This window comes from Schistocerca gregaria, chromosome 2, assembly GCF_023897955.1.
Source record: "Schistocerca gregaria isolate iqSchGreg1 chromosome 2, iqSchGreg1.2, whole genome shotgun sequence".
Classification (NCBI taxonomy): domain Eukaryota; kingdom Metazoa; phylum Arthropoda; class Insecta; order Orthoptera; family Acrididae; genus Schistocerca; species Schistocerca gregaria.
In genome coordinates this window covers 223,712,734-223,856,912 of record NC_064921.1, presented here as the reverse complement: position 1 = coordinate 223,856,912, position 144,179 = coordinate 223,712,734, and the positions used below count along the sequence as shown (strand labels likewise).

Here is a 144,179-nt window from a genome sequence, read left to right as displayed (position 1 = left end):
GTCGCGATACGATAAACTGCAATCGCGATAGGCTACAATCCGACCTTTATCAAAGTCGGAAACTTGATGGTACGCATTTCTCCTCCTTACACGAGGCATCACAACAACGTTTCACCAGGCAACGCCTGTGAACTGCTGTCTGCGTATGAGAAATCGGTTGGAAACTTCCCTCATGTCAGCACGTTGTAGGTGTCGCCACCGGTGCCAACCTTGGGGTATTACGTCAGCCCCTTGGCTACTCTGCAATGCCGTGTTACTGCCAAGGATTATACGACTATTTTGACTGATAAGGTCAATCCCATGGTACAATGTTTGTTCTCCAATGCTGACGCTGTATCCCAAGAAGGCAGAGCCCTGTCCACACGGCTCACATCGTCCAGGACTGGTTTTGTGATGAATTACCTCATTTCCTTTGGCCACCAATATCGCCAGATCTCAATATTACTGAGCGTTCGTGGTCTACTTTGGAAAGAACGGTGCGCTTTCGCTGTCTACCTCTATCATCATTACCTGAAGGTGCCGCTATTTTGCAGTTTAAAATATGCAGATCTTTTTTTACCCATTCTTAGACGACTAGAAGTTTTTTTTTAAATATCAACGGTTTTCCTACAACGTATTAGGCATGATAATGTGTTCTGTTTTCATATTTTTGTCGACGACCTGTATGTGCAAATGCAACATGCACGAGTGTAACTCTTGCATTGCCAGTACGCATGACTGTGATGACATTCAATGAACCACATTGTCAATGAGTTCCTTAACAGACATTTCCTTGGTGGTGTCAGTAGTCGCATGAATCATCCTGTGAGGCGCTGTTCTGGATTGAGACTTGCATCATTCGTGTGCAGTCTACACCGTTGAGTGTTTATGTAGTGTAAGTAATTGCACATTGTGACGGTACAAACCCCCGTTACTAGATGGATATTTCTAGTAAGCAAGGATTGCTTTGTGGAGAGCGAGCGCGCTACGTGCTGCGCGATTCGCGGAAGCGCGTGGCGCGCCCGCGCTAGATTTGCAACGGTCGCCGGGCGGCCACGTGGCCTGCAGCTTGGGGCATTCTTTGGTTTTTCGCTTGTTACGCGAAAACTATGTAACTTACGGTGAAGAGCGATGTGGCAGTGGATTGTGGACAGCAATACACACCTTCTGAAAGATCGATCTTTATTTCAAGTCACGAGACGCAAAAGTTATAGTAACCTCAAAATCGGTTAATATCACGAGGCGATTGGCGATTAGTGTTTAACGTCCCGTCGACAACGAGGTCATTAGAGACGGAGCGCAAGCTCGGGTTAGGGAAGGACTGGGAAGGAAATCGGCCGTGCCCTTTCAAAGGAACCATCCCGGCATTTGCCTGAAACGATTTTAGGGAAATCACGGAAAACCTAAATCAGGATGGCCGGAGACGGGATTGAACCGTCGTCCTCCCGAATGCGAGTCCAGTGTGCTAACCACTGCGCCACCTCGCTCGGTGGTTAATATCACGAATACTGAAAGATTAATAAAAATAGTAATTAACAACTTACAAGGATGAGCGAGCACTCATTAAAAACGTCTTGTCATAGCGGTTCGAGTGCCATAGTCATATGTTAAGATTCATAAATTATTAAGCCCGTAAAGAGCAATAAACAAAGTTTGAGGGGAAATTGTTTATAAAATTCAATAGAAAATTCGTGACGTAAAGAATGGCACTATATAATATTTTGGGTGGCATCACACGTATGTTAAGCTAGTTAAGTTATACTATACACTTAACTTGCAATAGTTTTCATTGTTTGCAAATTATTATTAACATTTATCGCCCATAATTAATTAATTACTATAGATATGAAGATTTTGAGCAGCACTACTTGTAGATCGCTATAGATTACGTCTCAAAACGGTGCTATACGCATTTCTATAATAAAACATTTTGCAGCACAGATGTCAACAAACAAATTTGCGCTAAGTGGCGAAATTTTGCAAAAAATAAACTTGATTTACGGGCGATAGAATAATCCTAGAAATTAATGTAACATAGTAAATGAGATGTACTTTTTAGCGTGGTTCCGATGGTGTACTTACTTCTGTCGAGGGATGTATGTATCAGAATTTGTAACCTTAACTGGTGAGATTGGCAGATGCTAAACGGGGGGGAGGAGTTGGACATCCGAGTCTATATCAGCGAGTTGGCCAGGGGTCTGTCGTTGGTCAGTCGTATTGGAGGGTGGGTGACGAGCAAGCCCCACTTGAGGGTGGCCCATGTGGTCGTTTGAAAATTCTTTTTCAAGCCGTTTTATTTCGACAAAATGTATTGTTTAATAGCGCAAGTGTTAAAGCATATATTTGGTGAACTGGAAGTGCTACGATTATTTGTGTAAGTACGATTTACGAGGTATACATCGTCGTAAGTGAACATGTGGCGAATTGTGGTTTCGCGCCAAAACTCTTAGAACAAAGAGGACAGTGGGACTTGTGATTCTGTTCGAACTGTTTGAATAATTTTCGTTTTCAGCAGCCTACATTACTCCTATTGGAGGCATGGAGTCAGATTATTATTACAGTAGAACAGTAAACCTTCTTACCAGTGCTAATTTCATTGTGTGAAAGAAAAGAACAAAGCCAATAAATAGTGATTGAACTGTGTCGTGAAAAACTGATTTTAGTATAATAACCGCCTAATTCTTGTTCCCTAGCATAAATTGTACTTATGTCTGAGAGAATAATTAAATCAAAAATAATATGTGGAAGTGTACTGATGCACCAAGTATGGAAATCATCCCCTGAGACTTACGTAAGAGCCAAAATTTGCAATAATATTTTTTAACCAATATTTGTATATGCACATTTCGTGTGAAAACGCTGCAACCGCACTTCGTCTTTATTATTTACCGTCCCGTCGCAACATGTGTATTTTTTGGTTAAATGTGTGTAACGATTTTGTAATTGTAATTAACGCAAGCGTTAGTACAAAGCGCCAAGTGGGCCAAGAGCAGAAAATTGCCAGCAGCGTCGTTTATCGCTTGTGCACAAGATTCTAGGCGATAGAAGGATCTACCACAATTGTAGACCAATACCGAAGCGTGTGTGTGAAAGAGATGGAAATCATGTTCCCACATCCTACTGAAAGAAGAAATGGCGAACAACGTATGCTGACCTATACTGTGGTAAAAATGTGGATTTGGCTGTATGCTAATAAACTGATGTCTTCATCTTGTGTCTTCCACTCATACTGTCTCCCACACATCATCATATTAACAAACTGAAGGCATAAATGATGCAAGTGTAAGTCACAGAAACAGTTTTATTGAACTAGAAAGTTTACATTTTATATTATTTTACTACAAAACTATACTTTCCCAACTTCTTTATACATTTACTTCTTTGACTGCTGGATTTGTTTTACAAATGCGCGGAATGCTTCCATTTGATCCGCATACTTACTGTTAGAACTTTCAAGACGAGTAAGCCACTGCTTGATATTAGAGTATTTGTTCGGGTCAAGTCCGGATTCTGGGTTTAACTGAAAGTAAAAAGAAACAAGATTAGTGCCAATGTGCTAATGGTTTGGTACCAGTAAACAAAATAGACACACCAACAAATACCAGCAAAGAAAGGAAGTTGAATTTCACTAAACAAGGCCTACCAGACCCTTTTAAGTGATACAAGCACGAAGTGTGTGGTGCATCTGCAAAATTTGTGACTAAAGCTACACTATTTCTAACATGGAATGAATAAACTCTCGCTGAAACCTGTATAACTTTTTTTGAGACCTTTCAGCTGTCCATTATCTATTTCAATAGAAGCCAGTTTCCTTACAGCCGTACTTTTTATTTATATTCTGATGGTTATCTCATGTACATACAACTGATTTCAAAACAGTATGGCCTCATCGTCAGGTACCTGTTAAGGCGCACTTCATGAATTGCATGCCGTTACTACTGTAACTGATATTCTATCAAGGTTGGCGCCCGTAATGAGTCTGCCATACAGTTCGATAGTTTGTGTCAGTGCATCCCTCAGCTCCCACTCGATTTCGACTCATGGAACCCACTTAACAGGTAATTGAAGATGAGACAATATTACAATATTATGTCACAATCGGCTGTATGTACATGAAACATTCATAAATAATAAAATTTAGAAAATACTGCTTTAAGGAGATAGACTATCGCAGGAATAAATTGTGTAACTTGATTTTGAGACTAAGATTATTACAGATTTTTTCCTGTCTGATACTGTCTTTCACATAAATACGGACGTGACTCTTTTCTACAAGGTGGCGCACGAAATGTGTTACCAATTGTTTCTTTCAAAATTTACGACGCACATTAGATATCCCGCTGGGATCTTTACAGCAGTACCAGCAGAGCTTGGAAAAACAAATGAGCTACGAAATGTGTAATTCACGATACTGCCGCTATGAGACTAGTAAGCAGCAATAGCTGACAATGGAAGACTGATGACACAGCAACGATCGGCAGTTGTGTTACTTTTTCATGAAACGAAAAGCCTTGTTGTGACTCAGAGGCGTTTTCGACAACAGTTTAACACACGATAGGTCCCTTGCAAGAAGACTATCCACAGGTTGTACCATAAATTTGTACAGGAAGAACAGTATTGGAAGCGAAGCGACTCGGCCTAAGCCAGTTTGTTCGCTGGAGAATATTGAAGCGGTACGAGTTGCTGTACAGAGAAGTCCTTGAAAATCGTGTAGAAAAGCAGCAGTGCAACTGGGAATATCCAGACTCTCCGTTCAACGCATTCTTAAAAGTGACCTCCATATGTACCCATACAAGATGACCTGTGCTCAGAAGCTCACTGGAGAACACAAGCAGCAGAAACTACTGTTGGCTCAGTTGGCGGAGGATAGGGAAGATACTCTCAACAACGTTTGGTTTTCAGACGAGGCGCATTTTCATTTAGACCGTGTGGTTAACAAACAAATGTACGCTTTTCGGCTACTGAAAACCCACAAGTTCTTCATGAACGACAACATTATGCTCCAAGGATTACAGCGTGGGCAGCAATTTCCAGTCACGGACTTATTGGACCCTTTTTCTTTGAGCATGCTTCGCAATAGCATCATTCCACAGCTTCTTGCTACTGCCTTTCCCTTCAGCACGCAGTGGTTCATGCAAGATGGAACAAGGCCACATTCTGCAAACACTGTGTTATGAGTTTTTACACGAGCATTTCGACATGCGGATCATTTCACTCAGGTTTCCAGGTCGCTTCAATGACGGACAAAATTGGCCCCCAATAGTCCAGACCTCAATCCATGTGACTTTTTTCTTTGGGGGTACCTAAAGGAAAAATTTCCCCAAAACGTCCACGTGATTTAATGGAGCTCAGAAGACTTATTCTTCAAGCTTGCAGTGAAATTACGGAAGACATTTGCCGTAGGGTAATAACTAACTCCAGTGTTCGTTTGAAGGAAGTTAGGACACGAAATGGTGGACATATTGATATTGAGCATGTGCTGAGTTAGAACAAATCTCCATGGATGATGTCTCTTCATTGTAGTATTGTTCCTTTAAGGTTGTATTGACAATAAAGTTTATATTCAAAATCAGAGTGGTAACACATGTCGTGCGCCACCCTGTATATTTTAAGTTTTGAAGTACTTAGCCCATGAGGTATCATCATGAAATATCGTCAAGCGGAATGATACACGGACATGTGATACGTCTCTGAAGACATACCACACACATCGTTCACGTGCGAATTTGCTGTTTTATCCGCGTTGCAGAAGAACGATAATTTTGTTTCTTACTGGGAGACTGCCACTTTACATACATGGATACTTCAAGATTCAACTTGCACTGTCTTGAGATAAGTTACTGAAGAATGAATTGGTCGTAGACGTGTTGCATGTAAATATGGGTACAACAGAAAATACTTAGAAAATGTACATCAATTAACATAGCTGCTCTCCAGCTGGATCCACTGAAATGCAGTTTCTCCCTTTTTCCGTTGATGTGTCAGCTGAGAACTATAACAGTAAGGCAACATGATAAACACAATAGTGTACGGAAATACTAAATAGCGTTCACAAGATAAATCGAAGCTATCGAGAGAGACTTCGTCGAACGAACGCGTTAACAGTATCATTGTTGTGGATAATGCAGCCACTGACAGGGTTGCTGCCCACCATTTGTTTCCACTTGGTTCGTGTAGCTGTAAATGTCCTACAGAGCATTGCATGAACAATTAATTCCGTCCGGCATTATTTCTTGAATTGAGCAGGTTCATCAAAGAATGTCATCATTCTTATTCGTCTAAGTTTTAAATAGGCACTCCGCAAAAAAGAAATCCCAAGGAAACATAACACTAATATCGTGTAACAACTCCTCATGTCTTGATAATGCTATACATGCGAGGATGAAGAGAGTCCATTCGCTGTTCCACACAGTCTCACATATTCTCTGTTGGGTTAAGATCGGAGCATCTAGCGGGCCAGTCGAGGTCAATTATGGTGCCTAAGCATTAGTCAAAACACGAAGGTATGCACGCAGCCCTCTGAACATTGTTGTCGTCGTGGAAACGGGAGAGAAGACAGCATAGTCTTGAAGATGTAGAAGAAAGGAAATAATCAGCCTGGTTAGTATTTACGTGAGTGAATGGATCCTAGTGTTGAAGCGAAAACCTCGCCCACAACATCACAGAATCACTTCTGGCCTGAACTACGCCCTTCATCCACAGTGTATCCAGTGCCCAATTGGGCCGCCGTTACAAATGACTACTTCCACAATTTGAAGAGAGGAAAAATCCACGAATCATCGAAACACACTACGTGAGTCCAGAGAGCTACTGTCTAGCTTCTTATTCAGCTTTATGTATTACAGAGAGCACTGGCCTTTTGTGAGTAACGTGACTCCAAATGCCCATTCGATGCAGCTTCCTCCACAATGTGGAGATACACCTATTGTGTTGGTGCAAACGTTCGTAGTGTTTTCCACAATTTTAATGAACACAATAGACACACATAACAGAGACTCTAGTCACCTTTAATACGTTCTTCTTCACTATTTGCAACAGTCTGCGTACAGTGGGGTAACTTTTCGATTCCACGACTGTAGAAATGACGTGGATTGAGGCAAAGAACTCGTCCAGCCAAGTTCGGAGTCATTTTCATCCGGAAAGGAAATTCCTTGGAGGTTGTCGATAGAGAGCGGAAAATGGTTCAAATGGCTCTTAGCACTATGCGACTGAACTTCTGAGGTCATCCGTCTCCTAGAACGTAGAACTAATTAAACCTAACTAACCTAAGGACATCTCACACATCTATGCCCGAGGCAGGATTCGAACCTGCGATCGTAGGGGTCGCTCGGCTCCAAACTGCAGCGCCCAGAACCGCACGGCCACTACGGCCGGCGAGAGCGGAAAAGGTGAACATTTCAGGGAGCAACATCAGGTGAATAACGTGATTGCCGAATTACTTCCCATTCCAACTTCCGCATAGTGTTTTTTGTCAGTCTATAGGACTGCGGGTGGGCGTTATCGTGGACTAGCATTACTTCACCCAGCCTTCCTGGTTGTTGTTCTTGGATTGCGTCTGCAACACGTATGAGTTGTTGGCAATAGATGTCAGCATTGATGGTTACACCTCGACGAAGCAATTCGCAGTTTCACCAGATGCTCAACATTATCTAATAATAATTTGCGATTTATATGAATGTCCGAAAGAACAGACACCATGCATTCAGATAACTGATTCGCCCCGATGAGCAATGAATCCACAACCTTCAGTACGGTTGCACATTAACGTCCGAATTCCTACGGGAATCTCCTAGTAGCAAGCATGAAGGATATGGACAGCGACTGGGGATAGGTGGCGCTGGATGGGAATGTGGATTAGAGAGCCTGTGTAGGGAGAGGGTGGCCAGTCGGACGATACGGCGGCCATTTTTCTGCCAAACTGCGGGCGGGAATTTTGAATGGCCAGTAGTGGAGTACACACTCACCGAATCAAAAGCACAAGGCAATTTGGCGAAATCATTCGTTAAACGCCTTTCTTTACAGCTACAATATACTCATAGTAGCCTAATACGTACAGAACAGGAAAATTTGATACAGTGGCTGTAAAAATTATTCGTTACTTGCATAAAAAATAGTGTTAGCATTTGTTTTGTATCGGAAGTGCATAACGCTAAAGATTTAACGTACCTGTATCACGTCAGATGAATGAAAGTCGTAAGCAGTTGTTTACTTGTGACATGCAAAAAGTGTGAGACGTATTAGTATTTCTTGTCGCGTCACCTCTCGTAGATAAAAAACGAAAGAGATTACAAAAATCAGGTAATGTTAAATGTAGGCTACTGTAATAACGACCAAATATAACAAGAAAACTACCGTATCCCTTCTACCCCACAGTAAGTAGACCTATTAAAAACTGTCTTCAAGAGTACCTACAATTATTTACTACGAATAATGTTTCAGCGACCACGACAACTGCGGAAAATGTGCTTACAGTTTGCCTGCGTCAACAGTCAGGCAATAATACTAAAACCAAAATAATGCCTAGTGTTCTGATTCGGAACGAAATGAAGTTTGACGCTATAAAGTCCAATGAGCATGGCACAACATTTACAGGAACATTCCGTTTTCAGCAAGGACTGTCAGATATTAGCTTCAGAAAAGCTTGTGATGCTACCAGTATGCACGCAAACGCTAATGACGTACTAAAAACGATATACAACTAAATCGAACACGCATGCCCAACGCATAACAAGTCTCTCAATAATTCAAATACCTTTTAATCGTTTCCAAAAGTCCTCTGAACTTCAACTCAAAAGCACAGAGAACATAGGAAGAGCGAGAGACATTTGGCAGAAAAATGGCGCCAAAGCTAATCAACCAATCACGGGCAACTTCACCTATGGCCACTCTCTCCGTATACAGGCTATCTAATGTGGATCGACAGGGGAGCGTACCGAGATCGTCCACACGTCTCCGAAGAACGCTGTGTCCGGGTGGTGTAGTGGTTAACACAACTCCTTAGTGAGCAGGAGATCCTGTCTTGGAAGTCCCGATGCAACTGATATCATCAGTTCATTCCCTTCCCTTTGGTTTCGTTTCTTCCCCCCCCCCCCCCCCCCCCCCCCCCGCCACCTTCAGATTATGTTATATCTGCGATTTGTTTGTCGTTATCCTATAGCAACCACCACCGGTGCAGCTTGACTTTCCAGAAACACGACATATTTGAGCACCTACCGTAATATTTACAGACTGTAATTTCAGCACATGGGGTCTCGTGTTGTCTAGCCAGTAGCCAGCTACCTGTACCTACTTCAGTACATTAGTTACTCCTCTGTAACGTTTTGTGTCTTCCATTCGACAGCGTGATTTGTGAGAATATTAATTTACTGATCAGACCCATCACCTTCTTCTTTTTAACATGTGACAGTCCAAGTTAGCTGCTTTCAGTTTTCGACGCTCTGTTTCCTCGATATGGCCATACGGGTCATAGTAATGACTCAGACGTGTACAATTTGTTTTTGAAAGGCACGCGTCACGCACTTGATGTTCGTCGGTCAGCACTTTCGCGTTGGATTTTACAGCTCGAGTAGTGTCATACATGTCTTCTACAACTGTACACGTTATAATTGAGAACTCACAAAGACCAATACGCGTTTCTCGTGTTAAATATCCCCTTACCTCTAGCGACGTTACAGAATTAGCAACACAGTAGTCTGCGAGGGTGACGTTGTCTCCAGCCAGCCACTGTTTGCCGTCCAGCATTCTGTTCAGAGTCTCCAGACCATCCTTCGCTTTTTCGATGTCACTGGCTTCTACTTCTTTGCCATGAAATTTTGGCAACTGTGAACAAAAAAGTTGGTTGAAACCTAAATTAAAATTCTGATCTTCCAACTGACTAATTGGTAAACACAAAATGGGCTATAAATCTAATTATGAACAACATTGGAGGAGAAACATTATTAGGTGTGAAGTAGTTATAGAGCTGAAATTAAATTCCACCTACTTCAAAATTAAATCTGATTCTGCAGTAGGAGAAATATGTGACCGGAAGAGCCTCACTCAAAATTCCATTGTCTTGCATGAAGCTACGCGTTAACACGGTCTCGAAATTTGGCATGCAATACAAAGGGATTCTGGTCGCATGCAAATTATACCATGCAATCAATACCTTCACTGCACGATAGAAATGGCAAAGTTACCAGTGATAGCGCCACTAAAGCAATTACTAAACAAGCTTTTTTATGAAATTCCTTCATCAAAGAAGAACCAATAAATTTTCTAGAATATCAACCAAGAAGATTTGAGAATAAATTCACAGAGGGGCTAAGGGAAATTAATGCAATTTAATGAATGTAAAAGTTAAAATATTAACGTACGGTGATAAATGTGAAGCATTTGTTAAACGCTACCGAAAGAAAAACAGGCGCTAGGAGCAGAGTGGAAGTCCGTTAGATGCTAAATAGCTGTCTCGTAACATACATAAAGGGACATTGCTTTGGGAGAAATAGCTGATCAAGAAGGGAAATGACAAAACAATGAATTGTTTGAGCGGAGAAAAGTCACCGGAAGTTGAAGAGATGCTACTGGAATCGCTGAAGTTGTCGTTTTTATTTGGTGTGCTACTGAAATTGTATGAACCGAGAGGTGTTCCACTGTACTGAAAGAAATTTGATAGACTTGCTTTATCGAAAAAGGGTCTGTCGAAAAAATGAGAGCACCGGATGAAAAGCCAGACGTTTTACACTTAAAGCTGATTGAGTCTTACAGTATAACTGGAAGTAGAACTGAAGACACAAGATGTAAGTCACTTTGGTTTCACAAAATTATATTTGACGTAGAAGCAACTTATAAATTCAGTTTACTGATGGATAAAGTCAAGCTGGATTCTACTGATAACTGTTGTGTTCATACCCAAACCTCTAGATGTCAGACACTGAGAATGGTAACAAACGTAAGTCGACAGAGTATCAACCAAAACTCCGACTTAGTTTGTATTATGTGCTATCGTCCAGCAGAACGGGCGTAAACGTTAATTAAAAGTAACACCAGAACTACGGAGCACAGGAAAAGGACAACTGTGAGTAAGTACCCTGTATAGCTTCCTTATAGAAGTTGTTAGAGCGTTGGATAGTCGTACCAAGGGTGCTGGATTCAAACTCCAATGATATTTTTTTTTACTGTATTATGCATGAAAGTGTTATATGGGACAACAACTAAATGACATGTAAAAGGGCTTTTTGGAGTTTACAGCAATGTTCTTTTGGCATTCTGCTTTCGCTTCGTTTATTTGAAAGCAGTAAACCTGTGGCGTACATTTGTAGTTTGAGAGAATACATAGTCAGAACAGAAAAATAACGAAAGAATTGCATCACACATGTGGAAGAAATAGTAGTAATATTAATAATAATAATGATAGTAATAATAAAACTAATAGTTGTAGTAATAAATAAACAAAACATTAAGATCAATAATTAGTACATGAAACATTCAAAAATCAATGCAAACACAATCAGACACAAACACAAACACACACACACACACACACACACACACACACACACAACACACACACACACACAGAGTGTCATTCATTTAAGTGTGTGGAGCAAATTACATGTAACAGTTTCACGCGTAAACAGTTTAAAAAAAGAAATATTGTCGTCAGTGGGGTTTCAACGCTCTACCAAATCACCTACGCGAGATCTGCGAACAATTACTCACAGATACGCTTTTCCTGTGCTTCGTGGTTCTCGTATTTTTAATACCGTTTTAATACCGTTAATTACCATTTATGTATGTTCTAATGGACGACAGCAGACAGCACTAACTAAATCGGTATATTGGTTGATATTCTATCGACATGCAACTTTTGGAACTGATCTGGGTGTCTGACACGTGGAGGTTTGGGTGTCAGTTACTGTGAAATGGTTGCAATCTGGGATGAACACAGCAAAAAGTGGCGTATTAACTGGCATTTTATTGCAGGCCTAGTTAGATTTCAGCTACAGTACAACCATCATCAGTGTGTTTAGTTGAGAGTCATATAGACACAGGTAATTTTAAGATTGCTTTTTAGGTCTTTATGACTCGCTACTAGACATACTGATGATGGCTGTACTGTAACTGAAATGCAGAATGATCTGCAATAAAAAACAGATTGATATGTGACTCTTTTGCTGTGTTCATGTCTGACTATAATGGATGAGGTAATAAAAACCAGGACTAATTTATCCCAATTTTGAATCTATAGACACTCCTCTAAAAGGTATAGCGGATAAAATGTTCTAATCTTAATAAGGTTCAAATGGCTCTGAGCACTATGGGGCTCAACTGCTGCGGTCATCAGTCCCCTAGAACGTAGAACTACTTAAACCTAACCTAAGGACATCACACACATCCATGCCCGAGGCAGGATTCGAACCTGCGACCGTAGCAGTCGCGCGGTTCCAGACTGCGCGCCTAGAACCGCGAGACCTTAATAAGGATGGAGATAAAATCATAGTAATGACCTAGTAATCCAAAGTAAAGAAGTGGAAGCAATACAATTAGAAAAATCAAGGAATATGACATCGTGTTACGTAGGATGTTCAGCTAAGTTACAACCTACCATAAACTATTTATCGAAGACGTAGTAAGGGAAGGAAGACACTGTTTTATAGGAAGCAGGAGAACATGTAGTAGTGCTAGGGTCTGTAGCTTCCATAGCGTAATTCGCTGGAACTAAGAAAAATTTTTAAACAGGATGGACGGTATTTTCAATATCGACAACGTAGAAAAACCGTCACAGGTTAGTGAAAGCAGAAAACCCTTTTTCAAAAATAGAAGCCAACAAATATCACATATGGGCAAAAAATGAAAATTTAGAAACTTTATGTAGAGGCCTGCAAGTAAAATGCCGACTGTGGAAGAAGGTGGGAAGAGGTAACTGGTAGTATATTAAACGACGTTTTTGATGAATTTCAAACATTAAGTAGATTGATATAGTGTGACGTGAAGAGTTCAGAGCAGGCGATGAAAGAAATCAGTAGTAAAACCACTATTGCGAAAACTTGATTATGAGGAAAAATTTTAGTTTGTGCCAATTAATTATATATTTCTGAGTCATCGGTCTTCTGACTGGTTTGATGCGGCCTTCCACGAATTACTCCCTGATCCAACTTCTTCATCTCTGAATGACACTTGCATCCAACGTCTTCAGTTATTTGCTCGATGTGTTGAAGCTGTATTATTCTACAGTTCTAACCCTCTGCAGTTCCCTGTAGCACTATGGAAGCTTTGTCCTGATGTCCTGAACACACGTCCTATTACCCTGTCCCTCCTTCTTGTTAGTGTTTTCCCTATCTTCCTTTCTTCGCCAGCTTGCGGAGAACCTCCTCATTTCTTATCAGACCACCTAATTTTTAACATTGGTGTGTAGCACCACCCCTCAAACGCTTCGATACTCTTCTTCACAGGTTTTCCCGTAGTCCATCATTCACTATCATACAATGCCGTGTTCCAAACTCACATTGTCAGAAATTTGTTCCTCAAATTAAAGCCTATATTTGATATTAATAGATGTCTTTTGGCCTGGAATGCTTTCTTTGCCTGTGCTACTCTGCTTTTCATGTCCTCCTTGCGTAGTCCGTCGTGGGCTACTTTGCTTCCAAGGTAGCAGAATTACTTAACTTCGTTTACTTCGTGATCACCAATTCTAATGTTAAGCTTCTCGCTATTCTCATTTCTGCTTCTTGTCATTACCTTTGCCTTGTTTCAGTTTACTCTCAATCCATCCGATGAACTTATTAGACTGTTCATTCCAATCAGCAGATCCTGTGATTCTTGTTTTCCTTCATTGAGGATAGCAATACCATTAGTGAACCATACAATTGATATCATTCCAATGTGAGTTCATATAACGCACTGGAACCTTCCTTTTGTTTTCGCATTGTTTCTTCTAAGTATGGATTACACAGTAAAGACGAAAGACTGCATCTCTGCCGTACACTCTGTCTAATTGGAGAATTTCGTTCTTGGTCTTCCAATCTTATCGCCCCCTCTTGCTTCTTGTATATATTATACATTACACGTTGTTCTCTGTAGCTTACTCCTATGGTTGTCATAATCTGGAACATCTTGCACCATTTTACATTCGTGAATGCTTTTTACAGATCGACAGACCCATTGACCTTTATTTTCCTTCAGTCTTGATTCTCTCATCAAGTGCACTGTCACACCTGCCTCCCTTGTGCCTTTTCACCTTTCCTAAGGCCAAAGTGGTCGTCATCTAACAGATCCTCAATTTTCTTTTCCATTCTCATGTATATTATTGTCAATAACTTGGTTGCATGAACTGTTAAGCTGATTATGCGATGATAGTTCTCCCACTTACCTGCTTTTGCTATCTTGGGAATTGTGTGGTTGATATTTTTTCGAATGTCTGATGGTATATCGCCTGTTTAATAGATTATACACACAAACACAAGTATCGGTTGGTTGCCGCTTCCTGCAGCGATCTTAGAAATTCCAATGGAACTTTATCTGTGCCTTCTGTCTTCTTTGATCTCAAGCCTTTAATAGTACTTTTAAACTCTGACTAATACTGGATTCCACATGTCTTCTATATCAACTTCAATTTCTTCTTCCATCATGTAATCAGATAATTCCTCTTCTTAACACAGACCATGAATGTACTCTTTCCACCTTTCCAATCTCGCCTTTGCGTTTAACAGTGGAATACTCATTGCACTCGTAATGTTACCACTGTTTCTTTTGACTTTCCTATGCGCTGAATTAGTCCTTCCGATGATAATTTCTTTTTAGATTTCTTCACACTTTCCCTACAGCCATTTCGCATTGATTTTCCTGTACTTTCTACTTATTTTATTCCTAAGTGATTTTTATTTCTGTGTTACCGTCTTTCTCGTCACATTTTTGAACTTTCTTTCTCCATCGATCAATTGAAATATTTCTTCTGTTACTCAAGGTTTCCTCGCAGTTACTTTAGTCCTTCCGATGATAATTTCTTTTTAGATTTCTTCACACTTTCCCTACAGCCATTTCGCATTGATTTTCCTGTACTTTCTACTTATTTTATTCCTAAATGATTTTTATTTCTGTGTTACCGTCTTTCTCGTCACATTTTTGAACTTTCTTTCTCCATCGATCAATTGAAATATTTCTTCTGTTACTCAAGGTTTCCTCGCAGTTACTTTGCTAGAACTTACGTTTGTTTGTAGAGCGTCTGTGACTGCTGTTTTTAGAGACTTACAATTGTATTCAACGGACCTGTTTACCTTAGGCTTACCTTATCGCAGTATCCACATCTTTAACTAGCTTCAAACGTTTCTCATAAATCCTCGGTAGTTCACTACCCCACTTCCCTCCACAATGGTTATTTTGGACTATTCTCCATTGCTAAATTGTGATATGAGCTTATATCCGTTCCTGGGTACGCCTTACAGTCCAAAATCTGATTTAGAAACGCTGTTAATAGTTAAAAACTTCATCGAATAACAACCGAAGCAGGATATTCCGCGATTTGTGTATGTTCTTAAATACGAGAGCATCATATTAAATAACCTTTTCTCTGGTGGGCCCGCAGCTTGCCTAGGGTACTAATATGATACATTCTTCATACTTTTGACATAATTAGCAGCAAATTGTTTATTTCTTGTTCATTAATTAAGTTCGCTGCAAACCTGTTTCGGCGTATGTGCCATTATCAAGTATTCGTGTTGACATTACATTTATACATCATTTTATCTACGTCTGTTCTACGTGCTATAAGATATTATTTTACGTTGTACTTACTTGTGGGTGGGATGACGTCCATAAGTCATCTTGGAACGTTAAGTTGGTTTATGTACTATCTTGTTAACATTTTACATAGAAGAATAATAGTGAAATTTGTGTTATCTGTTCACAGTTTTTGCAGATAACTTTGTAAAAATGTATAAAGGAGATGAGACTGTCAGTTACATTATACCTAGTACCGGTCACCTATTAGTGGACTCTAATATGGGGTGTGTCCACCCTTCGCTTTTATGACGGCTTGAACTCTGCTTGCGACGCTTTCAACAAGTTGACCGAATGTCTCTGGAGAGATGGCGGCCTACTCTTCTTCAAAAGCCGAAACCAGAGAAGATTGGACGTCGTCGTCAGGAGCGAAGTAGACGCTCTAACCCATTCAAGAGGTGTTCAATTGGGTTAGGGTCGGAACTCTGGGCAGGCCAGTCCATCTCATAAATGTTACTGTCCACAAACCATTGCCACACACATATTGATTTATGACAGCCTGTAGTCTAATCACACAAATGGCCAGCGTCTCCGAACTGTTCGCAGCGTACGCTGTAAAATGTGTTCTTATCCTTCCGCATTTAGCATTTTCTCAAGTGAAGCAAGAGGACCGCACTCTCACCACGAAAAACACCTCAGTGCTGTAACAGCATCTCCTCCGCATTTCATTGTCGACACTAGACACGACAGCAAATAACGTTCTTCAGGCATTCTCCAACCCCAAACGCTTCCAAAGGATTGCTACAGGTGATAGCGTGATTCATTACTCCAAATTATTCGTTTCCAGTCATCCACTGTGCAGTGGTATCGCTCTTTACGCCACTTCAAGCTTGGTTGGTTGGTCTGGGGTAGGGGGCCAAACAGCGAGGTCATCGGCCCCATCAGATTAGGGAAGGAAGTAGGGCGTGCTCTTTCAAAGGAATCATCCCGGCATTGGCCTGAAGCGATGTAGGGAAATCACTGGAAAGCTACATCTGGATGGCCGGACGCTTGTTTGAACCGTCCTCCAGAATGCTTGTGTTAACCACCGTGTCAACTCGCTCTGTCCACTTCGAGATTCAACCTTCGTTTAGTGTTGACTACGGGAACCTGTGGCTTACGAGGAGCTGCTGGACCGTTATATCTCATTCTTTCTAAATATTTATGCACAGTCATTGTGGTAGCTAGACTGGTAATACCACTTACGAACTCACGATTGATTCCTGCCACTGATTTCAAGTGATTTTTGGTAACCACTCCCGACTCCCCACAATGCTCGACGGCTCCTGCCCATCAGTAGATTAGGTCTGATCTTGGTTTAGCTGTACCATTCCTTCGCCTTTCCAACTCACAGTCGTATCACCAAAAGTTGACTTTAGCAGTTTTAGAAGAGTTGAAATGTGTCTGATGGACCTGTTACTCAGTTGATATCCAGTGACGAAGGTCGCCGAACTCTTCTGACCGACCCATTCTGCTGTTATGCTTCACCACGGACAATACTCACCGCCTCCTTCTATACTATCAGCTCCACCTGTCGTGACGTCTAGTTGTCAGTACCACATTACAGAGGGATGTCCGAATACCTTGGATCAGACAGAATATGTGTTGCACGAAACGGTTTTTATTCTGCAGATATGAAACTCAACGTGGATCGTAACTTCTGGAATGAGCTCATGGGTAATACCAAAGGTAGCGAGCGAAACTTGTAGTGAGTAACAGGTACTTTTATATCGTAATCCAGATAAGTGTACTCTCTGTAACACCTGGAATGTTTAAATTGTGAAACATACAAAAGAACGAGATACTGTTAGTGAAATATTAAAATAGGTACTTACGAACACTTTCAAAAATCTGGCGTACAGATCCTGGTCAAAAAACAGCCTTTGGTCAACGAGAGCACGTTTGCTTACGTCCTTAGGGTAGAGAGAGTCATCTTTTGCATACTTGGACACGAGGTACATGGCGATGGCACGACTATTAAAAACAAAAAAGAAAATATTGTTAGTAATCGTTTTACTCAACTTAATATCTTAAAGATTTACTTCTTGTCATTGTTACTACAGAAAATTCAGGAAAAATCTTGTGAAAACAAATTTGTATAATGTGTATTTTGCGTAACCTATGAATAATGGAAACTTTGCCACAACACAACGTCAGCAGTGTAACTTCAAAAAGTATGGAATGGTGCAATCCAAAAAGAAAAAAAAATAATGACACAAAGAGGACTGTGGACAGGCTAGCTAGTCTGAATGAATAAAGCATTCAGTCTTGACACAGAAACGGAACAATTAATGATTTATCAAGGAGAGATGAGGAGATCGCTGTGACTTGGGGGAGATGAGGTGGTATTGACTTCAGTTATTAGTTGCTTTAGAGCAACTACAGTTTGTTTTTCACGACCGGAATCATCACAGGGAAACAATGGGACATTCGAGCCTTTTAAGGAGCAGAAATGAGGCGAGAGCGGGTTTCAGTGTTTACTACACCGCAATAGGCAGCTCTATGAAGCAGCTCATCAAAAATATTCTTTCAAAGCAGCTCACCATCAGATATAACAGACGTCCAGCAGACAATACATCCACTGGATTAGGGCAGAACTCCCTGTTAGAGTTAGTTGAGCAGCGTGTCATTTTTTACAGGACTCATTAATTAAAATAGTACAAAGGACATATCAGTCGATCTGTTTATTGCTAGTAATCTAACGAGACATTGTATCTGTTATAGATTACGGTAGTTCATGCTGATATGTTGCGTCAAGTGCAGGAAGCTACGAGTGATTTGTGCGTACTGTTCACACTAAGGACCAGTGGCTGTGGTATGTACACTACTGGCCATTACAATTTCTACACCAAGGAGAAATGCAGACGATAAATGGGTATCCAATGGAAAATAGATTATACCAGAACTGACATGTGATAACATTTTCACGCAATTTGGGTTCTTAGATCCTGAGAAATCAGTACCCAGCACAGCCACCTCGGGCAGTAATAACGGCCTTGATACGCCTGGGCATTGAGTCAAACAGAGCTTGGATGGCGTGTACAGGTACAGCTGCCCATGCAGCTTCAACACGATACCACAGTTCATCAAGAGTAGTGACTGGCGTATTGTGACGAGCTAGTTGCTCGGCCACCGTTGCCAGACGGTTTCAGTTGGTGAGAGATCTGGAGAATGTGCTGGCCAGGGCAGCAGTCGAATATTTTCTGTATCCAGAAAGGCCTGTACAGGACCTGCAACATGCGGTCGTGCATTATCCTGCTGAAATGTAGGGTTTCGCAGGGATCGAATGTAGGGTAGAGCCACGGCTCGTAACACATATGAAATGTAACGTCCACTGTTCCAAGGACCGTCAATGCGAACAACAGGTGACCGAGACGTCTAACCAATGGCACCTCGTACCATCACGCCAGGTGATACGCCAGTACGGCGATGACGAATACACGCTTCCAATTTGCGTTCACCACGATGTCGCCAGACACGGATGCGACCATCATGATGCTGTAGACAGAACCCGGATTCATCAGAAAAAATGACGTATTGCCATTCGTGCACCCAGGTTCGTCGTTGAGTACACAATTGCAGGCGCTCCTGTCTGTGATGCAGCGTCATGGGTAACCGCAGCTAAGGTCTCCGAGCTGATAGTCCATGCTGCTGCAAACGTCCTCGAACTGTTCGTGCAGATGGTTGTTGTCTTGCAAACGTCCTCATCTGTTGACACAGGGATCGAGACGTGGCTGCACGATCCGTTACAGCGATGCGGATAAGATGCCTGTCATTTCGACTGCTGATACGAGGCAGTTGGGATCCAGGACGGCGTTCCATATTACCCTCCTGAACCCACCGATTCTATATTCTGCTAACAGTCGTTGGATCTCGACCAACGCGAGCAGCAATGTCACGATACGATAAATCGCAATAGCGATTGGCTACAGTCCGACCTTTATCAAAGTCGGAAACGTGATGGTACGCACTTCTCCTCCTTACACGAGGCATCACAACAACGTTTCACCAGGCAACGCCGGTCAACTGCTGTTTGTGTGTGAGAAATCAGTTGGAAACTTTCCTCATGTCAGCACGTTGTAGGTGTCACCACCGGCGCCAACAATGTATGAATGTTCTGAAAAGCTAATCATTTGCGTATCACTGCATCTTCTTCCTGTCGGTTAAATTTCGCGTTTGTACCATGTCATATTCGTGGTGTAGCAATTTTAATGGCCAGTAGTGTATAATATAGAACGAGATTAGATGGAAACGGTCGACTGAAACGGAACAGCAGTTAAGAAAGTCGACTAGTATTCCAGAACAGAGAGCTTCAAATATTGGTTGAACCATTTAGATTTAAGTTTTTCAGGTTCCTTTGAGTTTTACAGGTCCCCCTAATTTTTTTTCTGACAAATTCCACTTCAACGAGGCTATGGCAAATCTGCAGGGTGGTTATAAATAAAGCGTAGATACTCACAGAGGTCTAACGTGAGCTGGAATTATCGCATGGCAGCAAAACTTGGTAGATATTCTAATGCGTTAAAGCGAAACCGACTTACGATGAAAATAAAATTACTTCCGATTTCGGCAACCAGGTGCAAATATGGCGCTGCGGTGGTCCATATGTAATGGATTAGGAACTGCACGTGGGCAGGAAAGGTCAAACAGATGACAAAGGCATTATGTTGATTTTTATTATGACCCGCCACCTACACAATTCGTCCAGTATGAGCTCCGGAGACGAGATGTTGCATCCGTAAAACGATATGATCAACAGTTGCTCGTAGCATTTCCGGTGGAATCTGAGCGATGTGTTCCTGGCCTTCAGGTAAAATAGAGATCGAACGTGTTCCTGTCAAACGCTTTCTTTTAGATATCCCAAGAGCCGGAAGTCAAATGTATTCAGATCAGGTGATACTGTAGACCATTCATCTAAAAAACCTCAGGAGATAACATGTTGGTGGAAGGTTGCATTAAGCTCATCTTTCAACGGGTGAGTGACATGAGGAGTTGCCACATCTTTCACGAAGACAGTGATTTCCACACAGATGCGCTCTTCCAAACCAAGAGGCACATACTGAACAGGGCCTCTGGGCGTAATCTCTTCAAAGAAGAGTGGAACTAGAATAAGGGTGCTTCTGATTCTACAGTAGACAGTCACTTCCGCCGTGTGCAGTGGCTCTTCGTGCACAACAAGCGTTTTAGCAGTACCCCCCCTCCCCCCCCCCTCCAAAAAATAATGAAATGATCGTATGGCATTGTTGGCCGGGAATCTTAATTCGGGGATGTTCGGCCGCCGTATTGCAAGTCCTTTTTAGTTGACGCCACTTCGGCGACTTGCGGGTCAATGATGGTGCAAGTGATGATGAAGGACACACCTAGTCTCCTGCTGGGAATCGAACCCGTACCCCGTGCGTGGTAGGCGGTAACGCTACCGCTATGCTACTGTGTCGGACAACAGTACCCCAACTTCGACACTTCTGTGTATTTCGACAGTTCTGTGTATTCACTGCCCCCTGTAGTGGAAAATGTGTCTTGTCGCTCCATAGAATATTGCCCGAGCACATGTCATCAGCTTCGTTGCGTACCAGAAACGATGAGTAAATTCAGATTGTTTCTGCGGATCATGAGATTCAGCTGCTGCACCGTCTTGATCTGGGCACCATTGTAAAGTAGACCTCAAAACATTTTGTGCTGTTGACCATGGGATGGACGGTGCTCATGACGCTGCACGAGCAATAGCGCTACTCGGGATACGTGCGGCATGGCCAGTTACCAGCGACAGAAACCTCGTCAGTAGCTTCCATTGGGATAAGACGCCATCCTCTTCCAGCTGCCACACCAAACTCACCCGTGTTTTCGAATTTCGTTATCTTCTTAAAACCACATGATGGCATCGGGCCTCTTTTCAGATCTTTCAGTCGGCGATACTCCCTCAATGCAGTGGTGAAATACCTGGGGTAAATACGAAACAGTTTCACTAAAAGCGTACGGGCTCTCTTTTCGATAGCGTTACCCTTCACTCACGTTATGGCTTGTCAAATGACAGTATTGATTTCATACCGTCATAAAAGCAGTGTACAGTGCAGATTTGCACCTGGTGGCCAAAATGGTAACTAATTTTTACAGCGCGAATCGGTTCCACATTAATGCATTAACATATCTACCAAGTTTCGCTGTCACACGATAATTACAAACCACCCTGGACCTACATGAATTTGCAGCATTTTACTTATAACGAAGAGGTACTTCTCTATCCGTACCTATTTGGTATACTAATCTTTCTCTAAAGGCATTCAAGTGATTTGGACGTTCAGTGCTAATCTGTCTCTGCTGGTGCTAGAGAAAATGACGGTTTCCCCTCAAAGTGATCTTCTTCCAAACAGCGTACATCTAACAGTGTTGTATTCCTTCTGAAATGGCCATAACATCTTCCAACACAGCGAAGTACCGAACAGGAAGGATGAGTGTAATCCAAAGAAACGTGAGAGTATTAAAATCTACACGTTAACTGCCAAAGTATTCGCAAATTGCCAGAGTTTGTTAGAGCTCCTAAACAGCACTGAAGCTCACATAATACTAGGCATAGAAATATGGTTAAAACTTGAGGCTGGTAGCAGGAGATCTTTAAGAAGAATTTAAGCGTGTACCGAAAGTCTGAACGAAGGTGCACAATATATTCAGTCAGATTTTGATAAGATTTCAGAGTTATGTAAAGATTGTCAACTTGCTTTAAATGTTCAGTAATGTAAAACTGCACTTCACAAACGATCGAACATGGTATTCTGTGAATATAATGTCAATGAACCACGCTGGAATTAAACACTTGGGACTAACACTTAGTAGGGACATAAAATGGATCGATCACATAAGCCCAGTTGTGGGTAAAGCATGTGGCAGACTTCGGTTTATTGGTAGGATACTACAGGGTGTTTCAAAAATGACCGGTATATTTGAAACGGCAATACAAACTAAACGAGCAGCGATAGAAATACACCGTTTGTTGCAATATGCTTGGGACAACAGTACATTTTCAGGCCGACAAACTTTCGAAATTACAGTAGTTACAATTGTCAACAACAGATGGCGCTGCGGTCTGGGAAACTCTATAGTACGGTATTTTCTACATATCCACCATGCGTAGCAATAATATGGCGTAGTCTCTAAATGAAATTACCCGAAATCTTTGACAACGTGTCTGGCGGAATGGCTTCACATGCAGATGAGATGTACTGCTTCAGCTGTTCAATTGTTTCTGGATACTGGCGGTACACCTGGTCTTTCAAGTGTCCCCACAGAAAGAAGTCACAGGGGTTCATGTCTGGCGAATAGGGAGGCCAATCCACGCCGCCTCCTGTATGTTTCGGATAGCCCAAAGCAATCACACGATCATCGAAATATTCATTCAGGAAATTAAAGACGTCGGCCGTGCGATGTGGCCGCGCACCATCTTGCATAAACCACGAGGTGTTCGCAGTGTCGTCTAAGGCAGTTTGTACCGCCACAAATTCACGAAGAATGTCCAGATAGCGTGATGCAGTAATCGTTTCTGATCTGAAAAATGGGCCAATGATTCCTTTGGAAGAAATGGCGGCCCAGACCAGTACTTTTTGAGGATGCAGGGACGATGGGACTGTAACATGGGGCTTTTCGGTTCCCCATATGCGCCAGTTCTGTTTATTGACGAAGCCGTCCAGGTAAAAATAAGCTTAATCAGTAAACCAAATGCTGCCCACATGCATATCGCCGTCATCAATCCTGTGCACTATATCGTTAGAGAATGTCTCTCGTGCAGCAATGGTAGCGGCGCTGAGGGGTTGCCGCGTTTGAATTTTGTATGGATAGAGGTGTAAACTCTGGCGTATGAGACGATACGTGGACGTTGGCGTCATTTGGACCGCAGTTGCAACACGGCGAACGGAAACCCGAGGCCGCTGTTGGGTCACCTGCTGCACTAGCTGCGCGTTGCCCTTTGTGGTTGCCGTACACGGTCGCCCTACGTTTCCAGCACATTCATCCGTCACGTTCCCAGTCCGTTGAAATTTTTCAAACAGATCCTTTATTGTATCGCTTTTCGGTCCTTTGGTTACATTAAACCTCCGTTGAAAACTTCGTCTTGTTGCAACAACACTGTGTTCTAGGCGGTGGAATTCCAACACCAGAAAAATCCTCTGTTCTATGGAATAAACCATGTTGTCCACAGCACACTTGCACGTTGTGAACAGCACACGCTTACAGCAGAAAGACGACGTACAGAATGGCGCACCCACAGACTGCGTTGTCTTCTATATCTTTCACATCACTTGCAGCGCCATCTGTTGTTGAAAATTGTAACTACTGTAATTTCAAAAGTTTGTCCGCCTGAAAATGTACTGTTGTCCCAAGCATATTGCAACAAACGGTGTATTTCTATTGATGCTCGTTTAGTTTTTATTGCCGTTTCAAATATACCGGTCATTTTTGAAACACCCTGTAGATAAATTCAGTCAGTATAAAAAGGAGACTGCTGGAAAATCACTCGTGCTTCTCAAGCTAGAATAAGCTCAAGTGTATGGGACTCGTACCAAATAGGACTAACAGGGGATGTTGAACGTATGCAGAGAAGGGCAGCACGAATAGTTTCGAGTTTGATTGATCCGTGGGTGAATTTCACAGAGGCGTCGAAAGAACTGAACTGGCAGTATCTTGAAGATAGAAATTATTCCGAGAAAGACTACTAATAAAGTTTATAGAAGCGGCGTTATATCGCTTCAAAAACGATCGTGAGGACAAGATTAGATTAATTACAGAACGGACAGAGGCATTTAAACGTTCTTCTCGCGCTCCTTAGGTGAATTGGATGGGAGAAACCGTTATAACTGTTACAATATACTCTTCCATACACGTCACAGTGATTCGCAGAGTATAGATGTACTCGTAGAGCCATGTCTTGCTTCCACCATGCTGCACAGGCAGTTTACCTGTGCTTTATGTTTCAGAGAGAGAGAGAGAGAGAGAGAGAGAGAGAGAGAGAGAGAGAGAGAGAGAGGGAACTGCGCAAACGTAGGCAACACGCAAAGCTAACGAACACTTGAAATGTTTTGTGCAATAAAAATTAAAACTGAAACCAGTCTTTTCAATGATGATGATGTTTGATTCGTGGGCCCTCAACTCTGCGGTCATCAACGCCCGTACTAAGGCCCAATTTCACGCAATCCAAGTTTTCTAGAATCCAATCCAGCCACAGTCACGCATGATGATGATGATGATGATGACAACACAAACACTCAGCTCCCGGGTGGAGAAAATCCCCAACCCGGCCGCGAATCGAACCCGGGACCCGATGATCCAGAGGCACCAACGCTAGCCACTAGACCACGAGCTGAGGACAGTCTTGTCAATGGACTTCGCATTCTGTAGAAATCATTTCTTCCGCGTTGCCAACTTGAAAGAGCAATGCAGTCGCAGTTTGGAATAAGATAATTACGTTGTGAATATCTCTAGCTTACTTACCGAAAACTGCCTATTTTCACGAATAATAAGGAAGACGATAGACTTTCTGAGGCAATCATCATTAGAATTATATGCGCCAAGACAACCTTCGTTTCATTGTGAACTCATAATCCAAGTGGAGGAAACGAACGGTCTTTCGGGTCATTGCGAACATCATTGGATCGCCGACTAGGAGACAATCTGGTCAGGCGGACTTCCAGGGAGTTTGGCCGCTGCCGCCGATCCAGCTCATTCTGTCTTTGTGAGCTTTAGCTTTGTTCTGTGGTTGTGTTTGCACCTGCGCTACCTATGGAATTGAGGCATGCTTTATAAAAAAGGACACATGATTGTATTCGTCGACAACGACAATAAAGACAGTGGCTCGCAGTTTAGTGCGTACTACGATCCGGCCATTGTGAGGATGCAGCATTGTAGTGGGACGGGAGCCATAGGCCTACGTATTCTCATTTGACGAGAGACAGCTCATCTGAGATCATAGGCTGTAGGCGATAGTAGAGAAAATCCTGTACAGTTCGCCCTGACCGCACGGCCAGGATACGGAAAAAAGTAAAAAAAAAACCTTGACAGTTTACCTGAATATCAAACAGCCTGCCCTGCTCTTCAGGGCAGGAAATCAAATGTGTTTACAGCATTAAAAAATAAATAACATATTAAAGGAACTCTACGGCAGCCAGTTACCATTTTAGATTAGCCGCAGAGGACTCTGCTGAAGTCTCTAGGGAATGAAACTATATGATATTACTGGAGACTCATGAAATCTTTATATGAGTTATAGCCCAATGTCTACATGGAAATATACCACACTATACCGGATATATATTACAGAAGTTCCCTTCTTTAAGTATTATCTGGTAATGATTTCCGTTAGATGTTACTGCTGTACTTAAAGCTTCTATAGAGCAAAAACCGTGCTTGTTTAATCGGAAAAGCACACGGTTCATCATCCCATCGTTGTGGTTGGAAGGTAAATGAGACTGTAGGTTCCAGTCTATACAAAAATAATTGTTGATGAAACTTCCTGAAGGATTAAAACTGTCTGCTAACGGAGACTCGAATCCGGCACATGTGACCATTGCAGACAACGCTCTTACTGAGTGAGTCATCGAAGCACGTCTTATGACTCGTCTTTATAGCAAGATCCCTCCCTGCCCGGAATACAGTTTTAATCTGATAGGAAGTTTCAAAGTAGTGTACACTTTGCTGAGAGCATTCATTGTGGAAATTTTTTACCAAATCAAAACTGACATAAAATCTATCTTATGCTCACCTTTCGGAAATGTACAGGCCGTTGTCATCCAATGCTGGGACTTGATGCTGGGGGAATTTCTGGAACAATTACATCAAAATGTAGCAAGTAGGAATTGTATACTTAATTTTCACACAGTAAAAAAGAGAAACGGCCAGAAATCGTGTGAATTGTAAAGCACCTCACTGAAAAATCCTGTCAACGTTATTGTAAACTGTCTGTTTCTATACTGATAATAAAACCACAAATCCGTTGTGTAAAGACGCTAATCTCCAAACATTTTCACTTTATCGTATATTGGGACAAAGGTTAGGATTTATTTCACCAAAATCGGATCACAAAAAAACACCGTGATTTCAGTTTATCTAAAATCGTCGTGTCTGTCTGTTAGAAAACGGTAATCCCCAAAACTATTAAACGACCTTTCATCCAGATTTCGCAGGTAACTTGAGCGTAGCTTGGGGCGACTTACAGGCTGCATTTGATCACAATCGTATCATGAAAAAAAAGATATCGTAATTTAAATTTTTATCTAAAATCATCTGTTGAGTTTAATAGTTCAGGTGTTTAATCAGTGCGACGTAGTACGCCAAAGAACCAACAGAAGGCACTGTTAGTTTTTTTTAACTCATTGAGAAATGGATTTCCGGACGTTTACATCAGTGACAGAATTAAGTGCTGCAGCCTTATATCTGCAAAAATAAACTGACAGCTAGGATATACGGAACTACTGATTTCGCATTGTGTATTAAAATCTTAACGATATTACTTTACTTCTTTAGATAGGTTAGGAGAAAAGAGCTATTAAGGTTGCTTTGTGATTCAGGTGCCTACATATTACATTTTAATTTCTTTCTGTATGCAAATAAAAAATTTTAGAGAACAGTCGAGTCTTTCAGAATACACCAAAATGGCTAAAAGACTGAAGACGATGCGATCTCAAGAATCCAGTTAAGATAGCGAGACGAGACTTGCTATGGTTCCAAAACATCAGGCTTCAATCGATCTTTGGAAACTCGTTATGAAAGCAAGGCGCACCTTAGCTCTGATAGAGAGCGTCATACATTATCTCTCTCCTCAGAAACCCTCGCTCACGGAGTCTTATAGCTACTCCTCTTCAACATAAAATAAATAAGGGGAAATTTTGATGGGCCGTGGTGGAGGAGAGAGTTTTATACCCCAAATCCCATTTATTCGTGACAATTTGCCGCCTCACTTTAAACATGTACATTTCCCAGTGATCTTATGTTATGGCATGACAATAACAAAAAACAAAGTCAGACGCTGTATGTTGCGGGCGTGGGTCTTAGTGGCAGCTGCTTTTTGCATGACCAGCTATATGTGGCTCTCTCCAGTGCATTCTAGTGAAGCAAGTAAGTTGTTCATTCACGTCCCAAATCAAACTACTTCGAGCGTTGCATACTAAGAAGCTTTCTAAGTTAAAAACAAAGTCCATGTGTAAGAAGTCTCAGGAGCAGCTATAAACAAACATCTGGGCAATATCAGGTTTCTCAGTTAATCAGTAATAAACGGATGGACTTAGAGAGAGCAATTTACGGTAGACCATTTACACATCTTTTAGACAATTGAGTATCTCACTGCCCCTCCCCCCACCTCCCCCAGATACCCGTGCACGTTAGAAAGCCCCTTCTGGGATTTGGGGAGGAGCGCCGACCCCGGATCGAATATGCTTGGCGGATTAACGATGACGGCAGGTGTGCTAGGGAGCCTGGATACGGTTTTTAGGCGATCTCCCAGATCCGACTAAGTGTATACTGAGCTGGTACTGACGTCCTCCATCCGTTACACAATAAGCAAACGGATAAAAAATGTTTTCGTACGTCCACATGGAACGACACTAGACGCATTCGGATGGGGTTCACAAAACTCCGAGCAGGGACGGATTAACATACCGACCCTGTGAACATTTGGGATAAACAAGTTCCTCGTGAGGCCATGATGGCCTAAGGGTGTCTACAACCGCCGTGTCCTCCCTAACATGGGGCGTCATGTGGGTGCGGTATGGAGTGGTACTGTGGTCAGCACACCGCTCTCCCGGCTTTTCTGCAGACCTTCCAGACCGTGCAGCCACGACTAATCGGTCAAGTAGCTCCCCGAAGAAAACAACTGATAAGAGATAAGGACAAGATTCACTGGTCTTGCCGCAACGCCTTGGTCCAATGTTTCGCTTTACTCTCTCATGATTATGAACATAACTTTAGGCCAGTAATGAACGACAAGTGGACGCAGCCGAACAGAACGAATTACGATGACACGGATTTACCCACTGGACATCGAATATTTTTACTATGGTAAAAAAATGGTTCAAACTGCTCTGAGCACTATGGGACTTAACATCCGTGGTCATCAGTCCCCTAGGACTTAGAACTACTTAAACCTAACTAACCTAAGGACAACACACACATCCATGCCCGAGGCAGGATTCGAACCTGCGACCGTAGCGGTCTCGCTGTTCCAAACTGAAGCGCCTAGAACCGCTCGGCCACTCTGGACGGCGATGGTAAAGAAGTGCCCTGTTTTCTAAACTCTTGTGATAGTTACTTAATTGGAGCATGCGCTTACCTCCAGCATCTCAGGCGTCTGCATTTCCTTGCTAAGCTCCTTCAGAACCACTACATTCACCTCCAACTCAACGATGGCCACCACCAGACGAACAAATCGACATGGAGGGCTCATCATGTGAATGTAGAGTGTAGGAGGAGCCATTGTAATGTTCTGCAACATAAAGTGATAACGTCAATTGTTTTGCAAAAAATGATGATTTTTATAGTAATAACAATTATAAAATATTCTTATCATCACTAAAAGCTTCATCCAGCGATCATCGGCGTTGTTGACCACAAGCTTCTCCCATCAACGTGCCTCCATCTCCAGCGTTCCCAATCACCGTTTCATTCAGTTACCTGAAATACTCAGAAAAGTTATATCATATTGCTATTTACCCCAAGTCTTGGGGTACCAACAGGATGTGATTCCTAGGTATTCCCTACGTTTAAAGACTGGACAGTGACTTTTCAAGCACCTTGCTTCACGGGTAGCACAATGGATTCGATTGCTTCTCACGAAGTCTATAATCCAAAGTCCACCTATTGCATGAAAAAACTCTTTGTCCGGGCAGTGTCATTAAGCGGAAGGAGATGTGCCAAAAATCTACCAGCATTAAGGTGTAGAGATATATGTCCGATGGAGTGCTGCTCCAGGGTATGAAAGAATTCTTTGTAACAACGCTTCGAGCTTCTACTGTACACTGACATAAGTAGGACAATTGTTCCTGATCCTTATACATTTGCAGCCCAAGTTATTGCGATAACAGAGGCGGTAAGATTTGGTAGAAGAACTGCAGTAACACAACTGAGCCAGGAGGCGCTGCAGTTAGCACACTGGACTCGCAGTCGGGAGGACTACGGTTCAAACCTGCGTCCGCCCATCCTGATTTAGGAATTCCGTGAATTCCCTAAACCGCTTCAGGCGAATGCCAGGATGGTTCCTTTGAAAGAGCACCGGCGATTTCCTTCCCAATTTTTCTCTAATACTAGCTGGTGCTCCGTCTCTAATGACCTCGTTGTCGACGGGACGTTAAACACTAAACTCCTCTTCAGTAAACAAAGGTTTTTCTTAACAGACCCGAGATGTTTAGTGAAAGTGCTGGAAGCCAGTATATGGTCCAGGAAAGAGAGCAACTTCACTGTTAACATTATAAAGCGGATTATAGAAAGAAGAGACCGCAGTAAGACAGCAGATGTCTGTGTTGAAAGCCACTGTTGTACATCTGATAATAAGAAGGCTCACCAACCAGCAAAGGAGGCAACGTCTAATCGGTTATGTCTCGATATTAAGTTTCTGCATACATAATATTATATCTGCCTAGCGTTGGGAACACAGGCCGAGTGGAATAATCGATCGAACACTTCAAAATTCCGGGAAGGCATTACGCGGAATTGCAACCTGTCCTCCCGACCAACACCTGGTTTAAAGATCACAGTTTGTCGAAACAACCAGTACCACGATTTAGATATAGAATCAACATCAATGCGTCGCCATTTTATGACTATCAGGATGACTCGGTCGAGTATCTAAACCATCTGTTGCTCTCTTGCACCAAGTATGGAACTGAGAGGGAAAAAAATTATGAAGCTGTTGAGATCATCACATTTCCAGTTTCCACAGAAAATTATTTCACTTTTCAGTGAGAACAAGGTACAAATTCTTATGGCGGTCATTCGGTTCATTTCGAAATGCTATTTTACTACGTACTTTTGAGTGTAATTTCATTTATAGCAATAACACTTTGAGAGGTTATGTCCTGTTTTAATATGTGTTTTATAGGATTTATGTTTCAACACATATTAATCCCAGTTGAGGATTCTAACTGGTTCATTAAAGTATGTATTCTAAAGAACTGACCTTAAATACGAAATGTAACTCATCATTTACAAGAAAGATAATTTTAGTGATCAGCTATCAGTAATCCATAAGAATGGTTGTAAGGTCTGATGGACAACCGTCGATAAAGTAAATAAATAATACGAGTAGAGTACAAGTAAATTTGTTCAGTGTCTCAACTAACTTCCATCTTTAACAGGTGCTGTGATTCGCTTCATTACCTGTCTCTTTTTTTTTCAGACTTCTCACCTGTAATTTCTCGGAAAATTCAAGTACACTAGCGTGAATGGTGTAATTTTAGAGCTTCATCTGTCGCCTGTATTGTCAGCCATTCTACAGAGATTAAAAAATGTTGTTTACTAATTCTTTTTCTTCCCTGCAATTATTGCCTGGTCTCTGTATCTTCCTAGCCACACACATCTGGCTCAAAATGTTTCTAGTCTTCTGAACTCTAATCTTAATTCACCTGCACAAGCGTTATGTCGTCTTGATATGACATAACAAAAAGACTCGGAATGAGTCATCCTGTGACACGTTGTAAAATAGTCGCTGCAGAAAGCAGTATGCAGCTGATAAACGGCGGATTAATTCGTATATTGCAGTATGATCCTACGGCTTCATAAGCCTTCAATCAGCCCAGTGAAGTTAAGCGCCCTTTGCTCTTCGCCTCATGGTTTGTTTTTACATTCAGGCATGTGTTAGCTTGCTTCCCCGCGTTTATTACAGTTTTCGGGCTTCTTATAGCGGTTTGTACTACTGAGCACACTTGATAGCTGCGATAAAAAGTTCAGTGCGCATGTCATCGTATGGGTACCTGCAGAAGAGTATGTAGATGACTTGTCAATCTTGCAGAGCACACACAGAATTAACCTCTTGCACGTAAGCATATTCCGTTAAAATTAGTTTCAAGTATTTTATGTAAGCAATTTTATTTATTTAAACAAGTTTCGCTAACTGATCGACTTGGTGCAAGTTCTTTAATTTTATTCCACGACCGGTTTCGGCTTTAATACTGAAGCTATTTGTCTGATGGAAATTGAAAATTGTGCTGTGGTGAAGAAACGTCAAATTATATGGCTCTGCTTCGAAACAGCACGCCACGAGGGGTAGCCACAGGTCGCAGGCGCCTTGCCACGGATCGCGCGGCTTGCTCCGTCACAGGTTCGAGTCCTCCCTCGGACGTGGGTGCTTGTGTTGTCCTTAGCTTAAGTTAGTTTAAGTTTGATTAAGTAGTGTGTAAGCCTAGGGACCGATGCAATTTGGTTGCGTAGTAACTTAACACAAATTCCCAAATTTTCCAATACAGCACAATTTTCAGACTCCACTAGAAGATGACTTCACTACAAAAGCCGAAACCTGCCATGAAATAAAAATAAGGAACTTTTAAACAAATGAAGTGGTTACTCATCAATTCAACACACAGTTGCGCAGCAGCAATGTTCTCCGAGGGTGGAGGTCATTCTCAAAGTGAATTGTGATGCGGTTTCAAATAGAGACAGATGCAACAATAACAATTTTGTGTTTTAGACTTAAAATTTGCATGCAGTCATCTAATTTCTAAATACGTTGTCTGCATTAATAAAATATTAGTAACACCAGAAAGTAATGACACTTTTTGTATTAAACTCAAACTGATACAGTGTTAAAAAGGTTTCTTTTTTAATCAGTGACGTAATCGCCCTCTTTATCAACAACTTTTTTCCATCTAGTGTGCAAATTTTCAATGCCTAATCGATAACAATCAACTGGCTTTTGAGCAAAACATCTGGAGGTGCCATTTTGGGTCACTTAGAGAACCTTATAACCGTCGGAGTACATAGAAATCCGATTATACAGTATCGGGCATGTGTGACGAATGAGGCAAAACATCCAACACAAATTGATTAATGTTTTCTGGGGTTCGACTTCCGTAGTGCGGTCTTGCATTATTAATTTGCAGAATAACGCCTTTTCTTTTGATAGTCGCTCTGCACCTTTCAGTTAAAGATTGGTTTGCTCGGTCCATTTGTACACAGCAAAGGTGTACATTCACAATTTGTCCAAGATTCAGGACTTAAAAATGAACGACCCCGTGAAGACCGCCAAACACTCAAAAGTGCCTTTTCGGCATGTAGTCCTGGCTTTGCTGTACTCCCTGGCGATTCGCCATAGAAAGACACTGCCTTTTTGTGTTTTACAGTTTGATTATCATAGAGAATCCATGGTCAATCTCCACTGATCAAGCGATCAAGAAATGCTTCTATACTGCCTTGCTGAAATATTAAGTTACATGTTGTGGATCGGTTAGCTTTGTTTAATATTACCAACCTGCTGAAAATGTTACTGGATGGTCGATTAAAGTTGGTTACTAGTCTTTGACAGTTCCTCGAGTGTGTGACTCAGATTTGCTTTCATTTCTGTCGTTAGCAAGTCGTTGTCTACAGTTGTCGGTCTTCCTGACCGATACGAGTAGGAAAGATCAAAATTACCAGATTTGAACTTATAAACCACATTTGGTGTTTCTAAACGTCTAATTCACTAGAACAAATATCACAAATGTTTTTAGTAGCAGCTATTGCGGTACTGCCCCTGCAAAATTAAACGATGGAAGATATGTACCTCTTCTGGTATTTGCTGGCTATTTCACCACAAACTGCCAACAATAAACTAAGAGCTAATTATTTAAGAGTAAACGACGAGGCTATGGTTGTTTCGGTTGTGGATGAAGTACCAGTCGGCTGTGCCCGTCTGATTTCAGAATGCGCTAGGGGTTTACGTGAAGTCAAGGGATTGAGGCTGTGTGCGTGTTTTCTGTGTTTAACTTGTGTTTGTACACGTAAACAAGTAACTCTAACCTTAAAATGTCTTTTGCACGACTTTGAAGTAAACAATGAGCTGATAAATGATAACGAATATTGACACGCGCAGAAACGGCTTTACTTTCCGGACACACTATTACTTATAGTTCGTGAGATCAGGTTTCACACACCTCTTCGTAAGAATTATCGATGCTAATGATTCCGTACAAAAATGTTCTTGAAATCTTAGGAAACAAGGACACAAATATTGTGATCGTGGGAAGTCGATTTGCTCTAATCACTCCAGTCACCCTTCCTCACTCACATAGTAGATGCAAGTATGATCATCATAGTGAACATCCATACACTTCCATACACATCCATACACGTCAATGTTTTCCTTACTGCCTAGTACGCGTAGATGTCACCTATTTAACTAAAAGTCCATCCTTTTACGTTTCATGCACAAGAAAACTAATCAATTCCTGAATTCATGATCAACAACTGTTCTGACGTCACACTAACTCCTCTCGTAATGGAATGGTGGTGGGTCACACTCCTAGCCCGAACAAAACGTGTGTGTGCCTCATGCGTCAATGACGATCATAACACAAAGATGACATCAACGGAATTTATGTCTGTAACGATCGAGTGTGTTAGCCCCTGAAAAAGGACGGCCGAAGTATGAAGTAAAGTAACACCTTCTATGTTTGTTCCACTGTTGTTGCTGCTGTTGTTGTGGCCTTCAGTTCGAAGACTGACTCAGCTTCCCACGGTACTCTATCGTGTGCAAGCCTCCTCCTGTCCGATTTACTACTGCACCCCACATTCATTTGAACCTGCCTACTGTACTCGTCTCTTTCTTCTCCGTCTGTAAATTTTACATCCCAAACTTCTCTTAAATACTAATCTGATAGTCCCCTGATGGTGTAGAATCTGTATTATCAACAGATCCCATCTTTTAGCCAAGTTATGCCCCAAAATTCATTTCTCACCGCTCCATTCAGTATCTACTTATTAGTTACGCAATCTACCCATCTAATCTTCAGCGTTCTTCTGTAGCACCACATCTCAAAAGCTTCTATACTCATCTTGTCTAAACTGCTTATCTTACAAGTTACACTTCCGTAGAAGGAAATACGTTAAGCAGCAAATGTATTTGCCTTAGGCTCGGATGTCATCATTGTCTGTGAGAAGACGTAAGAGCGGTTCTGTCTGAAAAAAAAAAAAGGCGACATCAACGTAAGATGGCAAGGGAATTTAACAACCTGTCAACAAAAGGCCGCACAACGTCGGATAGAACTCGGTTGGGAAAAAGAAATTGGCTGTGAGGTTTTCGAAGGCACCTTCAAGGCATTCGCCTTTATTGATTTAGTGATCTATCGGAAAAAACTAAATCTGAATGTCCGGACGAGGAACTGAATTAGGCTTGTCCAGAAGAAGAGTAAAGTGCCTTAATCAGCGCGCCGTCTCCTGATGCGCTTATTAGGTAACGACCTATGGTAATATTACTGAATGCTAACTGTGACTTAGAAATGCCCAGCTGCTGGAGATTGCTTTTAGGGATGGAGCAGCAGATATCAGCACAGTTAGACGCAAGATATGTCCGTAAGCAGCAGAGCAAACAGTGTCGACCGATACGAAGCACAACGGCCGCCACATCACTGAAGTGATTGGGCCGAACATACCACGCCCCTGTGACATCGTGTGTTCCAGATAGCAAGCGACAAAAAGAGCCGCATGTCTCCGTCGATGAAAGCCATGATATTCTTATTACTGCTAGCAGTCTCACGTAAAAGCGAGCGCGTTTTGAACGTCGTAACTGCGCCGACAAAGTTAAAGGACATCGAAAACAGTAGCCACCAACTTGTTATACTAATTCAAGGTGAAAGGAGGAAAAATGTTAATAAATATTGCGGCGCAACACGAGAAACAGGTTCATGGCTTTGAATGTGAATCGAAGATGCAGTCGATGGACGTACATCACAAAATATCGTCGAAGAAGAAAAATTTCGGAACTGAGAAAACCGGCTTAGTGATAGCTAATGTTGTCTGCGATAAGGAAAATATAGTGCTGATGGGTGTTAGGAGAAGGGGTAAACGGTCGTATTTACGAAGCACATAAACAGTCTCAAAAACTGGAAGTATGTTTTCGAAATGTTTACGAACTTGTTATACTAATTCAAGATGAAAGGAGGAAATATCTTAATAAATACTGCGACGGAACACGAGACGCAGGTTCATGGCTTTGAATGTGAATCGAAGATGCAGCCGATGGGCGTACATTACAAAATATCGTCGAAGACGAAAAATTTCGGAACTGAGAAAACCGGCTTAGTGATAGCTAATGTTGTCTGCGATTAGGAAAATATAGTGCTGATGGGTGTTAGGAGAAGTGGTAAACGGTCATATTTACGCAGCACATAAACAGTCTCAAAAACTGGAAGTATGTTTTCGAAATGTTTACGAACTTGTTATACTAATTCAAGATGAAAGGAGGAAATATCTTAATAAATACTGCGACGGAACACGAGACACAGGTTCATGGCTTTGAATGTGAATCGAAGATGCAGCCGATGGGCGTACATTACAAAATATCGTCGAAGACGAAAAATTTCGGAACTGAGAAAACCGGCTTAGTGATAGCTAATGTTGTCTGCGAGTAGGAAAATATAGTGCTGATGGGTGTTAGGAGAAGGGGTAAACGGTCGTATTTAGGCAGCATATAAACAGTCTGAAAAACTGAAAGTATGTTTTCTAAGTGTTCTCACAGTAAAATTCTTCCTTATAAAAATTGAATAGGAGTTCTTATCTCATACATTATTCAACCTGATCCTCTAATCATGAGGCTACCTAGATTTCGGTCCCCAAGAGGAAGAGCGATGTTGTCGTCTCTTCACAGAGATGGATGTTACGGATAATTCTGAAGACTGAGTTCTGTGGTGCACAGGTAGTTACGCACGGCCCACTCTCGCCGAAAAGTATTCTCATCGACGTCAGTCACAGGTGCCCTGATATGTCCCTGTTACGTCAGCCATGTTGTGGGAAAGCGGAGGTGTAGAAACAGTGCTTTTGATGTAGCGCCATATGTAAAAAACACACGATATCAGGTCCGGAGAACTTGGGGGCCATGCGAGCAACTAGAGATTTCCAGAGATTCACAACCGATACATCTTCATGTTATCTCAGCATCCAAGAACATGCGAACATCATTGTGAAAGTGCAGAGGAATACCATTCTGTTGACAAGTGAAATTGTCACTGTCCTCTTGCAGATTGTGACATGAACCACGCGATATGTCTTCTCTGTTGTCTGTTAGCCATGTTGTTGTAGATCAGTGCAACAAAACAAACTTCTTGAATTGCTGTTTCCTTACATATAATAATAACTTATCTCCACACAATTTTTTTACAGCCACTTGAAAGTGTATTGATCATTTTGAAAAACAGTGTAATGTCGAACGGCGGACAAAACCTGATGCAAAAGACGGAGATTATTCTGAAAACTGACCAATTATTAATGGAGGTTGTAACTACGTTTTGCGTAAATTTCATTTTCTTTTTCCTTCCGGATTACAGAATTCGAATAGTAGGCGTTATTTTCCGTGATGTGCTCTCACTTGTACTGAGGCAGAACAAATAGCGGTACTTGGAAGTATGAAAGTTTCCCTTTAGCGTAACAACTGATCATCTACGCCTCTACAGTGCATAGCGTCTTAAGAATGACAGACTCGTCTCATAAATTCTAGCACAAAATAACGGAGGAAGTTACTCTTCCAAAAATCGTAATAAATAAGTCTAAAACCTTAAAAATAACTACGAGAAATAATGAAAGTCAGCTCAGCTAGTTTGCCCTTGACATAAATTCTTGAAACGAAAGGTCTTTTTTGACTTCTCACAGCAGCATAATGCAGTAGGGCCTCAACGTTGAACCTCATACCGCCACACGGCTTTGCATACTCCATGCACATCTTATGCACTATGCTACAAAGAAAGCGTTTGTCTTTTAAGCGCAATGTTGTTCATGAACAAACGAAATTTTGGCAGGTGTTGTACATACCAAATGAAACTGCAAGAAAACTTCTGCCGCACTTCCACTGCTCTCTGCGAGTTCTGTAAGCGACTCAGACACCGACGTTCGTTTTATATCTGAAGAGTTGCGTTGACATCCGGTGAGTCACTGCTGGTGTGATAAAGGGAGAAGCACTTTCGCACGCTTCAATTCGTACTGCGCTACGATGATGGAGAGGAATCACTGTCATGTCAAATACATGATAAGCACACAATTACAGAGAAATATCATACAATTTTAGATCTAGCCACACTGTTTAGTTAGTGTTATTTCTTGATTTCAGTGTGAATGTCTCTTGCAGAGATAATCGCAGGAAGGTAAATACTCCGAACGAGGTGACCAAGACGATGGATCGGTTGATCAAAACCCCAGTCGGCCATATAGATTCAGATTTCCCTTGTTTCCCTAAATCGTTTACGGCGAATGCCGGGATAGTTCGTTTGAAAAGGAGACAGGCGGTTTCTCTCTTCTGTGCCAGTTAGCGCTCCGTCTGTAATGACCTCGTTGCCGACAGAAAGCTAAGCCCTATCTTCTTTCTTCCCTTAAGGATGAATATGTAAAATGGCAGTGAAAACTACAGTGCAGCTCATAAGATTATCACAGTTTCGAACGCTTTTGTGTTTTACAATCGCGCAAACATAAATTTGAAAGAACTGTTATACTAGGGTTAACATATTTTTTTGTGTCCAACCCAGGACGTATTACCATACTTGCAACCCGAGGCATATTTTTTAAATTACTTGGAAATCTTAACTATTTGCTCAAATACTAAATTTTATTTATGCTGTTGTATTTTTTTTACAAGACATGAGTTTTGTCTGAAGTGGTTTGTTTGTTTTAATAACATCATAAAATTCACAAGAAGAAAGTTCTGAATTAATTTTAAAGTTCGGCAGCTGTTTAGCAGCAGATGCTGAAATTACATCCCTTTCTGCAGATTCGATGTTCCCACGATTAAAAAACCTCTCCCAACTGGAGGAAATCATCGTTAATGACATATCCGTCTTTAAAAAAAATGTTAAGTTTGGTGAAGTAGTAGCATTAATAGTACTCTGATATTTAGCTTTTTTCACCTAGCGTTTAATATCACCCTTTCCTTTGTGTGTAACCGAAAACTGTACAGTACATAGTGTGCATTAAACGCGTTCTTCCTCTTCTTTCGTTTCACCCTCCTTGGGGTACGCTGGATCAATCATTTCTTTGTGCGTTGTTCTTTTTTTAGGGCCCAGTATTTCTTCATTTTTTCCGATCTTCTTCTCCTTTCTTCTTCCGAGATGAAGGGTTTGTACTTTTTTATGGATTTGTCTTTGAACCTTATGTTTTCATCTTTAGTAATTAATTTAGCAGTTCGATCAATAAGTGAATTTTCTGAAATCTTTAATTCCACTAGGTCTTTCTCAGTTTCTTTAAACCAGATGGGCTTCGTTTTTCGGTTACGAAAGATGTCAAAGATTTGTTTAGTTAATCTGTTGGAATTCATTCTGAGAAGATGACCATAAAAATTTATTCTCTTTTTTCTCATAGAATCTGAAAGTTTTTCAATTTTCTAGTAGAGAGTTTAATTTTTTATGTATATAATCTTATTGTCTTGAAATTTTGGCCCAATGATTTTTCTTAAAATTTTTCTTTCCTTTACCTCAAGTTTCTCCATTTGGCCTTTGAAATTCATGTTAAGTGTTTCTGCTGCATACAGTGCTTCTGGCTTAATCACTATCTTGTAATGTGTAATTTTGGACCCTCATGAAAGGGATTTTTTGTTGTATGTATTTTTTGTTAGTTGGAAGGCCAATTCAAGTTTATTTTTTCTGGATTCCATTGCTTTGCTTTCCCCAGCATTCCAACTAATCCATTCTCCGAGATATTTGAATTCTTTTACTATTTCAATCTTCTGTTCTTGAACGTTGAGGTATTTACATGAGTGTTTGATGTTTGTCAATATCTTAGTTTTTTCAGAGGAGATGTGAAGACCAATTTTAGCTGCTTGTTTCTTTAGTTCAAGGATTTGCTCCCCTGCTTCTTCCATTGTTTCAGGAAACAGGGCCATATCATCTGCAAAAGCAATGCAATTTACTTTAAGGTTCTTCTTTTTGCAACCCAGTCTTATACCACTCTTAATATTTGTGTACCATTCTCTGACTACTTTCTCAAGCGCACAATTGAACAGCAACGGAGAGAGCCCATCCCCCTGTCGCACTCCCGTTTTTATTGCAAAGGGTTCCGATAGATCGCCCATAAATTTAACTTTCGAAAATGTATTTGTAAGGGTCGCTTTTATAATATTAGTTGTTTTCTTATCCAAACCCATTTCTTCCAGGACTGACAACAGAGATTCTCTATCAATCGAATCATATGCTTTTTTGAAATCAATGAAGGAGATTACGTATGTCTTTGCCCTTGATTTTTGGTATGCCATAATGTTTTTGAGATTTAGTATTTGTTCCGAACATGATCTGCCCTTTCTAAAACCTCCCTGGTATTCCCCGATTTGAAGATCCAATTGCGGCTCTGCCCTGTTCAAAAGGACTTTAGAAAGAATCTTGTACGTTATATCCAGCAGTGATATTCCTCTGTAATTGTTGGGGTCTGTCTTCAAACCTGTCCTCAAAACGCGTTCATTGTTACTGTCCTTACACAATTTCAAACATTTGTACTCCTGTTGCTGGTGTATATTAAACACACAGTTTACTCTGCCCACTGCTAAACAATGAGACAAAAAGCCAATAGGAGCGTTATTTGACACACGAAAACAACATAAACACATTGCTCTTGTTTTGTTGCCAAATGACTAACACTTAGCGAAAAATTATGAGTGAACCAGTAAGCACGCCTCCGCATATACGTCGGCGATCGTTCCAAGGTCGGCTGACAGTGAGACGCTATGTTGAACATACAGGTCTAAAATTTTAAAAAGTCCTCACCAATCATAAAACGCTCCCGAACATTTTTGCAACCCTCGATAGCCAAAAAACAAGGCTTGTACGGGCTAGTCCCGCACGTACGGCAAGCCTATGATTTACACAATGCTTAACACGACGTGTGTGGAGCAACAAAGGCGGGTAGTGGTAAGTAGTTGGAGGGATAAACACTTTTATACCTTGTTACAATTTATTACTGACAATCATAAATCAGAGCGCCTCAAAATCAATGACAGAGAAAACACTTGCGCTCAGATTTCCTGAACATCATTTCATAAAATAGTAAACCAAAACAAAACGAGACAGTATATCTTACACTAAATGCTTTCGTGGCGAGAACTTGATAAACACAATTAATGTTGCTCACAATAAAACAAGCACACAGGTCAATCAGCAAATGTGTCGGGTGGTTATAATTAAAGGGTACTTACTCACAGAGGGTCAGTGTGGTCTGTAATTGTCGCATGGCTTCGTTAATGGGGAACCGATTTACGCTGGAAATGAAATTGTTCCCATTTTGGCCACCAGGTGCAAATCTAGCGCTGCAAATTCAAGGAAGACGTATAGAAATGGTTCCATAGGTGACGGATTAGGAACAGGACATGGACAGAAAAGCTCAAACAAGTGAGAAAGGCATAATGCTGACTTTATTAGTAACCGCATTGAACAAAAAGTTGTTCATTAGGAGCATCGGAGACGTCGACGAGATGGTGCACCCGTAAAACGACGTGATCAACAATTGCTCGCAGCAGTTCCGATGGAATCTGAGCAACGTGTTCCTGTGTACTGGCCTTCAGATGAGGTAGAAACTGAACGTGTCTATGGTAAAAGCGTTCTTTTAGATATCACCAGACCGAAAACTCACAACGATTCAGATCAGGTAATCTTACAAGCCATGCGTCTGAGAAACCACTGGAGATAACACGTTCGTGGAAGGTTGCGTTAAGCAGATATTTCACTGCTCGAGCGACGTGACATTTTGCCCCATTTCATGAAAACAGTGGTTTCCACAAATCTGCGCTCTTCGAAAGCAGGAAGCACGTGCCGTACAAGGAGTCTCGATAGCGCGCATACGTCACGGTACACCTGGAAGGCCCTTTGGGTGTATTGCCTTCACAGAAGAACAGACCGAGATATAGATGCTTGTGAATACGCATTAGACGAGCATGTACGGCGAATTAGGTAGTTCTGTGTATTCACTTAACCCTGCAGCGCAAAATTTGATTCGTCACTTCATGGAACATTGGCTGGCCACATGTCGTCAACTGGGTGGCGTAGCTTGCCTTAGACGGGCCCTACAGCAGGGTGGCCGGCCGGGGTGGCAGAGCGGTTCTAGGCGCTTCAGTCCGGAACCGCGCGACCGCTACGGTCGCAGGTTCGAATCCTGCCTCCGGCATGGATGTGTGTGATGTCCTTAGGTTAGTTAGGTTTAATTAGTTCTAAGTTCTAGGCGACTGATGACCTTAGATGTTAAGTCCCATAAATTACATAGGTAAGTAATTATTCACAATTCATGCTCCTAGGAATTAAGTTAGGCAAAAAATTCAAATATATGCTTTTCTCACCTATTTTCGGCAAACTTACTTGTTATATCATCCATAGTTGAAGACGATTTTAGTTTTTGGAAATGTTCTGCCTTTATAGACAGCACGTATAAGTCCGAAAGCCGTTCTTAACTCATAGAAGTTCTAAGATAGCTTTAATCAGTTTTAATTTCGAAAAACTTCTTTCAGCGGTTGGAGTCGTTACTGGAAGGGTAAAAAATAGGAAACATTCTGTTATTACCTCCGAAAAACTGGATGCGAGGCAGTTGAATTTAGCCAATAATAACTCCGTGAGTTCATTAATGGAATGGATTTTCTGAATTTCAGTTCTGAAGCACACTTTCAAAGACATTATTTGTTCATACAGATAAAATGACATGTCTTTACTGAATTTATCAGTCAGTTTTCCCTCTCCAGTTTTTATTTCTTCATTTGCAAATGAGAAGAGTGTCATCGGTTGCAATACTTCTAATGTATTACTAAGGTCACAGAGGCTTTGAAATCTTTGTTTAGTTTGAGAAATTAATATATCTAAACAGCAATACACTCTTACTTTGAAGTACGGTCCCGGGTCTGAAATTCTTTCATCTTCTGATAACTCATCGAAACATCGCTTCATCCTCTTCCGTCTTTTATTTTTGAAAACAGCTGTTACCGCCCACTCTTTTGCTAAGTCTCTGGACTCGGTTAGCAGACACTTGAATGAATTATGAATCCTTATTCAGCTCAGTCTATTCAAAATGTTACTTAGTAAAATATTAGTTTCCTGTAAGTCATTATTTTCATGCTGTAGAGCCTTAGAAATTGGATTAATGATTTCAAATAATGGATTAAAAAAGGCGACATGCACTATAAAATCGTAGTTCTGTAAAATATTAATTATAGCTTTACTTCCGTCACGCTCATCGTTTTTAGTGGAAATTAAATTTATATGGTACAAGGTTTTCATTATTAATGAATAATTTCCCTTGTAGCTGATACAGCGTCGTATCTTGAAGACCATCTAGCAGGGCATACCTTCTTAAGAGTAATTTTATGTTTTAAATACTTATCGTTACTCAGCACTGACTAGCATTTTGCACTATTGCCAAAAGAGGTATATATTTTTTCCAAATTATCGAAAACAATTGACGCTTCACGAGTACCTTTTGCTACATCATTTAAAAATAAATTTAATGCATGTGCTGTACAATGAGTATAATCGGCATTTGGCGCATGTTCTTTTATAAGGGCTTGTAATCGTCCATACACACCCGACATAACATTTTCTCCATCGTAACTCTGCCCTCTGCATTTTGACGAATCCATTCCATATTCTTTTATGGTAATAAAAATTTCACTTTTAAGCCCTTCTGCACTAAAATCAGCTACTGATATAAATCCCAAAAACGACTCGTACATTTTTATTTCTTTAAACACACGACCATAATTTTCTACTATCGAGATATATCGAAAAAAATACAGAAAGTTGGTCAGTTTTTGACAGGTCTTTAGTTGCATCCAAAATAATCAGCATAAACAGAGCTTTTTTAATTTATAAAAGAATATTTTCTTTATATACAGTAGCAAGTAAACTAATGATCTCATTTTGAATCGTGGTCTTAATTATTTTATTTCACCTTTTGGTTTTAAAAGAAGTTCTTTTAAAATAGGATCATAATTCGATAGTGATCCCAAATTTGACATGAAATTTCCAGATTCAGAATTATAGCCTCTTAATGGGAAATTACGTGAAGCTATAGTAATTGTAACATTAATAACACGAAGCAGTACATCTCGCCAGCGAGTAATTTTACTATTGATTTCACTTTGCAGTAAAGTATCAATGTTACTATCTTGTAACCAATTCTTACAAGATAGAGCAGCGTTAATATGCTGCAGTGAGTTTTCATGGTCAAATATACATTGTGTAAAATTGCTTCTAACTGAAACACCGTTAAAAACCCCGCTAACCAATGCGGAGTAGCATCATTTGCTTTGACCATCTGCAAACAACATCTAAAACTGAAAATTCGGTTTGTTTGAAATATTAGAATAACATAGCCATGGTCTTGAAATATTTATTCCAGACTTGTTGAAATATGAGTAATGACAGGATGAACAACATTGCCTTGCTTCTGGATCCTTTGGAAACGGTCCTTGTGGTTTAAATGTGCCCAATTTAAAAATTATTTTTCGTGCACATTCAGTAAAGCTGTCACCAAAACTTCCTCTATCTGACGAAGATATATTATGAAATTCCTCAAACCTATTAAGATGTTCGGTATGGGTTTCTTTTATTTTCCGAACCTCTAGTAGGCGAGTTGTTCCAGAAGAATCTAAAAATAAATTGAAGTAAAATTAATATTGAGAATTTCGGAAGATTACTCAAAACTGTAGGGTTAAAAATCTTCAATTTTTTAAATTAATCTTTATACCAGGCTTGGCGATCCCAAATTGTTTCATGGGCAACGTCACAGCGGGCCATATTTTATAGCTTGTTCAGTCTTAAGATCGCTGCGGTGGGTGGGGAGGGGGGAGGGTTGGTGCGAGGTGCAGAAGGCGGATAAAGAACGGTGCGGTGGAAGGAGTGAAATAAATAGACCTAATTTGAGCCATCTTATTCAGTGCAAGCTAAACACACAAACATACACCATTTTCTAACTGCTATGGTGGAGATTCGACGAATACAAGTGGTTTTTCATGGAAGCACTTTCTTCACAGAGTCATTGATATTCGTATGTGGTACATTTTTGTACCAAAGAATGTGACTTTAAAGTAAGAAGGTTCTTATACCGATATTTCATGAGTGAGAGAGGACTGAGATTTAAAAGACGCTATTTATTGAACTTATATGATCCTGTTAGGTGCCCTTGAGGCGTTGAAAAAGCAATAGACAATGTTCCAGGAAAACGTTCCTCATCCGTCTAGTAATGTTATAAATTCAATTTAGCGCTCAACAAAGCAATAATAACACGAATAAAACATACACGGCGTAACTGATACTTCAGCGCAACACGAATGATCACTGCATAGACTGGCTGGTATTTCAAAGCAGCACGAAAAGTTCTAAGCATCACGGGCGATATTCATTGAGAACATAGGGAGATCGTCAATGTGTGAATAAAATAGTGGGGCACCGGGCTTAATTTGGGCAGGCGAGAACGGTGTTTCCACAACTTCGAGGGAAGATATTTTTAACCGAGTGGACCAAGTCCGCACCGGAGATTGAAAGTAATACACGTATTTTAAAACGTAAAGTAAAATAGAATTCACAGCTGTGCAGGCACCGGTGAACGTAACAGTGATTGGCCGGTGTGTTACGAAGGACTGTTAGCGATTTGTTTGCAAAAGCATTCCTCACGAATATCAATTTGGAACAGCTGCAAAACTGCAACGCGCGTTGTCTGACCTCTCTGTATTTGTGCTCTTCCCATTTGCAATTCTCTGTAGGTTTGGTATATCATCATCATCATCATCATTATCATCAGCCAGTCCAATCATTACATGATAGGGCCTCTTCGAGTAGTGGATTGAGGTAGGCTTTCAGGTGTACTCTCCAAGTGGAACGGTCTTGGGCAGTTCTCTGTAAGGTGCTACCAACGATCTTCTTGATATCTTTGTCCCATCTGTCCGGTGGTCTTCCACTAGGTCTCCGATGCTCTCTCGCACTCCACTCCAGTACTAGCTTCGTCCATCTGCTGTCTTTCCTTCTCGAGACATGGTCAACCCACTGCCATTTCAAGGAGCCTACTGTCTCTAAGATGTCCTTAACCTTCGTCACAGACCGGATGTCATCTGCCCTTTTCCTATCATTTCTTATATAGCCCAGCATTGATCTTTCCATGGCTCTCTGTGCTGTCGTAAGTTTCCCTTTTGTAAAAGAGTTGAGTGTCCATGTCTCGCAACCACATGTCAGCACATGAAGAATGCATTGTTCAGATACTGTTTTCTTCAGATTTACTGGCATATTTTGATCTGAATGCTGTTGAATTCCTCCCAAATGCTTGACAGCCAAGCTTGATGCCCCGATAGATTTCTGGCCTTACATCTCCCTTCATATTTATAATCTGGCCACGGCAGATATATTCACTGACCTCTCTAATGGACTGTCCTTGACTTTCACATCTCCAGCTGGGACACATTTGTTGGACATTACTTTTGTTTTGGAAAGATTCATGTTCAGGCCAACCAACTGACATTCCGATGCAAGATTTGTAACTAAGTTTTGGAGCTCTGCTAAGTCGTTGGGCAGTAATGCAGTATCAACTGAAAATCTAAAGTTGGTAAGCCTTCTTTTATCAATTCTAAATTCCTTACCTTCCCAGCTCAGCTTTGACATAGGCATTTCCAGTACAGCGGAGAACAGTTTTGGGGAGATGGGATCGCCGTGATTGACACCCCTCATGATGCGGAATTCTTGAGTTGATTCGCCGATATTAACATAAGCTGAAGAAGTCTCGTAGATATTGCTGAGCACTTCGATGTACGCAGCTCCCACTCCTTGATCACCGCGTGGGATTGCTAGTTCCCCATCGGACGCCTCCCCAGGTGGCGGATGGGGGGAAGCCCCTCAGATGTGGGTAGCACTAGGGAAGTGACATACACGGGGTGGATCAAAACTAGTATAACGTGGTGGCGTCTGTACTCTAGTGCAATGGCCTACCAAACTACCAAAGCCGTCTGTACTCTATGACAGGGACAGCCTGGAAATTATATCGCCAATCCATTCAAAAGCAAGCGTAGCGATAACGCTTATCACCTTTGAGTCATGATGTGTGACACTAATGTTTGGTGTATATCGAGAGACATTTCTGTTCGTTCATGTTACACTTCTGCAAAGTGTTACACACGTACGTTTACTGTAGTGTTCCCTTTCTTTTTCGATATAAATTGTACCTTTCTTATCTTCGGTGAGCTGTTTCTTCATACTCTTCATGCGTGGCAAATGAATGTTTAATAAATACTACGTAAGCACATTGACCGATGATGTTTTCCAAGGCGCATCAAGATTAGAAACAAATATTTGTAGCAGCTCTAAGACAAAATTAATGGTCTTGGGGAACATCTAACCAGCAAAGTCAACACATCGAACATACCATCCTGGAATTTATATAGCTGATTCAGACATTTTAGTCTAAGCTATAATCCATAAATTCATCGATCTTACTCGAAAAATTTGATTATGTTCCTTTCTTATAACGAATTTTCCATCCTGCCAGTTCTCCCAAGCAACTATTCTTTTGGTGTTGGAGGTAACAGGTCTTATTTTGTTTTCATTACGCGTGACAAAGCGCAGATATCTGTGAAACATACTTTCATAATTTTTCGTTAAATGTACTCTACACGCTGATAATCGCAGCTCCCGACCTACTATAGGTCAGAAACGAATCCACAATGGGTATTCAGCTCTGTAGTTACATTTCTTGCGTTCATTTCGGAAAAAAAATTACTGTTACATTGGAAGTTTGTGTTAAAATGAAATTTATTTACGCTTGGGACTGAAAAAAAGTGTTCGTAATTCGCCTTAACCGAAATTCGTGTTAACCGATAAAATTTACTATTAGAACTAATGTATTACTACCTGGACCAATTTTTTTTTCCTGTTAACCATGAGTTCGTCTTGCGCTAATTCGCGCTAACGAAGTCAAACAGTAATGCCTTATCATAATGAATAAAATTTTATTTTATTAAATGTGTAGTTTAATGAAATCTACATTGATTTTATTTTTCATTCCACGCCAGATGTGCTGGTTGGAAAAGATTTCTTCCTGATATAAGCTCACTGTTGTAAACAAATTTAGTGTGTCATCATCTTGTTAACTGTGTAGGATAAAAAATTTATTTAATTAATACACAGTGCACGAAGCGCGTAAAATTAAACATAAATGCACATACACCTAATGTCGGAAAACTTGTGTACATAAACTTAAGGAATGTATTTTCTTATAAAGGTGCGTACTGCGTATATACAAATCTAGCGAACGCGGTGCTCGCGTGTATTTACCTAGTGCTATTTGTTCGACTAGACGATAGACCTAGATGCAGCTTTGTACATCCCGCTGCTCTCGAGTGACATGCATCGCATTCGCACCCTTAATCTAATGCTACGGTTTTTCACCATAATTCAAATAAAGTTATGTACGTTGTACATTTCTGTGATGACGTAAAAACAATATTGACGCAACATAACGTGACCTAATTTATAAACAAGAAGTATTTTTTTGCGTGGAGATACATAAGTTTTTAGTACTTACCATTGCAAAGCAAATCTGATTACTGAAAAAATGAAGAAATTTTGAGCAATTCCTTTGTAACTTCCTTCTACTTCTGTTCACTTCTTCTTTTCATATCATTTGTCTCGCAATTAAACTTATTAACGGAATCGGTAATCACTAGATTTACAACGTTTGAACATCATGAACACGTGCACAGATACACATATAAGCGTATAGGTTGTTCTCATTCAACTGAAAACGAGAAATGCCATAATTATTGTTGTCTGCTGACGTGCACCGCGGGAAATCTGACACCTTCAGTGATGCCAACATTTGGAAGTCCGTTAATTCAGCGTTTAGGGTTAGACTTAAGACGTAAGCGTTCACCTTGATTGAATGAGATTGTGGAAAAAATTCACGGATTTTTGCTTACATACGTCGGGGTCTCTGTAGCCATGCGGCCGTGTATCATCGATACGGCTAATACGGCGATAGCAACGCCCTTGCATCAACTTCGATCCGTACCGGGAACCGAAGACCAAATTCAGAACATTGCTGTGGAGGTTTTACTTGCTACACCGCCTTTCCGTATTGGTCATCAAGGGATGGGCAATTCTTGTGGCATTGCCCAAACTTTAGCACTACCCAGGTACATGGTACGTGGTCAGTTACAATAACAGCAACCTCGTCAATAACTTACAATAACTTCCTCTTCCAGGTGCCACACCAAGCTCACCCGCGTTTTCGAATTTCATTTCCGTCATCTTTAAACATTGGACCTCTCCTTTGGCCTTTCAGTCGGCGATACTCTCTCAAGGCAGCACTGTAATATATGCCATTCACATAAAACAGTATCACTAACAGTGCACAGTCTCTCTTCTCAATTGCGATATTGTTCACTCATGTTATGGCTCGTCAAATGACAGCGTGGATACCTAACCGTCATACAAACAGTGTAATGCGCCAGATTTTCACCTGTTGGCCGCAATTGGAACCAATTTGTATTCCGGCGTAAATCGGTTCCGCATTAACGTATTAGCATACCTACCAAGTTTCACTGTCATACGACAGTGTGAGTAGGTTCATTTTAATTATAACCATCGCATACAACTAATTAATATGCAATTGTAAAGAGCAATACTACAAAACGAAAGTGCTATATCCAACCTCAGGAAAAACTTCTAAACTAAATAACAGGTACACAGAAATCCTCCAGAAGCTTACGTTAATTGCGCTGTCCCAATTTAATGTAGCAACAATAACAATTTCAAGTGATGCAGAGGAGGCCCACACGTCGATGGAGAAGTAGCTTCAGAAAGACTACCTCACAGACCAGACAGTACATTAAATCGCATGGTGCGAGCTTAGCAATAATATAATAACACCCCCAAAGGGGCTAGTTAACTCCAGAACACGCCAGAACGGAAGTATATTACAAAATAACACAACTAGAACTTGCAGTGGCACTGCCCCAAAGCCAGTCATACACAAAACAACATCAAATTATACACTTTTTGGGATTACATTGAAGAGAACAACAGCCTACGCGCATAATGATGTTTCTGTCGAATCCCACCGGGACGTCTCTGTCTCTGTCTCTCGGTGTGCGCTTGCGCAGGGACCTACACCACGCATTGAATTCACTGGTGTGAGGCCAGTCCTGTCTTCACAGGAACCACGACGCCAGGAGCTGTTCGCCCGCTCGGCGCAGGACCAATGTTAGGGTGCTGATGTCATGTTGCCGCTAGCCGCTGGCTCAGGCGTGGCCTCCACACCAGACTGCCACACTGATGACAACTGCGTCGGCGCTGTACAGCCGCCACAACTGCTTTCCCTGCTCACTGCCTTCCTCGTTAGGTCTTCAAAGATTGACCGTCTTTCTCCAGCTTCTCCGTGGCAGACGCCAGACTGCGTAGTTTTCCCAGGTTGTGGGATACGCGGCACTTGGAACAGCCCTTTCTGTCCGCAAGACCACTCACAAGGGGACCGCGCCTGCTCATTATCAAAGATGTTATCCATATTTATGGCATATACTCGGCTGGGTCGGAAAAGAAAAAGTGGCCAGATGTGAGTAGGATCTGCGCAATGAGGATTCTGTGCAGACTTAATTATGTATATCCATTCAGAGAATCGAGGACATTGACGATTTTTGCTGTTAGCGACACTGATACTGGCAACATATCGGTCTTGACTTCTGACAATATTTTAATTTCAACTCTGAAGTCGGATAACATATGACCGAAGAACATTTTTTTTCGTGTGACGTAACTACAAATTAACACTTCCGGATGTTCCCCTTTACTTGAACTATGAAACCTAGTTTCCTATCGCATTTCATGATTCTGTGTCAACGGGAAGCACCCTGTAAGTTCTGATGAACGAGTTTACGAGTCTTAAAATCTGTCACAATAAATGGAAGTGTGTTTTGACTGCATTGTCTTAGAAGCTTAAGATCTTTCACCGCCAAGGGACCGCCGGCCGGTGTGACCGAGCGGTTCTAGGCGCTACAGTCTGGAACCGCGAGACTGCTGCGGTCGCAGGTTCGAATCCTGCCTCGGGCATGGATGTGTGTGATGTCCTTAGGTTAGTTAGGTTGAAGTAGTTCTAAGTTCTAGGGGACTGATGACCTCAGATGTTAAGTCCCATAGCGCTCAGAGCCATTCGAACCATTTTTTGAACAGCCCAGGGACCATAGACCTTAATACGCTACATAAATTTGAACTTGGTACGTATATCCGTTCCTGAACAAAATAGTTCTTAACAGTCAGACATACCGACAGCATAGCGGTTGTATGAGGGTTCCGTTTTTACAAACTAAGGCAAGGAACCATACAAAAAAAAAAATCTGCCGCGGATCGGGCGAGGCATGTTCTGTTTGTGTTACCGTAGAGTCCAGGCAGCGGTTGGCGCTGTGGCAACAGTGTAGTTCGGAGAAAATGGAATGACAGTTTGGTGTTGATGGCCGCGGGTCCCCTCCCAGGGAGGTTCTGCCGCCGAGTTGCCACTGTTCTCAGGTGACGTTACATTAGGCGACTTGCGGGTCGTTGATGATGAAATTATGATGAGAATAACAGCACAACACAACACCCAGTCCCCTACCAGAGAAAATCACCGACACGGCCGGGAATCGAACCCGGGCTCCCTGCTTAGTAATCAAACGCCACGACCATTCAGCTTAGGTAGTGGATTGCTAAACCGGTTATCCATGGGTCATGGGATCGAGTGATATGTGGAAACTTTTTGTTTCTTCATACTTTTTCTTTATTGTTATTTTGAAACCTTTACTATAGAGCTAGGCCGGCAGCAGCCTATCTACGCTGCTCTTTGGCCACAGAGAACACATACAGGAAACAGGACAGAAAAACAAACAAATATGGTAAATATCACTGTACACAACGGGGAAGACAGAGTTTACACACGTGATCGGAGGAGCACAAATGGAGACACACTGAAGCACTGACACGAAGACACACGCGAGCACTGGCTACGATCTCCGGCGCATGAAGATGCACTGTTCACACGAAAAAACTGGGGACCTGCCAAAGGGAAGAGATGAGGGTAGGAAAGAGAGGGGGAGCGTGTTGATGCCGCTGGGATAGGAGAAGGGAGGGGGAGGGGAGAGGTTAGGGGGGTATGGAAGCCCAGGGGCAGGGGAGGGAGGAGGAAGAGGGTGCCTTGGAGGAAAAAACACAGGGGGAGGAAGGAGAGGATCAATGTTGGTGGGAGGAGTAAATTGAGGGGATGAGGGATCATCAGGGAGGGGGAGCTGGCGGAAACCACCTTGGGCAAGGGTATGGAGTGTGGAGAGATGTAGAGTGGATGGTCTGTAGGAGTACAGGCACGGTAGCTGATGGGGTTGGGAAAGGATGGGACAGACAAGCGAGTGAGGGGGATCAAGTTTGCAGGAGGTGTAAAGGATCCGTATCTGTTCGAGTAAAAGGAGGAGGTGTGGGAACGGAATTAAGTTGTAGAGGATCCACGTGGAGGAGGGGAGGCGGATGTGATAAGCGAGGCGAAGCGCATGGCGTTCCAGGATTTGAAGGGAATCATTGAGGGTAGGAGGGATGGCAATCCAGGCAGGATGGGCTTAGTACAGGATAGGGCGGATGAGGGATTTATAGGTATGGAGGACGGTGAAGGGGTCCAGACCCCATACACGCCCAGAAAGGAGCTTGACGAGGTGGAGTCGGGACCGTGTCTTGGCTTGGATCATCTGGAGATGGGGGGGTCCAGGAGAGGCGACGGTCAAGGTTGACGCCAAGGTACTTGAGGGTGGGGGTGAGGTTGATAGGACGGCCATAGATAGTGAGACAGAAGTAGAGGAGATGGAAGGAATGGGTGATTTGCCTACAGTGATCGCCTGGGTCTGGGAAGGATTGACCTTGAGCAGCCAATGGTTACACCAAGTGGTGAACCAGTCAAGATGGGATTGGAAAAGGTGCTGGGAGCGTTGCAGGGTGGCGGCGAGGGCAAGGAAGGTGGTGTTATTGGCTTACAGGAGAAGGTGTAAGGATGGTGAAGGTGGTGGTATGTCCACCCTGTAAAGAAGGTAGATAAGAGGGGAGAGGACAGAACCTTGGGGCACACCGGCAGAGGGGTAGAAGGTGTAGGACTCCATGTTATAGATGGTGACATAGGAAGGACGGTGGGAAAGAAAGGAGGCGATCAGACAGACGTAGTTAATAGGAAGGGCGATGGTCTGGAGCTTGAAGAGGAGACCGGAATGCCATACACGGTCATAGGCACGTTCTAGGTCGAGGGAGAGGAAGATGGCAAAGTGACGGGAGTTGTTCGGAGAGGAGGTGAGTGAGCTGAAGGAGAAGGTCATCGATAGAGAAGTATGGCCAAAGCCACATTGGATAGCGGGAAGGATGCGGTGCTGGTAGAGATACTGGTGTATGTGTCAGGTGAGGATGGATTCCAAGACCTTGCTGAAGACAGAGGTAAGGATGATGGGACGGTGGGACGGTAGGAGGAGACAGCGGATGGCGGTTTGTTGGGTTTGAGGCACATCAGGATCCAGGAGGTTTTCCACAGGTCAGGGAGGAAGCCCTTGGACAAGACCACATTATATAGCCTGTCCAGGGTAGAGAGGAAGGAGGCAGGAGCTTCACGGAGGTGACAATAGGTAACATGGTCATGACCGGGAGTGGTGTTGCATTTTGTGCGGAGTGTGGATATTATATCTTGAGTAGTGATTGGGGCATTGAGTTTGGTGTGTGTAACGTTGTCCACGTACTGGAAGCCAGGAGCGAGTGGAGGGGCTGGGGTGTCAGTTCGATGGCGGACATCAGGTGAGAGGGAGTAATCGAACTGGGGATCCTCAGGGAGGGTAATGATATCAGAGGGGTAAGAAGCAAAATGTTAGGCCTTACTAAGGTTATAAGGAAAAGGGTGGTCATCATGAAGCAGAGGGTAGTAGGGGGGGGGGGGTTAGATCCAGTAAGGCGTTGGAAGGCTGACCAGTACTTAGACGAGTTGATAGGTATGGTAGCATTAGGACGGGTTCACGTCTGCCGCCATTCCCGGTGTTTCTTGGCTGCGAGCAATTTTCGGATGTGTCATTGGAGTTGCTGGTGGCATCGTAGTGTGTCCCGGTCACGTGTTTGAAGGAAGGCACGGTATAGACGGCGGGATTCTCTGAGGAGGAGGGGTAAAGTGGGACGGTGTGGGTGGATGGCGACGATAGGGATATGGGCCTCCAAGGCCTCAGACAAGGTCAGCTGGAGGAAGGAGCCGGCACGGGTCATCAGGGTGGTGGTAGGCGAGGGGGTAGCTATCGACTGATGAGAGTATCCCGTTAGGCATTCCAGTTGGCACGGGAATTGTCATGGATTCCTTCTTTATTTTTAATTTTAGGTTTTTACATTACCTGCATTGCAAATATATCGAGTGCGTATATGAAAACTTTCTCCTTTTTAAAAAAAAAAATTCGGTTTTTACATTACATGCATTGCAAATACATCGAAATAATACTTAATATACTGGATGTGACAAAAAGAATCATCCGATTTATAAAAATCATAACTATTATGTTAATTGAGATATGTTCGTGAACAATGTACTGTTAGAAAGAGCAAACTCTCGAGCTTTACATGGTTCCCGCTAGGTAGCAGCAGTGTGCGCCCACTTCACTTCGAGTAAGAATGGTGTCGCAACAACAGACAGCGTTCAGTGTGACTTTCGTACTAGGTATCGTGGAGATCCTCCTACAGCTCAGACCATTAGACGATGGCATGAATAATTCCGACAAACAGGCTGTTTGTGTAAAGGCAAATCGCCTGGCCGTCCCCCTGTGCCTGACACAGACATCGAACGCATCCGCCATACTTTCACAAGGAGTCTGCAGAAATCCGTTCGCTGTGTTTCCACAGTTCGATTCGAACGGCTTCATTTACCAACAGCATGGGGCACCGCCACACTGGCATTTGTAAGTGCGGAATTTTTTAAATCAAAGGATTACTGAAGAATAGATCGGTCGCACTGCACCAAATGATTCGGCCTTACATTACTAGCCTCCAAGGTCTCCAGACCTGACTGTATGTGATTATTTCTTGTTGGTGTTTGTAAAAGACTCTGTTTGTGTGCCTCCGTTACCAACAACAATGAATGAATTGAGACATCGCATAACAGCATCTGTGGAAACTAACTCACAACATGCTCGCTGCAGTGTTGGAACAATTTGAATGCCGCATTGACATATGCCGTGCATCTCAAGGGGGCATATTAAACACCTATGAAATAATATTAAAAAATCTTTTTGAGTTTCCCGTTCATCAAAAGACAAAATGCATTGCATGTCTTTATTAGTTTCAGAAATATGGACATGCGAAACAGGACGATTATTTCTGATACACCTTGTATTGAACTTATTAATATTTTCATAAAAGGCATGGAAATAAAAAGCAAAGGAAATGGTGTGATTGCAGGTAAATGTCAAGAGGGCATTGTAAGTCGTAAACAAGAAGTTAATTCTTCTATTATTATACAGATGATGTGCGCCTGCGTAGCTGAGTGGTAACATGTTTGCCTACTACACAGCAGTTGGGTTCGATTCCCGGCCGGGTTGGGGGATTTTTTTCGCTTTTGGACTGGGTGTTGTGTTGCCCGCATTGTCATTCATCATCATCGACCCACGAGTCGTCCAATGTGGCGTCACATGCAACAAGACTCGCAACCGGCGGCCGAACATCCCGAGATGTGTCCTCCTGGCAATCATTTCATTTTTTTCACAGATCATGATTTGTATATGTTCGAAGGTAATATTCAAACTAACGGAATGTGAAGTCCTGAACGCTTATAATCCCCTCTTGGAGAGTCCTCGTTTCCACTGTTAGTAAATTCCTTTTTTTGAAAACTATTTCCAGTCCCAAATTTTATTTCGCGTTTCCTCTTAAGGACTTTCCTGACTATATTAATTAAACAGTATAGTTAACACTATTTCGCTTTATTTACAGTGTAAGTAAAGGAAAAACTGAAAATAAAAAGTAAAAAAAAAATGTTTTAGCATTGGGACTCGACCCCAAGACTCTCGGGTTACTGTGCTGTACACTCTTCACTGCACCGTCCGCCGCTTGAAAACTACAGTACTACATACTGAGACAATAAAAAGACACGTCACAGAGGAGTTATACAAACAGGTCACAAATTTATATTCTTACCAGTATCGTCGGAAAATGTAAAATAGTAAACTTTACTTCCGTTGGATGAATGTGTGACGCTGAAGCGCAAGTTAATAGCGCAGATGGCAAGGATAGTGAATAGGGAACATTAAGTCTTTGCGAATTTCATTCAGTGTGCTCAATTGGACAGTGACTATGCGTTGTATACTGGAGCATCAACAATATGCGCAGATGACAGCGCTTGTGAGGGGACCTGAATTTGGGCTCAAAGAAGCCGTTGGAGTACTTAGCGAAACGCTCGACATTTGAAAAGGAATGATGCCACTATTCGACGACGATGGCAGGAAAGAGTGAATCATGGCTGAATACAGCTTCAAGAAGGGAGCGGCCCATCCAGCGAGGACGTACCGTCAGGACTGAGGAATCGTCAGTGAAGCACTTAGAGTCCCAGATTCGTCATTATCATCGATCACAATGACCATTAATAGGTGGTTCACATAAAGGGCGCTGACATCATATAAATCCTGCGCCGACTACCATTGACGTCTGTACACCAGCGAGCCCTTTTGCAGTGGTGTCGGGCACATTCGGCCTGAAATCTCATTGAATGGAACAGAATTCTCTTCAGTGGCGATTCTCCCTTCAAACTGAGCCCTGATGACAAGGTAGGACGTGTCCGAGACACCCCAGACATTTGTGGGATACCTGTCTGACTACCGCCCGCCATATAGCCCGACAACCATGAGTGGTGGCCTGGAGTGTCACATTATTTCATAGCGAGACACCTTTGGTTGACATCTGCGGCACACTTATAGCACAGTACTACATCGACGATATTCTGCGCCCTGTTTTGTTGCCTTCCATGATATGGCCGCACATTTTAGCGAGATAATGCTCACCCACCCATGGCGAGAGTTTGTACTCTTGTCTTCGTTGTGAAATATTCCCGGCGAATCAGCGGTTCAAAGAAATTTCTGGATTGCAGCCGATCGTCGTAAAATTCATTCCACGATATTTCGACTGGACAGCTGCCAGCTATCTTCAGGTGAGCCGAACTAGGACTAACTGCCCCATATGGGCAGGGGAGGGCTGTCAGCACCACAATCCTCCGCTCTTCAGCCGAGTGACGTGACAACTAAAACAAGAATAAAATGCTACATATACAGGGTGAGTCACCTAACATTACCGCTGGATATATTTCGTAAACCACATCAAATACTGACGAACCGATTCCACAGACCGAACGTGCGGAGAGGGGCAGGTGTAAATGGTTAATACAAACCATTAAAAAAATGCACGGAATTATGTTTTTTTTAACACAAACCTACGTTATTTTAAATGGAACACAGTTAGTTTTGTTAGCACATATGAACATATAAACAAATACGTATTCAGTTCTGTTTGTTGCATTGTAAAATGTTAACTACATCCGGAGATATTGCAACCTAAAGTTGACGCTTGAGTACCACTCCTCTGCTGCTCGATCGTGTGTATCGGAGAGCACCGAATTACGTAGGGACCCAAAGAGAACGGTGATGGACCTTAGGTACAGAAGAGACTGGAACAGCACATTACGTCCACATGCTAACACCTTTTTATTGGTCTTTTTCACTGACGCACATGTACATTACCATGAGGGGTGGGCCGGCCGCGGTGGTCTCGCGGTTCTAGGCGCACAGTCCGGAACCGTGCGACTGCTACGGTCGCAGGTTCGAATTCTGCCTCGGGCATGGATGTGTGTGATGTCCTTAGGTTAGTTAGGTGTAAGTAGTTCTAAGTTCTAGGGGACTGGTGACCACAGCAGTTGAGTCCCATAGTGCTCACAGCCATTTGAACCAACCATGAGGGGTGAGGTACACGTACACACGTGGTTTCCGTTTTCAGTTACGGAGTGGAATAGAGTGTGTCCCGACATGACAGGCCAATAGATGTTCAATTTGGTGGCCATCATTTGCTGCACACCATTGCAATCTCTGGCGTAAGGAATACCGTACACGCCGCAGTACATCTGGTGTAATGTCGCCGCAGGCTGCCACAATACGTTGTTTCATATTCTCTGGGGTTGTATGGGGTTGTAGGTACATCACGTTACACATTCGCTTTAACGTACCCCACAGAAAGGATTCCAGCGGTGTAAGATCAGGAGAACGTACTGCCCAATTTATGCGTCCTCCACGTCCTATGAAACGCCCGGCGAGTATCCTGTCAAGGGTCAGCCTAGTGTTAATTGCGGAATGTGCAGGTGCACCATCATGCTGATACGACATACGTCGACGAGTTTCCAGTGGGACATTTTAGAGCAACGTTGGCAGATCATTATGTAGAAACGCAATGTATGTTGCAGCTGTTTGGGCCCCTGCAATGAAGTGAGGACCAATGAGGTGATCGCCAATGATTCCGCACCATATATTTACAGTACACGATCACTGTCGCTCTACCTGTCTGAGCCAGCGAGGATTGTCCACGGACCAGTAATGCATGTTCCGCAGATTCACTGCCCCGTGCTTTGTGAAACCCGCTTCATCGGTAAACAGGTAGAACTGCAACGCATTCTCTGTTAATGTCCATTGACAGAATTGCACTCGATGATTAAAGTCATCACCATATATTTGCTGATGTAGCGACACATGAAACGGCTGAAAGCGGTGACGATGCAGTATGCGCATGACACTACTTTGACTCAGTTCACCGGCTCTCGCAATGTCCCACGTACTCATGTGTGGGTTCATGGCAACAGCAGCTAACACACCAACTGCACCCGCTTCTCCTGTGCCGGGGCTGTTACGGACCCGTTTGCGTGCTACGACCATACCTGTTGCATATAGTTGGCGCGGTAGATGTTTTGCAATGTGCGGCACGTTGGATGCTCTCTGTCCGGGTACCGTTCTGCATACACCCTGCAGGCTTCAGCTGCATTTCGTCGACAATCGCCATAGATGAGTATCATCTCCGCCTTTTCAGAGTTCGAATACACCATGTGCACAGTTCCTACAACACTACACTATCACAGACGTCTGGTAACACGGTGTACTACAGTTGGTCTGCGTGCGGAGACGAATGCAGAATAACAATAGCAGCAAGCGCTACATGCTGACACTGCGACAGCTAGACCAAACCACAACAGTGCACTACAGCCACAATCGTAAACACGGTCGTCATCGTAAACATGTCCCTGCAGATGCTGCTCGCCGACCGTGGCCCGTATTTGTTGCAACACGCATCTGAACGTCGGAGGTTTCAAGCGCCAACTTTAGGTTACAATATCTCCGGATGTAATTAACATTTTACAATGCAACAAACGGCACTGATTAGGTATTTGTTTATATGTTCAGATGTGCTAACAAAACTAGCGTGGTTCCATTAAAAGAAACTAGGTTTGTGTTAAAAAACATAACATACTTCCGTGCATTTTTGTATGGTTTGTATTAAACAATCACAGTGACCCTCTCCTCACGTTCGGTCTGTGGAATCGGTTCGTCAGTATTTGATGTGGTTTACGAACTATATCCAGCGGTAACGTTAGGTGACTCACCCTGTATAAGGCGATAAAAAAAGGGAACATAAAAAAGAGTAAGGGGAGATAATGGAGGTAAAAGTACACTGACAGGGAGACCTTCATGGGGGGTTGGCAATTAAAAAAGTCACCATAAAGTTAAAAAAGGCAGTTGGCGAGTCTTAAAACACAAAGAAGACACTGAATGCATATGCACAGGTTTAAAGTCGGCCACACAATTAAAAACCAGAACAACACACTTAAAATCCACTTGGGCACACTCGGTGAAGTATAAAACTGAGAGGTGAGACCTGCCGAGGGAGAGGTCGGAGAGGATGGAAAAGCAGGGGAGAGCAAGGGGTAGCAGGGGGGAGCGGCGGTATGAAGAGGGTAGGGGCGTCAGCAGGAACACGAAGAGGCAGGAGACTGGTGGGGCAGGAGATGAAGAGCGATGACAAACCAGGAAGGAGCGCAGAGACACTGAAAGGCAGCACAAGAGAGGGGGGGAGTAGGAGGGGGAAGCCACTCAGAAGAAGGGAGGGGGGAGGAGAGGGAGCCCTCAGGAGGAGGCAGGAAGATGGGGTTGGTAGTAAGGGTAGATGTCAGGGCGAAGCTCATCATCCGGGAGGGGTAGACCGTTGGGAAAGGAGGCGGAGGGTGTGGAGATGGAGAGAGGGTGGGACACAGCGGTAAAGGCGCGACAATGGGTTGGGGGTGGAGAGGAAGGGAGACACCAGGGGGTGAGCGGGATCAAGACGGCGGACAATATATAGTGTGCTGATGTGTTAAAGAAAAAGAAGAAGGTGGGGGAAGGGATGAGGTCATAGAGGATGTGCGTGGGTGACAGAAGGTGGATGCAGAAGGCGAGGCGGTGCGCATGGCATTCGAGGATTTGGTGGGCTTTATAGAACTGGGGAGGGTCGGAAATCCAAGCTACACTGACATAACAGAGGATGGGGCGGATCAAGGATTTGTAAGTGTGAAGGATGGTGGAAGGATGCAGACCTTACATCTAGCCGGACAGGAGTTTCAGGAGGTGGAGTCTGTTGTGAGCTTTGTTTTGGATGGTAAGGAGATGGGGAGTCCAGGTGAGGTGGCGGTCGAGGGTGAGGCCAAGCTATTTGAGGGTAGGAGTGAGGTGACTTGGACAGCCATAGATGGTGAGGTAGAAATCATGGAGACGGGTGGAGCGGGTGGTGCAGCCTATGATGATCGCCTGGGTCTTGGGGGATTGATACGGAGGGACCACTGGTTGCACCAAACGGTGATGGATTGGAGGGTACGGTGGGACCGTTGAAGGGTACGATAAAGGGCTAGGAAGGCGGTGTCATTAGCAAACTGGAGAAGATGAACAGGTGGGGGAGGTTTGAAGCATATCAGCAGTGTACAGGAGATAGAGGAAAGGGGAAGGACAGAGCCATGGTGCACGCTGGCAGAGGGATAGAAAGTACAGGAGTTGTAATTGTGGATAGTCACATAGGAGGGACGATGGGAGAGGAAGGAAGCAACGAGACAGACGAAGTTGTTGGAGGGAGCATAGTTATGGAGTTTGAAGAAGAGCCTGGGATGCCAGACATGGTCATAGGCGTTCTGGAGATCAAGGGAAACAAAAATAGCAGAGCGATGGGAGTTACGTTGGAGGGAAATAAGATTGGTAAGGTTAAGGAGCTGGTTGTCAGCAGAGAAGGAAGTCCAGATGGGACGATCGGAAGAGGTATCAGAGGGGGGTTTGTTGGGTTTAGGGAACAGCAGGACACGGGAAGTCTTCCACAGGTTGGGGTAAAATCCAGTGGAGAGGAGGACATTGTACAGGGTAGCAAGGACAGTCAGGAAGGATTGGGGGGGGGGGGATTCCTTGAGGTGGCGGTAGGTGACTAGTGGTGGTGTTGCGTTTGGAGTGGAGGACGAGTGTGATGTCTTGTACGGTGATGGGAGTGTTGATGGCTGAGGGGGATAATTGATCCCAAGTACTGGAAGCTAGGAGCGAGTGGACGGATAGAGATGCCAGTGCGGTCAAGAACGGTGGGGAAGAGGGAGCAATCAAAATGGGGATCGTCAGAAATGGAGAAGACCTCGGAGACGTGGGAAGCAAAATGGTTAGCCTTACTGAGGTTGTCAGGAAAGGGTCGATCGTCATGGAGGATTGGGTAATGCGGGGTGGGATGGCTACCAGTAAGGCAGTGGAAGGCTGACCAATACTTGGAGGAGTTGATAGGGACGGTGGAGTTGAGGTGTGTGCATGGTTGGCGACAGTCCCGGAGTTTCTTTGCACTAAGGAGGTTCTGGATGTGTCGCTGTAATTGCCGGTGGCGGGTGAGTGTATCCCGGTCACGGGTGCGGACGAAGGAGCGGTAGAGCCTGCGGGATTCGCACAGAAGAAGGACGGTCTGTGGAGGAAGCCTGGGGCAGTGAGGGTGGATGAGTTTGGTAGGGAAATGAGACTCCACAGTGACGAAGACGTTTTCCGCTCCGTCTTATAAAGTGCGCTGATGGTGCTGCCACGCATGCTTTGAAGTTGCGGAGACAGAAGCACCACACCGCCCTGCGGCAGCGCCCTCGCTGATAGAACTGCAAGACTCAGCTGCCGTCGGTATTGTCGCTGGCCGCAGCTATCGAAGTCTTCTGGCGTCTTCGTCTCGACCAAATTTCGGAGATGGCGGGATTCCACGCGTTATTCAATTGGTAACCACTGTCACGGTTCATTAGATTTTCCGCGATGCATATTTCAATGGATTCTTTGATAATGGAATCCCAAAAGGTTGTTGCGGTGGCCAAAATCGAAGTTTTGTCATACTCCATTGACTGTCCGTTGGAAATACAATGTTCTGCACCTGCAAACTTACTGGGTTGCAGTAGGCGAGTGCAACACTGATGATCCTCACAACACTCTTCTACTGTACGCGTTGTCTGTCCTATATAGGCCATACCACATTGACTAGATATTTTGTAAATTCCCGCCTTCCGCAGTAACAAATCATCCTTCACCGATCCCAGCAGATTCGAAATCTTGAAAGGTAGACGAAAAACCACTTTCACATGAAAATTATTAATAATCCTCGCTATTTTAAAGCAGATGTTTCCAACGAAAGGTAGAAAAGCTGGGGACTAGACTGGAGCGTTCTCCTCTTTATCCACTTCCTGGTTTCTGGATTTAGTTGAGAAGCCCCTATTAATTTGTCGGGTCGAGTATACATTGTCTCTGAACACCGTCCTTAAATGTGCAAGTTCCTTAGACAGACTCTCTGCATCCGACGCCGTATATGCTCTGTGCACAAGGGTTTTGAGCACACTCATGGTTTGGGATGGGTGATGGCAACTTGGAGAATGCAAGTAGAAATCAGTGTGAACGGGCTTACGATAAACAGAATGTCCCCTCGAGCAGTCACTCTTCCGTTTAACCAAAACTTCCAGGAATGGAAGGCAACCATCTTTCTCTAGTTCCATAGTAAATCGAATATTCTCATAGATGGAGTTAAGATGATGAAAAAACTCCATTAACTTTCCTTGTCCGTGGGGCCACACTATGAAAGTAAGAGCACTTGGATCAGCGGTTTGTAAACCACCTGTTTTTTGCAGATACATCGATGATACTGGCGATACTGATTTAGATTTTCGGTGATTTCCCTAAATCACTTCTGGCAAGTGCTGCCATGGTCCCTTTGTAAGGGCATAGCTGATTTCCTTGCCCATCCATCCCTAATTTGAGCTTGTTCTCCGTCTCTAATGACCTCGTTGTCAATGGGATCTCTTCCGCCTCCATGAACTTGTTGTTCCCAAACAACGTTGGACTTTTTATGGATGATGATTCACCATGTGACCAGGCCACAATGTTCGCAACTAGTTTGAAGAACATTCTAGACAAATCGATCGAATGATCTGACTGCCTAAAATGCCCTGCTAAATCCCATCGAACATTTATGGGAGACAATCGAGTGGTCAGTTCGTGCTCAACGACTTATTGAGTCCAAGCAACGTCGAGTGCAGTACTACGCGAGACGGAAGGAGATCCAACACGATATTAGGAGGTATCCCAAGACTTTTGTCACAGTACATCTTTGGGCATGCCCAGCAAGAAGGCGAGACTTTGAACATGTAATGCATGGCACAATGCTATTGTCCTGCTGCACATACTTCAACGTAATAGTACTTTCCCTTCCAACTCACACAAAAGTCGATCGATTACATCATAGGCTCTGCCCAGTGATAACACATGTTGGCTACACACTCAAATGACGCAATATGTACCAAATCTCACAACATCTGGCATTATGTAGTAGCCCATAAGCCAGAGGTGCCTCGTGTCTTGCCAAATGTGGAGCATCTCTGATGTTTATGTGAGAACCATTTTGGCAGCCTATGGAATACCTGTGTTAGAGAATGACAGTACCACCAGTTTCCCTACAACCTTCAGCTGTGGGCTAGCTGCGAAGACCAACATGCAGTGCAGAGGTGGAACGTTTCACAGGGCCTCGCACAATCGTCCAGATTTCTTAGATGACACAAACATTGCTGAGCCTCTCTTGATCCATTGTGGAATCTGGACGGCGGCTAGTCAAATATTTACCAAGGGAAATCGCCAAACAGCCGTACGTTTTCGATAGTTATTTTATATAGACAAACAGTTTTGGCACTTCAATAACGACATCTTCAGTCCCATATGCACTCCACATACAGACGGTCAGATATATCGATACTTGCGTAATGGAGCCATCAGTATATGGGTTCCTTGAGTTTATCTTTGTAGTTTTTTCTTCAAACACTTGAAAACAACGGAGCACACCTGCAGTCTCTTACTTACTCACCCACAGCATAGAGGATGTTTCCGAGTTGAATTTTTCACTCTGCAGCAGATATCGTTTAATCTTCAGACAGTGCTTGGGCCACTCCCATAAAGTTGGATCCTAAGAAAGATGGTTCTTTGCAGCTCTGTGGTGACTACACAACTCTTAACTCTCGCACATCTCATGCTAGCTACCCTGTGGTGAACATCCAAGACTTCATGTGTTCGCTCATGGTGGAGTTACTACTTACAGTGAGATGGATTGTCCACAAAGCCTACGGTCAAATCCACATGCTTCTGGACGATTTCGCCAATACGGCTATTATTGCTTCCTTTGGCCTGTCTGAGTTGCACTATGGACTGAAGAATGCAGCTGAAACGTGGTAGTGTTATATTCATGGGTACTTTTCAAGCTCGACTGCTGTTACATGTTCCTAGATGGTATCTTAATTTTCTCTACTGGCGCTCAAAGCAACAAACGACACCTCCAATTAGTTCTCGCTGCCTTCTGAGACGCAGGAGTGGCCATCAATGAGGAAAACTCGCTGTTACAGAAGCCAGAGGTAACATTTCTCAGCCACACCATCAACGCTAATGGGATCAAAACAACACCAGACCGTGCCGACCTTGTTCGTCAGCTCCCACCACCTTGAACATACCATGGCATTTGGTGAAGGCTCAAGTACCTCTCACCCCACACAAACACTTGAAATGCAATCTCTTCTGTCCAGCATACCATCACCATGGACTAAGTGATTCAGCAAGAAGTGACACACATTCCCTCTTTTTCTTCTCCAAGAAACTAACTGCCTCTCAAACAAAATGGCCTGCATTCGACCACGGGATGCTCGCCTTATAAGAGGCTATGCACTACTTTTGGTAAAACAGTGAAGGTTGCCACATTGTCATGTACAGTGACCACAAACAACTGACGGAAGCCATATGTCACCTCTCGATGACTGTGAACGCACGACAGTTTTGCAATTTAGATTTCATTCCCCAGTACCCCACCAATGTCAGTCATCTGTGTGAAGTGGACAACATTGTCGCTGATTACCTTTCACACGTGAACATGATGTGCCTCACTCTCAATCACAGCAGACTGGATAAGGAACAAGAACTGAACCTGACAATTTCTGTCTTTCTCGACAACAATTCTCGAATCTCAAGCCTGAGTGCCAATCAGTTCCCAGTTTGGATGCCAGCATCCTTTGTAAAGTGTCTCTGTTAAAATGCTAGAGTCCTCAGCGATGTGTCCCAGCACAAACTTTTACTGCTCCTCCCTACGTCGATACAATGGCCAATCTTTGGCCGTCTCCAGAACCTGGCGCGTCTGGGAGTTGGGCAGACGATCCGGCTTGCCACTGAGAGCTTTCTTTGACCAAGTGTCAGGTGCGATTGCCATGTGTGGAAGTGGGCATGCTTCCAGAACCAATTCAGTAAGATGTGTCACCATGTGCAAGCGTCCCTTGGCAGCATCATGTATCACATGGGCACTTTTCTTACATACATTTCGATCTTGTTGGATATCTGCTTGGGTCAGATTAGTATAGATATCACTCTCCATGATTCATCGTATTTCACGCTTTGGTGGAAGCTTTGCCAGTCATAGCCTCAATGGCTGCTTGGATATCCTATTTCAAATGCCCATTTACCATTATCACTGGTCAGGGTCTCATCAGTTCGAATCTTCACTGTTCAGTGCCCTCTGTAGCTTCTGTAGGATAATCAACCATCATACCACAACGTAACAACCACAGAGCATCAGTCTCGTGGAATGGTGGCATCTTACTACGAAAATGGCACTCATGTGCCACAGGAGCGCATGGACTGTAGCCCTTCTGTGTGTACTCCTCAGCGTCTAGATGACTTACATGCCATACTCGAAGAAATATTGTGCGCCAGAACCATCACGCTACCACCTCCTATGACTGACTAGACACAACTCTTCCCTTTGGTGTAGCATGTCAAAAATCACATGCATAATTCGCCAGTGCCTCTCCCGTCTGTTCACTTTGCCCCAACTGCATTCATCCATAGGAAGATCACAGACTGCGTAATTGTGCATATGTCATGCTCTATGATGCCACTAAATAGGTAGTCTTACAACCTCCCTATACTGGGCTGTTCTGGGTGTTGAAGTGGGATTGTGATGTACAGATTACTTCTACGATTGTCTCCATTAACAAACTGAAACCTGCGTGTATCTTCTGCACCTTGGATGACCCAACTGATTTTTAGGATAATAACAGCCACAGCTGTTATTATCCTGACTTACATGCCATACTCGAAGAAATATTGTGCGCCAGAACCATCACGCTACCACCTCCTATGACTGACTCGACACAACTCTTCCCTTTGGTGTAGCATGTCAAAAATCACATGCATAATTCGCCAGTGCCTCTCCCGTCTGTTCACTTTGCCCCAACTCACCCACAGTGGGCTCGTGACTCACAGAATCAGTGACTAATACACTCAATGTGCACAGCTTTTGACTGGAGAATGGTTCAAATGGCTCTGAGCACTATGGGACTTAACATCTATGGTCATCAGTCCCCTAGAACTTAGAACTACTTAAACCTAACTAACCTAAGGACATCACACACATCCATGCCCAAGGTAGGATTCGAAACTGCGACCGTAGCAGTCGCGCGGCTCCGGACTTGAGCGCCTACAACCGCTAGACCACCGCGGCCGGCTGACTGGAGAAAATCAAGGTCAAAGTGGCCAACACAGAACTTTTGTTTGAAGTTAGTCATGAGGCTACAGACTCCCCATCCACGCTAATCACTATTTGATTGACCCACACCATCCACCTGTCACCAGCTGTGGATGTTGCTGCTGTATCCTCCGAGCATTCTCCAACAGGTGAGGTCACTGTCACCCTGCCAGCTAACTTCTGCACCTCTTGCCACCCACAGTTACACCTCCAATACTTGCACTCAAGAGGAGACAGGAGGTGGGAGGGGGAATTGTGATTCTGTGGGACATCATGATAAATACTATCACTGACGAGCACTCTCATGTGGAGGAGTGGAATATCTGTGACTGGGAATGGCAGTTCACTCTAAAACATGTTAAAAAGTGTATGCATTTTATTATGTTATCTTGTGAGAATAAAAGCTCCACATCCTTGTATTTTGTCCGGTGTAGTACTGTTATATTCCCCTATCCTAGAAGAGGAACGCTACCTAAATGTATTTCAAATGTTACACATTGAAGAAAATATGATTTAATGGAAGAATTACTAAATTTGGAAGTTAGATTCAATTAAAAATCAACAGTTTCTTATAAAGTGCGCAAAAAAATGAAAAATTCAACATTTGCTGCAATTAATGGAATGATTATGATCAACATTTATAAAGACCATTGAACCATATATGGAAGTATAATTAATGTTTGGTTTTCTGCTCTTGACTAATTTTAAATATACTGCAAAATGCTCAAAATTTTTGAGTTAATTTAAAGTACAGCTGAATTCTGTACAAATTGTACCTCATGATTAATGAGTTCATGAGTATTACACACTTTAGCTTCTTTGCAGGATGATGTGTATACTGTTGCAATTATATATGTTTCTCTAAGGAAACTGCCTCTATAGCTGATTGATAATGGGCTCTTGTGCAGTAGTGCTCAACTCTGAGATAGCTGCTTTGCATTCTGGCGGTAGAAAAAATTTCCACTGACAATGTTTGGCTGACAAGGAGTGGAGAGGTCATGGCATAAAGTTCATAATCACCTTATACTGGCAGCAATGTCCTGTATTAAATTCCAAACCTCTTTGGAACATTCCACATCCCATGTAATAATTTTGGGTCTCCAAGCTCAAGAAGCCAGTATGAGGATTAATAATGTTGCTAACTTTATTATTAATGACTCTTTTGGATAGTCACTTAGCATCTACTGCTTCTGCACCACAGATAATTTTGTGTAGGTTTTCTTTTTGTAGTAATGGAATGTACACAACAGATGTAACTCATTGCTTAGATGAAAGGTGAGTTGGAATACTAACCATTGTGTACTTACTTATAAATGATTTTCATATTTCCAGAAAATGTACTATCAAAAGAGTGTTACTGTTTTTCTATTTTTAAAATGTTATGACCAATTTGATAATAACAACATTAACAATATTGCTGCATTTTTCTGAAGTTTCCTCAGGAATGACTTTCCCCACAGATAATACATATAGCTCACCTATGCTCCCTGTAGTGCCTTCGAAATTCATCCAAAACAGCCCAGTGTCATGACACTGGAAACCTTATGCACTAACATATTCCCCCAAAGCTCTTCCTTTCACAATTATCTTTGTGTCATATGTCAGTTAAAAAGAACCATGCAGTAGTGATTCAACTCAGTGCATGATTTGGTTCTCTTTATCAACTGATTTTGGTGTGGCATCATTATCTGTTTTTTTTCTCTTTTCACCGTTTTATCAATGGCTTTGTTGTATCACTATGCAGTTCCGTACTAGCTAGATAGATGTCAATTTAACGTGAGGAATAAAGTTGTTTGCGTTGGTTGATTGGTCCACTGGCTGGAAGTGGGGACCAAACAGTGAGGTCATTGGTCCCATTGGATTAGGGAAAGATGGGAAGTGGGTGTGTCCTTTCAAAGGAACCTCCTGGCATTTGTCTGAAGCAATTTAGGGAAATAATGGGAAACCTAAATCAGGATGGGGAAACGCAGGTTTGAACCGATGTCCTCCCAAATCCAAGTCCAGTGTGCACCACCTCACTCCTGGAAATTTGTTTATATGGAATTTTTAAGTAGTTATTCAGTGAGCTCTCCAATCAGATAGGTCGCCTGGAATACTATTGCTTCATGAAACTTTCTCTTGTGGATAGTGATGGTGGTAGTTTACAGGAAGATGGCTTGTGCAGTTTTCCATTGAAGTAGTGTGAACTTAAATGTGTCTGCACTTCTCTTGTAGATGATTTATGCGTGAAACAGTAATTGTAAGTATGGGAAAAAGGAATGAGAAAGTGTATAATATAGTATTGGATGATGAGCATTTGAAGGTGCAAGAAATAATATCACTGTAGTGTAGAAGATTTCATATAAGGCATGAAAAATTAGTTATGTGAAGGCTTTGCACTTGATGGGTGTCACCTTCGTACAGAGCTGACCAAGATGAAATATGAAAATGAATTTATGAGCAGTACTTGTTTATCATCGGACAAACAGCTATTTATTGAACATATGCAGCTACTAACATGACTAACATGGACTATAAAATGAAACTAAGTTGAATATTCTAATCTCTAAATACTATTCAGTGAATCCTAGACTGATGTGATGCAGTGTAGTGAACAGTAAGAATGTGTAGCATATAGTCAAAATGGTACTGGCACAATCAGACCCAACTATGTCCCAAAACAAAGGTAGATAATCACTATACTTTTTCATAAAATAAACATTGTGATAGGCACAGTGGGTGTAGCATTCACAGCATACCATTAATTATTGAATGTACTCTAAGTAATGAAACATCCATCTTTTGCAGTAATATGAGTGGGAGAAGTGATGGGACATCATGAATCTGATTAAGGCATATATATATATATATATATATATATATATATATATATATATATATATATATATACTCCCCCCATGAACCACGGACCTTCCCGTTGGTGGGAGGCTTGCGTGTCTCAGCGATATAGATAGCCGTACCGTAAGTGCAACCACAAAGGAGGGGTATCTGTTGAGAGGCCAGACAAACGTGTAGTTCCTGAAGAGGGGCAGCAGCCTTTTCAGTAGCTGCAGGAGCAAGTCTGGATGATTGACTGATCTGGCCTTGTAACAATAACCAAAACGGCCTTTCTGTGCTGGTACTGCAAACAGCTGAAAGCAAGGGGAAAGTACAGCCGTAATTTTTCCCGAGGGCATGCAGCTTTACTGTATGATTAAATGATGATGGCGTCCTCTTGGGTAAAATATTCCGGAGGTAAAATAGTCCCCCATTCGGATCTCCGGGCGGGGCCTAGGAGAATGAAAACTGGCGTTCTACGAATCGGAGCGTGGAATGTCAGATCTCTTAATCGGGCAGTTAGGTTAGAAAATTTAAAAAGGGAAATGGATAGGTTAAAGTTAGATATAGTGGGAATTAGTGAAGTTCGGTGGCAGGAGGAACAAGACTTTTGGTCAGGTGACTACAGGGTTATAAACACAAAATCAAATAGGGGTAATGCAGGAGTAGGTTTAATAATGAATAGGAAAATAGGAATGCAGGTAAGCTACTACAAACAGTATAGTAAACGCATTATTGTGGCCAAAATAGATACGAAGCCCACACCTACTACAGTAGTACAAGTTTATATGCCAACTAGCTCAGCAGATGACGAAAAAATTGAAGAAATGTATGATCAAATAAAAGAAATTATTCAGATAGTGAAGGGTGACGAAAATTTAGTAGTCATGGGTGACTGGAATTCGGTAGTAGGAAAAGAGAGAGAAGGAAACGCAGTAGGTGAATATGGACTGGGGCAAAGAAATGAAAGAGGAAGCCGCCTGGTAGAATTTTGCACAGAGCACAACTTAATCATAGCTAACACTTGGTTCAAGAATCATAAAAGAAGGATGTATACATGGAAGAAGCCTGGAGATACTGACAGGTTGCAGATAGATTATATAATGGTAAGACAGAGATTTAGGAACCAGGTTTTAAATTGTAAGGCATTTCCAGGGGCAGATGTGGACTCTGACCACAATCTATTGGTTATGACCTGTAGATTAAAACTAAAGAAACTGCAAAAAGGTGGGAATTTAAGGAGATGGGAACTGGGTAAACTAACTAAACCAGAGGTTGTACAGAGTTTCAGGGAGAGCATAAGGGAGCAATGGACAGAAATGGGGGAAAGAAATACGGTGAAAGAAGAATGGGTAGCTTTGAGGGATAAAGTAGTGAAGGCACCAGAGGATCAAGTAGGTAAAAAGAAGAGGGCTAGTAGAAATCCTAGGGTAACAGAAGATATATTGAATTTAATTGATGAAAGGAGAAAATATAAAAATGCAGTAAATGAAGCAGGCAAAAGGAATACAGACGTCTCAAAAATGAGATCGACAGGAAGTGCAAAATGGCTAAGCAGGGATGGCTAGAGAACAAATGTAAGGATGTAGAGGCTTATCTCACTAGGGGTAAGGTAGATACTGCCTACAGGAAAATTAAAGAGACCTTTGGAGATAAGAGAACCACTTGTATGAACATCAAGAGCTCAGATGGAAACCCAGTTCTAAGCAAAGAAGGGAAAGCAGAAAGGCGGAAGGAGTATATAGAGGGTCTATACAAGGGCGATGTATTTGAGGACAATATTATGGAAATGGAAGAGGATGTAGATGAAGATGAAATGGGAGATATGATACTGCGTGAAGAGTTTGACAGAGCACTGAAAGACCTGAGTCGAAACAAGGCCCCGGGATTAGACAATATTCTATTAGAACGACTGACGGCCTTGGGAGAGCCAGTCCTGACAAAACTCTTCCATCTGGTGAGTAAGATGTATGAGACAGGCGAAATACCCTCAGACTTCAAGAAGAATATAATAATTCCAATCCCAAAGAAAGCAGGTGTTGACAGATGTGAAAATTATCGAACTATCAGTTTAATAAGTCACAGCTGCAAAATACTAACGCGAATTGTTTACAGACGAATGGAAAAACTAGTAGAAGCCGACCTCGGGGAAGATCAGTTTGGATTCCGTAGAAATGTTGGAACACGTGAGGCAATACTGACCCTATGACATATCTTAGAGGCTAGATTAAGGAAAGGCAAACCTACGTTTCTAGCATTTGTAGACTTAGAGAAAGCTTTTGACGATGTTGACTGGAATAATCTCTTTCAAATTCTGAAGGAGGCAGGGATAAAATACAGGGAGCGAAAGGCTATTTACAATTTGTACAGAAACCAGATGGCAGTAATAAGAGTCGATGGAAATGAAAGGGAAGCAGTGGTTGGGAACGGAGTGAGACAGGGTTGTAGCCTCAATTTGTATATTGAGCAAGCAGTGAAGGAAACAAAAGAAAAATTCGGAGTAGCTATTAAAATCCATGGAGAAGAAACAAAAACCTTGAAGTTCGCCGATGACATTGTAATTTTATCAGAGACAGCAAAGGACTTGGAAGAGCAGTTGAACGGAATGGACAGTGTCTTGAAAGGAGGGTATAAGATGAACATCAACAAAAGCAAAACGAGGATCATGGAATGTAGTCGATTTAAGTTGGGTGATGCTGAGGGAATTAGATTAGGAAATGAGACACTTAAGGTAGTAAAGGAGTTTTGCTATTTGGGGAGCAAAATAACTGATGATGGTCGAAGTAGAGGGGATATAGAATGTAGACTGGCAATGGCAAGGAAAGCGTTTCTGAAGAAGAGAAATTTGTTAACATCGAGTATAGATTTAAGTGTCAGGAAGTCATTTCAAAAAGTATTTGTATGGAGTGTAGCCATGTATGGAAGTGAAACACTTTTACGATAAATAGTTTGGACAAGAAGAGAATAGAAGCTTTCGAAATGTGGTGCTACAGAAGTATGCTGATGATTAGATGGGTACATCACATAACTAATGAGGAAGTATTGAATAGGATTGGGGAGAAGAGAAGTTTGTGGTACAACTTAACCAGAAGAAGAGACCGGTTGGTAGGACATGTTCTGAGGCATCAAGGAATCACCAATTTAGTATTGGAGGGCAGTGTGGAGGGTAAAAATCGTAGAGGGAGACCAAGAGATGACTACACTAAGCAGATGTAGGTTGCAGTAGGTACTGGTAGATGAAGAAGCTTGCATTAGATAGAGTGGCATGGAGAGCTGTCTCACACCATATATATCTGTGTGTGTGTGTGTGTGTGTGTGTGTGTGTTGTTGTGGTCTTCGGTCACACACACACACACACACACACACACACACACACACACACACACACAGATATATATATATATATATATATATATATATATATATATATATATATATATATATGTGTGTGTGTGTGTGTTGTTGTTGTTGTGATCTTCAGTCCTGAGATGCGGGATTGGAATGACTCCTTATCCTCTCCCTTAAAAACCACATCCTTTCGTCTTTCCCTCTCCTTCCCTCTTTCCTGAAGAAGCAACTGTTGGTTGCAAAAGCTTAAATTTTGTGTGTATGTTTGTGTTTGTTTTTGTATCTATTGACCTGCCAGCACTTTTGTTTGGTAAGTCACATCAACTTTGTTTTTAGATATATTTTTCCCGCATGGAATATTTCCCTATATATATATATATATATATATATATATATATATATATATATATATATATATATATGTGTGTGTGTGTGTGTGTGTGTGTGTGTGTGTGTCATGTGTTTATTTGTGTATTATATCCCAATGCTTATACTGTGTATTCTTAACTATCATTTCACAGATATGGTTTTAAAGTAAATTACATGTTCTGGGACAATGTGTTATCTAAAATTCTAATCTTCTTTCATCTTCTTGAGATCAGCATTTCTTTCATTGTGGTGGTTGTTGACTGTGTTTCAAACAGACAAATGGTAGCACAAATAGGATATAATGGAGAGACAGGGACACCATCATGGTCCTATTGTCAGCTGAAATGATGTGCGTAGTGTGTGTGCAGTGAGTTTGCTGAATTCAATTGATGTACATATATCATCTGAGGTTTTCCTAGAGCCAAACGTTTTGAAATTTGAACACTCAAATGAGGAACTGCTACATCAGGCAAAATAATTTTAGCTATTGGATGAAAATTCATGTGTTCTTTAGTTAATTTTCTGATGAAGTCTGCATGATTGATTGCCCAGCTTGTTGTTTTCTGTTGTATATTACTTGATCGAACTTCGTATGGAAGCTTACAAGAAATACATAAAGAGTTCTACTTTCCTCATTTTGTCATGATACACACACCCCATTCTGTAGCCAACCTGTAAAATTTTACAATCATGTTTCCCTTACCAACCAATGAAAACTGTGGTATTTTTATTACATATAAAAATGAGTGAAGATTGATATAAATAATTTTCAGAGATTGTGAAAACAGATTTGAGATCAGCTAATGCTCTTCTTTCTTATATTAGATTGTATGACTCGGAACATTTATAATACAGCATGAGCAGACTTAAGAACTGTGTTTGCTCTATGACAGTAACATTTTTCAAATGTTAGAAACAATTTCTGTGTTATGCTTATAGGGGGAACTCACAAGCTAATATTGTATCAATTCACAGTAAACAGTCATCGTAAAACAATTCTATTCTTATTTTCTTTAAAAAACAACACAATCACAGTTCAGTCAGTGTTATCCTTTACCAGCCTTCTTCACATACTGTATTAAACGACTTCCACTTTGCTTTGTAGTAGTACAAGCAGAACATATGTGATAAATTAACTAGTGTTGCATGTACCAATCTGTATCTTACTTTCCTTTGTTGTGGTCTTACAACTTAACAATTGTGTAGTACCAATGTATAACTACACACAATATAAGAGCGGTTTACATTTCACAGTCTTGTTTGTGAACATACCAGTTGACAACGAGATTTTATAATGAGTAAAAACTTGGAAAGTGAACCCAGTTTCACAATAATATAACTTACATTTTTGGAGAAAATAAGTAAAATAGCCTTTATCACATATTTCAAAGATTCACTATTCATATAAACATGTAAATTTGCTGCAGGAGTTTATTTTTTTTAGCTACAGAATGAAAAGATGAAATGATAGATTTGAATTAAAATAAATCTGCTTATTTAAAAATATTGTTTGTTCTCTTTTTCCTTCAACTTCAATAAACAAGCATGACCTCAAAGGACTGATTCTGGTCTCCTGCTGATCCAGTCTTTTATGGCTGGTAGTTCACATATCTTCTTCTTAAGAGCAGCTAGATTTGGATAATCTTTTGTAACCTCAAACTGAGCTACACAGTTCATATATTCAGAGATTCCAGCAAAGAAAAAGTCTCCCCAAGACAACTGTAACAAAAGAAAAAAATATGTATTAAGTGGTATTTCAGATTTCATATTAATCTCAACAGGGCTGCAGTACAGCGTGGCAAGCACCATAGATCTAGAAACAAATCAGATTAATATGTTATAATAGTATAGTTTCTACTCTTCATAATAATATCTCTATCCAAATATTCCAGCAATCTCTTAAATAATTCACAGTTTTATCCTTTGAATTTTTCTTATATAGACCTATCAAAATCCAAAATATTAAAACGTATCTTTCATCATTTCACTGGTAGAGTGTGATATGTGTAGCTAGAAGATATCCATGTATCTTTGCTGCCACTTAGAGAGTTAGAAATGAGAAGTTTTCTGATCAATGAAGAGTTTGTATACGAAGGATCCAGGTGACACGAAACACAATAGATACATTTTTACAAAATTTGACACTTGCTGACTTCCCTGAACATTTGAGAACATTCACTCTCCATTGTATTTGTTTAGCAGTTAGCAGTGGCATAGCAAATGCAGCTGGTGCCCAAGGTATGACACTTTATTGGTGCCTTCGTCTCCCCTCCCCCACCACTTTTCTCACATTCCTACCTGGGGTCACAATACTTTTCTTTGAGACAAATAAAAAGAAATTAATCTTTAGCAAAAACCTCAGCACCCATGGTGTGACACTACTGTTCACTGGTGTCCGTCTCTCTCCAGAAACACATATAGTAATGTAACATATAGAATTTAATAATAATATATTTTCCATAAAATCTTGTTTTTTGTAGAGATTATTTGTTGGCACTCTGGAAGTGGTGCCTGAGACATAATAGACCTCCTCATCTCCCCTCTCCCTCCCCCCTTGCTATGCTACTGATGTTTAGCTGGCAACAGCATATTGTCTGATTCATTAATAATTACTAGTGGAGAAAATAAGTAAACATTCAATAAAATATTACTGGATTCCACTTAAATTCATGCATCCATAACATCATACAACAGCAGAATGGGTATTCTTTCACTCCGCTAAGAGAATCAGGTTTATTAATATCAACAATGCAAAATACTGAAATTTCTAATAGCAACTTGTTACAGTGGTTTAAAAAACGTAAAGTTATTCTGAAAAATCTTTACAATAACCCCAAAAAATCTAGTTTGATTAAATAGGCATTTATAAGATTCTTGAGTGATGTAACACTGAAGCAGCTACTAGGTTTTTATAAACAAGTACCCTACTGCATAATATCAGCATCAAAGATGAATCTGACAACAAAATATAATACAACAGTTATGTGAGCCATGACTGCTGTCCGTAAAAATTACTCTGCAAACCGGTGTGATGTTCATAACAGTGGGTATGTCATATAGTACTTACTAAGGAGTTTTTCCTGTTCCATCCACATATGGAGCATGGGAATAATGAGTCTTTATATGCCTCTGTGTATGCTATAATCAGTCTTAACTCGTCCTCACAGTTCATACAAAAGTGGAACATAGGGGTTTCATTGGATTCCTTAAGTCACAATTTAAAGCCAGTTCTTGAAACTTTGTAAGTAAGCTAACTCAGGATAGTTTTCATCTCTCTTCAAATTTCTGCTATTTCAATTCTTTCAACATCTTTTTCACACTTTGACACAGGTCAAACAACCTTCACAGTTATTAAAGGACTCAAACACATAATGCTTAACTAGAAGGCTACTGTTAGGAAAATTTAGCTGTAGGAATATTTGAGCATGTTAACACAATATGATGACATTATGGTAAGGATTTGCAAACATTCTGCTTAATTAATGAAAACCAAGCCATGGTTTCTGAACACGCATATTTGTTTTCTTAACTATTATCTTTTTAATAGAAGTGGTTGCTAATTATTTGGATTACACTTAGTATTATGAAATTAATTTGATGATGAAATAAATTTTATTTATTTTGTTTTTACAGTCATAAGGAAAAAAGGAGTTAGTGTGTAACAGTCATCATTATAGCAGAGCAGAAGTGTTAGTAGATTCAATGGAATTATTTAGTATGTAGAACAATGGTACTAATTACTAATCAGGAAGGATTACATATAGGCTATAAGTTTTAAATTTAATGAAGAACTATTTATTAAGCTTATTGTTAAAAACCTTAATACTGAACTAACAAATAAATAAAATAACTTAATCTACAAACTTGAGGTTTTTCCATGAAAATTGTTTCTCCATGGATATACAAAACTACTGTCCAACATTCAGTTTCTCACCAGCATGTCACCATACTTGCCAGCAAGTGTCAAACTTGGAGCATATATAACCTCAGAAACATCCTGTCATAATAAACAGAGTTGACTGCTACAGTCAATTAGTTCCTTCAACTCTCAATTACTTATTGATACTTTTTAAACTTGCAGTTGTTGATATTCTTCTTAACAGTGTTTGCACTCATTATCGCTTTCTGAGCATTCTTCTCCTATGTGTATTCAGATGAGATGTGGGCACACTCATTGCAATTGAATTGTCTCTTTCCCTTACTCTCGTGGTTGCAATCATTTGACCTGTGGTCACTCGCACTGCAATTGAAACAATTTTTGTTTTTATCTAAAGCTGCACTTTCAGTACTTCTGTTACTTGAGTCATTAGCAACTTTCTCACAAGAGTTTAAATTTTCATTGCTGTAACTTTTGCTAAAATATGTCTTTTTGGCAATGACTTCACAACTCTTTCATAATACTTCGTTTTCCCCTTAAATTCTTCCACACATGCATAGGCATAAAGTAGAAGTTTTGCGCCAGAGTTCTCTTCTGTCCCACCAATCACATACTGACATAACAAGACATTATCATTATCAACACAGATGTCAGTTTCCTCTCTCGAAGAGAATCTTCCCATTTCTCCTTTTATCGAGAAAGCAGTTTGGTCGATCTCCTCAAGTGTTTATTTGAATAAACAAGGGTTTGCAGCTGTCTCCAACTCATTAAAAACTAAATTTCCTTGAAGTTCATGACCTACTTTTTAATTGGATACCTATCACTGCCAATAAATGGCTTAAGTGCACCATCAATACCATGAAATGATAGAAAATTTACACTGATTTTGTGAATGTGGTGCGAATCTTATTTTGCTTTCATCGCCTGTCTCCTTTTGGAGTACACTCAGTCATTTCTCATTTACTACTTGGATTGCATTCTCTTGTTCATCACTGGCATCACCACCCTCCTTTTCACGTTCTTTGTGGTCATTAGTTTCTACTGCAAGTTTGTAAATGTTGGGTAAATAACAATAAATCTTGGTAGTGATTTCAGTTTTCGTCCCACTATCTACACACAGTACATTGCAGGTTACCCTAAGTATGCTTCTGAAAATGATACTTCAATGGATGACTTCTTAGTCTCAGGTTCACCAGTTAGTAATTCAAGAGACCCATGGTCTAGAGGTCGCCAGCACAGTAGCTCAACATGCTCGGTTAGCTGCCGTCTGTAATAAAAAAAACTGAGTGAATAGATCAATGACAAATTTGAACAGGTGTCATGGGACGTCCGCCCTGAACAAATGCTACGAAAAATAACTATCAAAAGGAGATTAACAAAAAGAAAGAAAAGGGGGTAACATCTAGTCAAAATGCCCTTGGTCCAGGTTCGAAACCCGCTACCGGCCATTTTTGATTAATAATCAGCATTGGCGTCCAAAGCCTTCTGGCATAACAAGTCACCCTCATTCTGCCAACGGCCTTCTCAAAGAGGATGGAGGAGTGGACAGTAGTTCAGGGCACACTCTTGCTCTTGAGGTCAGAAACTGCCCCCAAAGGCGGAAGAACCAGCAATGATCAACGGCATGATGATGCAGAAGGCAACAGAAACCACTGCATTAATGACACATACCGTGTATCTGCAGGACATGTGACCTGTAACTGAAAAAGTGGCATGACGATCTCTCGATTGGCAAAATATTCCAGAATAGTCCCCCATTCGGATCTCTGCAAGAGGAATGCGAAGGGGGAGGTTACCACGAGAAAAAGATTGAATAATCAACGAAAGGATAACATTCTATGAGTCGGGGCGTGGAATGTCATAATCTTACATGTGGTAGGGTAGCTAGAAAATCTGAAAAGGAAAATGCAAAGGCTCGGTCTAGATATGGTAGGGGTCAGTGAAATGATGAGGAAAGAAGACAAGGATTTCTGGTGAGAAGAGTATAGGGTAATATCAACAGCTGCAGAAAATGGTATAACGGTAGTAGGATTCATTATCAGTAGGAAGCTAGGGCAGAGAGTGTGTTACTGTGAACAGTTCAGAGATAGGATTATTCTTATCAGAATCGACAGCAGACCAACACCGACAACGATAGTTCCGGTATACATGTCGACGTCGCAAGCTGAAGATGAAGAGATAGAGAAAGTATATGAGGTTATTGAAAGTGTAATATAATACGCAAAGGGAGGTGAAAATCTAATAAACATGGGGGGATGGAATGCAGTTTTAGGGGAAGGAGGAGAAGAAAAGGTTACAGGATAATATGGGCTTGGGACAAGGAATGAGAGAGGAGAAAGATTAACTGAGTTGTGTAAAAAATTTCAGCTAGTAATAGAGAATACTCTGTTCAAGAATCACAAGAGGAGGAGGTATACTTGGGAAAGGGCGGGTGATACGGGAAGATTTCGGTTAGATTACATCATGGTCAGACAGAGATTCCGAAATCACATTCTGCATTGTAAGGCGTATCCAGGAACAAACATAGACTCAGATCACAATGTAGTAGCTATGAAGAGTAGGTTGAAGTTTAAGAGATTAGTTAGGAAGAATCAGTACGCAAAGAGGAGGGATATGGAAGCACTAGGGAACGACGAGATACGCTTGAAGTTTTCTAAGGCTGTAGATACAGCAATAAAGACTATTCCAGTAGGCAGTGCAGATGAAGAGGAATGAACATCTCTAAAATGGGTAATCACAGAAGGTGGAAAGGAAAAAATAGGTACAATGAAGGTAACGACAAAGAAACCATGGATAAGGGAAGCAAAACTTGAGCTGATCGATAAAAGAAGGAAGTACAAAAATGTTCAGGGAAATTTAGGAATACAAAAATACAAGTCGCTGAGGAATGATATAAACAGCATTCACATATTTACGAAGACTGCAAGAGCTGACAAGTGCGAGAATTATCCCACAATCAGCTTAACAGCTCATTCATCCAGTTTGCTGAAAAGAATTATATACAGAAGAATGGAAAAGAAAACTGAAGACATTTTAGATGACGATCACTTTGGCTTTAAGAAAGGTAAAGGCACCGGAGAGGCAATTCTGACGTTGCAGTTGACAATGGAAGCAAGACTAAAGAAAAATCAAGACAGAGTCATAGGATTTGTCGATCTAGAAAATGGGGCAAGATGTTCGAAAATCTGAAAAAATAGGCGTAAGTTATGGGGAGAGACGGTAATATACAACATGTACAAGACCCAAGAGGGAATAATAACAGTGGACGATCAAGAATGAAAAGCTCGGATTGAACAGGGCTGTAGTCTTTCGCCCTTACTGTTCAACTTGTACATCGAAGAACCAATGATGGAAATAAAAGGAAGGTTCAGGATTCGAATTAAAACTCACTGTGAAAGAGTATCAATGATACGATTCGCTGATGACATTTCAATCCTGAGTGAAAGTGAAGAAGAATTACATGATCCGCTGAATGGAATGGACAGTCTGATGAGTATAGAATATGGATTGAGAGTAAATCGAAGAGAGACGAAAGTAATGAGAAGTAGTAGAAATGAGAACAGCGGGAGACATAACATCAGGCTTGATGGTCACCTAGTAGATTAAGTTAAGGAGTTCTGCTACCCAGGCAACAAAATAACAAATAACCAATAGGAAGTTCTGGTCTTACGTTAAATCAGTAAGTGGCTCGAAACAGCATATTCAGACACTCCGGGATGATGATGGCATTGAAACACAGGATGACACGCGTAAAGCTGAAATACTAAACACCTTTTTCTAAAACTGTTTCACAGAGGAAGACCGCACTGCAGTTCCTTCTCTAAATCCTCGCACAAACGAGAAAATGGCTGACATCGAAATAAGTGACCAAGGAATAGAAAAGCAACTGGAATCACTCAACAGAGGAAAGTCCACTGGACCTGACGGGGTACCAATTCGATTCTACACAGAGTACACGAAAGAACTTGCCCCCCTTCTAACAACCGTGTACCGCAAGTATCTAGAGGCACGGAAGGTTCCAAATGATTGGAAAAGAGCACAGGTACTCCCAGTCTTCAAGAAGGGTTGTAGAGCAGATGCGCAAAACTATAAACCTATATCTCTGACGTCGATCTGTTGTAGAATTTTAGAACATGTTTTTTGCTCGAGTATCATGTCGTTTTTGGAAACCCAGAATCTACTCTGTAGGAATCAACAGGGATTCCGGAAACAGCGATCGTGTGAGACCCAACTCGCTTTATTTGTTCATGAGACCCAGAAAATATTGGATACAGGCTCCCAGGTAGATGCCATTTTCCTTGATTTCCGGAAGGCGTTCGATACAGTTTCGCACAGTCGCCTGATAAACAAAGTAAGAGCCTACGGAATATCAGACCAGCTGTGTGGCTGGATTGAAGAGTTTTTAGCAAACAGAACACAGCATGTTGTTATCAATGGAGAGACGTTGACAGACGTTAAAGTTACCTCTGGCGTGCCACAGGGGAGTGTTATGGGATGGGAGTGTTATGGGACCATTGCTTTTCACAATATATATAAATGACCTAGTAGATAGTGTCGGAAGTTCCATGCGGCTTTTCGCGGATGATGCTGTAGTATACAGAGAAGTTGCAGCATTAGAAAATTGTAGCGAAATGCAGGAAGATATGCAGCAGATAGGCATTTGGTGCAGGGAGTGTCAACTGACCCTTAACATAGACAAATGTAATGTATTGCGAATACATAGAAAGAAGGATCCTTATTGTATGATTATATGTTAGCGGAACAAACACTGGTAGCAGTTACTTCTGTAAAATATCTGGGAGTATGCGTGCGGAATGATTTGAAGTGGAATGATCATATAAAATTAATTGTTGGTAAGGCGGGTACCAGGTTGAGATTCATTGGAAGAGTCGTTAGAAAATGTAGTCCATCAACAAAGGAGGTGGCTTACAAAACACTCGTGCGACCTATACTTGAGTATTGCTCATCAGTGTGGGATCCGTTCGAGATCGGGTTGACGGAGGAGATAGAGAATATCCAAAGAAGAGTGGCGCGTTTCGTCACAGGTTATTTGGAAACCGCGATAGCGTTACGGAGATGTTTAGCAAACTCAAGTAGCAGACTCTGCAAGAGAGGCGCTCTGCATCGCGGTGTAGCTTGCTCGCCAGGTTTCAAGAGGGTGCGTTTCTGGATGAGATATCGAATATATTGCTTCCCCCTACTTATACCTACCGAGGAGATCACGAACGTAAAATTAGAGAGATTAGAGCGCGCACGGAGGCTTTCAGACAGTCGTTCTTCCGGCGAACCATACGCGACTGGAACAGGAAAGGGAAGTAATGAAAGTGGCACGTAAAGTGCCCTCCGCCACACACCGTTGGGTGGCATGCGGAGTATAAATGTAAATGTAGATGTAGATGGACGGAGCAAGGAGGACACCAAAACCAAACTAGAACTGGAAAAAAGGCATTCCTGGCCGAGAGAAGTCTACTATAATAAAACAAAGGCCTTAATTTGAGGATGGGATTTCTAGAATATACCTTTGGAGCATTGTATGGTAGTGAAACATGGACTATGGGAAACGCTGAACAGAAGAGGATCGAAGCATTTGAGATGTGATGCTACAGATTAATGTTGAAAATTAGGTGGACTGATAAGGTAAGGAATGAGGGCGTTCTGCGCAGAATGGGAGAGGGAAAGAATATACGGAAAACACTGACAAGGACAGGACGATAGGACATCTGTTAAGACATCAGGGGCTGACTTCCATGGTACTAGAGGGAGCTGTGGAGGGCAAAAACAGTGGAGGAAGACAGACTGGAATACATCCAGCAAATAATTGAGGACGTAGGTTGGAAGTGCTACTCGGAGATGAAGACGTTGGCACAGGAGAAAAATTCATGGCGGGTCGTATCAAATCAGTCAGAAGACATAACAAAAAAATTAAAAGTAAAACCAGAAAATTCTCTCAAGCATTTCGTATTTTTCTGTCATCTGGAACTCTTCCGAAAATTAACTTACATAAAGATTTAAAGGTTTAACTGCCGAGGAAGTTATTATTTATTTACTTTCTTGATTTCAACTTACTTTGCTATTTCTAGATTTCTTCCTTCTTCCTTTTTTGTCAACTTTTTCTCTTTTTGCCATGTTTAAAATTTCTCCTTGCATCAGTTTGCTACTGCTAACTGTCGTTACAGTGTGAATCCTCATTGCAGAACCAAAATAAACTCAATTACATAATGCTACATTGTCGCAGGCAAAACGACGCTCAGGAAAGCTCATTGTAAATATCATAGACTAAGGGTGAAGCTGCGTTGTTTCTCGTTCAGTTCATCCAGGCGAGCAAGCAAAATTTGTTGGAGAAATTGTTCCAATTTTCATGAAGAATTATTTCTTGATTTCTTTGTTATAAACTTTAGTACTTAAATCGCAAAAAAGAACTCAACCAACAAAACTCTTTCTTTTTACATGAAAATTCTTTCTCCATGAGTACGCAAATCTACTGCCCAATATTCAGCTTCGCTGGCACGTAACCACCATAGTTGGTAGGGAAACTCCTAACCCCCCCCCCCATCCGATTCTCACACACATAAATTCTTATCTAACAGTATGTGATTAACCAGTAGCATATGGTATTATTCTTGGTTGCTGTACCAACTATATCATCTAATAACTGATACTATAATTAACATTAAAAACGATCCTACCAGTTTCTGATGAACTGATTGGATATTTACACATGTTAAAATACCTTAGTCTCTTACATTTAAAATTATATTAGATTTTTAATTACTAAAGCTTCTGAGTAATTACTGATGCAAAAATGACTTATCCAACAAATGAATGAATGAGTTTCAGTATCAGTAGCATTGAATTACTACGAAGATCACAGGCTGCCACTTATAAGTTGAGACATAACAACATTAGCATCTGCAATTTCATCTGAAATCTGGGCGTAAGCAAACATAACTAGCTTACCAAAAAAGAAGAGCAAGGCATAGAGACAGCTTTGGTTTGAATATCTTGAAATGCGTCATCAGTTATGAATTTCTCTCTTTTTCTTGGGAGGCAGGGGGGAGGCGTTGGCACATCTACATCTATACTCTGCAGACTACTGTGAGGGGTATGGCAGACGGTACGTTCCACTGTACCAGTTATTAGGGTTTCTTCCCTTTCCATTCACGTATGAAGCACAGAAAGAATGATAGTTCGAATGCCTCTCAGTGTACAGTAATTATTCTAATCTCATCCTCACACTTCCAATGTGAGTGATACATATGAAGTTATAATATATCCCTAGAATAATCATTTAAAACCAGATCTTCAAACTTCGCTAACGGACTTTCTCGGGACAATTTGTGTCTGTCTTCAAGAGTCTGCCAATTCAGTTCCTTCAGTATGTCTGTGACACTCTCCCACCCATCAAACAAGCCTGTGACCATTCGTGTTGGCCTTATCTGTACATGTTCAATATCCCCTGTTTGTCCTGTCTGGTACCGGTCCCATGCACTTGAGCAATGTTCTAAGATGGGACGCAAGAATGATTTTTAAGCAGTCTTTTTTGTAGGCTGATTGCACTTCCCCAGTATTCTACCAGTAAACCGAAGTCTACCAACCGCTTTACCCACGACCGAACCAAAGTGATCATTCCATTTTCATATCCCTACAAAGTGTTACACCCAGGTATTTGTATGAGTTGGCCGATTCCAAAAGAGATTCATCGATATTATTTTTTGTAAACCCTCGTCGTCAGTTTTGTAAAGGACTCGTCGTTACTGCTGTGGATGCCGAGTTACCACTGTTGTAACGGCAGGCTAAGTTTGTAAGTTTGTGAAACGGCTTCTGGTGCAGAACACCGCTAAGACAATTTCTCCCTGTCACTATTACACAGCTATGCTCTAGGGTCAAGTAACAGGATAGGATAACGGTGACTCTACAACATACCAAAAAATCACTAACCAAGTCACAAAATGTGTTAAAAAGTTTCACTTATTTTTGTGGCTTATTGAATAATGAAATCTTCAACACTGCATATAAATAACACAAAAAAAGCGTTCAATGGCTAGGTGCAAATATAGGTAAACTTCACAGCACATATCAAATGCAATTTACAAGTGTCTGTTCACTTCTAAGACTTCACTGATTAATAAGAAAATGAAAAAGAGCTGCTCTTCTATCTTTTGAGTAGGCTTCTGTCCGTTGTCCTCCCGTAATTGGCGTATTATACTCGGCCGGATACTGGCCGAGGCAAAGTCAATATCTCCATCCTCAGCACTGCCTGTGGCGCAGTCGGAACTTGTGCAAGTGGCGAGTCTCTATGGCACTGGCACCAGCTCATATCTTTGCGACTGTAGTGCTTTTGCCCTGGCTGTGTCTTGTTCGGACGACACACATTTATTGTCATAGCATAACACGGTGTTTTGTTTCGTGAAGTGCTAACTTTTACATTTCTGAACATTTAGAGTAGAGTAAGTTGCCAGTATTTGCACCACGTTGAAATTTTATCAAGATCTGACTGAATATTTGTGTAGCTTCTTTCAGATAGGACAACTATTCTATCAGATATTTTACTATTAATATTGTCTGCCAGGTCATTAATATACAACTTGAACAACAAGGGTCCCAACATACGTCACTGCGGCATACGCGAATTACTTCTACATCTGACGACGACTCCTGGTCAAAGATGACAGGCTGTGTCCTCCCTACCAAAAAGGTCTCAGACCAGTCACAAATTTCACATGATACCCTACATGATCCTACTTTTGACAATACGTGTAGGTGAGTCAAATGCTTTTCGGAAATCAAGGAATACTGCATCTACGTGGTTCCCTTGATGAGGAGCTTTCAGGATTCCATGTGAGAAAAGTGCAAGTTTGGTTTCACATGATTGATGTTTTGGATATCCATGCTGGTTGGCACTGAGGAGGTCGTCCTGTTCGAGATAGCTCATTATGTTTGAGCTCGGAATATGTTCTAAGATTCTAGAACAAACCGATGTCAAGGATACTGGACAATAGTTCTGTGGATCACTTTTACTACCCTTCTTGTAGACGAGCGTGACTTGTGCCATTTTCCAAGATCTATGTTAGATTATAGTTAGAAGAGGGGCTAACTCCAACGCAGATTCAGTATAGAATCTGATAGGGAGTCCTTCAGGGCTTGAAGCTTTGTTCAGTTTTAAAGATTTCAGCTGTTTCTCATTGACATTAATACTTATTTCATTCATCTTTTCAGTGGTATGATGATGAAACTGGGTCAGTTCTCCTTTGTAAAGGAACGTTTGAAAACGGTGATAAGTATTTAAGCTTTTGCTTCGCTACCCTCAATTTCAGTTCCTGTCTCATGCACTAGGGACTGGACACTAACTTTGGTCCTACTAATACCCTTCACATATGGCCAGAATTCTTTGCATTTTGTGAAATGTCATTTGACAGTATTCTGCTACAGTGGTCATTGAAGGCATCACGCATTGCCCTTTGGACAGTCAAACATGTTTCTTCAGCATCTCCGTATCTATAGCCCTACGCTTTGTTCTACACCTATTATTCAGTAATCTCTGTTTCTGTAGAAGTTTCTTTACAGTGAGTGTATACCAATGAGGTTCCTTACCATTATGAACTTTTCTACTGGGCGCATATCTACCCAATGCCTGGTCAACTATTCTTTTAAACTTGAACCAGAGTTCTTCTACCTGCTCCTAACCAGTGCTGAAAGTTTCATCACTGAGATATGACACTATTGACTTTTTTATCTCGTTTAGTGGACATATACATCTTTCTGCTTGTTTTAGTGGTCGTATGTATTTTGGTAATCATTGTTGACACAACTGCGCCATGGTCACTGATATCAGTTTCGATGTGAACATCCTCAAAGACGTCAGGTCAATTTGTTGCTACTAGATCCAATATATTTCCATCATGAATGGGGGGGGGGGGGGTTCCTAACTATGTGTTGTAGGTAGTTTTCAGAGAACGCATTTAGCAATGTTTCGCAGGATGTCTTAACATGCCCATCACTAACAAAACTGTAATTTTCCCAATTAATTGTTGGATGATTCAAGTCTCCACCGATGATTACAGTATGATTGAGGAACTTACAAACAAATGAACTGAGATTTTCTCTAAGGTTTTCTGTTACTTCAGGAGATAAGTCTGGTGGCAATAGAAGTATCTAGTTATCAAACTACCTGGCAGATTAAAACTGTGTGCCCGACCGAGACTCGAACTCAGGACCTTTGCCTATCGCGGGCAAGTGCGCTACCAACTGAGCTACCGAAGCACGACTCACGCCCGGTCCTCACAGCTTTACTTCAGCCAGTACCTCGTCTCCTACCTTCCAAACCTACTCTCCTGCGAACCTTGCAGAACTAGCACTCCTGAAAGAAAGGATACTGCGGAGACATGGCTTAGCCACAGCCTGGGGGATGTTTCCAGAATGAGATTTTCACTCTGCAGCGAAGTGTGCGCTGACATGAAACTTCCTGGCAGATTAAATCTGTGTGCCCGGCCGAGACTCGAACTCGGGGCCTTTGCCTTTCGCGGGTAAGTGCTCTACCATCTGCAGAGTGAAAATCTCATTCTGGTATCTAGTTATCATTTGATGCCCACATCTGATACTTAGTCTTCTCCAATCATTCTTACATGCAGCTTCCATTTCAATCTTGGTGGATTTGAGTTTCTTGTCTACTGTGACAAATACACCACTTCCATTTCCCATTTGCCTGTCCTTTTTTAATACACACTTAAATTCTCTCCCAGAACCTCACTGCTAACAGTTTCAGTTTTCAACCAGATTTCTGTACCTGAAATCATGTGAGCTCCACTGCTTTCCATGAGCACGTGAAACTCTGGCAATTTGTTGTGAATGCTTTGGTAGTTTACCATTAGGATTTTAATACTCTCGCCCGTGGGAGGCATTTCTTTCGAACTTACACTGATGCTTCTGGGTTTCCTAAACTATGATCTGGACTGGATGGAGAGTCGCCTAATCTAAAAAAAAAGGCCTTGTAAGCAGTCCAAACACAGTCAGCTACCTGAGTAGCAGCCTCAGGTGTCTTTATTTATGGGGATTCTACAGTTCTGAGCCTTAGGCCCAAATCCAGGAAGTCACAGGCCTAGCTTGTCACAGAACCTTCGATGTCTCTGGTTCAGTCGTTTCACTGTACTCAGAACCAAAGAACCACGATCAGTTGTGGGTACAATGCCGCAAACTGTGAGCTTCATTGAAACTCAACGAGCAAGGCTGACGTTCTCAACCTTCTCTGCCAGTCACGGGAATGACCCAAGAATGACGTCAGAGCCCAGACGACAGGCATCATTTATTACAACGTGCACCACAATCTGCAGTATGTTGCACCCTGTTCCCTCCATGGCTGCCGGAATAGCCTCAGCAACATGTTGAATGAGGCACTCACGCAAAATCACTGAGTGCACCTGTGTCCTTTCTTGTCCCTTGCTGCCATTTCCCCAAGGGGTACCATCATTCGCTGAATGTTGGAACTGCCGACAATTAATAGAGCTCCTACTCACTTGTGTTTGCCTCCTCCTGACACCGGACAAAATAGGTTTCCCCAAAACAGGTGAAATTAGTCTCACTGCCTAAGTTTCACTTTCAGTGAAAGACAGCACCTCAAACTTCTTGGTTTGGGGGTCTGTTAACCACCCTGGTTCCCGTCCTCCCTGTACAGGACGTCTAGATCTACCATTGACACACCATTCGCAGTCAAGTGGACAGGTAATGACAGTTCCTGTATTTCCTGCAGAGGAGACAGGATCCACAGGAGAAGATAGTACTTGAGGTACCTCTCGATACAGGAAACACAGGTACACGACACTCAGGAGCTCTTCCAAAACAACGATTCGTAGCAGCTTATGGGTGTCAATCAACTCCTGTGTTTGAGAATAGCATTCACAATGGGGCTGCAGTTTGGCTGGTGCAGTGTATTACAAGCCACTGAACAAATAAATTTAAAAAAAATCTACTGGTTATTTTTTTAATCTGTTGAGCTAAAAAGTTGTTAATTACCTATAAGAATTTAAGCAACACAAAAACCTATGATAAAAATTGCTAGTTTCCTAAAACGTTTTGATGTTAATTACAGTTGTTAGCAAAGTAAAAAACAGAGTCACTTTACAATAAATGCAGATAATATATAGGGCTACTCCTCTGTAAGGGAAAACTAGATGTAACACAATATGTTAGTTAGAAAATCTGCTACAGTAACTAAATCACAAACCCCGATTTGTTACAAATTGGTCGTAGACTATGGAAAGGAGAATGAAAGCTTCGAAAAATGCTCAAAACGGACGTTTATTTGCTTTGATATACAATGAAATTCAGGGGCGATGTATACTTTGGCTGAATTATGAACCACACACCCTGATTTTCTACGAATTAAATTGTGTATTCAAAACACTCATACAGCTAGCTTAAACAAAATATAGTTTTGTAAGCGCCCAAAGATTGATAAGCTAACCTTTTTCTCACCTAATTGTACAGTGAAACTAGAAAAAGATTATTTTGAACGAGGATACGCTTACGGTCCTCAAAAATTTTAAAAGAGCATAATTTACTTTAACCCTAAAATTGACGATAACAGTACTAGTTTATCGCGGCACTCGCAAATGTTGGAAATTTTACGATTAGGCTTTAACAATATAAACGGGTGTTCATACAATCAATGAAAGATTACGCAGAAGAAGCGGGCGAACAGAAAATGTTGGAAATTTTACGATTAGACTATCACAATACAAACGGGTGTTCATACAATCAATGAAAGATTACGCAGAAGTAGCGGGCGAACAGTGAATTATGTCAATCTAGAACTTTAAATCGACACACGATCTTGTACAAGCTTTCACACACGAGGGAAAAATCCTAAGACAGCGTTTATATATATAAATTCACATACTAACTACTGTGTGGCTGGTCCCGGTGGAGGTTCGAGTTCTCCCTCGGGCATGGTTGTGTGTGTTTGTCCTTAGGATAATTTAGGTTAAGTAGTGTGTAAGCTTAGGGACTGATGACCTTAGCAGTTAAGTCCCATAAGATTTCACACATACTTGAACACATACGAACTGCGTGGATTTTTCACTTAATTGATTCTGCGCACACTTCTGTACTGGCTTGCAGGAGAACATTACAGTGTAAATTTATCTCGATCAGAGTCGCTAAAATGTGCAGCAGCAACAAATCACGCCTTCTGCCTGCCTGCAGCTAACAATGCAGCTAAGTAGGGAGATTTTGTCAGCTATTCTGATAATCAGCCATTGTTCTTGTTTGCCAGTGACTTGCAAATAAACGCTACCAGCAGCAGTGGACAGATGTAGTGGCTCATCTTGTATTATAGGAAGTGTGATATTGGCAAAGAAAGCAGTATTTACAGAAATAAGGTGAGAATTAGAAGGGTCAATTTAGATATTCTATCAAGAGAAGGTAAACCATAGGGTAGGAGAAAGTTTATCCGAACGCACAGAAAACTTTATACTATACTTGTTCTACATCTAAATCTACATCTATACTCTACAAACCACTATGAGGTGCATGGCAGACGGTACGTCCCATCCTACCAATTATTAGGGTTTCTTCCCATCAAGTACGGATTGCGGGAAGAATGACTGTTTGAATGTCTCTTTGCGTGCTGTAATTATTCTGACCTTATGCTCACGATCTTTATGTGAGCAAACGTCGGGGGTTGTAGTATATTCCTACAGCCACCATATAAAGCCTGTTCTTGAAACTCTACTAATAGAATTTTTCAGGATAGTTTACCTCCATCTTCAAGAGCCTTATAACTCAGTGCCTGCAGTATCTCGGTGACACTCTCCCATGGATCAAACAAACCTGTGACCATTCGTGATGTCCTCTTTATAAGTTCAAAATCCCTTGTTTGTCCTATCCGGTACTCGTTCCATAAACTCGAGCAATATTCTAGGATGGGACACATGAGTGATTTGTAAGCAATACCTTTTGTAGACTGCACTTCCCCAGTATTCTACAAATAAACCGAAGTTTACCAACTGCTTTACCCCCAACCGAACCTATGTGATCATTCCATTTCATATCCTTACAAAGTGTTACACCCAGGTATTTGTGTGAGTTGGCCAATTCCAACAGTGCCTATTGTAGTCATCGGATACTATGTTTTTTTTTTCATTTTGTGAAGCGCATAATTTTACAACTCTCAATATTTGAAGCAAGCTGCCAATCTTTGATCCACTTTGGAGTCTTAACAAAATGTGACTGAATATTTATGTATCTTCTTTCAGATAGTACTTCATTACAGATGACTGCATTAGCTGCAAAAATATGAGGTTGCTGTTAATTTTGTCTGGAAGGTCGTTAATATACAACATGAGCAGCAATGGTCCTAACACACTTCCCTGGGGCACACCTGATGATACTTCCACATCTGACGATGACGCTTCATCCAGGATAACTTACTATGCCCTCTCTACTACAAAGTCGTCAGTCCAGTCACCAATTTCACTCGATTTCCATATCATTGTACTTTTGACAATAAGCATAGGTGTTGCACTGAGGCAAATGCTTTTCGGAAATCAGGAAATCCTGCATCTACCTGACTGCCTTCATACAAAGCTTTCAGTACGTCACGTGATAAAAGTTGAGTTGGGTTTCACATACATGATGTTTTGGAAACCATGTTGGTTGGCACCGAGGTGGTTGTTCTGTTCAAGGTACCTCATTATCTTTGAGCTTACAATATGTTCTAAGATTACTAAAAACTGGTGTCAAGGATACTGGACAACAGTTTTTTGGATGACTTCTATTATCCTTCCTGGAGATGAGTGTGACCTGTGCTCTTTTCAAAGAATTGGTCTAGGTTTTTTGTTGGAGGGATCTATGATAGATTGTAGATGGACAAATTCCACCGCAGATTCAGAATTGAATCTGACAGGGACTCGTCCAGGGCCTGGAGCTTTGTCCAATTTTAACAGTTTCAGCTGTTTCTCACTGACATTAATACTTACTTCATTCATCTTTTCAATTGTATAAGGATTACATTGGGGCAGTTCACCTGGGTTTTCCTTTGTAAACGAACATTTGAGAATGGAGTTAAGAATTTCAGCTTTTGCTTTACCACCCTGAACGCAGTTCTCCTGGGTGTTCCTTTGTAAACGAACATTTGAGAATGGAGTTAAGAATTTCAGCTTTTGCTTTGCCACCCTCAACTTTAGTTTCTGTGTAATTTGCTGGGACTGGACATTAACTTTGGTATCGCTAACAGCCTTTATATATGGCCATAATTTCTTTTGGTTTTGTGAAATATCATTTGACGATATTCTGCTACAGCATTACTGAAGGCAAAGAGCATTGCTCTCTTGACAGCAAGTTGCATTCCATTCAGTATCGCTCTATCTATAGCCCTATGTTTTACTTTACACCTATTATGCAGTACTGTCTGTTTCTCTATAAGTTTGTTTAATGTGACTATGTACAGTGAAGGTTCCCTCCCATTATGACTTGTTCTACTGAGTACATATCTATTCAGTGCATGGTCAATTCTTCTTTTAAGCTTCCAACTGTTTTCAATGTGCCTTCTTTCTTTGGAGAATCTGAAATCTCACACGTATGCCAACAAACCACAACCAGTTTAAAATAGCCACTTTCGTTTTTTGGGTTCATCAAAATATGTGTGCAGCAATATTTGCAGATGACTGTTGTGATCATATTTGAGATGGAATTCCTCTATTTTTGTGTAATATACCCTGTATTGATTATATCTGACAAGCTAGAGCTGTATATCATACTGGAATATAAATCCAAGTTTCTGCCTTTTTTGTGAGTGCATATGCAAAACTGCAATACTCAAGCAACGCCTAGAACTGATTAAAGAGGTAACTAGTTACAGGCTTCTTCAGTACATTCTAAATCTTGTAGATGCTCGTCCATGGTAATGGAGGGCTAGGATTTTTAAGAAAAGAGATTCTTCCCAGAGTTTAGTTTTACCACAGCATGGAGTTATAATCAGGATAGAATTATTATACACTTTGTAGAGCACACACTGTTACATACCTTTCCTGCAGCAAGGTAACCTCCATTTTCCTTCACCAATGCATCAACCCTTCCAAGAAAGAAGGGAAGTGTTTCGTTTAAGGCAGTTGTTTTTTTTCTCTGCTTTACAGCTTCATCAGGTTCCCAGTAAAACTCAGATAACTCTGCATCAAGATTAGAAAAATAATTTTCTTTTACCAACCATTTCAAAATGAAAATACAGACTCATGAAAACAAAACTCATTGTTTACCACAGACAGTGAAATTGTGGATGTTTGTAAATTGTGAGCTATTAGACTTGGAACTTACATTTCCAAATAATTTGATTCAGGTATGTGGGACATACCAGAAAGTTGGTAGAAATTTAACATTGTTGAAATGCAGCAAGTTATGACAATAGTAAGGTAACATAAATGTAGTATACAACAAGAAACACAACTCAGAAGAAAGAATATGCTAATTGTTATGTCAATTAGTGACTAACAAACAAAAAATTTTTTATATAAGCATCTGTAAAATGTACACACATAGCAACAAAATGGTCATACTACTATTTCAGAAAAAAAATATTGGCAGAATTATTATGTATTCAAAGGATGCAAATTTACCTCTAAAGCTACACTCTGTAAACCACTGTGAAGAGCATGGAGAGGGTAAATCCCAGTGTATCAGTAATGAGGAATTTTTCCTCATTCCATTCTTTTGAAGTATGCAAGAAGGACAACTGCTGGAATTCCTCTGTATATACTGCATTTAGTTGAATTCTGTCTTCTTGATTGATATTGTGACACTAGAGTCACCATCCAAGTTGGTTCTGGAAAGCTTCTAAGTTTTCTATCACTGTATAGTTTGTGTCTATCTTTAAGTGTCTACCAGTTCATTTTGTTCATCATCTTCATAATACTCTCCCATGGGTCACAAAAATCTGTTATCATTTATGTTACCCTTCACTGATGATACTCTCTCATGGGTCACACAAACTTGTGATCATTGACATTATCCTTCACCACAAATATTCAATATACCCTGTTAGTCCTACTTGAAATTAGTGTAACACACAACACACAGTGACATACATGTTAATCATAGTAACACCACACTATGCCAGAAAGATGTATATTATGCAGGGAAAAAACTGCACAACATGTTACCAACTACAGAGCTTTAAAAAGTCTGTGACAGCCTTCCTTCTGAAAAACTGCTACTATTCGACCTCACAGTATCTCATGCAAGGAAAAATGTAATTTGTATCTGTAATTTTAGAAATAACTTAAAAATACACAGTATTCAAAAATTGTAAATTATTAACTGCATAGATAAAATTTGTTATAAAAATTTAAATACTGTATGTTTGATGTTTGAAAAACAAATAGATAAAAAGGGTTTCCGTCAAATATACTGTGTATGATATATGTACTGAAAAAGAGATTTATATAGACAGATAAACACATAAAAAAGTAAATAAAGACTTGAGCAATATTCTAATATGGATAGCATGAGTGTTTTGTATGCAGTCTCTTTTGTAGACTGGTTGCATTTTACTAGTACTCTGGCAATGAAATGTAGTTTTCCACCTTCTTTGCCTATGACTGAGTCTATGACACTGTTCCATTGCATATACCTACAAATGGTTACACCCAAGTATTCGGTTGAGTTGACTTACAACTTTGGTTCACTGACACTGTAGTCATAGGGTATTGCTATATTTTTTGTTTTTCAAAGTGGAAAATTTTACACTTTGGAATATTATAGCACGTTGCTAGTCTTATGCCGTTTTTAAACCTTTCAAGATCATTCCTCTACATGCTCCTGTCCTGAGCTAAATGTTTCAAGTAACATATTGAGATGAGGTAATACTGTTTCTTTGCCTAGGTTACTGAAAATATATATATATATATATCTGCCTCTTTTAGTTGCCCTTTCTACTTTGTTAATCATTCATGCTTCCATTACCTTATGGTCACTGAAACCGATTTCAGTGTATACATCCCCAAAAAGATAAGGTTCCTTCATTAGCATTTAGATATGATATAGTTCCATCACAAGTAGGGTTCTGAACTACATGTTCTAGGTAGATTTTTTTTAGACAAGGCACTCAGTAATTTTTCACACAGTGTCTTTTCATACTTACCACTAACAAAACTGTAACTGTCCCAATTGCATGTCAGATGATTAAAATCTCCTAGATGATTACTACTTTTAATACAACAACTACAAAGACTATTTGTAAATAAATATGCTTGCCTGTATACTCACATAACTTTTATCAACTTACAGTAATCATGTCAGTATTACACATAATGACTATGTAATAGTAAGAATACCAGAGAGGAATGTGGCTGAAAAAACAATAACCACATTTTTAAAAATATAGAAGTTCTGCTACTGATTGTGTACACAACTTTGTAATCAACCATATGCCCAAATAGAAACAAGAAAATTTATATTATTCATGAGTAATTGTTGATATTACTTTTTGAAGTAATTTTCCATGGGTGTTTTGGCAATGCCTTGATCCACTACAAATCCCTGGAGATTTTGCTTGATTATGGTATTAATGAAAGACATTGTATCAGTTTAGCATTAAACTGTACAACAATGATTCTCTACACTTGTGTAGAGATACAGTAATCCAACTCACAAATATTATCCTCACATGAGAAAGAAAGCTATTCTCACAGGACTTCTCTAAAGGGGATAAGATAATGTATACATATCAAAAATAGAATAAAATTCAAACTGAGACATGACCTTATCACAGTCAACATTTTGAAATATCAGGATTGAACTAACAGTTAATCAAATTTATATAAAAGAAAGAGTAATTATTCTTTGTGTAAATTCTTAAAGCAGAAAGTGAAAGGAAAGCAGCCTGGAGGGGTGTATAGGAAAACAGCCTGGAGGGGTGTATAGGAAAAAGCAGGAAAACAGAAACAGAATGACAATAAATTACATATAAAAGACGGGGGTAGGTCGATTATTGATCCATAGAAACTAGCAAACTGCTGGAAATATAGAAATCATTTTTAATAAATTAATAAAGGTTCTGAGTAAAGTTGCAGTGCCCAAGTGTAGTATAATCTTATAAGCAGACATAACTAAAAATCAAACATTCTTCACAGTTTTGACATGTCACAGTTGGTCAACAAAACAACAAGGACAACAAAATCTTTATCTTCAGTAATCAATCATGTTTTTTACAAATGCAGTCACAGAATATTGCCTTCTACATGTAGAAATTCTCGGACTCTCCAGTCACTTCTAGCAAGTGACAAAAGTATAAGCCCATCAGACACTAGATCTAAAGGTCTCTTTCAAAACACAAAACTCAATAGTTTTCAAGGACATTGTTAAACAAAATCTGGGGTGGAGTGTATACAGAAAACAATATAGATACAAAATTCTCTATGTTCCATAAATATTTAAACTAAACTTTGAACAGCCAATTTCAAAAAGTATCCACATCTATAGCAAAGCCAAATAAAGACAGGTAGATCACAGCAGGTATAATAAAAGCCTCCCAAACATTGAAATATCAGAGTTCCATAAGAAAAACCCATAGAGCACCAGAGTTCAAAAACTATTGTCAGATGTACAAAAAGATTTACAGGAAGATGTTCCTTGCCACAAAAATGTCAGCAAATGGCTAAACAATTCTTAAAGCAGAAAGTGAAAGGAAAGCAGCCTGGACGGTTGTATAGGAAAAAATAGGAAAACAGAAACAGAATGACAATAAATTACAGATAAAAGACAGGGGTAGGTCGATTATTGATCCACAGAAACTAGCAGATTTTGAGAAGAAATATTTTTTTATATAGCGGAGAAAATACAATAAAAATTGCAAAAATTTAAAAGTTTTATTCCAGTCAAACTTATGCAGCGAGTACAATGATGTTTCTACCCGCCATAGAGAACAAAGTTAGGAAATGAGTACAAAAATTAAAGAATAATAAGAGAGCAGGCATAGATAAAGAGCCAACCTGCTTATTTAAAGAATACATAGGCAGTAAAAGGCTCCAGAGTATCTGAAACAAGGAATAGATGTGCCTCTGCTAAAGAAAAAAATGGTGATGCTCGAGATGCAGAAACTACAACCCCATTTTATCATTTCTGAGAACGCATGCTGTTACTGCGTGATTACCTGTAAATACCACATTAATCCAATAAATACTCAAATTGATGTCCATCAGCCTCAATGCATTTGGCAATACGTGTAACGACATTCCTCTCAACAGCGAGTAGTTCGCCTGCCATAATGTTCACACATGCATTGACAATGCGCTGACGCTTGTTGTGAGGCGTTGTCGGTGGATCACGATAGTAAATATACTTAAACTTTCCCCACAGAAAGAAATCCGGGGACGTCAGATCCGGTTAACGTGCGGGCCATGGTAAGGTGCGTCAAAGACCAATCCACCTGTCATGAAATATGCTTTTCAATACCGCTTCAACTGCACGCGAGCTATGTGCTGGACATCTATCATGTTGGAAGTACATCGCCATTCTGTCATGCAGTGAAACATCTTGTAGTAACATAGGCAGAAAATTACGTAGGAAATCAGCAAACATTGCACCATTTAGACTGCCATCGATAAAATGGGGGCCAATTACCCTTCCTCCCATAATGCCGCACCCGCCAAGGTCGCTGATGTTCCACTTGTGGCAGACATCGTGGATTTTCCGTTGCCCAGTAGTGCATATTATGCCGGTTTACGTTACCGCTTTTGGAGAATGACGCTTCGTCCCTAAATAGAACGAGTGCAAAAAAACTGTCATCGTCCAGTAATTTCTCTTGTGCCCTGTGGCAGAACTGTACACGACGATCAAATTCGTCGCCATGCAATTCCTGGTGCATAGAAGTATGGAGCGGGTGCAATCGATGTTGATGTAGTATTCTCAACACCGAAGTTTTTGAGATTCCCGATTCTCGCTCAATTTGTCTGCTACTAATGTGCGGATAAGCCGCGACAGCAGCTAAAACACCTACTTGGGCATCATCATTTTTGCAGGTCGTGGTTAACGTTTCACATGTGGCTTAACAAACACTTCCTGTTTCCTTAAATAACGTAACTATCCGGCGAACGGTCCGGACACTTGAATGATGTCATCCAGGATACCGAGCAGCATACATAGCACACGCCCGTTGGGCATCGTGATCACAATACCCATATATCAACACGGTATCGACCTTTTCCGCAATTGGTAAACGGTCCGTTTTAACACGGGTAATGTATCACGAAGCAAATACCTTCCGCACTGGCGGAATGTTACGTGATACCACGTACTTATACGTTTGTGGCTACTACAGCGCCATCTATCCCAAAGCGAAAAAAGTGGTCCAACTAAAATATTCATATACCTTTAATTACTACACGCATATGTAATAAAAATGGGGGTTGCTATTTAAAAAAAAAAACGCAGCTGATATCCGTTTGACATGTGGCAGCGCCATCTAGGGGGCCAACCATAGCGCCATCCAGTTTCCCCCTTCAAGCTAGACGAGTTTCGTTCATTGTAGTTTTTTCGTTTGATGCTTATTTCGTGAGATATTTGGCCCGGACACTATCAATGGACCACCCTGTATAGTGTGGCAGTTATCAGCGATGTGATATAAATGAATAGTGTGAAAGTATTTTTTTCGATGAGATAATATTACCACATGCATTAATTACTTAATTTGAAGCCCAGTGGCCATGGCATGGTGGGTAAACCAGTTCCGATCCTATCACCAGTCTTAAGCATCATTGGGCATAACCAGTACTTGCATGGGTGACCATCCATGTAGACCGCATGTAATCTTCCCTTTGTCTTCATGGTAGGGGTGGTGGTATAAAGTCCCTGATCATCAGTCTTTTGCACCAACGTCTTAGGCCGTGTCCTACATAAGCGTCAGAAGCGACCCACATCGAGCGCAATCTGGATATGCGACACTCTAGCATCAACCAGCAGCATCGGGCGAGTAGCTCGGGTGTCCTGCGTGCCAGCGACCATCTATCTGCTTAGAGTCGACCACCTGTTTCTATAAAACGGCACTCCTAAACTGTAGAATACCGTAGCTAGAGAGGAAGACTTCAAAATTAACTTTACCTGAGAGAATAAAGCGAAAAGAAATGCTGTGGATGAAAGTTACAAAGGGAGGAATCTTTATTGAGAATTTCATAATTTATATCATCTGTTAGGAAGATCACCAGACAAATTCTTCGAATACACGTGAATGAGCTGACGAGCATTAACATCTCATTAATAAATTAAATACGATTTTTTTACTTGATTAAGAACTTTTAACAGCTAATAAATGCGGACGAATAACAGAGTATCGTAAATACAAATGAATGAGCGTAGTTTTGCCACCGCATCGAATGAAAGATCGTGGGTTCGGTGTCGATTGCTACTTATATTTTAACTGACTACTCAGCTACAGTATTGCATACTAAATTTTACGTAAACTATAAGTATATTATAAGGTCTTGCCAAAGTACTTCATCTTTAAGTGTATACACACCTAGATCGTATATCACACATATTAAATTCCTAATAAAATACACTGAACAATCATAAAATTTTACTGATAGTTGATGTTGAGAACGTAATTCATCAACAGTCAGTGTCAAACCCAAACTTTCAGTTAATCTAAATAGTCTGTGAAAGTAAAGCACACAAACATTTTGAAAAGGAAGTCGAATGAAAGATCGTGGGTTCGGTGTCGATTGCTACTTGTATTTTAACTGACTACTCAGCTACAGTATTGCATACTAAATTTTACGTAAACTATAAGTATATTATAAGGTCTTGCCAAAGTACTTCATCTTTAAGTGTATACACACCTAGATCGTATATCACACATATTAAATTCCTAATAAAATACACTGAACAATCATAAAATTTTACTGATAGTTGATGTTGAGAACGTAATTCATCAACAGTCAGTGTCAAACCCAAACTTTCAGTTAATCTAAATAGTCTGTAAAAGTAAAGCACACAAACATTTTGAAAAGGAAGTCAAACGTTTTGAGAACTGATTTGTCTAGAAGTTGTTGTTGTTGTTGTGGTCTTCAGTCCTGAGACTGGTTTCATGCAGCTCTCCATGCTACTCTATCCTGTGCAAGGTTCTTCATCTCCCAGTACCCACTGCCGCCTACCTCCTTCTGAATCTGCTTAGTGTATTCATCTCTTGGCCTCCCTCTACGATTTTTACCCTCCACACTGCCCACCAATACTAAATTGGTGATCCTCGATATCTCAGAACATGTCCTACCAACCGCTCCCTTCTTCTAGTCAAGTTGTGCCACAAGCTTCTCTTCTCCCCAGTTCTATTCAGTACCTCCTCATTAGTTACGTGATCTATCCATCTAATCTTCAGCATTCTTCTGTAGCACCACATTTCGAAACCTTCTATTCTCTTCTTGTCTAAACTATTTATCGTCCACGTTTAACTTCCATACACGCCTACACTCCACACAAATACTTTCAGAAACGACTTCCTGACATTTAAATCTACACTCGATGTTAACAAATTTTTCTTCTTCAGAAACGTTTTCCTTGCCATTGCCAGTCTACATTTTATATCCTCTCTACTTCGACCATCATCAGTTATTTTACTGCCCCAAGTAGCAAAACTCCTTTACTACTTTAAGTGTCTCATTTCCTAATCTAATTCCCACAGCATCACCCGACATAATTCGACTACATTCCATTATCCTCGTTTTGCTTTTGTTCATGTTCATCTTATACCCGCCTTTCAAGACACTGTCCATTCCGTTCAACTGCTCTTCTAAGTCCTTTGCTGTCTCTGATAGAATTACAATGTCATCGGCGAACCTCAAAGTTTTTATTTCTTCTCCGTGGATTTTAATACCTACTCCGAACTTTTCTTTTGTTTCCTTTATTGCTTGCTCAATATACAGTTTGAATAACATCGGGGATAGGCTACAACCCTGTCTCACTACCTCCTCAACCACTGCTTCCCTTTCATACTCCTCGACTCTTATAACTGCCATCTGGTTTCTGTACAAATTGTAAATAGCTTTTCGCTCCCTGTATTTTACCCCTGTCATACGTCGTAGGGTCAGTATTGCCTCACGTGTTCCAACATTTCTACGGAATCCAAACTGATCTTCCCCGAGGTCGGCTTCTACTAGTTTTTCCATTCGTCTGTAAAGAATTCGCGTTAGTATTTTGCAGCTGTGACTTATTACACTGATAGTTCGATAATTTTCACATCTGTCAACACCTGCTTTCTTTGAGATCGGAATTATTATATTCTTCTTGAAGTCTGAGGGTATTTCGCCTGTCTCATACATCTTATTCACCAGATGGAAGAGTTTTGTCAGGACTGGCTCTCCCAAGGCCGTCAGTCGTTCTAATAGAATGTTGTCTAATCCCGGGGCCTTGTTTCGACTCAGGTCTTTCAGTGCTCTGTCAAACTCTTCACGCAGTATCGTATCTCCCATTTCATCTTCATCTACATCCTCTTCCATTTCCATAATATTGTCCTCAAGTACATCGCCCTTGTATAGACCCTCTATATACTCATTCCACCTTTCTGCTTTCCCTTCTTTGCTTAGAACTGGGTTTCCATCTGAGCTCTTGATGTTCATACAAGTGGTTCTCTTATCTCCAAAGGTCTCTTTAATTTTCCTGTAGGCAGTATCTATCTTACCCCTAGTGAGATAAGCCTCTACATCCTTACATTTGTTCTCTAGCCATGCCTGCTTAGCCATTTTGCACTTCGTGTCGATCTCATTTTTTAGACGTCTGTATTCCTTTTTTACTGCTTCATTTACTGCATTTTTATATTTTCTCCTTTCATCCATTAAATTCAATATTTCTTCTGCTACCCAAGTATTTCTACTAGCCCTCGTCTTTTTACCTACTTGATCTTCTGCTGCCTTCACTACTTCATCCCTCAAAACTACCCATTCTTCTGCCACTGTATTTCTTTCTCCCATTCCTGTCAATTGTTCCCTTATGCTCTCCCTGAAACACTGTACAACCTCTGGTACTTTTAGTTTATCCAGATCCCATCTCCTTAAATTCCCACCTTTTTGCAGTTTCTTCAGTTTTAATCTACAGGTCATAACCAATAGATTGTGGTCAGAGTCCACATCTGCCCCTGGAAATGTCTTACAATTTAAAACTTAGTTCCTAAATCTCTGTCTTATAATTATATAATCTATCTGAATCCTGTCAGTATCTCCAGGCTTCTTCCATGTGTACAACCTTCTTTTATGATTCTTGAACCGAGCGTTAGCTATGATTAAGTTGTACTCTGTGCAAAATTCTACCAGGCGGCTTCCTCTTTCATTTGTTAGCCCCAGTCCATATTCACCTACTACGTTTCCTTCTCTCCCTTTTCCTACTACCGAATTCCAGTCACCCATGACTATTAAATTTTCGTCACCCTTCACTATCTGAATAATTTCTTTTATTTCATCATACACTTCTTCAATTTCTTCGTCATCTGCAGAGCTAGTTGGCATATAAACTTGTACTACTGTAGTAGGTGTGGGCTTCATATCTATCTTGGCCACAACAATGCGTTCACTATGCTGTTTGTAGTAGCTTACCCACATTCCTATTGTTTTATTCATTATTAAACCTACTCCTGCATGACCTTTATTTGATTTTGTGTTTATAACCCTATAGTCACCTGACCAGAAGTCTTGTTCCTCCTGCGACCGAACTTCGCTAATTCCCACTATATCTAACTTTAACCTATCCATTTCCCTTTTTAAATTTTCTAACCTACCTGCCCGATTCAGGGATCTGATATTCCATGCTCCTGAATCCTTTAGAACACATTTATGTTGTTTTGGAGCGCCGACTTCATGCCAGGCCTCACCAAGCGACATCGATACCTCTCCTCAGTGCAGCACTCCGTGAACAATGGGCTGCCATTCCCCAAGAAACGCACTTGATTGAACGTATGCCTGCGAGAGTGGAAGCTGTCATCAAGGCTAAGGGTGGGCTAACACCATATTTAATTGCAGCATTACCGATGGAGGGCGCTACGAGCTTGTAAGTCATTTTCAGCAGGTGTCCGGATACTTTTGATTACATAGTGTATCTCTCGTACAATTCAGAGGAGCTGGTGCTGGAGACGGCAGTGGCTGGGAATAAAGACGGGTGGAGGAGGTCTTACATGATATAGTTATTAAAAAGCTTCTCACTATTTCCTCTGAAATGAGTAAGCTTTTACTCAAAATCTTATACTTATTACACTTATCAGCTTTTTGTTGTACATCCAACATATGTAATACAAAAGTCACCTGTCCAGGTATCTGTTGATTATCATGGGACCAGAGACGAAGATGACAAAATGTACACGGAAATAATGAATTCATCCTTCTGATGAACTTGAAAGCCATAGTTTATGCAAACATGCAACACAATGGATAAAATCATGTGTTAGCAACAGAAAGGAATATCTGTTGGCAGAATCTAGACGCATGTCTGAAAGCAAGGACATTAAATACAATGCGCCTCAGGGATCTGTACATAGTCCACTATTTCTGTACATCCATCCTTGTGATTAATGGTCTCTGTGACTTGGGCTGTTCACATACATACTGAAATGAAGTGGTTGCTATATAATAAAATAACATCAAACAACGGTTGCAGGTATTTCATTTTATTAAGTATGGTGTGCTACTATCCAGTCTCTTTGAAAACTACATCAAAGTCAGTGAGAAGGAACAAAAATTTTTGTATCGTGGTGACATGACGGTGGTAAATGCAGAGAAAGGAACTTGCACATTCATTTTGGCAGATAATGTGGTTCAGTACTTCTCACAGAATGACTCAATTAAAAAACTACAAAAGGCAGTGTTCATGGTTTCCGCTAATAAATAAAAGGAAGATCTCATAAATCTACTTATACATGAAACAAGTCTGGAAGAAATTAACTGCATAACATTTTTGAAAACTGTGCCAGATAATTAGCTCTAATGAAGACAACATATAGACAGTGTTTACTGTAAATTAAGCACTGTAATATTCATTATGAAACTAGACACTTCAGTGGACAGTGTGTCACATTCTTCTTCAACTCTACATACAATATGGAATTGCTTAAAGGGAAGCTCTGGCAGAATAAATGCAAAAAAATTCTTATATGTCAAAAAAGGCCATTGGGATTATTCTGAATAACACCAAAGTGGCTCCTGCAGAAATGCCTTCCAAAAACCAAAAACACTGGTATATCCGTCTATTAACATATACAGAACAATAGTTTCATTAATAAAAGATAGAAAATTACCAGAAGATATGCACATGCCCATTTTCATGACACAAGAAAGAAAAACCAGCTAAGAAGTGTACCACACAGACAGGGTTGCTGATAAAATTTCCCAACAAACAGGTGCTCAACTGATAAAGTACCTTAGAATGTAAATAATGGGAAATGTTTTATTATGCGTGTTTTGCATGTACCTTTATATGAAGTGTATGAAAACAATATATATAGCTTGATATAAAACCACAGCTAAATGTGAATTGCTGTATGTATTATACACCGATGGAAAAATAATCGCAACATCAAGAAGGAGGTGTGCAAAATAAACGAAAGCTGGTAGGTGTGTTTCCACATCTGAAAGTCGAATTCCATTGGAATTTCGCACCGGTCGCGTGAGTGGCGTAGTAGTGCCACTATGAGGATGCAAATCAGATTTGCTTTAAATACATGCTGTAAACCTCATGGGCGTTAGTCTTAGAATAGACATGATGAGTTGACGTTAGTCAAGAATGCCTTTAAGGCACCAAAGACCACATTATCAACACCTCACTGTGTTTAAACGAGGTTATGTATTAGGGTTATGAGAAACTGGACGTTTCTTCTGTGGTACTGTACAAAGCCTTGGTAGAAATGTAGCCACTGTTTGTGTTTGCTGGCAGCAGTAGTTATGAGAACGTATGGTCGCAAGAAAAGTGGGCTCCAGGTGACCATGTGGCGCTATCAAGAGGAGAGATCATCATATTTGGCGTATGGCTCTGGCACATAATACTGCATCTGCAGTAGCAATTTGATCAGCAGCTAGCATGACAGTGACACAGTAAGCAGTTTCAAATCAGTTACTTCAATGGCAGCTCTGAACTAGCGACCCTGCAACGTTCATTCCACTATTCAAAACCACTGCTAATTGCGACTTCAGTGACATGAAGCAAGAGCTTATTGGGGGCCATGGTGGAAGTCAGTTGTGTTTTCTAATGAAGGCCAGTGATGGAATTGTGTTTGTTTGAAGGAAGTCAGTTGTGGGGTTGCAAAAAGCTGTGTGCATGCCAGACACACTGGACCTACACCTGGAGTTACGGTCTAGGGTGTGATTTCATATGACAGCAGAGCACTCGCGTCGTTATCTCATACACTCTGAGAGAAAACTTGTATGTTAGTCTGGTCATTCGATCTGTTGCGCTGCCATTCATGAACAGAAGTCCAGAAGGTATTCTCCAACAGGATAACACTCACTCACAGATAATTGTTGTATTCAGACGTGCTCTGTAGAGTGTCAATAAGTTGCCTTGGCCTGCTCAATGATCAGATTTGTCTCCAGTCAAGCACATACGGGACCTTATCTGATAACAACTATAGTATCATCCACAAACAGCATTAACCATTCCTGTATTGACCAATCAAGTGCAACAGGCATGAAACTCCATCCCACAAAGAGATATCCAGCACCTGTACAACACAATGCATTCACATCTGCATGCTTGTATTCAACATTCTGACAGCTGCATTGGTTATTGATGTATCAGCATTTGTGATATGTCTTTTGCTTACATCAACCTGTGATCCTGTAGTTTTCATCACTCAAATGTACCTAGACAAATAGATTCCCAAATTTCATTAGTCTACATTAATTACTTTTTGGTGTATGATTTTATATGTGGGTGCTATAATCACCTGATTTAAAGAACATTTCAGTAACTTTAAGACCTAGAATAAATAAAGATGTAAACGTATTCACAAAGTTACTATCATATCCACCACTTTTTGTTTCAAACTGTAGTTAATCTGTAGATTAAATACTTTAAGACATTATATTGAGATAATTTGTTCTTGCACTAAATGTTATCAAAAGGAACTAAATAAAAAACGATCAGTGAACCTATGTGTTTCACGCAGATTTGAAAATGGTGATACAGAAATCAGTGAATCAAGGATTGCAAACCTGGCCTTCCCCACAGATGAAAGCCTACTGAATATGATGTGGTATCCAATTAATTCTGGTTGAGCATGTAGATAACTGCCTCCTCCTCTAACAATAGCTCATGTTATTCATGAAAATTGTAATTTTTAAACTGTGTATGTGATCATTATTTAATTTAGTCCAAAAACTATATTTTTATAAGGTCATCACCTCATCATTTGTAACAAGCCATCCCATCAATTCACATATCAAATCACATGACGTATAATTCAAAAAACTGAGTTGTACAATATTGTATTGTACAACTTCTATAATATATGATCAAAAGGATTAACAGAGGCACAAATAGAGGTGCAAATAAATTTGTCTGGTTTCTTTTGCAGTGTTTTACTGCACTTATTTCACATTTTTAATAACAGACTGGAGAATTTTTCAATATTGGGATTTATTACACCTTGTCTCTAAATTAGGTACGAAATTTCCCTTCATAGCACAAGATGTTTTTTTATTCTGTGATTACCTATATTAGGTCCTAGCTTTCAGTTACCCTTGTTTGTTTTAGAACCAGAGGGTTCAATCTATGCCCCACAGGCTGCATGTTGTCCAAATTGTCCAAAGCAAATTTCAGTGTGTTATCAGAAGTGAACATCTATCACACGATCAGTGTTAGTGTTAATGTTAAGTACATTATGTGCAGCCCAAAACCCCGTGTCCGCTTCCAGTGTGATCCAGGTAAGCTTAAATTTTGGACACCTTTTGTAGAGGAAAAAAGGCTGAATGCACAGTAGGAGGTGAATTTTTTCATCTACCTTTGCAAAACCACTTAACTGTAAATTTTCTCTGAAAACACTGTTATCAAGTCATTGTTTACAGTACTATAATACAATACTTTTCTTCTGTGATCCGAAACTTATAGGTCAGTAACTACAAATGTTACATGAGAATAATGGAAGATTACTGGATCTAAAGACAAACTGTCAGTAGTTGCTATACAACATCTTTCAGTTTTCAGTGGGAAGATTGGAGTTGCAAATAAGTAAAACCTAGTTATTCCAGTACAATTATACTGCACCATTAAGTTCCAATGGAATGCCTGCTCAAGCAAGAAAGAGAAACAGCACAATATTCCACTGAGATGGTAATGGTGAAAAAATGGTCTGGCCTAACAGAACACATACCTAATGCAACAATTGGCCATTGTTGTTTGCTATACACAATGTAATTATTTGATTGTCACTATAGACACTGTTGCACTATTTGCTGTTACCTCAATGCCAGACACCTCAAAGCTCTGTTAAAAAAATATTTGCTTTGATCTAGAGGTTCATAGGTACATTATTTCTAAAAAAGATGGTGCAAATCCACCCTTTCTCATAATAGATTTGCAACAATAGCAGCTAAACAAATGTTTTCGGTCTTTAACATGGCAATTCTGTTTGTAAAAAAATTGTTCTCTTAGATTGTTCAAATATAGAACTAAATAATTGTTTTCAGAAATATGCTTCAAATACTGCTAAACACAAAACTTACTTGTTCTTAAGTCTAGTACTGTATCAACAGCCATATCAATCTGAGCAGATTCCCAATCATTTTCACCTGCCAGTCCAAGCTTTCTGCCTAAATAACGGCAGATGGCTATGGACTGATGCATCCTCTTTCCATCAATTTCAAGAAGTGGAACTTGTCCAAATGGTGTAGCTGCAAAATTAGAAACAATTATTTAGCATTTCCATATACACAAAGAAAAATTACATAAATGCTATAAATATAGTTGTAGATATTTCTCCAGTAATCAGAGTTGAAGATTATGAAACACAAATTCTGTTGTAGAGTAGCCATTCACATCGTAGCTTTAACTTAAATCCTTGTGTACTTGTACCACCTCAAGGTATGATAACGCAACTATTTGTCAAAATTAAGTCCTGCATTCCTGTCTCAACATTTTTTCTCTAAATAAAGTTGGAACAGAGCTTTTAAAGTCACTTCACATTTAAATAATCTGTTGTGTAGAGGTAACAACTCACTGAATAGTTGCAGTGCTGAGCCACATAAATAAGACAAAGAACTTAGTTACTTTTTGGATGAATTCTGCAGCAGATCTCTTGAGTACAGATGCATACACAACCATAAAACTACAGTGAGTTGTTATGAGGGCATGCTGAAAAGTAATGCCTCTGAATTTTTTATGTAAACACTGTTATAGCATTTAACATAAAACAAACACTATTAACATAATGCTTCTGTTCTTCAAGTCAAGGTATTTGCAGCCTGTTGCCACAACTCCAACAATGTATAACATTGTGGGCTGTAATGTAACTATGTCAGTGGGTGAGAAACAGCATGATGTAATTGTGTTTTAAATTCAAAGAGTCATCCACACATGGAGCATGCTCTCCTTCAGCAAGACAAAGCCAGACAACATACGTATGAGTGCTGCGATATCTGCAACAATCCAATGCTTTGCGTTCACTGTCATCAATCGTTGTCCATATAGTCGCAACTTGGTTAACAAGTTGGGGCCAAAAAGTGAAGGTAATGTAGACAAAAGTTTCAACCAGTTCTTTCAGCGGATTGTGAGTTTTTTGATCTGCAGTGGCAGCTGATCTACAAACTTACCTCCATTTACCAGTAGGGGTTTTTATCAGCTTCCTGTTTTCTATTCTGAACTGGTGTAAAGCTTCTCAGATAAACAAATTTGCCACGATTTTATTCTGTTGTGAGGTTAAATGACCTCTTTTCCACAATTTTACGTTGTGGCTTTTACAAGCTGGACACAAATAAAGTGAGTAGCTCTTACTTGATCTGTTTAATCACTTCCAGATCCAGTGCAGTAACTATGATGTCACCTACAAAAATGAGTATGAAGGCTGGCTGCTGTCTTTGACTGGCTATATAGACATGGTGATGACTATTTTGGATGCAACACAATTGAATTTACAGTTGCATTTACTAGCCCATTGTTGTCTGGCCAACTGAGTTTATAACTATTTTTTCTGGATTAACAGACTGTATACCCAGAATGCAGTCACATTCACTAACCAATTTGGCTTTTACATTAATGTTAGCTTGTCTGTGTCTACAGTGAGAAATTCTCTTAGAAACAGAAAAGTCAAACATGTTTAACTGAATCATTCATAATTGAAATACAAGTCTAAATTGTTTGATACAGTTATACATAGTTGCAATGACTCACACCAATCCCATACACTTGATTAATAGTTGTTTTTATCGACATTAAAGCCCCCCTACTACTCTGTTTCTTTCCAAAAATGGTTCTGCAGTCCATTCATTGGTTTGTTGACAATGTGCCATGTATGATTTATAGCCAGCTCCCCCATCTCATTGCTTAAAAGCTAAAACAGAACTCTATGTAGTTTTGGCCCCTTTAATGCATGAATGATACAAGAGTATTAAATTTGTGATGATGCTGAGACTGTGAACTACTAAAGCATCATCTTGAGGCAAAATCCTCACATGGAATATGAGGCATCGACAACTCAGTAAGCCTAAGTCACAATACATACATTTTAGCTATCTGTTAAATGATAGGCATAACTGAATACTTTACATTTGGGGCAAGAAAAAGAATTGGAATACCTACAGTTACATAATGAATATTCAGTGAAAGGGATACACTCTGTAAGGAGCCCATGGAAATAAAGTGATACTACAAGTAAAAGGAAAATATTGATGATTTCTGAGCTATCTACCATTTATTATATAATAATTACATAAAATGAGTTAGTCTGTGTCACCAATAATGTTTACTGCCAACTGTTCTACTACATTCCTCCTATGGGAATCATCACATTAGGTCCAGTAGAAATAAAGAGATTGAGATTGGTAAAAATAAGGAAAATAATATTGCTAGATTTCATTAAGTAGTTACACTGTTAAAAACAGTCTGATCGTAACCTGGTTTTTAAGAAGATGTTATAAAGCCAGATTAGCTACACATATAAAGTACAAGGACTATCAAGGTTTAATACTTCTTCACTCTGGTTCTGGCATTTCTTTAAAAAGCTCTTTTGGCTAGTAAAATTCAGCCATATCATTCAGTCGATATGCCAATAAATATTAGAAGACTCTTTGAACTGCTTCATGCAAAACTGCTACTGCTCGAAAACCAAAATCTACAACAACTCATATCAACAGCTGAACGACTGTTACATATGAGGCATCTGTTTCATATACAAATGCTATTTTTAGCTTTTTATATGACTAGAAATGGTAAAGGTAACCATTACCTATACAGGCAACATGCTGAGCATCAAAATACAGATGTAGCTGAGCCATAGAACTAAAATTCTTCATCAGAGCATGCACTAACACAATCTTGTGTGTCCAGTATCATTGTTAAAAGGATTAAGAGTGTTTCGTGAGACAGTATGCTACTTGATGACTTGCTTTGATTGTGAATATTTCTCCTTTCTCGAATATGTAAACTGCTTAGATACATTTGATTAAATGAGCTGTGTTTGCTTTGTATGACTATATGAATACGGAAAAGAAATGTTGCAAATGATGGATGCATTAATACAGATATCATACTTACAAGTTTTCATTGAGATCCACTTCTCTGAATGTTCAATGCGGACATCCTCAAACTCTATCTTTCCATAGAACAAAAGAAAACGTATCGGTTCAGCAGTTCCCTTAGCATTGAAGTAAGTTAATTTACATTTTGGTGCCATCTGGAAGTAATTCATATTTAAAAATAAAAAACTGAAACAGACGATTGTATGAGCATTGACATAAATAAAAAACATAGTATTATTTATTGTTATTTACATTGAGTATAATTCATATCTATTCATATACTATCTGACTCATTTATCTTAATGAGAGACAAAATCAAAACGTAGCAATGACTAGCATAATATGTAAAAACGATTGATATTCATCTTCATCATAACCGTTTCTGAATACCTAACTGCATTGTTTAAAACAACTTTTTTAAAAAAATTACTGAAACTGACTCACTATCATACTTATGATCATGGAGATTCATGTTCTACAATAACTATATTTTGTTACCTGAAGCAAAGTGAAAATATATTTCATTGAAGCAAAGTGAAAATATATTTCAGTTACATAGACTGTAGTCAAATCAGTACACGAAGGTCCCTGACAAATGCAATGGGCTGGACATGGTAGCTTTGCAAATGTATCTAACCAGCTGTGCAACAACATTTTGTAAATGTGTCTATGGCACTGCCACAGTGTTGTGGCAGCTCTATAGTTGAGCGCTGTTTTCACCTGCAGCCGTTTGCAGTTTGCTGCTGAAACTCCCAACAGTTAAGGCATCTTCTTACACCGACTCAACTATAAGGATACTGCCTAAGTGACCACCTTGTAAACAAAATTATTTTATTGTATCTTCCCAATCTCAGACCACACAAACTATATTATTAATGGTTCTGACTTCTTAGAAAGCCAAAATCAGATGATTTAAATACTACAACTTGCATGTTTACCGAAATTTTGCGTTACTATATAGCATATTCTAAAAATCTGCTAATAAATTTCTAAGAAGTCAAACTTGTAATGGCACCATTAGCATGACCTGATTCTGGAGACGTAGAATAAAAGATTTTCCCTGTGTTGTGTGGCCACTATCAGCTAACGAATTTTTTAAATGCTTATAATATCCAACCAATTAAAGACAAATGGCGTCTTCCACTGGTTGCAACTATTCAAAATCTTATCATACATATTATTAATTATGAGTAACAGATTTTATTATCACCACAGTCAGTAATAAAATCATTTTTGTAAACACTTCATAGAAAGTTAGTTACTGAAAAGGGAGGGAAACAATGATACATGTTAAACCTTAGTGCACAATATGACATTTCCAAAACTTCTCACTTGATGACTGTATGCAAAACGAAATGTAAATAAAAAGTACAGTATTCCAAAGAACATTTCCAGTCCAAAAAATTGTTTAAAATAAAATAAATAATAAATAAAAAAATGGTTGAAAAGAATATAATAAATTTTGTTAATGCCTGCTCGAAAATTTATGAGTATCTTCACTTGTATCCCCTCCAAACAATTTCATGCGACATGGTATGGCATTTATTCTTATTGGGCCAGCTCAGATCAAATGGATCCAATTATCTCAAATCTGAAGTTATCTTGCATAGATGGTACCTATATTATAAAACTAAATTTTAAGTTCCAAATGCAACTAACTTAGGGTTTCGATGGAGGGCGATCTCAACAATATTTTCGGCAAACTTTAAGACAGCTTAAAACTGAAACTAGAAGCAATGTAAACGAGATATCTGGAGTAAGTGGACAACGTTTTGAGCTCTTCACACTGTTAGAGTTTCAAGTTTGTGTCATATTCCATTTTTATACTGCATGAGTTCAATATTTGGGTAAATCAGTTGTGAAGATTTTGTTAACCATGTTGTGGTTGCATAATTATTAAATAAACAACGTACATTGAGCACTATTTAATAGTTCTGTAGAGAAAGCTGCTTGCTATCAATTCTGCCAAAACGTATGCATGAGTATGCTAGAAATTAAAATGTATAAACCACATAAAATGTGTACATAATTTGATGTTGTATTGCTAACTGGTACCAACAATACTGTATGGTTAAATGATGATGGCTTCTACTGGAGGCAAAATAGTCCCCCATTCGGATCTCCAGGCGGGGACTACTCAGGTGGACGTCGTTATCAGTGGAAAGAAAGCTGGTGTTTTAAGGATTGGAGTGTGGAATGTCAGGTCCCTTAATCGGGCAGGTCGATTAGAAAATTTGTAATGGAAAATGGATAGGTTAAAGTTAGATATAATGGGAATTAGTGACGTTTGATTGCAGGAGGAACAAGACTTCTCGTCAGATGACTACAGGATTATAAATACAAAATCGAACAGGAGTGATGCAGGAGTAGGTTTAATAATGAATAAAAAAATAGGAGTGCGGGTAAGTTACTACAAACAGCATAGTGAATGCATTATTGTGGCCAAGATAGACAGTAGTACCACAGTAGTACAAGTTTATACGCCAACTAGCTCCACAGATGACGAAGATATTAATTAAATGTGTGATGAGATGAAATTATTCAAATAGTGAAGGGAGACGAAAATGTAATAGTCATGGGTAACTGGAATACGATAGTAGGAAAAGGAAGAGATGGAAACATAGTAGATGAATATGGAATAGGGGTAAGGAACGAAAGAGGAAGCTGCCTGGTAGAATTTTGCACAGAGCGTAAATCATACCATACTTGGTTCAAGAATCATGAAAGACGATTGTATGCATGGCAGAGGCCTGAAGATACTGGAAGGTTTCAGATAAATTATATAGTGGTAAGACAGAGATTTAGGAAGCAGGTTTTAAATTGTAAGACATTTCCAGGGGCAGATGTGGAGTCTCACCACCATCTAATGGCTATAAACTGTAGATTAAAACTGAAGAGACTACAAAAAGGTAGTAATTTAAGAAGATGGGACTTGGATAAACTGTCAAAACCAGAGGTTATAGAGAGTTTCAGGGAGAGCATTGGGGAACGATTGAAAAGACTGAGGGAAATAAATACAGTAGATGAAGAATGGGTAGCTTTCAGAGATGAAATAGTAATAGCAGCACAGGATCATGTAGGTAAAAAGACGAGGGTTAGTAGACATCCTTGGATAACAGACGAAATATTTAATTTAATTGATGAAAGGAGAAAACATAAAAATGCAGTAAACGAAGCTGGCAAAAAGGAATACAAACGTCTCAAAAATTAGATAAACAGAACTGCAAAATGACTAAGCAGGGATGGCTAGAGGACAAATCTACGGATGTAGAGGCATATATCAGTAGGGGTAAGATAGGTACTGCCTACAGGAAAAGTAAAAAGACCTTAGGAGAAAAGAGAACCACTTGCATGAATATCAAGAGCTCAGATGGAAACCCAGTTTTAAGCGAAGAAGGGAAAGCAAAAGGGTGTAAGCAGTACATAGAGAGTCTATACAAGACTTAGAGAAAGCTTTTGAGAATGTTGACTGGAATACTCTCTTTCGAATTCTAAATTTGGCAGGGGTAAAATACAGGGAGGGAAAGGCAACTTACATTTCGTACAGAAACCAGATGGCAGTTATATGAGTCGAGGGACATGAGAGGGAAGCAGTGTTTGAAAAGGGAGTCAGGCAGGATTGTAGCCTATCCCCGAGGTTATTCAACCTGTATATTGAGCAAGCAGAAAAGGAAACAAAATAAAAATTGGGAGTAGGAATTAAAATCCATGGAGAAGAAATAAAAACTTTGAGGTTCGCCGATGACATTGTAATTATGTCAGAGACAGCAAAGCACCTGGCAGAGCAGCTGAACGGAATGGATGATGTCTTGAAAGGACGATATAAGATAAACATCAACAAAAGCAAAACGACGATTATGGAACGTAGTCAAATTAAACTGGGTGATGCTGAGGGATTTAGATTATGAAATGAGACACTTAAGGTAGTAAATGTGTTTTGCTATTTGGCGAGCAAATGATGTTCGAAGTAGAGATGATATAAAATGTAGACTGGCAACGGCAAGGAAAGGGTTTCTGAAGAAGAGAAATTTGTTAACTTCGAGTATAGATTTAAATGTCAGGAAGTCGTTTCTGAAAGTATTTTTGTGGAGTGTAATCATGTATAGAAGTGAAACATGGACGATAAATAGTTTAGACGACGAAATAATAGAAGCCTTCGAAATTTGGTGCTATAGAAGCATGCTGAGAATTAGATGGGTGGATCACGTAACTAATGAGGAGATACTGAATGGAAAAAGGAATTTGTGGCACAACTTCACTAGAAGAAGGGATCGGTTGTTAGGACACGTGTTGAGGCATCAAGGGATCACCAGTTTAGTACTGGAGGGCAGCGTGAAGGGTAAAAATCGTAGAGGGAGACAAAGGGATGAATAAACTAAGCAGATTCAGAAGGATATAGGTTGCAGTAGGTACTGGGAGCTGAAGAAGCTTGCACAGTATAGACTAGCATGGAGAGATGCATCAAACCAGTCTCTGGTCTGAAGACAACAACAACATACACAGGGTGGTTCATCTGAAGTTTCGGAGGAGATTATCTCGAAAACTATACACTGGGTCTAAATAGTGGGTAAGACAAGTTCGTAAACTCAAAGGGGGACATCAAATGGTACTACATGTGACCTCTAGCGCCCGCCCCCTTGGGTGGGGCAGGGGGTAACTTTTAAATCTTAAATGAAAACACCTATTTTTTATTGCAGATTAGGATTCTCCATAAAAAAAATAATCAAATTGTGTCTGAAACATTTTTTTAAACGATTGACAGGTGGCGCTGAAGTTGAGAAAAATTATAATTGGGGAAGAACTCATATTTATTTAGAACTATCCGAGACGGACACATCAAAATGGTATAAAATGTGCACCAATTCTTTCGTTACGCCAAAGTAAGCTATTTTTGTACAAAATTTACTGTATCCTACTTTAGCGTTACCAAGGAACAACCATATGGACGCAGTAGAATGATGTTCCTATGGGGTGTTTCATTAGTGTGATTTCCCTTGCCTTTAACATGTTGGGGTTCTTCATTAGAATGAGTTCCCTAGCCTATCATAGTTTTGGGGTGCTTAATTAATGAAATCAGCCATGAAGAAATTGTTCAAAATTGTCCCCATTTCCTTAAATGCATAAAATCAATTGACCCCCCTATACATATATATAGCAGTGAATCTTCTCATTATTTACCTTACCAGTCCACCCAGATTTCAAAATTCTTCTGTTGCACACTTCACAAATGCTACACTTCTCTTCCGTTCCAGTTTTTTCACAGTCCATGATTAATTACTATGCTGTTCTCCAAACCTACATTCTCAGAACTTTTTCCTCAAATTAAGGTTCATGTGTGATACTAGAGGGCTTCTATTGGCCAGGAATACCGTTTTTGCCAGTGCTAGCCTACTATTCTCTCCTTGCTCCGTCCATCATGTCTTTTTTGTTGCCTCAGTAGTAGAATTCATTAAATTCATCTGCTTTGAGATCATTTATGATGTTAACTTTCTTACTTTCCTCATTTCTATTACTATTCGTTACTTTCGTCTATCATTAATTCTCTCTCAATCCATATTCTGTACTCATTAGGCTCTTCATTCCATTCAAAAAATTCTGTAATTCTTCTTCATTATCACTGAGGATAGCAATGTAATCAGCACAGTTTATCATTGATATCCTTTAATCTAAAATTTTAATCAGGCTAATGAACCTTTCTTTTATTTCCGCCACTATTTCTTAGATGTATAGCTTGAATAGTCGGAGCGAAAAACTACATCCCTGTCTTACATTGCTTTGAATCTGAGCACTTAGTTCCTGTTCTTCCAGTCTTACTGTTTCCTCCTGGTTCTTTCACATGTTGTGCTGTATATTATCTTTCCCTAAAACGTACCCCTATTTTTCTTAGAATTTCGACCATCTTGCTCTATTTTATGAGCACCGTCGAATACTTTCTCCAGGTCGGCAAATTCTATGAATTTGTCTTGATTTTTCTTCAGTCTTCCTTTTTACTAATAGTCACAACGGCTGAACTGCCTCTCTAGTGCGATTACCTTTCCTAAAGCCAAACTGATGGTAATCTAACAGATCCTCAATTTTCTTTTCCATTTTTCTGTATGTTTTTCATGTCATCAACTTGGATGAAGGAGCTCTTAATTTAACGGTACGATAATGCTTCCATTTGTTGGCTTTAGCAGCCTTAGGAATTGAGTGTATGATGTTTCTCCGAAAGTCTGATGATGTATCGTCAGTCTCACACATTCTACACTAACGCGAATAGTCATTTTATTACCAATTCCCCCAATTGTTTTACAAATTTCGATGGAATTTCATCTATCTTTTATGCCTTATTTGATCTTAAATTGTACAAAGCTCTTTCAAATTCTTATTTTAATACCGGATCCCCTCTTTCTCCTCTGTCAACTCTTGTTTCTTCTTCTGTAACGATGTAACGACATACCCCGTAGAGGCCTTCAATGTTCTCTTTTCACCTATCCACTATCTCCTCTGCATTTAACAGTGGAATTCCCATTGCACTCTTAATGTTACTGCCATTGCTTTTCATTTCACCGAAGGTTGTTCTGAGTTTTTAATATGTTTATTCAGTCCTTCCAAGCACCATTTCTGTTTTGATTTATTCACATTTTTCGTGCAGCTAATTTTCATTGGCTTTCCTGCACTTCTTATTTCCCGGTACTTCATTCCTTTGTGACTTACATTTCTGTATTCCTGAATTTCCATGCAATTTTTTTTTTTTTTTTTACTTCCTTCTTTCGTCGATCAGCTGAAGTATTTGTTCTGTTACCCATGCATTCTTTGCAGTTACCTTACTTGTACCTGTGACTTTCTGTCCAACTTCTGTGATTTCCATTTTTCGAGATGTCCATTCATCTACAAATGAACTACCTGTTGAGCTATTCGTTACTGTAGTATCAATAGAATCTGTAGACTCAGAGAACTTCAAGCGTAACCGTTCATTCCTTGGTCCTTCCATATACCACTTCTTTGCTCACTGATTCTTCCTGAATCGTCTCTGAAACTTCAGCCTACTCTTCATCATTACTAAATTTAGATCTGAGTTTATATCTGCCCTTGGGTATTCCTTACAATCCAATATCTGATTTTGGAATCCCTGCCTGACCATGATGTAATCTAAATGAAATCTTCCCGTACCTCCCAGCCTTTGCCAAGTTACCTCCTCCTCTTGTGATTCTTGAATAGAGAATTCGCTATTACTGATATTTGTTTAGAACTCAATTAGTTTTAGTCCTCTCTCGTTCCTACTACCAAGCCCATGTTCTCCCGCACTCTTTCTTCTACTCCCTCTCCTGCAACTACATTCCAGGCCCTCATGACTATAAGATTTTCATATCCCTTTAGTTACTGAAGTACCTGTTCACTATCCTCCTACATTTTCTGTATTACTCATCCTCTGCTTGCAACATCTGCATGTATACCTGAACTGTAATTATAGGTGTACGTTTGCTGTCGATTCTGATGAGAACAACCCTATCACTGATATGTTCACAGTAGCTCCCTCTCTGGCCTCCTGCCCATTCATATCGAAACCTACTCCTCATTTTCTGCTGCTATTGATGTTACCACATATTCGTCTGACCAGAAATCCTCATCTCCTTTACGTTTCACTTCACTGACCCCACTATATGTAGATTGAGCATCTGCATTTCCCTTTTCATATTTTCTAGGTTATCTATTAGGTTCAAACTCGTTACATTTCACGTGCCGGACCATGGAACGTTACCCTTTCGATGGCTATTCAATCTTTTTATCAACGTCACCTTCCCCTTGGCAGTATGCTCCTGGAGAACCGAATGAGGGCTAGTCCTGAATCTTTTGCCAATGGAGAGATCATCACGACACTTTTTCAGTTTCACGCCACATGTCCTGTAGATACGTATTATGTGTCTTTAATGCAGTGGTTTCCATTGTCTTCTGCATCATCATGCCGTTGATCATTGCTTATTCTTCCGCCTTTTAGGGGCAGTTTTCCCAACCCAAAGGCAATAGAGTGCCCTGAATCTCTGTCTGCTCTTCCGTTCTCTTTGACAAGACCGTTGGCAGAATGAGGGTAACTTCTTAAGTCCTCCGCTGTTACTGCTGATAACTTTTATTCAGAATTTAGCCAGTGACGGGTTTCATACCTGAGTCTCAAAAATATTTTCATTACTAGTTAAAGACGCTACCCCTTTCTCTTCCTTCATTATTATCGTATTTGCTGGAATTTGGTATGGACAGACGTCACATGACACTGATTCGAGCTGATTGCTAAATACCTCACTTATTTTTCTTATTACAGAGGCCAACCGCCCCACAGACATAAAAGTTGAGCTACCGTGCCACACCCCTAGACCACGGGTACCAGTTTATAAAATCAACTATACTCCTGGAAAAAAGAACACATTGACACCAGTATGTCAGACCCACCATACTTGCTCCGAACACTGCGAGAGGGCTGTACAAGCAATGATCACACGCACGACACAGCGGACACACCAGGAACCGCGGTGTTGGCCGTCGAATGGCGCTAGCTGCGCAACATTTGTGCACCGCCGCCGTCAGTGTCAGCCAGTTTACCGTGGCATACGGAGCTCCATCGCAGTCTTTAACACTGGTATCATGCCGCGACATCGTGGACGTGAACCGTAAGTGCAGTTGACGGACTTTGAGCGAGGGCGTATAGTGGGCATGCGGGAGGCCGGGTGGACATACCGCCGAATTGCTCAACACGTGGGGCGTGATGTCTCCACAGTACATCGATGTTGTCGCCAGTGGTCAGCGGAAGGTGCACGTGCCCGTCGACCTGGGACCGGACTGCAGCGATGCACGGATGCACGCCAAGACTGTAGGATCCTACGCAGTGCCGTAGGGGACCGCACCGCCACTTCTCAGCAAATTAGGGACACTGTTGCTCCTGGGGTATCGGCGAGGACCATTCACAACCGTCTCCATGAAGCTGGGCTACGGTCCCGCACACCGTTAGGCCGTCTTCCGCTCAAGCCCCAACATCGTGCAGCCCGCCTCCAGTGGTGTCGCGACAGGCGTGAATGGAGGGACGAATGGAGACGTATCGTCTTCAGCGATGAGAGTCGCTTCTGCCTTGGTGCCAATGATGGTCGTATGCGTGTTTGGCGCCGTGCAGGTGAGCGCCACAATCAGGACTGCATACGACCGAGGCACACAGGGCCAACACCCGGCATCATGGTGTGGGGAGCGATCTCCTACACTGGCCGTAGACCTCTGGTGATCGTCGAGGGGACACTGAATAGTGCACTGTACATCCAAACCGTCATCGAACCCATCGTTCTACCATTCCTAGACCGGCTAGGGAACTTGCTGTTCCAACAGGACAATGCACGTCCGCATGTATCCCGTGCCACCCAACGTGCTCTAGAAGGTGTAAGTCAACTACCCTGGCCAGCAAGATCTCCGGATCTGTCCCCCATTGAGCATGTTTGGGACTGGATGAAGCGTCGTCTCACGCGGTCTGCATGTCCAGCACGAACGCTGGTCCAACTGAGGCGCCAGGTGGAAATGGCATGGCAAGCCGTTCTACAGGACTACATCCAGCATCTCTACGATCGTCTCCATGGGAGAATAGCGGCCTGCATTGCTGCGAAAGGTGGATATACACTGTACTAGTGCCGACATTGTGCATGCTCTGTTGGCTGTGTCTATGTGCCTGTGGTTCTGTCAGTGTGATCATGTGATGTATCTGACCCCAGGAATGTGTCAATAAAGTTTCCCCTTCCTGGGACAATGAATTCACGGTGTTCTTATTTCAATTTCCAGGAGTGTATAAAATACTAATATCAGATACTTGGAAATTGTTTTCATATTTGATGCTATCAAACGCGACATTGCTTCCCAATTGCTAAATACGTATGGGAACTAGATATACAACCCAAACACCTTCTCTGAATCTCTGTCCATCTCCTCCCCCTTGCCCCCCCCCCACAATTTCTCCATCTTCTGCTTCACCCCTCTCTGTGTGCCACTTACCCCCCCCCCCCTATCTCTCCTCTCCCCTCCATTTCTCTGTCCTTCTCCTCCATGTACATTTCCTTGACCCTTCTTGTCCATCTCCTCTTCTCTTCTCTCTCTGATGAGCCCTGTTTGTTATTGATTGAGAACTGAAGTTGGGATCATTGATATACAGGATATGAGAGAGATCTCGCCAGCTGATGACTCTCAGAGAATCGTAACTTCAATGACAGTATATCGCTTAGTTTTAATCTAAGAATGGGTAGAATTACAAAGTTTTGTTGATTCGTATTCCGTTGTAGTCTTCTAATCAAAAACCCATAAGCCACAAATACAACTTTCCCGTTTGCTGTAAAACTGATTGTGATGAAGAAAACAAAACAGAACATTACTTTGTATACACTGTATGTTTAAATTAAATGCAAGGAGAAAGAATGTATATGGGAGAAAAAATTTGTCTAATGGTTTACATGCATTGCAACTGGAACTCGCCACTGTGTTCCTCGAACCACTCCATCGTGCTCCTGTCCTTGTGACGTGGCCCTTTATCTTGTTGAAAAATGCCACTGCCATAGGAAAACATGATCGTCATGAAGGGCTATACGTGGTCTTCAGCCAGTGTACAATACTCATTGACAGTCATACTGGACCATCGGATGCTCATGTGAATGTTTCCCAGAGCCTAATGGAGCTGCCGCCAGCTTCTGTCCTTCCTGCAGTACAGGAGTCAAGGAGCTGTTCCCCTCAACGGATTCGCGCCCTCCTACCAGTATTATGAAGAAAATATTGAGGTTTAACAGGGCTTGCAACGCTCTGCCACTGCGCCGACGACGTCCAATGCCAGTGGTCACGTGCTCAATTAAGTCGTAGTTGCCGAAGTCGTGGTGTTAACATTGGCACACGCTTGGGTCGTCGGCTGCGGAGGCTCATTGTTAGGAGTGTTCGGTGTACCGTGTGCACACACACACGTACTCTTCCCACCATTAAAGTCGGTGTTATTTCCACTACAGTTCGCCACCTGTCCTTTTTTACCAGTCTGCCCAGCCTCTACGACGTCCGACATCTGTAATGAGGGGTGCCCGGCCAATCCCGCGACGTCTGGACGTGGTTTCACCTTGGTTTCGCGAAGTGTTGAAGACAGCACAACAATCCTCGAATGCCCGACAAATCGTGCAGTTTCCGAAACGCTCATGCCCAGCCTCTGGCCTTCACAATCTGCTCTCGTTCAAACTCAAATGGATCCCGCGCCTTCCCCATTCTACATACGGACAGCACGCCCACTGATACAAAAGGTACCGTGCATGTCTGACTAGCAATCATTCCTCGCCAAGTGACGCTGCTTTTCCGTAGAAGCGTTTATATCGACGGTAGGTCGGTGGTCATAATGTTCTGGCTGATCAGTGTATGTACACAGTTCGTCCATTTCGAGAGTCGAGGCCCTCGATAATTTTTGCCTGTTATCGACATTGATACTTGCAAGATATCAGTCCAAGGGATTCCAAGATTTTGGAGAATGTTTTAATGTCAGTAACAAAATGTGACAAAGTCATACAGGACGCAGACGCCCTATATTATAGTAATCAATAGTTCTCAACTCAGGCTGACTGGATGGTAATGGTGAAAGTCAAATTTCAGTTAAGGAATGACTTTATAGCTCATGTGAATCGCTTTGGACTTTATTTATCGTCAGATTTACAGGAGCGATTGCTACACGTAGATATAGCGTTTCAAGCTGTCTGTGAATTTATCTTTCACACACGACTTGGTACGCCGTATCTATGTGCATTAATCGCGCCTGGGTATGTGACGATGGATAATTTTCCAAACGCGCCATATGAGCAATAAAGCCATTCCTCGCCCGATGTTTGACTTTTAGCATTGCGACCCAGTCAACGTGGATGGAGAAGTACTATTGATCAGATTTCAAGCTTGACGCTGAATAATAAACGACGATAGACTCTTTTTTCGTGTGGTATATTTACAAATTAACAATTTTCGAATTGTTTTTCCTTTGCTTGTAATGTGACACCTTGCTTCTTGCCGAATTTCATCATTCTACGTCAACGGCAAGTACCCTACAAGTTTTGACGAGTAAGTTTGTGAATAACAAAATATGTGACGTAAATGGTCGTATCGTTTGATTGTATTGACTTACAAGTTGCAATGTTTTACTTCGCCAAGGGACCAATAGACCTTAGTACATGACACAAATTTCAACGTGATACTTTTAATCGTTCCTGAGAGAAAGGAGTTTTAGCAAACAGACGGACAGACAGACAGCGCGATAACAAATGACAAAAATTTTTTCGTGCGATATAACTACAGATTTACAGTTTCAGGATTTTTCCTTTGATTTTACTGTGAAACCTTGCTTCTTGCCAAATTTTATGATTCTAGGCCAACGGGAAGTACCTTGTAGGTTTTTGATGAGTGAGTTTGCGAGTATAAAAATGCGTGACATAAATAGTCTGGTTTTTGATTGCATTGACTAAGAAGCATCAATATTTTACACCGCCAAGGGACAATAGACCTCAGTAAGTAACGTCAATTTGAACGTAATACGTCTAAGGGTTTCTAGGAAAAAAGGTAGGACAGACAGACAGGCACACAGACGGACAAAAAAAGTGATCCTACATGCGTTCCGTTTCTACCGACTGAGGTACGCTATCCTAAAAATATGTAGTCCATGTCCGTCTGAACGATTATTAGATTAGGGTTTGAAAAAAACTGAAGTAAATTGGTCAAGAACCTTTCAAGATTTTTTTTGACAGTGTTCCACATTTATCTATTACATATAAATTTAAATATCATATACCGTTAAAAAATAAGTATCTGACGTCCGTCCGACAATTTATTAGAGCATGGTGTAAAAATTTGAAGTAAATCGGTCAGATACTCCAAAATGAGATTTTCACTCGGCAGCGGAGTTTGTGCTGATATGAAACTTCCTCGCAGATTAAAACCGTGTGCTGCACCGAGACTCGAACTCGGGTCCAGAATGTTTCAAATGGTTCTGAGCACTATGGGACTGTGGTCATCAGTCCCCTAGAACTCAGGACTACTTAAACCTAACTAACCTAAGGACATCACACACATCCATGCCCGAGGCAGGATTCGAACCTGCGACCGTAGCAGTCGCGCGGTTCCGGACTGCGCGCCTAGTCGGGTCCCGAGTTCGAGTCTCGATCTGGCACACAGTTTTAATCTTCCAGGAAGTTTCATACGGTCAACTACTTTTCGAGGTTTTTGGTAACAATGTTAAACAACTTGTCTTTAATGTATTAGTATAGAGTATAGGTGCCAGAGATTTCAGCGTTTTCAGATTTTGTAATTTTGTTTGTTTGCTAGTATTTTTACTTTTCATTTGCATCTGTTCATAACCAAAATATTACACTATCCAGTCACATTAATGTGACAGTTGCCTATGTTCGACATCAGTGTGCCACACTGTAATCGCTTACAGAGGACTGGCGGCAGCACTAACAGTGGAGAGTATGTTAAGCGTGTCGGGGGAATGCGTAAATCAGTGAGGTCGTTGTCATACTGTGGCCATAATCCAAAAGGGCATGATAACTGGCTTTTGGACCAAGCTTGGAAGAAAGTCTGAAGTGGCTAAGTTTTGAAACTGTTTGTGTGCCGCCGTGGTTAAAGTATACCGTGCACAGCAAAATAGCGCTATCGAAAACCAGCGCCAAGTAAATGTGATGCAATACGGGCCACGGATGGCAGGGGTGAATGATGACTGCGATGCGTTCTGGCGAATAGACGTGACAGCCCGTATGAGCCCTGGGACTGCCAGCAATGTCTCCTCAACAACAGCAACCATCGGTGAATCGTGGCAGGTGGCATTTTCAGACGAATCACGTTTCTGCTCCGTCAAGCAGACGGCCGTTGTCGTGTACGGCGTGAAACATCTGAAAGCAAACACCCTGGAACATTCGTCGCAAGGGTCCAGGCCGGAGGAGGAAGGGTTATGGTATGGGGAATGTTTTCATTGCATTTCCTGGGTGATCTCGTCAGTTTCAAAGCCACAATGGTTCAACGCATGTGTGCATCTATCCTTGAGGACAACACCCAGGCTTCTGACAAGTGGTGACATTAGTGTGACTGGACAGTGTATTAAGGCAATGGGCATCCAGGATGGAAATAGTTAAAAAAAGAACGGTATATCACTCACTAACAGATGATTATACAAATATACTTCTTCAAGTACTGGACATACGTACGTAGTGGATTACATGTCTCCAGACATACTCTGGCTGGATGCACGAAGTTGAGAGGAAGGTTACACCCACCAAAAGTTAATATCTGTCAGTGTGTTATTTGATTAAAAAATGACAAATATTTTGGTTATAATTCTCGAAGGTTCAAATGGTTCAAATGGCTCTGAGCACTATGGGACTTAACTTCTGCCGACTGGAGTGGCTGTGCGGTTCTAGGCGCTACAGTCTGGAACCGCGTGACCGCTATGGTCACAGGTTTGAATCCTGCCTCCGGCATGGATGTGTGTGATGTCCTTAGGTTAGTTAGGTTTAAGTAGTTCTAAGTTCTGGGGGACTGATGACCACAGCAGTTGAGTCCTATAGTACTCAGAGCCATTTGAATTTAACTTATGAGGTCATCAGTCCCCCTAGAACTGAGAACTACTTAAACCTAACTAACCTAAGGACATCACACACAACCATGTCCGAGGCAGGATTCAAACCTGCGCCCGTAGCGGTCGCGCGGTTCCAGACTGTAGCGCCTAGAACCGCTCGGCCACACCGACCGGCCAATTCTCGAAGGAGAGCAAGCTTCCACTCACCCGTAGATAATTGTACAGACGTACTTCTTCAAGTACCACACACATTTGTTTCCAGACCCACCCCCCACCCAATTGTGTTTCAATTGTCGACGGCAGCATGGTCGTTAGGGGTATAATTGATGTGTGTGTTAGCCCTTCTTTACAAATTCATCCGTCAGTGAAACACATCGTTCCCAACAGCTGTATGTGTCTGCACTTTTGGGTTCAAGAAATGTTCCAGCATGAAAATCACCTCTTTGTCTTTCTGGAAATGCCTGAACGCAATGGTTCCTTCATCTGAAGGAAATGGAAGAAGTCACTGGCTGCCTTGTCAAAAGAATACAGGGAAGTGAGGCAGAATTGTACAGCATAAAGAAGCAACGTGTATGATGAAATCCAGTGCATAATGAGTTGGTATGCTTTATGAAGCAAATATACCATGTTGGAAAGTTTCTTGCACTTCATCTTGACAACCTCCCACAACCTCATCAGTTGATTTTGGTAGTACGCTCCGCTGACACTTTACCCCAATGGCAGTTGCCCTCCTCGGCCACTTCGTTCTTTGCCATTCAGCCTTGTTCTGCTACACTGGAAGTGTTTGTGTCACCTAAGCACTGTTCCATTAATGGTGGATTGTTGCCATACACTTTCGTCAAATGAGCATGGATTGTCGCAGTATTGTTCCCCCTCAAAATGTGGAAAACAAATTGCGACATGATACTCCACTCTATCAATGGGATACGCCATGTTGTTCTGGCTCCTCTAGCATGAAGCTACAGCTGTGCGGATTTCAGTGTATAGCAAGACTGCAGTGATATACCTTGAACTCCAAGGAGATACTGGTCAATATGTTGCCAATTTATTTCTCAAGCATGCAATAAAATGGAATTGGTTTATTTAATAGGTAGCTTAAAGGCTTTACAGTGTATGATGTCCATCTTAAATTATTGTTTGCAAGACAGTTGGACGCAGATGTAGGCCCTGACTTACTACATCACACAATTAGTTGTTTTCATGGACTCTTAATTCTCAATTAGCTTCTTTTTTTTGCAAATTCACTGTTGGAATTATTTTGCATTAAAAAGGGCTTACATCGGGCATGGATGTGTGTGATGTCCTTAGGTTAGTTAGGTTTAAGTAGTTCTAAGTTCTAGGGGACTAATGACTACAGATGTTAAGGGCCATAGTGCTCAGAGCCATATGAACCATTTTTGAAACGGCTTACATGCACCAGGAAAAGGAAGAGCGGCTTAATTAGAAATATATAAAAAAAGTACTCAATATGTCAGAACGAGTTCGTAAGAAATTGAATATTCTGTTATTCTTATCAAAGGTTTCAGATGCTTATGGTCATGAGTAACCGGAAATTGCAGAGAATTTTAATCCAAGTTTGTCAAATGTTGGCCATTCTCCTTTAAAATAAAAGAAAGTTCCGAAATTAGATTCAGGAATTTAATAAAGCTTAAGTTTTGTCCTGTACATCCTGAAATTTGTAGACAATTTTCAGTTTCTGCTGAGGTTAAGACAAAACATCTGTACAGAAAAATTCCAATGATCAACAGTTCCAGTGCTGTGCAGATTATGATGACCTACTGCTAAGTGAGTTGAAGAAAAATATTTGAGTTTTTGCAACTACCAAGATTTGAAAATATTAATATTCGCTCCAAAAAGTTGGCAGGTGCCGCAGGTTTCTTCTAACTTCAACCATTTCAGTCATCATGGTCAAAACAAGCTTAAAACTTAAACAGTAAGGGGTCAAATTAGCGATGTCTGGCAGGAAGAAGAACAAGTTATTTCTGCAAGCACAGAAAGAAGGGTTTTTGTTTTGTTGAGAATAAAGGAAGTTAGTTGTGATGGAAATCTATCAAGTGTACTGCTGCACGCAAAAACACTATTAATACGTTTGTTATACGAAATATAATTGTTTAATTGATGGTTTGTTAGTTTCTGACAATAGTATTTTCAAGATTATATTTTTAGTGTTGTTCATAGGGTCTCCAAGACAAACAAAATCTTTTCTAGGAGAAAAAGATTTGCACTTTCTCATGAAATAGGAATAAATAGATATAAATACAGCACATGACATCAATATATGTACAATATTGATGATATGTGTACATATTTATTACATCTAAAATACACTTACGAAGTGCAGTTCGGTAGAACTAGTGACAATGACATCTCTGTAGAACTACTAAGAGGCGCTACCTAAAACCTCGTTTGCGCAAACATTGCTACAATAACAAAATGGTTGAAAAAGCGTCACAACTGATATTATACACAGCTTTGACCTAATATAGCACGGAAATGGTGAATGACACAGTAAGTTGTGCATCAGATTCAGATATCTCCGTTGGATTAGGCCTGAGGGGACACGACTAATAACACCGCTGCCACGACGGAAAAATACGTCTCGTGTTCCCGGCAGCAGGTTACTGTGTGGACTCTTTGGTTTAACAGTCTGCTCGATGACTTGTAACGTGTCGGTTGCATTCCATGTATGCTCTTACGCTCGATAGTAAATCGTCATTTGTATCAGTCGTACGCATATTAATTACGTTTCTTACTCACCACCGTGACTAAGATCTAGTACCGTACTGCTATAAGGCGTCTTGTCACGGTCCGCACGGCTTCCCCCGTCGGAGGTTCGAGTCCTGGATGTGTGTGTGAATGTGTGTGGTCCTTATCGTAAGTTAGTTTAAGTTAGATTACGTAGTGTGTAAGCTTAGTGACCGATGACCACAGCAGTTTGGTTCCCTAAGACCTTACCACAAATTTCCAAGTTTTACTATTATAAAATTTCAATTTTAAATAAAGTTTTGGATGATACCTAAAATTTGTCCACTTCATGTGGAATGACCCTATTATTAATCAGGTTGACATTCGTCATGATGGTTGATGGGAGCGACTGTGAATGGAAAATATATTTTACGATCGCTCGTATCAGCCTTCGCGGGTAGTGTGAATTGGATTTGCGCAAATAGAACAAGACACACTGGGATGTGACAATCAAACTCTGATCTAACAGTTTAATTCTTAGAAGGTGTTTTAATCCAAACGGTCCCTCTAGAGATCTGTTTATTTTGTTGAATGTGCTTTATTCAAAAACGTACCCTTCAGAGACAACGCAATGACCTCGCGATGCAGTACGTATCCAAAGGAGCTGACTTCAGCAGATCTTGTACAGAAACGTTTTATTTTGTGTCCCCGTATACATTATATTGCCGGCCACTGTGGCCGAGCAATTCTAGGCGCTTCAGTCTGGAACCACGCGGCTGCTACGGTTCTAGGTTCGAATCCTGACTCGGGAATGGATGTGTATGATGTTCTTAGGTTAGTTAGGTTTAAGTAGTTCGAAGTCTAGGGGACTGATGGTCTCAGATGTTAATTCCCATAGTGCTTAGAGCCATTTGAACTATACATTATGTTAATATGTGATGCTCATCTGAGGGGCATAACTATAGTCATGGAATCATACTTCAAATACATGAAGTGGGAAACCCTCTCCCCCTCATATATGGCTACCTCACCTCACTTGATTCATTTTTACACTCCACTGATTCGCCACTCATAACGTTTGTTCCGTCTTAGCCTTTGTCGAGACATGTTTTACTGGTAATCCTTTTAATTCTACAGAGTCAGAGAGTCTTAATATAGACTGACCTCTGACCTGGTTAAAGAAGTTAAACGATTCGCACCTCTGAAGGATGTCCAGAAGCCTTTGATTATTTTAACATCGTGGAAGATTTCTCTTAACTGATCGATTTTACTGTTTCCACATTTTCTTCACATTTTGTCAACTTTTTTTTCTTCGAGTGCCAAGGGTAGCCTGATAGGATGAAGGAGAGTCCAGAAAACCAATCACATGTTCTGATGTAGTTTGCTGTTATCGTCTTTACGTGAGAAATGGCCTCTTGCGGCGCTTATTAAGTTCTTCCGTTAAGCTGAAATCCTATCGATTTTTCTCTGTTGTGACCGTTTCCATAACAGCTTCTTAAGGACAATACTGCCCATGTGCCCGGAGGGCTTCGATCAGTAGTGCCATTAACAGTTGATATCGGTCTCAGAACTGCAGTCACTGGTAAAGAAATAGCATACGGTTTTGCAATGGAAATGGAACTGACAGAATTAACAGAAATACAGAAGAAGCAGTGAAGTAACAGAGGACTGAAAAATAGCGAGAAAGGGTAAGCGAGGGAGTAACGAAGAGGAAAATAACTACACACACACACACACACACACACACACACACACACACACACACACACATTCTCTGATCAATAAGATTACTTAATCAAGGCTCATTGTGAGATGTATAATTCAAAAAATAGAATCAAAGGAAAAGTTGTTATGTTTGAGATGCAGAACTTCCCAGGAACTGCTATCTAACTAATGCTCATCTTTCGTAAGAGCGTAGTACCTGGACGTACTGACCGAGCAAGGTGGCGCGTGTTTAGCATACTGGACTCGCATTCGGGAGGACGATGGTTCAATCTCGCGTCCGGCCAGCCTGATTTAGGTTTTCCGTGATTTCCCTAAATCGTTCCAGGCTAATGTCGGAAAGGTCCCTTTGAAAGGCCACGGCCGACTTCCTTCCCCGTCATTCCCAATCCGATGAGACCGATGACCAAATGGTTCAAATGGCTCTGAGCACTATGGGACTTAACTTCTAAGGTCATCAGTCCCCTAGAACTTAGAACTACTTAAACCTGACTGACCTAAAGACATCACACACATCCATGCCCGAGGCAGGATTTGAACCTGCGACCGTAGCGGTCGTGCGGTTCCAGACTGTAGCGCTTAGAAGCGCTCTGCCACCCCGGCCGGCGAGACCGATGACCTCGCTGTTTGGTCTCCTCCCCCAAAAACAACCCAACACAACCCTGTACGCACTTAACAAATGCTGCTCTAGTACGATGTGCTTGTCAAGGGTTTCCGACAACTCTAGGTTCAAAGTTTTACGAATCGTTGAAGGTCAAGCGTGAGCAGTGGCGTCAGCAAAAGATCATGTCTGACGATATACCGTTCAAGTTTCGTCGTCAATTTTTGCTGATCATCCATCAAAGACTGGTATCATTACAACGAATTATCTTGCTTCAGAGAGCGATAGTAATAGTCATAATAATCATAATGATGAAAGGAATATTTATTTATCAACACATTTATGCAAGTATCGCAGTGAAGTTCAAAACGGTTCAAATGGCTCTGAGCACTATGGGACTTAACATCCATGGTCAACAGTCCCCTAGAACTTAGAACTACTTAAACCTAACTAGAGCACACAACACCCAGTCATCACGAGGCAGATAAAATCCCTGACCCCGCCGGGAATCGAACCCGGGAACCCGGGAGGGGGGGGGGGGGGGAGGGAGGGGGGAAGCGAGAACGCTAGCGCACAACCACGAGCTGCGGAACGCAGTGAAGTCATACCGACCTACAACTCATTCAAATAATGTACATTGTAATTATATTGATTTTGAACCATTAACAGAAAGCAGCTGTGTCCCCTATTTGTGGGACGGGCCTTGGTTCTTATCTGCTGTGTTAAAGATAGACTCATTTCGATAGCAGAAGTGATCGCGTTGTTAATCAACAGCTCATAACCGGTCAGGATCTTCTTTCATTTCTGTACGTTTACTGTGTTTTTCATATGGAAATGTTACCAAGACCTTCTACGGGGATTGGACAACAATCACACTAGTGCTCGATGGTAGAGTGGCAAAAAAAAAAGAAAAGAAATTCAAAAGTAATAAATGCATATTGGCCCGTTATACCAACGCCACGACTCGACGGTTGGTGCTCTCGTAAGTAATTCAATAGGCTCATAAAACTCAGAACCTCTGTTTATCAAAAATGCTCGAGAAGCATCGTTCTAGAACAGCAATTGTTACATCCACCTCCTCATCCCTTAGTGCAGCGGGTCCAGGAAAACTGTCACTTGCTCCCTCTTAGTGGAGCCAATGTCACGTTTCTGTGGGTCCCTGGTGATGTCGGTCTGCTAGGAAACGAGGCTGCTGATTCTGCTGCCAAGGCTTCAGTCCTCGCACCTCAGCCTGCTAGTTCCTGTATTTCCTCCAATGATCTCTGTGTTGCCACCTGTCAGGAGGTGGTGTCCGTTTGGCATCGCCAATGGTCCTCCCTTCACGGCTTCTGCTTATTAAGCCTCTCGCGGCACCGTAGACAACCTCCTCTCGGCGCTCCCGCCGGAAGGAAATTATTGTAACTCGGCTGTGTATTGGGCACTGCCTTTTTAGCCGTCGTCGATGGTCGAAGTAGAGACGATATAAAATGTAGACTGGCAATGGCAAGGAAAGCGTTTCTGAAGAAGAGAAATTTGTTAACATCGAGTATAGATTTAAGTGTCAGGAAGTCATTTCTGAAAGTATTTGTATGGAGTGTAGCCATGTATGGAAGTGAAACATGGACGATAACTAGTTTGGACAAGAAGAGAATAGAAGATTTCGAAATGTGGTGCTATAGAAGATGCTGAAGATAAGGTGGATAGATCACGTAACTAATGAGGAGGTATTGAATAGGATTGGGGAGAACAGAAGTTGTGGCACAACTTGACTAGAAGAAGGGATCGGTTGGTAGGACATGTCCTAAGGCGTCAAGGGATCACAAATTTAGCATTGGAGGGCAGCGTGGAGGGTAAAAATCGTAGAGGGAGACTAAGAGATGAATACACTAAGCAGATTGAGAAGGATGTAGGTTGCAGTAGGTACTGGGAGATGAAGAAGCTTGCACAGGACAGAATAGCATGGAGAGCTGCATCAAACAAGTCCCAGGACTGAAGACCACAACAACAACAACATTTGCTCAGTGGCGCTGCCCCACCACCTTGTACGCATTTCGCCCAAATTTTAACTGTCCGTCACTTTCTGCTGGAATGCCATTTTTTTTAGCAATTTACGTTCCAGCTTGGGTTTGCCATCTCATTCATCAACCGTTTTAGCGAATGACGCGCGGGCTGTCGACCGCGTTTTACTTTTTATCCGCCGAAGCAATATGGCGAAGGCCGTTTAATTTCCAATTTTTGATCTCCATTTTTGTATGTTTTTTTTTAGCCCTTTTTCCACGTTTTAGCTGTCTTCTATTCTGTCCATTGGGACTGACGTATAGTCAAAAATGGTTCAAATGGCTCTGAGCACCATGGGACGTAACATCTGAGGTTATCAGTCCACTAGAACTTAGAGCTACTTACCTAACTAATCTAAGGACTTCACACACATCCATGCCCGAAGCAGGATTCGAACCTGCGACCGTAGCAGTCGCGCGGTTCCGAACTAAAGCGCCTAGAAGTGCTCGGCCAGCGTGGCCGGCTCACGTATAGTCGTTTCCCTCGTCTCTGTGTTTGTGTTCTATAGTTTTGACTTGGGCGCGTACGACCCAGTTGTTTTTTGTGACCAGAAACAAAACAAACTGCATACTAAAGTCTGGCGAAAGTTGGGAAAATCCGTGACTCGTTTTAAATCTTCTTTTCGTTGTCATTGCTGAGAGAGACTAAAGGCATAGTCGACGAGTTGACGTGATCCACATATGTCCTGTCAGGCATAAGCTTGACAGATGTGCGATTCTGGGTAAAGGAAGAACCGTTTCTCCGTGTGCGGCTAGGAAGACACACATGATGTGGTTGTGTATAGTACTGTAATGTTTCGCTGGTAGTGGGGTAAAGGAAGAGTATGGCGTCTACAGTCTCCTTCTGCTAGTGATCACTCTCAGAGTCGTCCTCAGTCTGAGACTGGCTGATTGAAAGAGCCAGAGGTTAAAAGTAATTTCGTGGAGCTACTTGGAGCTCGTGAAACGAAATGTCGAACAGTAGCCCTCGTGAGGATATAGGAAGCAAGCCTTTTGCGCTAGGGTGCGGAATTGGTGCTTCGACGTGTATTTCTTTTGCTGGCAGTCAGAGATCCATAACGATGAACCGAGTTATTTTTTAAGAATCAGAAAGCCAACAAGAATCTAAACGCATTCTAGAGCGCGGTCGAGGAATTCTGATTAAATCATTTTTAGTTTTCTACGCATATAATTCGAGCTAAATATACAGAACACGAGATATCGTTGGGTTCTGAATCCGTTGCTTTTCTTGATGTACATCAGTGATCTGCCGTTAAACATGACCGACGACTGGAAAATTGTTCTCTTTATAGATGATACAAACAGTGGCGACTCGTAGCTATACATTCTGGATGTTCACAAATTTTTAAATTCAGATAAATATGAGACCGCGAAATTAATAGCATCTGCTGTAAAACAATTATGCTTATCAGCATATTTATACAACTTCAGCCAACGTCAATAATAATAGTAATAAGAGTAATAGTAATAATAATAACAATGACATGCACAACTTTCCTGAAATAAAGAAGAATTGTTTTTATGAAATTTTGTTGTTTTGTACATAATTACTTACAGTTTATGGCAAGAACGAAATAATGTTTCAGCTTTCGCTACTCTCTGTTTCGCATATTTGTGTAAGTGGGAGCTTTCATGCTTTTTTATTTTTTTGGACAAATTTACAAAATCCATAATATTCATGTATTAGTTAACAAATTGACCTCTGAGCTGAAAATCAGGCATTCTTTCTTGGTGCCAACAACACAGCTTACGCTTATTATATATTTCTTTGTTACATTTTCACTTGCAGTCACGCTTAATTGATTTCGTCACTTTCTCAGACAAAAGACCTGGTCTGGGAGGTCCTACTTCCTTTGTGGCTAACTTTTCCCGGTGATTTTCTTTCCTGTTAGCGCTTAATGAAGATTCAACAGAGTTCATGTTGAAACTGCATAGGAAAGCCTATTCCCACACAGTAAGCAACCAGCCCCAAACACAAACAGCCTTTTGTGGAAATTATTAAATTCAAGTAGTACTATCTACCAACAAGGTCGCCTGACTAGAAGCCCACATCTCGTGGTCGTGCGGTAGCGTTCTCGCTTCCCGCACCCGGGTTCCAGGGTTCGATTCCCGGCGGGGTTAGGGATTTTCTCTGCCTCGTGATGGCTGTGTGTTGTGTGTTGTCCTTAGGTTAGTTAGGTTTAAGTAGTTCTAAGTTCTAGGGGACTGATGACCTTACGTTAAGTCCCATAGTGCTCCGAGCCATTTGAACCTGACTAGAATATACACTCCTGGAAATGGAAAAAAGAACACATTGACACCGATGTGTCAGACCCACCATACTTGCTCCGGACACTGCGAGAGGGCTGTACAAGCAATGATCACACACACGGCACAGCGGACACACCAGGAACCGCGGTGCTGGCCGTCGAATGGCGCTAGCTGCACAGCATTTGTGCACCGCCGCCGTCAGTGTCAGCCAGTTTGCCGTGGCATACGGAGCTCCATCGCAGTCTTTAACACTGGTAGCATGCCGCGACAGCGTGGACGTGAACCGTATGTGCAGTTGACGGACTTTGAGCGAGGGCGTATAGTGGGCATGCGGGAGGCCGGGTGGACGTACCGCTGAATTGCTCAACACGTGGGGCGTGAGGTCTCCACAGTACATCGATGTTGTCGCCAGTGGTCGGCGGAAGGTGCACGTGCCCGTCGACCTGGGACCGGACCGCAGCGACGCACGGATGCACGCCAAGACCGTAGGATCCTACGCAGTGCCGTAGGGGACCGCACCGCCACTTCCCAGCAAATTAGGGACACTGTTGCTCCTGGGGTATCGGCGAGGACCATTCGCAACCGTCTCCATGAAGCTGGGCTACGGTCCCGCACACCGTTAGGCCGTCTTCCGCTCACGCCCCAACATCGTGCAGCCCGCCTCCAGTGGTGTCGCGACAGGCGTGAATGGAGGGACGAATGGAGACGTGTCGTCTTCAGCGATGAGAGTCGCTACTGACTTGGTGCCAATGATGGTCGTATGCGTGTTTGGCGCCGTGCAGGTGAGCGCTACAATCAGGACTGCATACGACCGAGGCACACAGGGCCAACGCCCGGCATCATGGTGTGGGGAGCGATCTCCTACACTGGCCGTAGACCTCTGGTGATCGTCGAGGGGACACTGAATAGTGCACGGTACATCCAAACCGTCATCGAACCCATCGTTCTACCATTCCTAGACCGGCAAGGGAACTTGCTGTTCCAACAGGACAATGCACGTCCGCATGTATCCCGTGCCACCCAACGTGCTCTAGAAGGTGTAAGTCAACTACCCTGGCCAGCAAGATCTCCGGATGTGTCCCCCATTGAGCATGTTTGGGACTGGATGAAGCGTCGTCTCACGCGGTCTGCACGTCCAGCACGAACGCTGGTCCAACTGAGGCGCCAGGTGGAAATGGCATGGCAAGCCGTTCCACAGGACTACATCCAGCATCTCTACGATCGTCTCCATGGGAGAATAGCAGCCTGCATTGCTGCGAAAGGTGGATATACACTGTACTAGTGCCGACATTGTGCATGCTCTGTTGCCTGTGTCTATGTGCCTGTGGTTCTGTCAGTCTGATCATGTGATGTATGTGACCCCAGGTATGTGTCAATAAAGTTTCCCCTTCCTGGGACAATGAATTCACGGTGTTCTTATTTCAATTTCCAGGAGTGTAAATGAGGTGCTGAGAGCCAAAAGGGCCAAAAGCGCACCGACATCAACCCCACATTTCTGTGAATATCAGAGAAACCAGTGAGTCAGCTTCTCGTGAATGTTCATGTATACAGTGTGAGCCCACAGCACAGATAAACCTGCCCCACCGTAAAGTCAACAAATGTCAGAAGCGTCGATAAGCGCTACTGTCTCACAATCGACGATGATGATGTGCTTTATGGTTCTCAGTGCCTCAAATGGACTACTGCATGATAAAATTCTGAACTTAATGTACGATATCTCATTTAGAATCTCACACAACAGGTTATACCATCCCTATAACTGTAACATATACTGATATACGATCTAATTGTACTATATAGCGAGTGAATCGGCGTATCTGTGGTGTGTGCTGCCGCCTAGCAGGACTTACGCCAAATAGACGCACGTAGATAACAGTCTGCTGCAGTGTGCTACCACGTCGTGGCATTGACGTAAACTTGTAGTTGAGTGGTAACGCTTAGCTATGAACGCCGTAAACTGTACACATAGTTTATCAAAACCATATGTATTTGGCCTGTAAGGCAATTACGTCACGCCAGTTGCGCATGGGCAGAAGCTCCTTAAAACGTATACAGCGGAAGATGCGCTTGCGACACTGATGCCAAGTTCCACTTATAAAAATTGTCTACAGGAGTAATGTAGCACAGCCTGGTAGATTTAGTGCCATGTATACCAGATTACCGAATCTACATTACATTTTATGGCATTCAAAGAAAAGCAGTCAATAAATCCGCAAGGTATAAAAATTAGAGTGTTCACGTGCTCTTGCGCTCTTACGCAACTGCCGCCACTGGACACAAATATTGTTGTGAAAGACTTGGGGCGTAATATAAGTGATGTAGCTAATAGGACTGTCAGTAACATGAGCACGTGGCATTCAGAGTACAGATTAACGCTTAACTGCAACAGAACACAATGCATACAGTTTCTGACACGGAACTCTTGTAAAATCGGAATTTTATAGTCCGAAACAGTCAGTGAACTCGGTTAGCTTAAACTCTTAGGACTGAGTGCAGACGGAAGGTACTCTTGGAAGTATCACATTCAAGCTCTTGTGCAGAAACCGAAAGCTGCTATCTCCACAATAAGGGAGCTCTCCCATGTTTCTGACACTGAAACACGAACACATTTTACTGTGCTTGCTTTGAATGTAGTTTATATTTTGGGGCAATTCTGTGCATTCACCAAGAATATTCTTAGCCCAGAAAAGAATGGTCAGACTGATATACGGTGTCTTTCAAGTATCTCTGAAATCTAACGCAGCCGTCCCTGTACATGTATCCCATCCTTCAGATTCGTTGTTGACAATATTGGCTCTTCAGAAGAAACTGCAACTTACATGCCGTGAAGACTAGACTGAAAAATGATTTGTCTTGGATCACACTTTCTGAATAAAAGTTTTCACTAGTCAACAGGTTTCATGTTCAATAGTCTTCCGCAAGAATGATAACACTGAGTGACAAACCGGAAATACTCAAAATTCGTTGAAGCTCACTCCGGTTCTGTACAGAAGTTCAACGCATTACTTAAAAGCCTTTCTCTATAATGTGTTTTTTTTTTGTTACTATAGTCTGTTTCTTCGTTGTTGATAGGTTATTTAAATCTATGTTTAAATATATTTTAATAAGCATTTTGTAAGCTGCGCACTGTCTTGTTCCATTACCGATTGACTTTGGCTCGCATGGTCCCACTGAACCTGATAAATAAACTATAGAATATCACCTGTGTCAGGGGTGTCTAGTCTGTCTTTGCGTCTCCCCATTTTCCTGTTCTTCTTTAAGGGCGTTAGGAGATTAAGGAAAGTACTTAATCGCAGATCTGATTAGGACAACTAATGACATTTTGGAAAATTTGGAAATTTGTGGAAAGGTCTTATGGGACCCAACTTCTGAGATCATCGGTCTCTAAGCGTACACAGTACTTAGTCTAACGTAACTTACGCCATGGACAACAAGCGCACCCATGCCCGAGGGAAGACTCGAACCTCCGACGGGGACAGCGGCACGGGCCATGACACGATGCCTTAAACCGTGTGGCTACCCCTCTCGACTATGACATTTCTTAAGCCTTCCAAAGAAGTGCGTGTTTGGGATAAGCGCACGAGAATTTTTGCCTTCATAGCGACAAATGTTCTGGAAATGTAACGACTGTTAGCGAAAATAAAATTTAGATTTCTGATACTGCCTTTTATAATTCAAATTAGCAACAAGAACTTTTATCGCGTCAGAGTATTGTACCTCCTTTGTACTATAATTTCTCTCTAAAATGTATTACGTTGAGGACTATTATATTCGATAAAAACTTTAAAATTGGTCTGTCTACGTGAGGTTACCTCTTCAGATATGAAAGTAGCTTAGGGCATATCCCAATGGAGAGTTAAAGGAGTACTCCTGCATTTCCGTTCACGATATGCATTGAGGTAACAAAAGTCGTGGGATATCGATATATATACTCATACAAATGGTGGTAGTATCGCGTACTTAAGGAATAGAGGGCAGTACAGTGGCGGAGCTGTCATTTGCACACGGGTGATTCTTGTGAAAAGGTTTCCGAGGTGTTATGGCCGCACAGACTTTGAACGCGGGGTGGAGCTATATGCATGAGACACTCCATTTAGGAAGTCGTTGGAGAATTAAATATTCCGAGATCCACAGTGCCAAGAGTGTGCTGAGAATACCACATTTCAGGCATCACCTCTCACCACGAAAAATGCAGTGACCGACAGCCTTCACTTAGTGACTGAGAGCAGCGGCGTTTCTTAGCGCTGGAAATCAAAGTGGGACGAACGTATCCGTTAGAATAGTGCGGAGAAATCTGGCATTAATGGGCTATAGCAGCAGACGAACGACGCGAGGTTCTTTGATAACAGCACGTTATCTCCTGCAGCGCCTCTTCTGGGCTCGTAACCAAATCGGTTGGACTCTAGAGGACTGGCCCGGTCAGATGAGTCCCTATTTCAGTTGGTAAGACCTGAAGATAAGGTCTGAATGTGGCACAGACCCCACAAAGCCATGGATCCAAGTTGTCAACAACGCACTATGCAAGCTGGTTGTGGCTCCATAACGGTGTGGACTATGTTTTCGTGGAAAGGACTGGATCCTCTGATCCAACCGAACCGATCATTGACTGGAAATTGTTATGCTCTGGTTCTTGGAGGCCACCTGTTACCGTTCACGGAGTTCACGTTCCCAAACGACGATGGACAATGCGACATGATACCGGGCTACAACTGCTGGCCATTGGTTTGAAGAACGTTCGGGACGAGTGGAGCGACATGAAACCCATCGAACCTTGATGGGACGTAATCGAGAGGTCAGTCCAAGCAGAAAATCTTGCACTGACAACACTTTCGCAATAATGGACGGTTATAAAGGTAGTATGGCTTAATATTTCTGCAGGAGACTTCCAACGACTTTCTGAGTCCATGCCATGTCGAGTTCCTGAATTTCGCCGGGCAAAAGGAGGTCCAACACGATATTAGGAGGTATCCCATGACTTTTGTCACCTCACTTTATATGATACATAGGATAACGAGACAGTCATATAGAATTTTTTGAAATAAACTTCGGCCATTTGACTGTCAATTGTTCATTTATTTTACACTCATGATTTCTGCTTTATAGTCATTCTGAAGTGCATGTTGAAAAGTTAAAATATATCTGACACGTCTCTGACATGTCATCGTCACCGTCAGGAAACATGCTTTCTTAACCATGACGTGTCGCAGACATATTTTAACTTTTCAACGTGCACTTCAGAATGGTTATGACGCCGAAAACATGAGTGCGCAATCACAGATAACAGACCCTTGTTATAACGAACGAACTGAGATACTCGAGGTTTACGCTGAAAATCTTTTTCTTTTCTAAAAAAGTAATAATAAAGTTGGCCAATCCACTCTCACTATTCTACCGGAGTGAATAACTGCAGAAGTTCGACTTCCAAACTGCAGTGCACCCGCAATGAATTACATTATGCCAATGAGCGATAAAAAATGCGACGATTTAGTCATTTGGAAAGTGAGTGCTACCTAGATCTGTTGCTGAGAGAATTACAATTTCGTCTGGCGATTTCAATTTTACAAGGATACTCTTTCCTTTTCAGGGCATTTTTCTGTAAAAGATCTCCTAAATGCCTGCCGGGGTGGCTTACTTTTCCCGGTATTTTCTTTCCTGTTAGCGCTTAATGCAGATTCAGCCAACTGGCCACGGTGGCCGAGCGGTTCCAGGCGCTACAGTCTGGAACCGCGTGACCGCTACGGTCGCAAGTTCGAATCCTTCCACGGACATGGATGTGTGTGACGTCCTTAGATTAGTTAGGTTTAAGTAGTTTCAAGTTCTAGGGGACTGATGACCTCAGAAGTGAAGTCCCATAGTGCTCAGAGCCATTTGAACCATTTTTGATCTACTAAATACGATGCCTCAATATTTCCATCTCTAATGAACTCGTCACCAGCGGAACGTTAAACCCTTATCTTACATTTCGTCAACAAATAAGCCTGCAGTCAAGGGTTGAGTATGCTTTTTTGGTTACTGAACCCGCAAGGATATTCCCGTAAATAAAACATGTGCTACAACTCCGCGACTAGCTGCTATCCAGGCACACAGTTATTCATATCATGCGGTAAAGAGTATTAGTATCGGTGCATTACATACCAGATGTGGAGTACAGTCGCAATGAGCGGGGCGTAACGCTGCTGGGCGAATCGCACGTATCTGTATCGGAATGGGCGGCTACAGCCTGTTTTGTAACTCTGCAGGAGCTGCGTCATGCTGAGAGCAAACAAAAAACACACTGACGAGATAAGACGCGTCGATACCGCCGACTCATACTGACTCGCTTCACCCTTCTAGAAAGTTAGTACCTTGTCTCGTCATTTACAGCATCATTTTAGAAGGCTCTGCAAAACTTAAGGACGAGATAGGTAACGTTACATAACATATTACGAACTCGGTAAAAAAATGAATGTAAGTGCGGCAGCATGTTACCAGAGGTCTCGCAGTCGTGGTGGACGTCACACAGCATGATGTCAGCGTCACTGTAGCGTCAAATAGGGCCGGTCTCTCAATGTGGTGCAATAGAAGGAACGGGGAAAGACGGCGTGTGTCAATCAGCGAGTGTTTGCGACGCTCTGTGGAGATGTTCTCCATTACGCGGGCCGGAGACAATATTTGGATGTTCTCACACAGGAAAGAATCAGCGGGGAACTGGAAGCAGGACGAAGTGCCCCGCGTGTAGCACAGGAGTTTCGTATAGGTCACAGTACTGTTCCACCTGCATGGGCAGTTTGCCGCACCACATGCACTTGTTTGGTCCACACCTCTCCCTGTGTACCCTTGTGAGTGTCCGAACGAATAAATGGATCTCCGCTGTAAGACAAAAAAAAAAAAAAAAAAAAAAAATACGACTCACCACGAAGGAGATGCGCAGATTGGTCACGTACTAATATTCATACAGGTATCGACGGTAAATGCAAAATTGTAAACGTTGTCGGCCGACGGATGAACGTGTAACGCTGCGGCACAGTTGCCAAGGATAGTAAACGGGTGACGTGTCGATACCAGGATGCCATGCACAAAGGACAACTTCAAGGTTAGCACACAAGCTCAGTGATACGCAGCAACACATGGAACAGTACAATACGTATTATAATAAACTGATTTCATTCCCTGTCTAAAACTTATGTTGGAACGGATTACACTTACAAGAATCAAATAAAGGTGGGGATCGGTAATCACAGAAAATGGCAGTGTATTTACTGTTAAAATACGGGGTTGCCATGAACATTCACAAAGAAAAAGGAAAACATCTTCAGCATATGAATAAACTATTAACAAGAGTAATGATGCAGTCTTAATTTAACAGTCCCTTAACGCAAGTAAGACGCCGTAGTGACAAAACAAACATTAAATGCTGTAACTGAACAAGGAGAAAGACTTCTTTAGGTGTGCCGCTACTTGTTCTGCCTGTAACTTCAAATATTTCAACATGGAATACATCATTACTCGCTGGCCACAAAACACCGGACATAGTCTGTTCACCACGACTGTATTCAACATATCTTAGCTCATATACAAAACTCAGAAGAACAGAGGCGAGAAATAACTGAATTCGATCGCTGAAGGTGCTAATATTTTCACTTAATTAGTTCAAATCACTTCATTAGTTGAGAATTAACGTAGACTAAATGTGGTACCACATAGTGTGACTACAAATCGAACGAATTCCGAATGTAAAACGACCAAAAGCATCGTGTATAAACACTCGTTTAAATTACAAATGAAGCAGCTCACGAGAGACTACATTTACAGATCTGTAGGCACTTCTGATTACATCTCATCACGGACAAAGCTTGCTAAGCGAAACTGTACTCTACAAATAGTATCTGAATAAAAACAACCAAGAAATACGATCGCAAAGTTATCTATTCAACTGCACTTCCGATCGCAATAGATGGAAACCCCGTTACGTCTTGAAATGAATCAAACCGAACTGTACCAGTAGTCTCAAAAGAGTCACCGTCTTATAGTCACCTGTCCCAGAAGCAAAACTGTCTCCCCATTCGCGAATTTCGTCCGTCCGCGTCCTCTCGGAAGAGTGGATAGGCGCACAGTATCTTTCGTCAATGCCAACCACAGCTCAGGGGTGCTTAAGGAAAAACGGAGACTCTGTGGGGTTGCCCTGCGTTCATTCCTGTCCCCAACTACCATAAATAAGTAATGTTCATAAAGCTCAGACATACAATGTTTACGCGACTGCTACGGTCACAGGTTCGAATCCTGCCCCGGGCATGGATGTTTGTGATGTCCTTATGTTAGTTAGGTTTAAGTAGTTCTAAGTTCTATGGGTCTGATGACCTCAGATGTTAGGTCCCATAGTGCTCAGAGCCATTTAAACCATACAGTGGTTACCTCTATGCTACACCGTGGAACTCATAAAAAAGACAAAAAATGACACACCACGAACGAATTATACGAATGGAACCGAAATCGGTAGCTGAGATGCGCATGTACAGACAGACAAATGATTAAAATTTCAGAAAAAATTGATTATTTATTCAAGAGAAACACCACAAATTGAGAAAACCAATAACGCGCTGGTTCACCTCTGACCCTAATGCAAACAGTTATTCGACTTGGCATTGATTGATAGCTTTGTTGTATGTCCTAATGAGCGATATCCTGCCAGATTCTGTCCAAATGGTGCGTCAGATCGTCAAAAGCCCAACTGGTTGGAGGGCCTGCCAATTGGGGAGAGATCCGGCGACCATGCTGACAAAATAAGCGTTTGGAATTCAGGAAGACAAGCAGTAGAAACTCTCGCCGTTTTCAGGCGGGCATTATCTTGCTGAAATGTAAGCCCAGAAGGGCAAGAAAACAGGGCGTAAACTATCATCGAGGTACAACTGTTTCATAAGAGTGCCGCGGATAACAATCAAAGGGGTCCTGCTATGGAATGAAATGTATACCAGACCATCACTCCTGGTTGCCGGACTGTATGGGCGGTCGACAGTCAGGTGTATGTCCCACAGATGTCCGGGACATCTCCAGACGCGTCTTCGCTTGTCATCATAGGGGCTCTATTCGAAGCGGGACTCTTCACTGGAGACAGTTTACTCCATTCAATGAGATTCTATGCCGAATGTGCCCGATACCACTGCAAACGGGCTTGTTGGTGTACAGAAGTCAAAGGCAGTCGGCGCAAGGCGTACCGTGAGCTCAGCCGCCTTTCTGTGGGCCGCCTGCCAGCCGTTGTGACCGAGCGGTTCTCGGCGCTT

The 144,179-nt window shown here is 41.4% G+C and overlaps 2 protein-coding genes across 2 annotated transcripts; both read right to left on the bottom strand.

Moving 5' to 3' along the window:
* Window positions 1-3,262: 3,262 nt before the first annotated feature.
* LOC126336729 (glutathione S-transferase D5-like) lies at window positions 3,263-37,781 on the bottom strand. Its single transcript, XM_050000716.1, has 6 exons — window positions 37,675-37,781; window positions 29,018-29,170; window positions 26,456-26,514; window positions 17,550-17,688; window positions 9,637-9,798; window positions 3,263-3,499 (listed from the first exon to the last, which is right to left on the bottom strand). Exons 2-6 carry the CDS (start codon window positions 29,159-29,161, stop codon window positions 3,353-3,355), a joined length of 651 nt encoding a protein of 216 aa, XP_049856673.1. The 5' UTR covers window positions 29,162-29,170; window positions 37,675-37,781; the 3' UTR covers window positions 3,263-3,352.
* A 37,104-nt stretch (window positions 37,782-74,885) lies between these two features.
* On the bottom strand, window positions 74,886-141,139 carry LOC126336730 (glutathione S-transferase-like). The gene is made up of 5 exons (XM_050000717.1): window positions 141,058-141,139; window positions 111,067-111,211; window positions 108,042-108,209; window positions 93,385-93,527; window positions 74,886-75,209 (listed from the first exon to the last, which is right to left on the bottom strand). Exons 2-5 carry the CDS (start codon window positions 111,203-111,205, stop codon window positions 75,042-75,044), a joined length of 618 nt encoding a protein of 205 aa, XP_049856674.1. The 5' UTR covers window positions 111,206-111,211; window positions 141,058-141,139; the 3' UTR covers window positions 74,886-75,041.
* Window positions 141,140-144,179: the final 3,040 nt, after the last annotated feature.

Excerpts from the sequence above, each read along its gene's own strand:
- LOC126336729 (XM_050000716.1), bottom strand. The coding sequence starts at position 29,161 with ATGGCTCCTCCTACACTCTACATTCACATGATGAGCCCTCCATGTCGA. Across the intron at positions 17,689-26,455 it reads GGCCTGTACATTTCCGAAAG|TCGTGCCATCGCCATGTACC; the intron begins GTGAGCATAAGA and ends TGTTTTTAATAG. Across the intron at positions 9,799-17,549 it reads CCAGATTTTTGAAAGTGTTC|TTGCCAAAATTTCATGGCAA; the intron begins GTAAGTACCTAT and ends TTTTGTTCACAG.
- LOC126336730 (XM_050000717.1), bottom strand. The coding sequence starts at position 111,205 with ATGGCACCAAAATGTAAATTAACTTACTTCAATGCTAAGGGAACTGCT. Across the intron at positions 108,210-111,066 it reads GTGGATCTCAATGAAAACTT|CTACACCATTTGGACAAGTT; the intron begins GTAAGTATGATA and ends CTAATTTTGCAG. Across the intron at positions 75,210-93,384 it reads GTTACCTTGCTGCAGGAAAG|TTGTCTTGGGGAGACTTTTT; the intron begins GTATGTAACAGT and ends CTTTTGTTACAG.